A 144,179-nucleotide genomic window follows, 5' to 3' on the forward strand; every position below is an offset into this window, starting at 1 on the left:
TATAAAAGAATGCCTCTTCCTTCTTCTTTAATCATCCCAAATATCTTCTCTCTTGGATATTTCTATATTTATAGTGGAGTTTTCTCTCTTGCCCATATATTATTGTGTCTTTCTTTTCTCTTAGTTGTTATTATTGTGTTCTTCTTTTCTCTTATTTGCTGATTGTTCTATTCGGTGGGTTCTTCATAACCCGACGGTGGTGGTATCGAGCGAGGTTTTTCGAAGTATGCCTCCGTGGTTGCAGGCATAGTCCGAGCTTCCACATCAGAAAAGGAAAATTCCTTGGGGGGTTTGTTTGTTTGGTTTAGGGTGTGAGTATCTACTTATAGTATGCTCTGTGATTGCCACTTAGGTGGATCCTTCACATCAGAAAAATAAGTAAGATATTGTTTTTCATCCTACGGAGGTGCTGCAGAAGTCGCAATTTCACGTGGTTTCTTTTCGGGTATCCTAGAAAGGTATATTGGGTGATTAAGTGCATGTCTAGGAAAATTTTGTCTAAGGAGTCTGGTTTTTAAGCGGACCGCTTGTGTCCCTCCAGTCTTTCCTGGAAATTTTCCTGGTGCATTTTGGTTCAACCATATACCAGGTGGAGATAACCTGAGAAGACAAGTTTCACGTGAAATAGTGGGAGTTATTCTGCAGCCAACAACAGTTCGTGATAGAAGCAATGGCAGCAAAAATCGACATCGGCAAGTTTGACGGCACGAAATTCTCATTATGGAAAATGAAGATGAAGGCATTATTGATAAAAGATAACTGCCTGGAAGCCATCAGTGTTCGGCCGGCGGAGTTCACAGACAACGAAAAGTGGAATAGAATAGATGCGATTGCTCTTTCTGATTTGCATCTAGCATTATCAGATGATATTTTAGCGGGCGTAGAAGAGAAGAAAACTGCTAAGGAGGTTTGGGATCATCTCATCAAATTGTATGAAGCCAAATCACTTCACAACAAAATCTTCTTGAAGAGAAAGTTGTATACCTTACGGATGTCAGAATCTACATCGATTCCTCGAGCATTTACATACTCTGATTTCGTTATGTTCTCAACTTTCAACGTTGGGACATAATGTTTCACCACAGAACGTGCTGAAATTCTACTCCAAAGTCTTCCCGATTCATATGACCCAATCATTATCAATTTAACCAGATAATATCCTCTCGATTATTTGGTATTTGATGATGTCGCTGCTACAATTCTTGAAGAAGAAAGTAGACGAAAAGGCAGGGAAGATAGACAGGCAAGCTCACAACAAGCAGAAGCTTTGTCTATGACTCGAGGAAGGTCAACGGAACGTGATTCCAGTGGGAGTCACAATCAAGGGAGGTCAAAATCCAGGGGTAAGAAGAATTTCAAGTGCTACAATTGTGGCAAAAGGGGACACTTCAAAAATGAGTGTCGATTCAAAAAAGGTGTAGATAAGGCAGAGACGTCTCAAGGGTGCATTGCTGAAGGAGATATTCTTTACAGCGAATCAGCAATGGCAGCCAAGGATAGATTGGAACATGGTGATGCTTGGATCTTGGATTCGGGAGCAACATGGCACATGACCTCTCGCAGAGATTGGTTTCAAACTTATGAACCTATCTCTACAGGATCTGTGTACATGGGAAATGATCATGCCTTGGAGATTGTTGGAGTTGGCACCATCAAGTTGAAGATGTACGATGGTATGGTACGCACTATTCAAAATGTGCGGCATGTGAAGGGCTTAAAGAAGAATCTATTGTCTTTGGGACAATTAGATGAAATTGGGTGCAAGACACGCATCCAAAATGGAATGATGAGGATCGTCAAAGGAGCGCTAGTTGTAATGAAAGCTGAAAGGGGCGCTGCAAATTTGTACGAAGTAATGGGAGAAACATGTCCGGAGGCGGAAGCATCGGTTGCATCAACCGGATGCTGCAGAAGAGATGACAAAAGTGTGGCATCGAAAATTGGCCCACATGTCAGAGCAAGGGTTGAAGGTTCTCGCAGAACAGAAATTACTCCCGGGTCTCACAAAGGTTTCATTACCCTTTTGTGAGCACTGTGTTACAAGCAAGCAGCATAGATTGAAGTTCAATGCATCTGATTCCAGGAGTAAAAGTATTCCTCGAATTAGTTCACTCGATGTATGGCAAGCACCGGTTACATCTCCGGGAGGAGCAAGGTACTATGTATCTTTCATTGATGATTATTCCGGAAGATGTTGGGTGTTTCCTATCAAGAAGAAGTCAGATGTGTTTTCAGTTTTCAAAACATTCAAAGCGCAAGTTGAACGAGAAACTGAGAAGAAAATCAAGTGCCTCAGGACAGACAATGGCGGTGAATATACAGGGGATGACTTCTTTGAGTTTTGTAATCAAGAAGGCATCAAGAGACAACTCACGGTGGCTTACACTCCTCAACAGAATGGAGTAGCGGAGCGGATGAATAGAACTCTACTCGAAAGAACAAGAGCCATGTTAAGAACTGCAAGCATGGCTAAGTCCTTTTGGGCAGAAGCCGTAAACACTGCCTGCTATGTGATTAATCGATCACCAACAAGATCGATTGATCTGAAGACACCGATGAATATGTGGACTGGCAAGCCAGTTGATTATTCACGCTTTGCACACATTTGGGAGTCCCGTGTACGTGATGTATCATCCCCAAGAAATTTCGAAGTTGGATCCAAAATCCGGAAAATGCGATTCTTGGGAAATGCTAATGGAGTCAAGGGGTATCGATCGTGGGATCCCACCGCCCACAAAGTCGTCATCAGTGAGAGATGTCATTTTTGCGAGAAGATAAGCTGCAAATGGAAGATGTGAGTAGCATTTCAATAGAAATTCCGGAGAGTACAACGGTTCGGGAGGAAGAGAAGTCCAATCCAGTAAAATTCTTCGGGGTAGAAAATTCTTGCGGACCCGTGAATCGAGAAAATGAGGAACAAGTACCAGTTGAGTCTACAACTCGTAGAAGTTCGACGGTCACCTCGTGAAAGACATACACCAACTTGGCGATCGATTATATTATGGAGAGCAACATTGCATCTTGTCTTCTAACAGAAGATGGTGAGCCATCAACATTCGGAGAAGCGATTGATAGCTCGAAGCGTCACTTTGGATGGCGGCTATGCGGGAAGAACTAGAAGCTCTTCATAAGAATAAGACGTGGGAGCTTGTACCTTTACCGCACGGAAGGAAGCCCATTGGTAACAAATGGGTTTACAAGATCAAACGAAGCTTGATGATGATCAAGTAGAGCGGTATCGTGCAAGAATGGTGATCAAAGGATATGCTCGAGAAAGAAGGTGTTGATTTCCACGAAATCTTTTCTCCAGTGGTTCGACTTACTACTTGTCCGGATAGTTACGGCACTTTGTGCTACGTTTGATCTACATCTTGAGCGGTTAGATGTAAAAACCGCATTTCTTCATGGAGATCTTGAAGAAGAAATCTATATGCTCCAACCGTGAAGGTTTTGAAGAACCGAGAAAAGGGGAACTTGGTTTGCGGGTTGAACAAATCTCTATACGGCTTAAAACAGGCGCCAAGATGTTGGTATAAGAGATTTGATTCCTTCATATTGAGCCTTGGATACAACGAGACTTGCTTGAGACCCTTGTGCGTATTACAAGAGGTTTGGTGATGATGATTTCATCATTTTCTTGTTGTATGTAGATGATATGTTGGTGTCGAGGCCCCAACAAAGATCGGATCGTAGAATTAAAGGCTCGATTGGCTAGGGAATTTGAAATGAAGGATCTCCGGGACCCGCAAACAAGATTCTAGGGATGCAAATTCACCGAGACAGAAATAACCAGGAAGATTTGGCTATCTCGGAAGAGTTACTTAAGGAAAGTCTTGCGCCGCTTCAATATGCAAGACCGTAAGCCAATTTCTACTCCTCTTCCTGTTAATTTCAAGTTATCCTCAAGTATGTGTCCTAGCAATGAAGCGAGAGAGGATGGAGATGTCTCGAGTACCGTATGCATCGCGAGTGGGAAGTCGATGTTCGCTATGATATGTACAAGACCGGACATTGCACATGCAAGGTGGGAGTGATTAGTTGGCATATGGCGAATCCGGGACAAGAGCATTGGATTATAGTGAAGAGGATCCTAAGATACATTAAAGGAACCTTGGATCTTTGCTCTATGTTATGGAGGATCTGAATTTCTTGTCGGAGGATATGTTGATTACGATTTTGCGGGGGATCTTGATAAAAGGAAATCCACTACGGCTATGTGTTTACAATTGCGAAGGAGGAGCTGTGAGCTGGGTATCTAAACTACGGACGGTTTGTAGCACTGTCTACAACAGGGTGCTGAGTATATGGCAGCTACACAAGCTTGTAAAGAAGCAATCTGGATACGAAAATTCATGGAAGAACTTGGGCACAAACACGAGAAGATTCTCTTGTATTGTGACGATCGGAGTGCCTTGCACATTGCAAGGAATCCGACTTTTCATTCCAGGACAAAACACATAGAAGTACAATATCATTTTGTTCGTGAAGTGGTGGAAGACGGAAGGGTGGATATGCGAGAAAATCCACACGAAAGAGAACCTAGCAGATGCATTGACAAAAGCAATCAATACCGACAAGTTCATTTGGTGCGAGATCCTTGTATGGCTTGATAGAGACATAGACGACATGGTGGTGGCAAGATAGAGACTGGTGTGGAGATTGATTGGTTCTCAATCTAATCTCCAAGTGGGAGATTGTTGTAATATTAGTCCCACATCGACCGATGTGGGAATATGTGGAGAGGAAGAGGCTATAAAAGAATGCCTCTTCCTTCTTCTTTAATCATCCCAAATATCTTCTCTCTTGGATATTTCTATATTTATAGTGGAGTTTTCTCTCTTGCCCATATATTATTGTGTCTTTCTTTTCTCTTAGTTGTTATTATTGTGTTCTTCTTTTCTCTTATTTGCTGATTGTTCTATTCGGTGGGTTCTTCATAACCCGACAACAACAACTCGGGGGAAGAACCAGAAAAATAACAAAAGGGGGGGAAAAGGATGGAGGTAGAGATGGGGGGGGGTTCTCCCCCCCCGGCCCCCCCCCCCCCCCCCCCACCTGGGGGTGGTGCACCCTAAAAACACCCCCCCACGCGCGGAGGGGGGGGGGGCGCAGCAAAAAAAAAAAAAAAAAAAAAAAAAAAAAAAACACAACATAATATTATTTTATAAAAAAAAAAAAAAAATAAACTCCTCGCGTCACAAAAAAAAAAAAAACCATTAATGAATTTCAATAAAAAAAATGTATATAAAAAAAGAAGAATAATGAAATATAAAAGTTAAAAAATATATATGATCTTGTCTTGTATAATGAGGGAGGAAAAGAAAAAATAATCAACTTTTGAAAATAAATATATCAGATCTCCTCTGGTAGGAACTGAAGATAATTTTTTTTTTTAAGAAAAGAGTAATAATAATTAATAAATACCAAATAAGTAGATGAAAGAGACGAAAAGTTTCCGAAATTCTAGGCATCAATGATATGGAGATATTTAACGGATATTTTTCCTTTTGCGTACACTCTTCTGCAGTCAAGTGTCTATTATTCCAGGCGTAAAGTGGGAAAGATTTTGTTTTCATTTCCTTTTCCATTTTAATAAAATAAAGCAGAAAACGTTTCTTTGTGCTTTAAGGAAATGGTGAACCTTCCATATCGACAATGGTAACTCTGACAGCCACTACAGTTGTAGCTGAAGAAGCAAAGAAATGGGTGGAGGTGGGATTTGGCTCCAATCTCAACAGTAACTGACAAACATCAGTTTTGAGTATTCTCTTGATTGTACGATTTGAGTATTCTCTTGATTGTACGATCTCTTCGTATCTGCGCTTCCTTGGTTTTTTTTGGAGAATCTACCTCTCTCGATTGCAGTACTGTGGCGGTCTGTGAATATGGGTATTTGTTCTTGGAAGATTCTTTTTATGGGATTGCTTCAGTTTCCCATTTATTAGTGTCTTCATTGTGCCAACGCACTTTGAACGGTATAATCTTTCTGTATCTCTTTTTTCGAGCTTTAGAAGCACAAGATCAGGATCCATGCTCTTTAAAAGTTGATTTTGGTTTACAATAGGATGTGTGGTGAGGATTTTTTTTTCTGCGCTCCAAAGAGTTGTTTTGGGTTGTATTTTGAGAAACCCAGTTGGTATTACTGAAGAATTCGGCGGTAGAGGTAGAAGATTGGAAGTTCTGGGTCGTGAAGTGTTGCCCTCGTTAAGAACTTCTTTGAGTTTATGCTGAAGAAAATATATGATTTTTTTGGCTATCTGGTCCCTGTGAGCGAGAAGGCATGGAGCTCAGGGAGAAGACTGTCAGGTAATTAGTGTTTTTAGTTATTTTTTTCCCGGTGATTCTTCACTTGTTAGGGTTCTTTTTGGGATGTCATCGTAATTAGTGTAATGGGCTGGTCTTACTAGGTTTTATCCTGATGAAAAACAACAGTCTGATGTGCTGTGGGAGACAACTGATTTCCCCCTGCAACCACAAACTCCTTCGCCACTATGCAAGGTTTCAGCTCCTCTTCTGAAATTTGATGGCTCTAATTCTGATGCCCATGGCCGTGGTCATGGTAGAGGTGGAGGTGGAGGGGAAGGTGGTGTCAGAAGTAGAATTACTGGGAGTTTCAAACTTGGGAGGCCTAAGGTGTTTCTGGAGGACCATGAGTCATGGAAGATAAAGATACTTGATCCAGGCAGTAAACTTGTCTTGCGATGGAACAGGTTTTTTCTGTTCTCGTCCTTGATAGCCCTGATTTTAGATCCCTTGTTTTTCTACCTGCCAGCTTTACAAGTCCAGGAGGATGTGAACTCAACATGCTTGAAGATGGATTTGAATCTGGGGATCATTGTGACATGTTTCCGAACAATTGCAGATGTATTTTATCTGTTGCACATCCTCATAAAGTTTCGGACTGCATATGTTGCACCTACTTCTCGGGTATTTGGGAGGGGTGAACTTGTAATGGATTCTAAGAAGATTGCAAGGAGATATTTAAGAACAGATTTTTTCATTGATCTTGCAGCTTCACTCCCTCTTCCACAGGTTTGTTTTGCTTCTTTTGATACATTATACAATTGGTTATTTATGTCCAGCTAGAATGTAGTTTTTCACGGGATGCCGTTGATGTTGTAATTGCTAAGTCTTTGCCACCGAGAACTTGTATGTTTTGATTTTTCTTTAGAGTTCATGGAAATTTTTATTTGTTTTTTCCTTGACTGAAGTATGAAGTTGGTGCCATAATAATGTAAATGCTAGAGTTGAATTTTAAAGGTTGGCTTGTTAGGATCCAGATCCTCTGTTTTGTGATAGCAATTGGCAGCTTGTGCTAACTATTGCTTGCTCATGTGAAATTATAGAGGATGAGAATATTTCTTTTTCCGCAAGGACGATTGAAAACAGCCATCAATGGTCCGAGCTGACTTTTTGGACTTTAATTAATCAAGTTAAATGCCCAAACAACAACAACAGTTATCTGTCAGTGTTGATCCATATACTTTGCTCAGAATTGGCTTGTTTGAGACGAGCTAAACATGAACTTGAATAACTATGATCTTGTGGAGTACTTGTATTTTGTGTGCCAAATGAAGCTTCATAGTGTCAGTAAGGTGTTCTGCAGTATATTACCTGTTCAAAATCATTCTTCGAAGTGTAATAGAATTATAAAAAATGTCATCTAAACGTATACCATTATATATATATATATACACACACACACACACATACTACATAACCATAAAAGATGGACATATGCCTAGTATGGTTAATAGATTTTCTCAGAGAACTAGAACTTGACCAGTGCTCTAGTAGGTGATGGCACTAAAGTATGGGTAATATGAAATTAATTAAAAGAAGAGTTTTTGACACGCACACCCCTGACTTTCGCCACTAAATTTTTGACATGCCCTAAACGTCCAAAAATTACAAACACCGTCCCATGGCTGTTAATGGCTGAGGGGAAATGAGCATTGTACCCTCAATTAAAAATTATTTTCAAAAGCTATTATGAAATTACTATTCTACCCTTAATCTTATCCAACCTTATTTTCAAAGTTAACCCTGTGGGCAGGTGTAGGGTTCCTTGCTTCCTTCCACCACCAAATACGCTCCCAAAATACTCAAAATAGAAGCACCGCCATTGGCCCTGCTGGAAAACCATTAAAAATGAAAGTTGAAACCCAGGTTGATTCGAACCCAATTCATTGCAGACAGAAAATAGGGAAAGGGAAAAAATTCTGCTGTCAAGGTTCAGGATGTTTATTGTGTGTTTAGCCATTTAAACTTCATGGTTCTGATACATAATTATGAGGAATCCAATATGGCTGGACTGATGGGCACTGTTGCTGGTAAGGTGACCCCTACAATGAAGAAGACTGTATCCTGTGTACCTGGGCACTCCTCTTCGCCTTCCTCACCGCCTTTCCTGTTTTTCTGTCTCTCCCATATGGCAACAGCAATGGTCAAAACCAATATCCAAATTTGTGTTGTCCAAAACAGTGAAGGCGATGGAATTCCATGGTGGAGAAGAAACCAGCTTGTGGTGAAACTTTGGGACAATGATCCGATGGCAGCATTTGCAACTGCCGGAGATGAGTTTGGTGAGCATGGCAGGGTGAACATGTCGATCGAAGCTTCAAATGGTGATGATTCCATGGTGCAGAAGAAATCAGCTGCATTGAATCTTTGGGACAATGATCCAATGGCAGCATTTGCAACTGACAAAGATCAGTTTGGTGAGTATGGCAGTGTGAAAGTGTCGATTGAACCTTCGGCCACATTCACTGTAATGTTGCCTAAGAATTTGAGGTGGTTCCTTGCAGTATCCAGTACATTCAGGAAGAAGTAAAGAAACTGGGTATGTATGGAAAATACCCCTTTTCCTATCAACTGCAATCTGTCCACTGTGGCAATGTTTGATTTCAGCAAAGCCATCATATGCTGGTGTAGATGAAAAAGGAGAGCAGAAAGCTGCATGATGAAGAACCCAAGACACAGAGAAAGAACAACGACACAATGGAGGCAGTTGCCAAGAATTGAAGTGCAGCCATATTACATGGTTTCTGGTTTGGATTTAGCAGGAGGTGGAACAGCAGTTTCAGGAGCAGCAGGTTTTTCTTCTCTGGGCTGACCCACCTTCCGATTTCTATTAGCCAACTCTTTAGAAACTATCTGCCTGAACTCAACTACTGCGGTCCATTTGGAAGAGTTCTTGGAGAAGAAGAACTATAGCATTATTAAAGAGAAGAAGCAAATTTTGGAAGTGTAATAAAGCAGAAAAAAGAGAAAAACAAAGATTGAGATGAGAGGAAGAAGAAGATCTGAGAAGAGAATGAAAGAGGTCTCATCTCAATGTGAGAAACCTCAGAATCAAACACTATATTTAATCAAATATCTTGTATACAGAAAAGGTAACTTCCTGTCTTGCAATAGACTTCCTCCAGATATATTTCTTTCCAAATACCTTCTAGCAGGAAGAATTTGCTGCATTTCGTTTCTGCACCTCAATTATAAACGAAGTGCACCCATTTTATGAAAGGCGTGGTCTCTTGCTTTTCCAGGCTCATTATAGACTCTTGGAAATGGGCAATTTGTTGCCTCTATGTGGCGGTGCTTGTATGTTAAGTTTTTTGGAAATATTCATCCAATGGTAGAAGAAAGGAAGGAAGAAAATGGGTGAAGGGGAAGACCCACCTCTAAGTGTAAGGTTCAACTTTGAAAATAGGGTTTAAGTTAAGGGGCATTTGTATCATTTTAACATATAAGTGGTATTATGGTCATATTTAAAAAAATAATTTGAATTCCAACCATAATGTGGAATGGTCCTAAATGGTGCCTAACGGAGTAGACCTGTTTGTAATTTTAAACGTTTAGGGGTGTGTCATGAGTTTAGTTGCAAAGTCGGGGGTGTCATGTAAAAAACTCTAAAAGAAATTCAAGGATCATTGATCAGCCTGAAAAGGGAAAGAATTCTAGGAGTTGCAAGGACAAGTTTGGATTTCAATTCAGAAGAGCTTAGTAGACTGCCTTCATTTTTTATTAGTTTCTGATGGGCTGTGGAGTTGTGCTGAGAACATGACAATTTTGTTCTTCTTGTGCTAAGATACAGGAGAAGTCATTTGGCAATGGATCAAGTAAACTCATGCCACACAATGTGTGGTGGAATAGCTCAAGTTGGAATGGAGAAAAGAGGTTTGGTGCATGCCTTGTGCTTTATATAATGCACACAAGATTGGAAATTTAATTATGCACATGGGGGTGGAAGGGCATTTTGATGAATTAAAGAGTAGTCTAACTGATTAAACATTTGACTATTTAAATATCAAGTGTTAAAATATGATCATTAGAAATTCCAAGGGTTCAAAAACCACGTAGCACGAACTTCATCTTATTTTGGATATGATGTTAAGTAAACTACGTTGGCTATCTTAATGTGCAACCCTAGAAATAAAGTTAGTGTCAGAATTTTTTTTCTCCTTTCTTGAACAAAATATTCCTCACAGTAATTTAAAATTCTACGCATTGTTTCTTTTATTTTGAAATACTATAAAGAAAAGGCATTCCCAGTTCCCAAGGTTCTCGCCAGTGTGGGTTTGGTGAGAGTCACGATGCATGCAACCTACCCCTACTTTTGCAAAGAGGTTGTTTCCGGTCTAGAACCCATGACATTTAGTTGTTCACAAGGGAGTAACCTTTTACCATTCATTAAGAGGCTGCCATGTTCTGAAATACTATCTGTGGTTATTAGGCTACAGTTATTTTTGGCTAAAATTATGTAAGGGAAAATTCAATTGAGGTAGGGTATATGGTTGAAGTAGGGTGTGTACTTACACATGTACAATCCATGGGATGCTCTCTCTTCTATTCAATAGCCAATTCAGTTGAATCAGACTTCACATGAGTGAAACTGGTGGACCATGAAAATAAGTTATTTAAAAGGGAACGTTGTTTTTCCCCCCTCCAGTCTTCTAACATTTTTTGTATTTGTTCAGTATTGCAATATCTCTTTAGCTTTATTTTGGTACAGTTCTGTTTACTATTCAGGCATGTTCCAATTTTTACCATGCCAAGCACATCTTCCTTGTGTGTTGTTGCATTTTGAAATCTAAAACTATCTTCATATTTTCACTTTTATTTATTTATTTATTTATTTTATTTTAAATATTTTGCATTACTGATAAAATTTGCTTGTTCTTACTAACCAAGAAAGTTGTGTGTGGGGGTGGGAATACCATTCTTGTTCTCTTGGTCTTGAATTGTCCGACTAAAAGTAGGCTCTTCTAGGGTTGTCACTCTTTGTCCAACCCCCCCCCCCCCCAAAAAAAAATTAAAAAAATAAAAAAAAAAAAAAAGAAGAAGAAGAAGATGATGATGAAAAACCCTTTCCATGACTTTTAATGAGTTATGGTGGTTAGAAAAAATGATTGTCTACCATCTGATAGAACTTGTTCTCACCAGGCTCCTCTCCTGGTGTGTCTGGTGGAAAGCGGATCAATTATCTGCTTTTGAATTTTTGAAGTGTCCTGGGTGTCAGTTTATTTTATTGCTGGACTTAAAATAATGGTATACTCCAGCTGCTGGTATGGATATCCCTGACCATTCTTTGGAAAACTAAAAAAAGTTCCAGCTTAGTGACATTAGAAACTAACTGCTTCTAATGCAATGTGGTTGTGGTGAGATGGTCTAATTGCCTACTTAGTTTCCAGTTATAGCGGGTTTTGGTATTAGCCTAAAGCGCAATGGTTGGTGGACCATATTTTTAGCCTGAGGTCAAGGTATAGAAACAGCCTCTCAACAAAATTTGTTGGGGGTAAGGCTGTGCAGGAAAAATGCCCCCCACACTCCTTGTGCAGAAGCCTTCATTACTAGCTTCGCCCTTTAGCAGGTTTACGGTAGTCATTTGTATATTTCAGGCTTTGTCTCCTTTCTTTTTCTTTTTTTTTGGTTGGGGGGGGGGTCGGGGGAAGGCTTGTCAGAGACTGCAGGCAATGATTCCTTTTGTTTGTCCAACTGTCAACCCAACAGTCCTTAGTAGGAATCTCTAACGGAGTTCCAATTCAAACTTTAAAGGGTTATGTTCTTTGGAAGATGATGTCTTTTGCTATCACTTGATGCTCACATTTTGGCTTCAATTAACATAGTGACTGATTGAATGAGGTTTTACTCCCCACCCTTTTTCTTCTTTGAGGGAGTGAGTAATAAGAATTTACACTTTCTCACTACTGCAATAGCAATTATCATCTTTAGTTACTAAAGCAAATACAAAATTACTATTTGTCATATACCAATTCTCATAAAGGAGGTTACTTGTTTTTTCCCCCATTTATAGAGTAGGGAAGTTTATTATCTCTTTGAAATCGAAGAATTTATGTAGAGAAATAAAAATGTTTGTTCTTTTCCTGGTTCAATTTTTGTCGCTATCCAAGAAAATGATTGCTGCTGCAACCTGCCTATCCCTTTTGTCAGTGAGTTTGTAACAAGAATGCATGTTGTGTCTAGGGCTACTTGGCTTCACAGGTAGCCATTGGATGCTTCTTCTGTCTTATGCTCAGGCAACGGGGCCTACCTTTCTGAAAATGTCATGGTGGAGGATTTTGAAATATCTGATTGTAACATCAATTTTAAGCTCTAAAAATCTTGTTCAGTTTTTAAGGGTGATGCAAAATCTTCTCTTTGCAAAGCACCTAGATATGCTTTCTTTATCATTTTTAACTGCCCAATTAGGCTTTGTTAATTGTAATAATATTATCCAGCCAATTTCTTTGCCCATTCATATTTCAGTTAAAACTGCACTAATGGGTTGTGACCTCTGATCATGTTAAATGGTGAGTTCTGTTTCCCAGAGCCTTCTTAGTGCCATGACTCCCATCCTTTACCTCAGTTCCAAATATATTTTCTTAGTTCATATAAGTACAAAAATAGAGCATGGACCTCAGTGCAACAGCAACTCAGCTAGGTTGCTCTATTGCGACCAAGTGGTCCTGAATTCAAGTTGGGTAACAGCCTCTTCATGAAGTGGCAGGTGTGCGGCATATGTTATGATCCTCCCGAGTAACCTGCAATCATGGAATTCTATTATTGGTTATACCTTATTTGTTGCTTAAAATATAAGTATTACACTGAAAGCCTCAACTCTTTTTTCTCTTAGTATTTCTTTGATTCTAAAACTTAGTCAGTACGAGAATGGAGTACAAGCTAAGTGCAAACTTTTTTCTTTGTTATTGCAGGTTGTCATTTGGTTTATAATTCCAGCAGTTAGAAGCTCCCAGACTGATCATACCAACAATGCCATTGCACTCATTGTGCTGCTTCAATATGTTCCAAGATTGTATCAGGTTTTCCCTTTGAGTTCGGAAATTATTAGGGCTAATGGAGTCATCACAAAGACTGCCTGGGCTGGGGCAGCATATAATTTGCTACTGTACATGATAGCTAGTCATGTATGTAAATTCTGTTATGTTTTATTTGAGTTTTCTCTTTGTGCTTGTATTACACAATTTCTCTCTCTCTCTCTCTCTCATTGTTGGGGATGGTTTGGGGAGGGGTTGTTGGTATCTAGAATGATAATATATTATTTTTTTTTTTAATTTGCTCTTCAAAGAAAATGATCCTGATTATTGGTTCCATTTCTACTCTGTAGGTTTTAGGGGCATCATGGTACTCGCTATCAATTGATCGGTACACAAGATGCTGGAAAAATGAATGCAGAAATGATGTTGGCCCTTTAAAGTGCAGTTTTAGTTACCTAGACTGTGAAACTTTTCAGGACAACAATCGCAATGCTTGGGCGAACAGCACAGTTGTGTTTAACAAGTGCGATGCCAACAAGAGCTATTTTAAATATGGAATGTTTGCAAATGCATTTACCAATAATGTTGTCTCCTCAACATTCCTTGAGAAATACTTCTACTGTTTGTGGTGGGGTTTACAAGTCTTAAGGTAATGTCATATAAAACTTTCTGCACTGCTTTTCTTGCGTTAGAATGTTAATATATTTGCAAGTGGACGGGAAGCACTTAATTTTTAAGGTGAAAGTCTGTTTGTAACCAAGGTGTTTATAACCCCTCTTTGGGAACTTTAGGCATACCACCCCTGAGGTAAGATGTAATTCCATTTTCACTCATCAATGCTTAAATATTTATGCATACCTCCTCTACTTTCCAAAATAATTGGCACTTTAACCCTGTCCGTTAATTTGAGACTGTAAACCTTAAATTGTGCATTTGATTGACCATATCTGCCTTCATCCTGAACTCCAAAGAAAAAACTCTAACAAGTACCACACCTCCAATCCCTTTTTGTCTGAGAAGAAATAGGTAGATCTGAGGATGATGAGGCCATCAGGTTCTCTTTCATTCTTAGATCAGCACTTTGGATGAAAAAAGCTGATTGAGATTCCTCTTCCATTCTTGCATTTCTTCTTCTCGTTTTGTGGAACTGGAAACCTAGATGCTCAAGAAGCCCTTGGTCTTCATCTGCACCTCTGTTTCCATTCTCTCTTCCCTTCTTTCCTTCAATCCTTACTGCACCCCTAAATTCCTCTTCAAATGGTTCTTTCTGGCACTTGTCGCTAGCCCATTTGCTCGATCTCTATTACTGGCAGTGAACTGCTTGGTGGTATGGCCACCAACTAGCACATCTTAAACTCATTTATATCGTGCTTGATGCAGTGTCCTTCATTAAAACCCACTTGGTCTATCCAGGTAGGTGCTTAGACCAGTTTGAAGATTCAGTGGATTAACCCATTCATATTACATCAGGCTCTGGTCAGCAATAAAGTTAAGGATCTACCAATGAAAAATATTATTTGCTTGGAAGATAAATCTAGCAAGTTTTTTCTACTTGGATTTACGGGTAGAGGAAGGACCTTCATCTCTTTCTCTTTTCTGGTGGGCTTGTCTTCTTCTTCTTCTAGTATGAAAATAGTTAATAGGTTTTTAATTTTAATTTAGTTTATTTTTTATATTTTTTATTAATTGGGTTTTCCTGCCAAGACTTAGTATTCTTTGCCTATTAAGCATCCCGATTGTTCTCTTCTGGTAATCGTGATGGTATCTTGACTAATCCAAAGTTGTTTAGGGTTTTGACTTGGAATCCTGCATCAATTTGGGCATCAGTTTGTGCCTTCTTACATGCCTTCAAACATGAATAACTCGTCAATTTTGTTGTAAGCTGCTGTTGGCCCTAATCAAAGAAGTGTTCAGTGGAGTAATGGTGTTTTCAGCAACTTGCTACAGAGAAAGGGGGTTGAGGAAGGATAGGGGTGGGGCAGAGGAAGAATAGACGTGGGCTGGAGGAAGAAAACATATATGGTGGGTGTTCATGAAACAGGGAAAGAGAAGGTATATTGGTAATAAAAAAATTTACCAAAGTAAAGAGAAAGGGATATCAGTCATAAAAATATTAAAAGAACTCTTAGCATTCAAAACTAACAATCATTAACTGTTTGAGGTTTGAGGTTTAACTGCCAACTAGTTTGTAAAGTAGTGGAGAAATGTGTAAACAGTAAATATTGATGAGTGAAATGGAATTGCCTCAGTGGGAGATATATGTAAAATTGTCAGATATGTGTAAACTTGTCCCTTTTCTTTACCTTTGTCGCTATTTTATTTTAAATGGCTGTATTTTTCTTTTTCTTTTTAACCTCTTTTTCCCCGGGGGGGGGGGGGGGTGTTCCTTGCCCTGGCTCTTTGTCTTGTCCCTGTTCTTGTGTACAACCATCCTCACTAGTTGCTTTGACCCCTCCCACTGCATTCATGTACATCCTCTTCCTTCATATCTTCAAGGAGAGAAAATCCCCTTTCTTTCTTTCTTGTAGAGTGGAATATAGTCCCACTGAGGAGGATTTCATGTATGGGAAAGTAGATGAATATGGGAGTAGGTGACTATTTATTGATTTTCTTGTTCTTGAAAATCTAGAAGCGTCCCCACACACACACACACACACACACACACACACACACACACACGTGAGAGAGGAGGTTCCCTGGTGCATGATTGTTGTTGATACTATTGTTTCTGATCATAGATAAAGAAGGTGGTATGCAAGGAAGAAAATTCGACCAAAATAGGAATTTCGACCTTGCAAAAGGCCGAAATTTCGACAGAAATGTCGAAATTTCGGTCGACATTGGACACTTTTTTGCTAGAAATTGAAACTTCAATTTCGGACCTCATATAGACTCAAAATGATTTGGATTCTTGCATACTGCCTATTTCAAGCATAATAAACACAATGGAACTAGTATTTTCCCATATATATATATATTGAAAATTTAGTCATTCAAGTATACTAACAAATGACTGGTTCCGACAAGTGCAAACTATATTGGATACAGGCATAGAATCATCAGCATACATGAATTGTTTGGTAGAATGATTATATATACAACAAGTCAATAAAATAAAATGACCGACTAGATTAAGTGATGGTGTCTCACATATATTAAATTGAAGCCTATATATCATATATACATAAAATAAAAATACATAATTTAAAAAATAATTATTAAAATTAGAAAATGAAAAAATGGTAGCAAATAATAAAAAGATAAGTAACAAAACACAATCATAGACCATAGTCCTAGGCTAAACATATATTAATTTCAAGGCAATACAAGATCATTTAAGGCATGAACAAAACAAAAATAAAAAAAGGGGAAGTTTGGAACTGTTGGGTATGGTTTATGCTTCACATTCTATTGTTGCTGGGTTTCTTTTATAGCTGTTGTGACTTAGGAGGTGTTTGGAGGCAAAAAATGAGCAAAAGAGGTGTTTGAAGGCAAAGGAGTTGTGAAAATTAGGTGAAAATGAGATAGAAATCAACAAAAATTAAGAAAAACAAGTTGGAATGTTGAAATGTTCGAAATTTCGGTCGAAATAATCGAAATTTCTGTCTAAACCTCAAAAATGGTCGAAATTTCAGTCGAAATTTGACACTTTTCCAAAATAATTGGAATTTTATTTTGTTTTTGAAAAATATAGACATTTCGACCGAAATTTCGAGAATGGATGATGATGTTCAATGTTTGTGAATTTTAAAAGTAACCGCAAGCGTACGGTATCGTGTAGCTAACGGGTCGATCTCAAGGAGATATACCACTTAGAATTCAACTTCTTAATAGTAATGCGAGTGTGGAATGATTCAATTTTTGTTAACTAATTAACTAAATTAAACGATCCTAATTTATACGTCTAATGCAATCGAATTGAAATGAAAAATAAATTAAAACACAATCAATGCATAAATAAAAGACAGGAAAAAAAATGTGAACAATAAAAATAAAAAGGAAAAATAAAAAAATAAAACCAGTTAGTATGTTAAAGCAGTTAGTAAAATTTAGTTCATAGCTAAAATGCAGATGCAACACCACCCGTCACCAAAAGCAGAGGCACGACTGTAGGCTTGCTCCGGTTATGTGGTCCGAGATGATGAATGAATAGGCAGAAAGTAAATAACAGAAAGTAAATAACAAAGCAATAAACAAAGCAATAAAAGGAAAAGGAAGCCTTAACCAAAGAGAGGCACGACTGTAGGCATCTCTGATCAAGGATCCAGGGGAAGGGAGAATAATAAATAATGCTGAAAGTAAATCCTAAATTAAGAATATGGAGGGGTAGATAGAAGCGGGAATGGAGGGAGGAGAGAAGATTAATAAAGAAGGTTATACTTACTTGTGAATTGAACAAACGATTCGAATCTCAACCAACCCTAACAACCAGATCTAGATCTAGAATGATCTAAATCTGCAATTGCTAGACCTAGAGAAAAACGAATCTAAAAAAATTGAAACTTGAACTTGAAGCTTGAACTTGAATTGCATTACATAAAAAGATTAAACCTAAACATTGAATCTAGAAATTTAAATCTCAATAATGCAAGCAAAGAAAACTAGAAAAACCTAAATAAAGTGAAGAGAGAAGAAATAATGCTTCTAGTAAGCTCTAGAACACATTCTCCTTTGATGGAGTGTGCTCTCCTTTTATAGAGTTTACATGAGATATGAAGCACGGCTGAATTTGAATAAAACTCAGGGTTTCTATCTGACTCAGCCAATTAGGGTTTTGATGTACTAATCGCGCCGACTTAGAGAGATTAGATGCATAATTCCACCATTGGATTTGAGGTTTAAGTAGTCGTGAAGCTCTCCTCCAAAAATCAGCACGATCGGACATCGGATGACCGTTCGATGAAGGGTTTGATCGAAACTGGACAGAGGCATTCAAAAACGGGATTTTTCCTCTTTTTCTTTCTGAATATAATTCTTTTTCCTCTTTTCCTTTCTTTAATTAAATCCAAGATAGGAGATAAGATATTGAGGTATGCAAGGACTCTTTTCCATTTGGACTCTCCCAATAATATCTCTGTAGATTTGATTTAAAATCGCAACCGCAGATCAAATTTGCCTTCTTTATCTCTTCAATATTTCGGAGTTGGCCCATAATCACACATCTCTAGCCCATCATGCTCCAGATCAGGCCCATTTTCGCATTTGAGAATTTGAATGGACTTCTTGACGTGTAAAATAGCATGATTCAAGCCCAAAACTCCAAATATTTGCTTAAATCTTTAAAAGTCCTAAAATCTGCAAAAGCAATATAAAACCCAAGGTAACTCCACTCTAAGTGTATAAAATGCATGCATGCCCTAAGATTTCACACATAAATGTGCTCATCATTCATGGAGAATTAGAATATGATGGATGAAGTAAAGAGATGCATTTGGATTGCCATATATTTGGGAAACTTTGTAGGGCAGTCATACAACCAGCTATGATGTACTGTGGAGAGTATTGAGCAGTTAAGAAGCATTGTAAGGTGTATTCATTGTATTGGAGATGAGATTGTTGCCGAGTAGCAAAATTTGGAAGGGTGAAGTGAGGAATGATTCTATTAGAGCTGGATTTGGAGTGATGGCTTTGAGCCTTAAATACATGGTTTGCCATGTGATTGTCAGTTGAGGTGGTGTGGCCATGATCAACAGAAGCCCTTGGATCCTCCAATACAGAGGAGTGAGATTCAGATTGAAGGACTTTAAAAAGTCAGGGCAGACATAAAATGACATTAGGAGAAGTGGTGAGGAAGGATAGACATAGCTTAGGCATGCAGAGACAATGTCAGATTGAGAAACACTGTGTGTAGTAGAAATCATAGATTAGATGGTATTAGGTTAGTATCGATTGTAGTGACAGGGATATTTTTTGGTGGGTTGAGATGCTGGACCTGTGAACACTGTTGGAAGATGTCCTAAACCAGCCAGTTGATCTAAATGAGATAAAAGATGGATAGAAGGATATGCTGGTGGGGAACCTACTGTCTCTACTGTAGTTGATTGCCCCTCACAACCAGAATACTGCATATGTGATTAATAATGATTACAAAATTGATCCCATTTTATGGGACTCTTCATTAGATATAATAGTTAAGCATCTTTACAAGATAGCAAATCTTCATAGCTAATGAGAAGACTTCACCAAAACAGAAAGCAACTAGAATTTGTCAGCAAGTAGATGAGCCCATGATTGCCAAAAGACTGCTGGAATATACCAGCAAAATATTCTCCATGCAACATCACTTCCACCTTTCTGGATTCCAGATAATCTCGAATAAGCTTGTCCTGCCCTCAGTTGACCTCTACTTGAGTCAATGTGGACCAGATCTGAATAGGCCTGGGCAGTCCTGGTTGAAACCCTTTATTCCTACACGTATAGCATAAACCTTCTTTTCTTTCTTCTTCGACCTGCATCAAATACAGTATACCTTTTTGTCATCCATGGTCACATTGTGTTGTACACAAGTAACTAGGGGCAGCATACATGTAAGAGAAGTCCCAACCATATCTCACTCTCTCTCCCCTATTTTCTTCTTCTTATGAGTGTTCTTCTCCTTCTTCTCCTTATTCAAGTCTAATTCTTCTTTGATTTCCCTTTCTCCACCTACCTTCTTTGTCCTTTTTTCTCTACTAGGTCCCCAATTACTTCCCTTGTTCTACCCATATTAATTTGGCCATCTGGGTTTCTTCTTTCTTCTCTCCCATATTGGGTGGGTTGGCTTTGATTCAACATACAAAGAAGTCCCAACCCTGACAGCTTTCTGAATTTGACAAATATATTATTTTGCTTGTTAGTTTTAGGTTAAGCACTAATGAACTTCCCAACTGACAGTGTCCTTATTCCTATACATGAATAATGGAATAGTTTAGTAGTAATATAGACTTTGTCATGGCTTCAGAGAAATGTCTATCCTCATCGTTAAAAATTTGACCTACTCTAACCTGAACATGCCCCCCCCCCAACCCAAAAAAAAAGAAAAAAAGAAAAAAGAGAAAAGAAAAGAAAGAAAGAAGATAAAAAAATAAAAATTAGAAAGAAACACCCTGTGAGGAGCAGCGAATGCCGGAACAGGTGGCAGAATTGACCCTTAGTAGTTGGGGCTTGGCTTTTCAAGTTGTATCAGTGAAACAAATGTCATGGCAAATAATAGATTTTCCATTCTACTTTAGGTGATTGAGGAAATCTTAAGAGTATATAAAATATAGTTGTACACTTGTACTATGTCTTTCCCAATAAACTATTAACGTTAGAAAATTTTCTACATAATGTAAAAGTGGTTGCTGTATTATTTAGATTCTGTGGTGTGATACATTCATATGTATGATTTCTTCCTTTTTTCCCTCTTCAGTTCATATGGGCAGACTTTGCAAACAAGCACATACATTGGGGAGACTTCATTTGCCATACTAATCGTCATTTTGGGTCTGGTTTTATTTGCACATTTAATTGGGAACATGCAGGTATTTGATAAAGCAATATGTTCTTGCTCCTGTTTAATTTTTGAGTGACTATTTAGTTATCTACTTTAATAAAGGTGAGCTACTTGTGATGTAGGTTATTAGCTGTTAACAGTATGAGTTGCACTTGTTAGAACTTAGAAATGGTAGAATTTATGTATTAGGGGTACTTCTATCACATGTCTATTAAGAATCATGTCAAGTTCTTTTTACCCTAGATAGGTAAATTATTTTCATGTTGTTAGAAAGACAAGCATTAAATAATCAAAACAGCAGCTGAACTTAAACAAAGAAAAGAGAGAAGAAGAAGAAGAGGAGAGATGAAGAACTAGTAGAAGAGACTCGTGATTCTTGCTTAAGAGTCTAGAATCACAGAGCCATTTTATTTATAGCTTTTAATGAATCTAATACAACTTGAGAGACAAGTAATTGTCCTCTAGAAAAAGGAAACAAAAAAATTACAACTTTAGTAACTTCCTAGCTCCTAAAATAGAAAATTCTGAAAATAGAAACTACTACCAAAATATAATACTATGCTTTCTAAAAACTTCCAAAACTTATGTAGCAAGACTCCAACATTAGAAATAGAAAGTAGAGTAGCATCACTAGCATATACTGTTCACATGAACAGTAAAAACAGATTTTTTACTGTTCACGTGAATAGTGTCGTGAACAGTAAATAGCCCAAGTGTATATACTTCAACACAAGTTAAATTGTATTTTGTTTTCTTTCTGTTATTTACATCTTAGCTCCTAGCATGGTTCAAAATCTCGGCCATCTCGACCTTGGTGAGATGAAACATGGTCTGAAACAGGACTCTGTCTGTTGATTGAATCTCACCAAAATCTTGGAAATTTCAGTAAAAATTTCTGAAACCTCGGAAACTTTGGTGAAATTTTGAAAGCTTCAAGGGGTTGTATAATATAAATTTTAATTTGTAATTTTTAAATTATAATTGAGATTTGATGTCTACCTAGTATTTGTTCTTGCATTTTGATGAAAGTTCCAATATAGTATATCCGTGTTTAGATTTATGAATATACATGATCCAGTTTCATCTGCATGCAGCCGGGCGTGTTTGAATCAAGAACCAGTTTGCTTTAGGTTTTAGTGAAAAATAACATTGCCATTGTATTTATTGGCCTCAAATTAGGCTATTAAAAAAAAATCAGACCTAAAAACCACCGAAATACTCAACTGAAAAATGACACATCATTGTACCATGTTTTCCTAAGATTTGCCAAAATCTCGGTATCTTGATTGTCTCGACCTTGTTGAATCACCACGACAAGACGAGATATTGAACATTGCTCCTTAGGGAGGTCTCTTCTAATTCTCAAGGTTATCTATATGAAACAAATAGGTGAATGAGAGAACATCAGCTTGTTCATATGTTTGGCTCTCTGAAACTCTTCTCCTTCTATCTTCTCTCTTCTCAGCTCAATACCTTCTGTCTACTTGACTAAAGGGCCTCAAATCTCTTTCCCAACTCTTGTTTCCCAGCAGAAATGTGGCAAATGTATTCTTAATGAGGCCTGTTACTGTTAAGTGATGCAGGGGTACACCCAAGTTATCCATGTTAGAACCAATTTGTCAACAACAGGGAGTAAAATTACACAAGTCATGAAGAGATACCTAATTCTTTCTTTCCATGTCCCTGCTGCCTTTACTTGGTGAAATTGTGTCCTTGAAAAACTTCAACTTGGGGGTGTAGCCAAGATTCTTTTCTGAGTTGAGTGTTATCAAACTTGGTCAGTCGATGGTTTGCTAATCTGTTTGATAGAAAGCGGAAGATTTTATTTCTGGGGCAGATAGAATCTAGAGGAAGAGATAGGCCAAAGCCTAACACTACTGAAAACCAATGTGATAGAGTAAGGCCTAAATATGGGGATTGATTGTTTAATGTTCATCCCTGCCCCTTTCTCTTCCAAGTCTACTTACCTGCATTTTTAGCACATCTCTTCTTCCAAGAGAAATCCTTTTTTAAAAAAGAAATTCATAGTTTTGATTTTATATATTTTTTGAAAGTTTTGAGAATGAGAAGAGAGAATGGGGATGAAAAGTGGGGAATTTTTTTGCCCAATGGAAAACATTTTGCAGAGTTCAAAACTCCGGCAACCCCCCCCCCCATATATTTAAATAGTATAAAGCTACTCCTTGAGGATGTAGTAGAGATGCACATATGGTGGCCCGGACGAACCTTAGTTTAAAAAAAAGAAGTATTTTGAGTGAATTTAGGGTAGTTATTGAGTGGAAATAGGGGTGCTATTTTTTCCTCCATATATTGTGGAGATAAATTAAATTTAATGTGGATGAGTTATTTTCAGCTATAGACTCTTTCCTTCCCTTTATTTTCTCTTTTAGAGTATCCTAATTTATGTACATATGTTTTTTCCCCGTCTTTTACTGGAGTCCATTGAATGTGTAAATTAATTTGTTTGTCTTCTAATTTTTTTTTCTTGTTTCATTATGAAATTTGGAAATCAATAACTCGAGCTTTTCTTTAGGTAGGGAAATATAATTGGAGATTTAGAGGGAGGAATTGTTAAAAGATAAAGAATCAATTGAATCAAGAGAGCATGGCTGGTTAAAATCGAGGAGAATTGTTCCTTGGATCATGGTTGGACTTGTTTTTCCTTTCTCTCTTTTGTTAGATTAACTGCCCGGCTTTTTATTTCGCTTAACTTCCTTTTGTATAGAAATTTAATTAAAAATAGAGAATGGGATAAATTGATAAGGAGATAATTAATATTTAATTACGATTAATTATAGAAAAATCTTAGAAGACAACAACAACAACAACAATAAGACTTGTCCCAACCAAATGGGGTTGGCTACATAAATTCTTACCCTCCAATCAATTCTGTTTGAGGCAATGCTAGATATAAGGCCTAAGCTATGCATATCATTTCTCACCACTTCTCCTAAGGTTATCTTAGGTTTGCACCTAGCTCATTAATTTGGATTATATCACTTCTCTTTTTAACAACCCAAAACTCTGCATTGTACATCATAGTTGGTTGAACGACAATCCTAGAATTTTCTTTTAAGCTTTAATGGAATATGTCGATTATACACTGACTCTGGACGCACCTCTCCCCTTCATCCACCTATTTTGATTCTTTGGGAAACATCATCCTTTATATCAGCTCTTTTATTTATGATTGAACCAATGTACCTAAACAATCACTCTAAGGAATTTCCTTATTGTCAAGTTTCACCACCTCATTGTATGCCCGATCATGACTAAAGTTACAAACTAGATATTCTATATTCGTTCTACTTAGTTTAAAGCCTTTTGATTCCAAAGTTGCTCTCCATGATTCTAATTTGGTATTAATCCCTATTTGAGTCTCATCTATCAACACAGTATTACCAACAAAAAGCATACACCAAGGAACCTCATCTTGAATGTCTTTGGTTAATTCATCCATTAAAAGTACAAAAAAAAAAAAAAAAGGGCTTAAAGTTTATCCTTGATGTAGCCCAACTATAATTAGAAATTCATTAATTTGCCCCCCACGGTTCTTACACTTGTCACTCAACCATCATACATATCCTTAACTATGTCTATGTATTTACTTGCGACCCTTTTTTTCTCTAGTACTAACCAAATTAATGCTTTAGGAACTTTATTGTAAGTTTTTTCTAGGTCAATAAATTCCATATGAAGGTCTTTCCTACACTCTCTATACATTTTTATGAGTCTCCTAAATAGGTAAATAGCTATTTAGCCTCTGTCGAGATCTTCCCTGTATAATCTAAATTGGTTCTCTGTGATTGAGGTTAAGTATCTCAAACAGGTTTCAATTACTTTCTCCCATAATTTCATAGTATTGCTCATCAATTTAATGCCTCTATAGTTATTACACTCTTACAACTTCGAGCATCTCCTTTATCTTTGTAAATTGGTACCAAGATGTTTCTTGTCCATTCATCTGGCATTTTCTCTCTGCTCATATTTTAGTAAACAACTTAGTCAACCAAGCTAGCCTGAGGATTCCTAAGTTCTTCTATACTTCTGTTGGGATTTCATTAGGACTTTGTGTCTTGCCTAGTTTCGTCTTCCTTAGTGCTTCGTTTACTTCGGACATCGAAATTCTTCATATATATGTTCGAAAATTGGTGCCTTGGTGGATGGTGTAATCGTCCAAATCACATATACTTGAAGTGTGCTTGTTTAGCAGACTAGAGAAATAGATTTCCCATCTCTTTTTAATGTCCTCATCACATACTAATACTTTACCATCTCCACTTTTAATACATCTAACATGGTCAAGATCTCTACTCTTCCTATCCTTTATTTTAGCTATCTTATAAATAGATTTTTCCCCTTCCTTAGTGCATAATTTATTGTATAATTCTTCATACTTCTTCTCCTTTGCTTTTCCTACAATTTTCTTAGTTTCGTTTCTAGCCAACCTATACCTTTGAAGATCTTCAACATCCTTAGTCCTTTGACATGTCTTGAAACTAGCTTTCTTATTCCTAATGGATGCTTGAACCTCACTATCCCACCACCAAGTCTTTCTATAAGAATGGAGCTTTCCTTTTGATTCACCTAGGATGTCTTTAGCTACATTTTTGATACACGTAGCCATCTCATTCCACATCGCATTAATGCCCCCCTCATAATCCCACTTTCCTTATTTGACTATTTCATTAGCAAAGGATTTCAAACACTTTCCTTTAAAGTTCCACCATATTATCTTGGGATAGTTAACCGTGCACCTTTTATGAGTTGTTGGGGTTAGACACATATCTAAGACTACAAGTCTATATTGTGCAGTTAAGCATTCCCTTGGTATTACCTTGCAATCCTTGCACAACAATCTATTAGCCCTTCTAGTTAGGAAGAAATCTATTTGGCTTCTATGATGTCCACTTTTGAAGGTAATTAAATGCTCCTCTCTCTTTTGAAGTAAGTATTTACAACAGATAAATCAAAAGCAACAAAAGAATCTAAAATTGAAATCCCTTCGGCATTACTCTCTTCAAAACCATAACCTCCTTGTACACTTTCATCGCCTTTTTGATCTTTTCTAGTATGTCCATTTAGATCACTCCCTATGATAATCTTTTCTCCTTGGCGAATTGCTTGCATTAATCCATTCATATTTTCCCAAAATTCTGACTTCAGACTTTCATCCAATCCTACTGGAGGTGCATATGCACAAATTATATTTACAATCTCTTTCTCCATTACAAGCTTGATAGCAATAATCCTATCACCTACCTTTTTTAACATCCACCACATCATTCTTAAAATCTTGATCCACTATTATACCTACTCCTTTTTTATTGGTTCTATCCCAGTATACCACAGTTTAAAGTCATCCAACTCTTTAACTTTTTTACCCTTCCATCTAATCCCTTGAATGCAAAATATATTTATCCTTCTTTTTCTCATAACATCTATCAATTCTAAGTTCTTACTTGTTAAAGATCCTATGTTCCAAGATACCAATCTAATCTTATGTATTTGGACTAGCTTCTTTATTTACACTCATCCACAGCGAGCAGAACCCTTGCCTACGTATCACCGCATCTAGCGAGAATGTGATGCGTTGCAGCCGTCGCTCACATGGGATGCTCTAGCTAACCCTTGCCCACTAATCACTACACCCGGGCCATAGTATAGTGCATTGCTTCTTTTGTTGGGGATGCCCTAGCATAGCGTTATCATATAAGGTCTAATCCATGAAAAGGGTTTGGCTAGATTTTTTCCGCTGCCAGCTACCAACCTGATGCACCAACCCTCATCCTTTACCTGAGCTTGGGACCAGCAGCAAACACTAGCGGAGTTGATAGAAAAATCTTAGAAGATATTAAGAAAATATATACAAAAATCTAACCGAGAGAAACCACATGTTTGCATCTTCCTTTTGTTGGAGTTTTATATTAGAGACTTTATTATTCTACACGTGAAAAATAGGAATAAGCTATTTAAGGGTGTGTTCTTTTTTCCATTTTATTAATGAGTGTTTTTTGAAAATGATTTTTGGGGTGAGATGAAATACATTGAAAGATTTTATGGTTGTAAATACTATTTATAGGTGAGAAATAAAGGATGTGTCAATTAGCAAAGAGGCATAAGCGTCAGCATAAGAGGGTTTTATTTGAAGAGATGTACCTTTTGAGGAGGTGTAACATTGAGGGATGTGTTAGAACATTTAGAGTTTCCTTCAAAACCCTAATGAAACCATACAATAATTAGAATACGATATAATATTTAGAGAGCATTAGACATACCTTACACCAGACATATGTTGAAGAAAATTAATCCAAACCTTGAGAATATTGAAGCCTTCTTCAATTGATGAAACCTTCTCCAATCTCTCCTCCAATCTCCTCGTCTTTCCTACCATACCTCTTTCTTGTGGAGAGAGAAGAGAACAAAAAACTTGAGTGATTGGAGGGACCCTAGCATAGCTATTTGTAATAGCAATCCCAAACCCTAGTCTACTTCCACAATGGACCGGTTTGGCCCATCTCAAACCTAATGACAGTGCAACGGCCTGATGTGTTGAGACCCCCATCAATTATTAACTCTAGTAATTAATCCAAGCCCACATATTGTTTAGGATAAACCTAACAATCTCCCACTTGGGCTAGATTAATTATTCTATTATGATAAATTGATGTGGCCATGAAATCTCAATCACAAAATCTATCATTAATCCTTGATTCAGTTAACAAGTTCAATAGTAGAATATATGTCTCATCATATGATATATTTCTTTTTATCAGTCACAACAGAAGTTTACTGACTAACTAAACCGAAAGGAGATGAACAAAGAATATTCAACAATTGTGATCACATAAACAAAGTTATTCCTTGTCGATCCTTCGTTATACCCTTGAATATCGTCATATTCATGGGTTGCCTTGAACACCATTACATTCAAGGCCAATACACATTTAGGCCCAAGGCCATGGTTAATAGTCAATCCATTAATTATGACTAAAACCATATTTGGACAATGGTAAAATCATCATTTCCAAAACATCATAACAACAAAGCACAATGAAATGCATGCATGCATTAAACATCTATAAGAAAAATAATTCTTACATCATATATATATATATATATATATATCATCAATATCAATTTATTACCTCCCACTGAGTTCTCCCACTAAACAAGCATAAATTCGATTAATCAATTAAATTGCCAGATAATAATAAAAGTGGTTAAGTTCAATCATCAAAATATAAGAACTACTAAGGGATAGGCTTCATCCCAATATCAATTTATTACCTGGGCTTGTCCTTTGGGGGGGGGTGGGGGGGTGGGGGAGGGGGTTAGGAAGGAGTGGAGAGTGTCCAAGATGTACTAGAATTCATTATCGATTGTTGTCCCAAGATCCTTTAATTTATTTATTGTAGAAGACATCTCTAAAAGATATTCTCTAACACTTCATTTACCATCAAATGTAGATGAATTCAGCTTGGACGCCCACCCTCACCCTTTTGTGATAATTCAAACAAGCTAGTGTAAGTTCAATCATCAAAATATAAGAACTACTAAGGCGAAATAGGCTTTATCCCCTAGATTACGGGCGGGGCGCCGGCGCCCCCGGGCGGGCGGGGCGCCCCGGGGGCGCCCCCCCCCCCCCCCCCCGCGCGCGGCGCCCCCCCCCGCCCCCCCCCCCCCCCCCCGCGCCCCCCCCCCTATTTAAAAAAAAACAACATGGTCATGATTCCAAATCTAAGGTAGAAAAGGAATTGAAATTTAGATTCCGATTGAGAATCAACTAATGGTTGAATACTTAAGGTGTAATATGGGATCATGGTTAGTGTAACATGGGATCATTGTTACATTATTATTACCAAAAAAAAAAAGAAGAGATTTGACTCGAGCAACCAAGACTCTCCACCGTAAATCACTAAAGCCCTAAATCTCATTGCCCCCCGCGGGGATCGATTTGTTGCGGCGACCATCCCAAGATCCCCGACTTTTTAATTTATTTATTTTCTTTTCTTTTTCCTCCGTCCGGGGCGGCGGGGGCGGCGCAGCGGCGGGGCGGGGGGGGGGGGGCGCCCGCCGCGCAGCAGCATCTCAGGGAAGGTTCCACTGTTATTTCTGCTTTTTTTTTTTCAAAGATATTCTGTAACACTTCATTTACCATAAAATGTAGATGAATTCAGCTTGGACATCAGTTCTTCTTTCTCACCCTTTTGTGATAATTTCCCCCTCGCGCCTCCCCTCACCGCGCGCCGCCAACTCCGCAGTACTTGCATCGCAGCGTCTCAGGCAAAGGTTGGCAACTTCAACTTGCGATAGTGTTTTTCTTCTTCTTCTGCTTTTCTTTTTATTCTCTGTTAACAGATTTGAACACAACAGCAGTAAACCCCGGGGTTTCCCCCCCCAAGCCACATAACCAGTGTAACAAACAAAGATAACCGAGACCAGTTTATAGCATAGTCTATGATTATAAAAGATATGATACATTTATAATGAATTAGAGAATTAGAGTGTATAAGATGTACACTAAAAATTTCACTTAAAACGCCTCAACCGCGTCGAGGCTGTCGACTCATCGCCCAACTAGCTAAAACGCCGCATCGCCTCGTCGCCGTGACAACTATGGTCACGCATGGACTCAAAGATGGATTTTTTTTTTTTATTAAACTTTTCTTGTTGGCTGTCATCCATTCTTTATGTTTTAGCTTTTTGTTATGTGTATTTGCAGTGGTAAGATCAGCGGGCTTTGGCTCTTTAAGATCCACATCATAATGAAGCAATCTTAATGTAGCATTTATTTTATCTACCCATCTCTTATAGTTTTCCCTAGAGAGAGCGGGGTTGAAGTCAAAGCGTTAGCTTGACCAACATCTTTAGGGGAGAATAAATGTTCAAATGAGCAACATAAGTGAGAGCACAACAAATACATTCAAACAATTATATCATGATCATATGAAAGAAGAATCATACGTCACCCTCAGATATACATGTATGAAAATCACATCATACTAAACATGCTAAAAACAAAAACTTTAGCCAACATGAGCCGACCAAAGAGCATTTCAACTTTTGGGTTAAAATATACAAGGCCTCACATGTAATTTTGCAAATACCGCAAGATAGCATTGACTTTTAAAATTTCCTTTCACCTTTGGGTGATAAAAAACTTATGAAAATCATGCTTCCCAATATATTTTAATGTATTAACCCACCTTTAAAAATTGAATGTAACAATAATTCTTGAAAATCTCATTACCTTTGGGTAAATGAAATTCCTTAAATTATTATTCATTCCCACTTGAGTGCATATATCATTATTACTTAGACGACATCACCTGTGGGCAAATGTCACTAAACTTTGACTACTATGGTAGACAATAAGAAAGTGGGGTGATGCCACTTTGGGAGATTACATTCCTCCTCTTATTATCTCCATCCAAAATTTGTAGTCAAGTACGCACAACATATTAGTACAAAGCACAACCAAGGTGTTAATACACAACCTTAGCAATGATTTTGATCAATCATAATCCTACTATTAACTTTATGCTTTTAAATGGTGTAGAATCAAGTCTTTAAACATGTTTTATTACATTCAAAACAATCTAAAACCTCAGGGTATAAGAGGACTACCAATCATCCATTTGGGTGATATCAGAAAATCAATTTTAAAATTATTTCGAAGGCCTTACACCACGTGTAACTATCAAAATTCAGTGAAAATTTATTACCAGTGTAGCTTTGAAATTGAAATTCACTTCCTTCCATCATTATTGCTAAAAATAAAATAAATTTAAGTTCTAATTCTGGAAGGCATGTTTATATGGTGAAACATAGCAAACCAAAAGGGAAGTCTGAGATTTTCAATCATACCATCTATTATTAGCTTAAACCCTAAAGGAAAGCAAAACAACATCTGAGTTTTCGTCATTGACAAGAAGCAAACTAAAATCCAAGTCGATTGAAGATACTCAAAATCTAACAATCAATAAAACCAAGAAACTTCTGTGGTTTTGTGAAGACAAGGAAACAAGAAATGTCAATGAACCCCCCATAATTCAAAAACTTAGTTAAAAAAAAAATGATCATTCTTATGCGTGTACGATTCTCGAGCTTTGTGGAATTGCATCGAGGTTAGAACAAGCAGATTGTACCAATTGGGCGGGCCAAAAAAAAAAACGATTATTAATGTCTTAACTCTTAATGGATACCTGTTTGTCACTCATTCATAAAAGACTTCTATCAAATGAAAAGTCATTAATAAATAGACATTAGAGTGAGAGAATTGACACCTGTTAGGGTGTAATTATTGAAGTGATGGAAATTGACATCTTTTATCACTTTAAAAGAGTGATGGGAATAACCTCTGTTTTTATTATTGTTGATCAAAAGGAAAGAGATGGCCATGCTCATAAAAGTGAACAACACCTGAACAACGCCAGAATCAAGATCTAAAACTTGATTAAAGGTGGATTATTCAATTTCGCAAATTGATTGTAAAGAATTAAAATATCGATCCTAGATTTGTATAGTGTAGCTCTGATGCCAATTGTTAGAACATTTAGTGTTTCCCTCAAATACTAATGAAACCATACAATAATTAGAATACGATATAATATTTAGAGAGCATTGGACATACCTTACATCAAACGTATGTTGAAGAAAATTAATCCAAACCTTGAGAATATTGAAGCCTTCTTCAATTGATGAAACCTTCTCCAATCTCTTCTCCAATCACCTCGTCTCTCCTACCATACCTCTTTCTTGTGGAGAGAGAAGAGAACAGAAAACTTGAGAGATTGGAGGGACCCCATCATAGCTATTTATAATAGCAATCCCAAACCCTAGTCTACTTCCACAATGGACCGGTGTGGCTCATCTCAAACCTAATGGCAGTGCAACGGTCCGATGTGTTGAGACTCCCATCAATTATTAACCCCATAATTAGTCCAAGCCCACATATTGATTAGGATAAACCTAACAGGATGTACCTAACAAGGATAAGTGGAGGTAGCTCTTGAGAGAGTGAGTAGTATTAAGAGATGTTATTGATGACAAGTAAGGGTATTTTTGTATAGTGAAAAAGTATACCAAACCAAAACTCTGTTTGTACTTGTATATGTCAAGAGTAGTGTTAAGGGATGTTATTGATGATAAGTGAGGGTATTTTGTATTGTGAAAAAGTATACCAAACCAAAACTCATATATATAGGTGAGAAATAAAGGAGGAGTCAATTAGCAAAGACGCATAAGCTTCAGCATCATTGAAGAGATGTACCTCTTGAGGAGGTGTAATAAGGATAAGTGGAGGTAGCTCTTGAGAGAATGAGAGTAGTGTTAAGAGATGTTATTGATGACAAGTAAGGGTATTTTGGTATAATGAAAATTTATACCAAACCAAAATTCAGTGTGTACTTTTATATAATAGTATAGTATGAATATGATATGATATATAATGCTGGTCTTTGGAATGTATGGTCAATCCTTTCTTTTTTTTCCTTTTCTTGAACATGTCGTTGCCTTTTGTTTTATTTGTTTATTTTACATGTTTTGACTTATTGTTTCAAGTGTAGACCTACTTGCAATCCCTCAGCCAAAGGCTTGAGGAGTGGAGACTTAAACGGAGGGACACTGAAGAATGGATGCAGCATCGCCAACTACCTCAAGATTTGCAGGAGCGTGTCCGGAAATTTATTCAATATAAGTGGCTTGCAACACGAGGAGTCAATGAAGAGGTTATCCTCCAGGCATTACCAACTGATCTCCGTCGAGACATCCAACGCCACCTATGTTTGGACCTTGTTCGGCGGGTATGATAAACCCTCTATGTATAGTTTGGTTTCATTCTTTCAGGTTGCGTAAGCTTCTTGTGGATTCAGGTTGGTTATAGTATACACCAAATCATGATCTCATTCGAAGACAAGAGTATTGATAGCCATTTTAACTCTTCTTTCTCTAATTACCTTATCCAATTGGATTCTCCAGGAGTATTTCCTCCGTGGTCCCTACCGTGTCTTGCTATTAGCCGTCTGTGGACCAGATTATGGTTAGCTAAAACTCTTTCTGAACCTAATGTGTTGCCTTACCACTTCTCCACTAAATTATCTGTTGCTGCAATTATCTTAGTTTAACAGGATCCATCTGATGTTTTCCATATGCTAAGAGAACACCATTTTCAAGCTAACAAGAAACCTGTACTAAGATATTTGTACGTATTACATATTTCCTACAGCATACAGCAAAGTTTTTGTCAGCCTGAACAGTTCTATCCATCTGTAATCATATCTGTGTTGTACTCATTGTGGGCTCAATGTGAATGTGGTCCTGCTTTCACTTTGTTTTGCAGCACTCCCAGCTTACCGGATTGTTCCTTATCCTCATAACAAAGGATGCCTGGGCAACATGAAGGAAGCTGTTCTTTTTCTCCTTGATATGCATGTAATTGGTCACCTGATTCTTGTTCAGATCATATTCCAATTCACTTGGATACTTCAGTTGATTGTTGATTTCATCTTTGCTGGCTATGGCCATCTTGACTAAAATTGGATGATCAGATGTGATATCAATGGTTTCTCAATCTAATTCATGCATTTATCCTGGTTGGTTACCTTACCTTCTGTGGGGGACCGAAGGGTGGAAATGAGGAACCAGAGCATTATATCAAATTGGTTTTGAAGTAAAAAACCCATGGATTGGTGGGTTCCATGTTAAACTGGAATTGTAGCAAGCATACACTTTATTTACGGGAATAATCTCTCTTATTTGTGAGCCAAAAACTAAATTTTGATTCCTTTTAACTTATTTATCCTGTTTGTTTCCCATTGGCAGGTCCCCTTTTTCTCACAGATGGATGATCAGCTACTTGACGCCATATGTGAGCGCCTTGTATCCTCCTTAAGCACTGAAGGTACATACATTGTACGTGAAGGTGACCCTGTAAGTGAGATGCTTTTTATCATCAGGGGAAGACTGGAAAGTTCCACCACAAATGGGGGAAGAACAGGTTTCTTTAATTCCATTAATTTGAGACCAGGCGATTTTTGTGGCGAGGAGCTGCTTGCATGGGCTTTGCTTCCAAAGTCAACTGTTAACTTGCCTTGTTCCACTAGAACCGTAAGAGCGCTTACTGAAGTGGAAGCCTTTGCCTTGAAAGCAGAAGATCTCAAGTTTGTAGCCAACCAGTTTAGACGCTTACATAGTAAGAAGCTGCAGCACACTTTCCGCTTCTACTCTCACCATTGGAGGACATGGGCAGCCTGCTTCATACAGGCTGCTTGGCGCCAATACAAGAGGAGGAAATTGGCAAAGGATCTCTGCATGCAGGAGTCCTCGTCTTTCTCCTATCCATTGGGCGAGCAAGAAGCAGTTGAGACAGGACAAGGGGGAGAAGACTCCATTGCTTCAGCGAGTCCCTCCAAAGCACAACAAAATCTCGGGGTCACTATATTGGCTTCTAGGTTTGCTGCAAACACAAGGAGGGGAGCTCAGAAGATTAAGGGTGTCGAGATTTCCTTACAAAAACCTGAAGATCCCGATTTCTTTGTCGAGGCTGATGATGATTAGGTCGTCTTGCAGATGTTAAAATATACATGTCATACAAATATATTTAATGTTAAAATGTACAAGTCATACAAACAGATTCTGGTATGATGCATTTGGTCCCAGTGTGTACCATCTTAATGAAAGTTCGTTTTAACAGCCGGGGTTGATGGTGTTGTCTTGCAGACTTTCTTCAAGATGTTTTGGCTCAGTGCAGTTAATCTAATTTTACATATATATATATATATATACATGTATACATCAGCCCTCTGGTATGAATATAGGGTGTATGAGTATGAGTATGACAACTCCTGTTTTTAAAGTGTCTTGTTGCTGTGGAACATTTGTGGACAAAATGCATGCAAATTGAAGATGTTTGTTCAAAATCTTGAAATCCTAACTAGTCTTCAGAAATGAACTTTTGCTCTAGAATGGCCCTTCAAGCTGGCTGCCTAAGCCATAATATTTCTTCTATCCTTAGTAAATCTCTGTCTTCTCGTCCTCTTTATTTCTCTCTACTTTGTGGTGTTCAGGTGGAGTGCTGGTTTCTGAACGCACCATGCTTTTCAAATTCTCCAACATCTCATTGAAGAAACCAGACCATAAGAAGTAACAGGAACCAAATCAGTCTGGATGGATTCTTTGATGATCACTTCAAACAATACTCTGATTTTTGTTACTCCGACATAGACTTCCCTAAGGTCCATCAGATGCTGGCTATTACATAGCAATGGTTTTGAAACAAAACCTGCACTGGATTTATGTTCCATTCCCTTGCTGCCATGAATTGGGTTATCAAAAGTCAATCCTAATGCTCTTGAGCAACTTTCATCATGGTTCTTGGAAAAAGAATTGAAGAGTGGATCCCTCTCCCCATTGAAGAAATCCAACAGACACCTGCTACAATTTTACAGATCTGCGAATGTTTTTCTTTGTTAACTTCTCAGCAAAAAGAAACAGTTCAGGAATAAAAGACAGGTTGAAGTCAATATTTGTTTGAACTTTTTAAATTCTGAAGTCAATCATGAATGGAGTGAACAGAAACGGCTTATAGAAAAAGCAGAGCCATTTTGAGCTTCTCTGACTGGATACAGAGATTCCCGCTGATGAAAATGTTGAGGTTTTTAGAGCTAGCGAAGCAAGCATTGGCGTTTTCAAAGCCAAATATAGGACCCATGCGCTATCAAGGTTTAAAAATGAGGCAGCATTTATGTCTAGTTTTAGTTTTGAAAATCAGGAAGAAGAACCAGACATTTAAATATGGTTCTGTCTAAAAATCAGGGGTTTGCTTAAGGTGAAAAAAGGAACGAAGAACCCAAAGGAAAAATCAGGGTTTCTTTTCCTTCTTGATCCTTCTGGTATCTTGTTTCATCAGTTGATTTGTGTTAAAAGAGGCGAAGCTAGTTAGTAGAATGGTAGAGAACCTCACTTCTTAGTGGAGAGGTTGTGGGTTCAACCCTTGTCGGCAGCATACGTAATATCGTCCTCAATCTCCCTATATATGAAGCATCTTTGTATAAAAAAAAAAAAAAAAAAAAGTTTATTGATGCTAATGGCTAAAAATTCAATAATGAAAATAGATGAATGGAAAAAATGAGAGAGAGAGAGAGAGAGAGAGAGAGAGAGAGAGATTTTTTCCGGCTAGGGACGATTGTGGATATTTTTCCGTAGGGATATTTTTTCGGCCAGCAACAGTGGTCGGTATTTTCTAGCACTGGGCCAAGATTTTCCCTTCACCTAATAAGGGTGAGTGAAGGGCATTATTGTCGTTTACAATGCTAAAGGGTACTTTAGTCCATTGTCATTCAAAACTTGTAAAACTTAACCGTAAATCTAATAATGGGTAATGGGTAATTTTTTCAAAATGGTTTATGGACAACATGACAAGAGGTTTGACCCAACTTAAGTGGGGAGCATGAAAAATACTCAAAAAATTAATTCCCCTATTTAAGTGGTCAAACCTAGTATTCATTCCAAAATTAATTATATTTTTTTGTCACTAAAGGATTTTTCATTTTTTCTTAAAAAAATTGATTTTCAGTAACGAATGTTTTTAAATAGGCCAAAATGAAAATGAGAAAATGATACCAAAAAGAGCAAAAAGAGCCTAAGGTCAATAGATTTTGTATCATCTTAGAATGCATTATTAACATACAATGGACTTCAAGAATGTACACCAAGCTGGGTTCTAAACTAGGTGGTATTCTAGTTACTTCAGTTTCATCTTTGAAGAGAACTGAAAATTGGCTGCTCAGAAATACAAAGAGATTTTACATACATTAGCTGTAAACTGATGATACATGCTTTTGATGAACACATGAAGAAAAAGAACGAAAATGTGGATCTCATCTTACTTCATAACAAGAAGACATTTCTACTGTATGAAATCACTAACTTTACTGATAAAACTTGCTCTTTTTCTGTGCTGATTTCTCCTGTCTGGCTCCCCCCATGTTCAGACTTTGAACCTGGGATCAGTACCTATCAAAATCATAGAACTCTATGTCCTTGTACTTTTGGGATATTATTTCTGCTTGAACTTTTCTTGCTGTGTCAGTTGCACATCCAACAAGAATCAGAACAGACGTGCCAGCGAATCCACGAAATGCAGTCAAATGTGTTGTTTGTTCAATCACAGCTGGACCAGCAGCCAGCACTGCCAAAAAAGCAGAACCAAGAACTGATATTCGGCTAAGAACCTGCATCAACCAAAACCTGGATCACATAAATGTTTGTGAATTGAGGAATCATTACAAGACTCAGACGTCCATGTACTACAGAGGCTTAAATTATATACCTCAACAAACCTCAAATACAAAACAAACTCCATGAGAAAGAGAAATAGCTACATATGTGTACCAACACAAAAAAAAAAAAAAAATTGCCATATTACCACCATTGAAATAACCAGGTTTATTATGCATAAATCCAACACTATGGAAATCAAAATCTAAAAATATGAAACTAAATATTTCATCATTCTGTGCATACCTGATATTCAATTCTATTATCTTGTTCTTTTCTTTTCCTTTTTGAATAACTTACAATCAATTTCCCCCAAATAAAATTGTTCTAACTTGCTTTAGAGAATCTTTAACAGCCCACAAAGGAAATCTCTTTTTACTGGGGAAAGTCAGACATTGAAGGCAAAGTTCACAGTTCAGTTCTTATGTGTAAGAGAGAAGCCAACAGGAGATGTAAATGAGAGACTGATCCTAATGTTAGCACATGCCAAGGAGCTATGTCAAGACGATTGAGCATTGAAGGAGCACACATCTGATGTTGTGTAGCACAAGACCTCCACAATACTGCAGTGTACCAAAGAAGTGCTCTCCCCCTCCTTTCTCCTCTTCTTTCACTCTATTATTCAGAATGAGTGTAGGCCAGGAAAGATGTCTCACGTGAACGCTTGAAAGTGTTTGGTTGCTAAACATTTGTTCATGTATCAAAAGAACCATGAAACTCCAGAAATGGATGAGCTAGCTGATTGTAGACCACCCTGTAGCTTTCTTCTCTTGGTAAGGTCTTCTCTTTGTGATCATAGACCACATATTCAGCGTCTTAGCGAAGGTCCAGACTTTCCCCCTTTTGTTATACTTAGGTGGAGCAGTCCAAACTCTCAACAGAATATAAAAGAGAAAGCAGGCCTGTGTAGACACATCAACGAACTTATTTTTGACACTCCTCAGCCCGAAACACATTCTCAAATACACATGCTGAACTAAGTAAAACAAAGATGGAATATCTAGTGTGTAACTTTGGTCGTGTGATAGGGCAGATGACGAGGAGGTGAAACTTGATGAGAAAAAGATTCGACAAAGTGATTACTTTAGGTACCTTGACTCAATCATAGATTAAAAAAAAAAGTGATATAGATTATGACGTCACCCAAAGAATTAAAAAAGAATAGATGCATCTGAGGTCTTTTGTGGTCGATGTATTCCGTATTTCCTTTAAAGCTCAAAAGAAAAATTCTATTGGATCGCCATACAACCAGCTATGATGTATGGTGCGAAGTGTTGGGCTATTAAGAAGCATCATATAAATAAACTTAGTATAGCAAAAATAAGGATGCTAAGATGGATGAGTGGCAAAACTAGGAAAGAAAAGATAATGAATGATCATATTAGAGGTGGTCTATGAGTAGCTCCAATAAGTAATGAGATACAAGAAAGTCTTTTGAGGTGGCACAACCACATTTAACAGAGACGTATAGATGCCCCTGTATGAAACAACAATTGAATCCAAATAGAAGGAATTAGAAAAACTAGGGGCAGACCTAAGATAACCTTAAGAGAAGTGGTGAGAAGGACATGCATAGCTTGAGCCTTGTATCTAGTATGGCCTCAAACGAAGTGGATTGGAGGGCAAGAATCCATGTAGTTGACCCCATTTAGTCGGGATAAGGCTTGCTGTTATTGTTGTTGTTGATTGTTGATTCCTCCTCAATGACATTTGCCACGCTGCACTAAGTTATATTTGTTATATTAATTATAAAAATAAAAAATAAAAAACAAAAGCCCTTAGGGTATGATATAGCTTGTATGTCATTTTTTGATTATTATTATTAGTTTTTAATATCAAGAAAGTTTGCACCAAAAGGAAGCTGGATACTCCAACCTTTATGTTAAGGGTTACCCATATTCAGTAGGCTCTCAAGATCACCAAGCTTCAAGGAGTCAAAATATTTCAATTTTCACCAAGTTGATAACACTTACAGTTTTAATACATGCAGCAGTGCTTTTCCCTGGGCGAACAAGTGGGATGGATGCGCCTTGGCGCTTTAACTGTTCACTCACGTCATCAGGATCCAATTGTAGAAATGTGTAGTAGTAGTTGAAGAAGGCAATTAATATAATATTTGTAGGGAGATATAGAGCACCTGAAAAAAAACATCATCCAGTTATATTCAATAGTAATCAGATTCCAGTAAAGCAATGGAATCTTTAAATCCATATAATGACTTTCACCTAGAACAGAAAGCAGAAAATTACAGAACAAATAGAATAGAAAAGAGGTCCTTTACCTTTAGCTTGATATAGCAAGCACTGTAAATTTCTTTCACAGATTAAAGGCCCAAACCAAGTCATAAGCATGGTTCTTGAGATCTCCTTGAGATCCTTGCCAAGTTGGTGGAATTTTGCCCCAACTTGCTGTTGATTTCTTAATGATCAGTTTGGCTTCTTTGTTTCCAATGTTGTTTTGGTTTCAGTCATAATCCCCTATCATAAACTGGTCCAAAAAAGCCCTGGTTTGTCATAATCCCCTAGAAATTGGTCCAAAAAAGCATTGGTTTGGTTCATATATAAATATTTAGCACTTTGATATCGAAACAGCCTCTCAGCAAAAATTGCTGGAGTAAGATGCAGAGGAAAATTGGGCCCCCCAACCCCTGGTTCTCTACTGTGTGCAAGCCTCCGGCACCGGGTTTGCCCTTTTTTGTTAGCACTTCAATATAAAATTATAAAAAAATAGAATGATCTGACAGTTCAGGATAATGAATGAGATGTCTATTGCAATAGATCTTCAACAAGTCCCTGTAATTTGGAGTCATTGTTGCCCATGTAAAATAATAGTAAAACTACTGAAAGCATACTGTAAGTAAAACCAGAAATGCAAATGAAGTGGAGGTTTGTCAAAATTGGTTGGATCAGATGAACAGAACTGCTCATTCCAGTTGACTAAAAAGTGGGCTAATGGCACTCAAATTAAAACCAATATATTTAGTGTGAGGGTTTTAGGTGTCTGCTTTCATTGCAGCTGAAGCTAAACCTAATAGTTTGGTACTAGTGTTAACTCTTGTTACCATTGACGGTACCCTGGCTCAGCAATGGGCAGATTAGGTCATGAGTTATTCGAACCAGAGCTGATGGTGACTGGTTCAGCATTTTCATCCGGACCAGTCAAGGCAATTCGGTTCATCTGCCCCTCGCCACCCCCCACTTTTGGATACCCAAGGAACAGGATTATTGTTGTCTCCTGGGGTCTTAGTTCTTCTTTTCTTGCCGATTAGTAGGCTTGTAAACTCCTGCCCCATCCCCCCCCCCCCCCCATTTTTCTTTTTTCTTCCCCCTGTGGATTCTCTTTCTCCCTTTTGGGGCTTTGGCTAATGATTATTTCATTCATCCAAAAATTAGGAGGCCCTTTATTCATCTCGACTAGCTACAACATTTGTCAAAAGTTACAAAAATATGGTCTAAGTTGGTGGAAGAAAAACAGATTAACTGGTCATAGTTATACAATAACTTATGTCTTTAACTTCAACACTTCTATTTCCATTCCAAGTACAGGCAAAGGAGAAGGTTTGGTGCATCAAGTTGGTGGTCATCATCATAAAAAGCCAGAGTCAAACCTTTTAGCATGATTGTGAACATTTACTTCAAGTTGCACTGCGGTTATGGAGAAGGATATGTGTAGCTGATCCTGTTTAGCTGGGATAAAACATAGTAAAGTAGAATAAATTGGGCTCAGAATTTGGGATAGCTGGACAAGCTGACCAACAACATGAAACAAAAGTAGTAAGTTAACCTAGAAAAGACCATTATAGGATTGGAGATCCATATGATCCAATAATGAGTTCTAAATCTTTGATACCAATTCTGCTGCTCTTTTGAATAATGGGAAAAATTACCTGATTAGCCCGTATTAGGTTTCCAAGCCATCGATTCTTTCAAGTTACAAAATGTTGTTGTCCAAAACCACAGTTCTACCCCTATTTCCCATGCTTTCCTGGTTCCCCTATTTTCCCAGCTTCAGACTTGTTGGCAGTGATCAGTTGAGGAGTGGAGGTGGTGATTGGAGAGGGAAACAATAGGGAAGTGCAGCAAAAAATGTCAAATTACTTAGGTGAGAGGAGAGGAGACATTGTTTTGGCTAGTTTTGAAATACTTAAGTTAATTCAGTAAATTAAGTGGCTAATTCAAAGCAAATAATTTTTCGCTTGAATACTTGCATGCAAGTCCTTTATAAAAACACGTATGACATCAACATAGGTTTAAACGTTAGAGTCAACCAAGTTTCAGACATTAGATGATTCATAACAGACCTGTTGCAACTTACCATGTGGTATTTCTAATTTCTTAAATGAAATATAATGGTTTTGGTGAAAAGCCTCATATGTTGACATTATTAGAAGAAAGACTAATTCATCAATGGTATGTACCAACAAAAAGATTTTATGACAGTGGTTTGTTTACCTCCGGGGTTTAAAGAAACTGCAGCTTGTTTCAAAGCAGTCAGACCTGTGAAGCGAGCTAATGTACCCGGAAGAGCCAATGATGATGTTGAAAATATAATTGGCATCACTCCAGCACTATTTACCTGTTTGACCATAACTGCTAAATTAATGACGAGAAGAATATACCACATAAATTGTGCAAATAGTGAAATCTTCTAGACGGGTGATCCACAAATAGAAATCTACAATACTGGCCCCATTCTTACTGGCTACTTGGGCATGTATTAATTTCAACTTCTGACATTGACTGAAGAATCTGAGCATCTTTCCTGAAGGGAACTTTTCACCCACTCCATTGTGTGGATTCCCACATTGAACCATACAACAGTCCCACTGCTCTGTAAGATTACTTTGGAGAGGTCCAGCAGTACCAACAATTGGGACATGCTGGAAAGGAGAGGAATTTTCTCATGTATTCCAGTTGCATTTTTCTGTTTCACCTCTCTGTTTCCTTGGAATATTTTATGCATTTGAAATCTTAGTTCTATTAACTCAGTAGCCAAAGAGTAGGCAGGGGGCAGCAGGAATCAGTGTACAGTGGACCTCCATCATATAACCTTTATGATGATTTAATAATTCTAGTAGTGCAATTTTTTTTTGCCCCTTCAGTTAAGGGACTTCTTTTTGTCCAGAAAGAGGTTTTTTTTCTTCTTTCTTTCTTTCTTTCTTTCTTCTTCTTCTTCTTCTTTTTTTTTTTATTTTTTTTATTTTTTTATTTTTTTATTTTTTTAAAAGCCCCGTAAAAGCTTAGGGAATCCTTATGGTTTATCAGAAAAGCAGCACGGAACAAAGAAAAAATGCATTCATATCTGAGAAAAAGCATATACATCTTTATTTGGATTTCACAGACTTATTAAGGAATTGGATAAGCCAAATCTGAGAGTTTCGACATATCAAGATGTCCTTACATATCTAAAGCAGGAGAAAACTAAATTTCTTATATTGAAGAGGTCGCTGCTAAAGACATAATGTTTGTATGATGATTTTTTTCCAAATTTAATTATATATTGATGACTTTCCTTGGTTTGGATGAGAAGCTTTCTTGCATTTGCATACAAATTGTATTGTTTTGTCAAAATAAAATTTAAGTATTGATAGATTCAAACATGAATTAAAATGAGTTAACTACTATGAACCTGTTCAAATAGCATCTTTAAGCATCAAAATTAAAATTCAACTTGGAAAAACAGTGACAGCAGACCAAAACCAATTTCACAAACCTTAAAAGGAAGATAGGCAGATTTCTGAAGTCCACCACTTTTACTAATGTATCTTGAGGCATAGTTAAGTGGGATTTTCCTCTCAGCTTCCTGAAACAAATTTTTAGAACAATTGTAAACAAAGTTATACCAACAGTAAACAATATATATATATATTTTTTTTTTTGGGGGGGGGGGCGGGGTGTGGGGAGCCAACTTACCTGGACATACACAATTCCAAGGACTAACAAGAAGAAAGAAAGAACAGTGGCGACAAGGCCAACAGAGTTTCCATCCTGAAATGCTTCTACAACTGTCCTACCAAATGATGCAGGTAAGTAAGAAATAATGCTTGTGAAGATTAGAAGGGATGTTCCATTTCCAAGCTTCAGATCAGATATTCGTTCCCCAATGTAGGTTGTAAGGACTGAGCCAAGAGTCAACAGGGTCACTGATGATATCACCCACTGAGTACTGAAGTCATTGACATAGGGGCGTAGGTAAACCACTTGACCAATAGCCTGGAAGAGAAATTACAAAGGAATTGTCAGAAAAGTAATGCAGAAAAAGCATCAGAGTACACATTGTAAAGAATGCTCAAGGAAAGTAACAAGAAATGAATGTGCAGATGGGTGCTTAGGTGTGGACTAAAACTGTGACTAAGTACATTTTCATAGAGCTCAAAACTTCTGAACATTCTCCAAATTTGATGTGTCTAACATGTTTTTCTGTGTTGGTAACAATCTTTTTCATTTTATAATGTTTATATTAGTTCCGAAGGTCTAAAATTAGTGTGCTTATCATCTCCTCAAATGCATTCTATATAATAAACCCAAAGAGTTCAGTAACATTCCAGAAATTCTTAAAACTCTTCCAAGTGGATTTATTATTAAAATACGACGGCATATGGTCAAGAAGTTGAAATTTTGATGTGTTTCTAACATGTAGATCTACAAACATACCCTTGGCCACTCTATTAGGTAACTCTATGTCCGATGTCGTAAGTGCCAGTGGTTTTAGCACTACTGGCTCCAGAACTAAGGCCCTCCATCCTGTAAAGCAAACCAATTAATAGAAACTCGTGGACTCCATCATCTAAGGTAACATACTTTTGTGCAGCACTGGACAGGATGAGTTCAAGAGTCCCACACAAACTCAGGTAGATTTGTGTGTTGTGACAAAATAGCAACTAATAAGTAGGAGAAGAAGAGGGTGAGAAAAAGACTGCTTAGTGTCCCAAGAGCTAAACTCCCCATGATTCCAATATATAATAAGGTGAGTACACAAAGGAAACTAGATAATTACGTATAAAAAGAAACTAGGTGATAGCAAAGGTAGGAATACCTAAAAATAGGAAAAGGAAATATAGCATTTGAAAATATAAAAAAATACCGTTCACAAGTACTGTTCATGTGAACACTGGTACCATGAATACTGTTCATGTGAACAGTGAGCTATAAACCCTTAATTGATAAACTTTGACGCTCCCCTTGAGCTGTAGTATATGTATCAAAGGCCTTTAACTTGGAATAGCAAGAACAGCAATTAAGAACTTCATGTATCTTGAGCATAAATAGTAGTACTCGAAGGCAATAAACATTGAGAGAACTTCACCCAAGAGATCATTAACAACTTTAATAATAATCTTCATGTCAAATAAAACATCCCATAATGAAAAAATAGGGGGCAATGAACATAAACTGCATCCAAAAGCATAACATCAACTACAATACGAAAGACACTATCCAAATAATGCCAGTAGTAAGTAGCAATGTCTCAAAAGTGGGACATCTGTAATAGCTACATCACAAGAGGCAAGTAGTAGGCAAGAATCTCAACAAGAGAAGATAAAAGTGTTACTTCAATATTTACACAGACACTTCACAATGAACCTAGAGTAGACCAAATATATAATATGGGTTACTATGTACCAAATATATAATATGGGTTACTATGTACCAAATATGCAATATGGGTTACTATAGACCACATAGTTAGTTGTTGTTGAAACTCAAAACCAAATAGTTTGTATCGGTTAGTACAAACCAAGTTGGTAGTTGTTGTTGTCGATCAAATAGGCAGTATGAGTTATTACGGATCAAATAGATGTTGTTGTAGACCAAAAGGCTGCATGAGTTATTGTGAAGCACATAACAATATGGGTATTGTAGAACCAAGTAGGTAGGTGTTGCAGTTGTAAGAGGGACTGAGTTTCTCAATTGAAGTAGGATTGAGTTTCCTAAACGGAAAATGACTCCTCTTTAAAACTCCTAATAATTATTATTATTTTTATTTTTTTCCTTATTATTTCTATTTTAGTTTCCTATTCAGTGTTAGACTAGTTTCCTAATCAGCCTAGGATTAGTTTTTCTATTCCTACTAGTTTATGTATTTCTTTTCCTACTCAGGGTAAGACTTACTCAGATCGCAACTATAAATACCCATTAGGGCCTATGGATAAATCATAGTTTCAGAGCAATAATCTCTCAAGCTTACAACATGGTATCAAAGCGTGTATTGACTGGAGTATGCTGAATTGCAGACCTGAAGCACCCATCCATGATTGGAGTTGGTGGTGCTTCTTTTTCTTCAGTGACAATCTTTCTTTGTTTCTGTGGCTGCTGCTATTGTTATGCCAGCGCTGTCTGTCTAAATTCTGTAGTTAATTCTTCAGAAGATGATCATGTGTCACCATGAAAAAGAAAAAAGTTGCAGAAGCTTGAGCCATTCACAAGTCAGAAGCAGATTCTGATCGGAGATGCGTGAGAGATGAGTTGCTGAACTTTTTAGTTTCTTTATTATGTTTGGTTGGTTTTATTGGGGGAAAAAAGGACAAGATGATGTGCCTGTGACGTCTTCAGAGACGTCAGCCAAGAAGCAAAAAAGGACGGAGGGGAGCTTGTGACATCTTCAGAGACGTTCAGGTGCGAAAGAAAAAAAAGGAAAGGAAAAGAGGTAACATTTCACTGCACCCTGAAAAAAGAAAAAGGGGAAATCATCTTTCTTGTAATTAGTTGGAGGTTTGGCTGGTCAATTATTTGTAGGTTGCTGCATTATCTTATGAGGGTGTATTGTTTGACTAAATTTTTCCCGTAAAAATAAATCTCCTTTCAGACCTGCACAGTACCTGATCTCTGTTAACCTTGGAGATTTGCTTGCTGCAAATCTGCTGTTTTATTTTTCCTGCTGTACCCTGGCAGTAATACCACTTTCCTTCTTCTTCTTGACCTAGAATAGGAATTCAAGACCCTCTTCAGTTCTGCCCAGAACCTGTTCTTCCCTTTTAACTTTTTTTTTTTAACATCTTCTTCTTGGAGACCTAAAGTGGTGGCAGAGCTGAGATACCTTTCTTCTGCTGTGCCCTTCTACAATTTTTTCTTTAGGGTTGCAGATGTAATTTTTCCTTTTCTTTTAGCAATTGTTTTAAGGCTGTATTCTGAACTGAAGTCAGTAGACAGTTCAGATTTTTCTATAAAAGCAATAATTTTTTTTCCTTTGCTGCCCTAGTTATTACCCTACAATTGGTTGTAATTCTGCCCTAGTTGGAACCAAGGTCCGACAGGTCGCCTGGTGTCGCCGTGTCGGTGCCTGGCGACACCGGCGACACCGGCGAAATTTCGGACGACTTTTAGTCTTTGGTTTCGGTGATATCGATGCTCCACGACCTCCACCTTCTCAGTTCAGTTCTCAGTTTCTCACCAGTTATTCTCAAATCAGGTAACGTCGGAGACATCGTTGGGCACTCCTGGATCTTCTCGGCCAAAATCAGGTAACGTCGGAGACATCGTTGGGCTCGTTGGGCACTCCTGGATCTTTTTGGCCAAAATCAGGTAATGTCGGAGGGAGAGGCAGAGCGTGCGGGTGTGGGTGTGATGGGGTTTACTGTTTACAACTGAAAGCCAATTTAGGGATTTGATTGTGAAAACCAGAAGAAACAAGTTCCTTTCAGATTTTTTGGGTCTATAGGAGTCGGAGATCTGCATCGCTCACCATTTGGAGTTATGAATGAGTCGCCATCGCCAGCCTGGTAGCAAACCCTTCTCACCCTTCAATTTCCCTTTTGAAACATTCAACTCCACCCGTTTCCAGAATACTTGAACAAACCGTAATGAGAATCTCTGCACACAGCCCAAACAAGCAAGCAATACGATTTCAATTGTTCCATTTTCATTTTCTTGATCGATTTCATCTCTTAACAAGAGGAATTGTTTGTCGTCGCCGGTGGTGGTGGTGGTAGGTGTTTCATAAAACCCTAAAAGTGTGGCAAGTCTCCGATTCAAACTTCGAAGTGCTTGGAATCGATTAACTCCATCGTTGCAAGTTTTGACAGTTTGGTCTTCACAGGCTCCACAGACTTTTCGATCGTCGCCGGTGGTGGTTGCAGTGTTTCCACGACTTTTCGATCGACTTTTCGATCGGGGGCGATATATCGCCGACATATGGTAAAATCAGTGTCGCTGGGGGGTGTCGTGTCGCCCCCCAGCGACATGCCGATTTATCGCGACATTTCGGCGATAAATCGGCGACATAATATACTATGGTTGGAACCCTTAAATAAGCTAATAACAAAATACTGGAAAGGAAGTATGCTAATATAATCACACATGAAAAGGAAAGTAAACATAATTGCAATATTAGAAACACCTAAAAATAGAAAAAGGAAATATAACATAAATAATAAAATAATTGTTCAGTGAACATTGCTATGAACCCTTAATAAATAAATTCTAACACCTGTTATTATAACAACAACTTTTAACCAAATGAAGTTATGTTGGAAAGCTTGAAGTTGCAACCGAACGAACCACCAATCAATGAGGTTGAGTCACACCTTGACTGCTGTCTTTAAGGTAATTGATGCACCCTACTACCAAGGGTTCTTCGCACCACCACCTCCAAGATAAAGCAACCTCCAACTAGAAGATGAGGTAGTTCTTCTAGTCCCTTCAAGGAGCCAAAAGCTAGAGCACAACACTTAGACAACTCAAGAAATAAATGAACTTTGTAAAACAAATAATGTCAGTGAGGAGTGTCATTATTGCACACCACATGCAAGGAAGGGTTGGGTTTATATAGGCCCAAACCACACCTCTTCACAAGGGGGAGAATCAATTCTCCACTAATGGAGAATCAATGGGCTTGTCCCTCCTCCACTAATGTGAATAAACCCCCTTGACCTAACCTCCCCATTACTTGGAGAAGTAACTCTCATATTCACTTCTTTGGAATAAATTGGATTTAATCCATTCAAAGACCTTAACCCCACTCATGGTAATGGCCATGAATGGTCATGAAGTTGAAATGAGAAATGAAGGTCACGAGTTAGAATTTGAGTAAATTCCACCATTCAAGTAAGCCCACCTCATCACCATGACCAAGACCTTTAAGACCCATGACCAATGTCATGAAGAGCCTCATAACCAAGGTCATGAAAGGCCTCCTTTACTCATGGTGCCTCATTACCACCCTTACCTCATGGGTCCCACACACACATGCAAAACAATTAAATAAAAGAAATGCAAAAACTAATTTTGAAACTTAATATAGATTTTAATAAGAAAACCTAACAAGTTATATTTTAACTAATAGGCTTATCCTCTTGTCACCTACAAACAATAAATATTCCCAAAATCTAAGAGGGAAGGACATGAAGTAACAGTTGCAGTTCCTAAATTACCACAAAAATTGAAGGAGATAGAAGAACTTTGTTTTTCTTATACTAGATTAAATTAACTTGCACAAAAAACATCAATATATGACACTTTACCTGTACTATTGCAAACCCAACCGAAGCATAGCGAGTATACTGAAGAACTTTCTTTCTCCCTGCTTCACCTTCTCGTTTTTGAAGTTCTTGCAACTTTGGGTATATTTGTGTTAGAAGTTGAAACACAATCTGTGCATTGATATAAGGAACAATACCAAGGGAGCAGATCCCCAAACGACCTATGCCCCCTCCAGAAAATGAATCCAAGGTTCCCAACAAACTATTCTGATCCAAATTACCGACAAAAGCCTCTCGGTTGACACCACCTAAAGGTACATAGATTCCAAGTCGAGAAAGAGCTAAATACCCTAACAGTTGGAGAAACTTTCCAGGTAGAGGTCCTTTAAAGAAGTCACCAAAATCAATTGAACTGTCTTCAATTGCAGCTGCAAAATCAAAGTTATTCAATTAAGAATAAAGGGCAGATACATTACTGTAAACATCATATATTTACAATAACTTGGCTATTGGACAAGTACAAAACCTGCCACTCCCTTAGCTGAAGATGGTTTCTCTCTTTTAGTACTTGATGTACTCTCAAATGCTTGGAAAAATAACTCTGCAAAATGCTGCCATGGAGAGGGAGCTCGATTGATACCCAATGGATCAAAATCCGAACCATCACATCTGATAAGATATCAAGGTTAACAAAAAGCCAAAAGAAAAGGATGATTCTACTAAATTATCTTTGCAGAAACATTTTTAGTTTGCCACTAAGCATGCAATCTATAGTAACTAAGAATGTTTTGTTATTCTATGCAAAGCGCTCTAATTACAACAAGTCTGAAGCCTAGCATTATTGCTGTTATAATGTAAGACATTGACAAATAGACAATGCTTTGACTCCGACACAGTAGAGCCAACAATCAAATTGGAGTTTTGCCTTTCAAAATATTAAATATTAAATTTGAGCTTAAATGGACAGAGCTGCCAAAGGAAAGTGATTGCATAAAAACAGTCTGCCAATGGAAAATTGGCGTGTGGCATAAGATCCAGTTAAAGCTGATGATTGAGGTGAAAGCTGTCGTTAATCCACTGAGATACTCTTCCGCTGCCTAACTGCCATGGTGACTTTCCTCTTTCTCCTATGAGGAATCAGACTTCTCCACGGCCTTTCCCATAAATAGGGAGTTATGGTACGCAGTAAAGACATAACTTTAAAATATTTATTAGTCTCACATTTTGTTCTCAGTTCCCAAGTTCCTAGTCATACTACTATTATTTGGAGTTCAGACTTGAGCATCATAGGCCCTACGAATCCACTGGGGATTCGAAAACTTTGAACAACAGAAGGCATAGAAGGAAGAAACTAACAAATAGCGAAACTTCAAGACAAATTCAAATACCCACATAGGAAAAAGAACCCAAAAAACATCTTCAGGGAAAAGAAATGCCATACCCATATCAATTATTAATCTTGAAAAACAAACTGGAAAAGAAATTTGAAAAGGTACCTGTTGCGGGGAAGAGGGAGTTTCCAAGAGTAGTTTCTTGGCTTTCTCTCAACAGCAAAGCTAGCCCTGCAAGTCGAATCCCATGGTCTATTGGAAGTTCTCTTGTTGCAGGAGAGCGTAGGGAGACTGAATAAAACCGTTAGAGAAGCTTCTTTGACAGTTAACAACATTATCTCCACTCTCTTTCCCTCTGCCTCTTCTTTTGGGTTCTCAGCTCTATTAACGTTGCAGATAGATCAATCACCAGTTCACCATAGAGATTGCTCAATAGGTTCCAACCATGACCGTAGGATCCGAATATTTCCAATCAGTCAATAAGATTCTTGTAGATACCAATCTGACGGTCTAATTGTCTTCCCTAGTAAGTTTTACAGCCCCGACTCCTGGCAGCGTTTTCAGTGGCAGAGACTTGACTTTGAAGACGAAAGAAGCTGTGAGAGAGAGAGAGAGAGAGAGAAAGAGAGGCAGAGATGAACAAGAAGAAGATATTCAAGCTAGCGAAAGGGTTCAGAGGGAGAGCAAAGAACTGCATAAGGATAGCGAGGGAAAGGGTGGAGAAGGCATTGCAGTATTCTTACAGAGATCGACGCAACAAGAAGAGGGACATGCGTTCTCTTTGGATCGAAAGAATCAACGCTGGCACCCGTATTCACGGAGTAAGTTTCTTATTCATAATTTTCTTGTGTATAATTTTCTTGTTTTATGGTTTACTGGTCATCCGTAAAAGGTTTAAAACACTTCCCCATCTGGGTTTTGGGTTTTGGAGGAAGTTCTGTAAGTTTAACTCGTATTGCAATCCACGTTGCCTCTTCTTTGAGAATGATAACAGCTTCCTTTTACGTAAAAGAGCAATGGTCTAAATCTTGTCAGTGAGAGAGGATTGCAGATTAGACATGGGGATATGGAATTGATTGTGCTGTCACCCTTGTAAATTAGAAAAATTGGGAAACATGAAACTCAAGGCTCAATAGTTATTTTTCCAGCATAATGTTTGCAACCCAGAAGGCAGAATTACACTAGATGAGAGTTCGAAATTTATGTGCAAGTAATGGCTCAGTTACGAGGATTACCTGTAGCGGAAACGGTGGTTTATATTATTCAGAATAGCTACTACTACCACTACTTTAGTTGCAGGATTTTAACACTTAATTCAAGTACATTTAGGCTGTTTGTTTAGCTGATAATTTGCCTAGTCACAAAAGCTATTGTTGCTAATTTGGCTGCATGGAGGCCCCGATTGATTTCTTAAAATCCTCTTATTATGTCCTTAAAATTCAAATTTTGAAGAACAGATGTTGACGTTACTGATGATTACTCCATCAGAACCTCGGTCAATGTAATTTCTTAATCAAGTAAGACAGTAAGCCAAGCACACATATTTTGATATTTATGTTTTCTTAGTGGATTTATGTTGCATATGGTTTATTTAAGTACCCAATTAATGATAATGAATAGTAAGTAGCTCTGGTTATTATGCCCATGAAAACATTATAGCCAGCCAAGGAAGTAGAGTAAGCAAGTCATATTAGTCCACCTGAAAAGCAGACAAGCTCAGGTTGTGATTATTGGCTGCTTCTTGCTTCCTTTCATTGCCTGTTTTGATCGATGATGTTGTACTTCGTAAATTTGTTCATTCAATCTTAACCGGATCACTCTTCCAAACTAAAGCATCGAAAGGCCTTCGGTGAACATCCATGCCACCAAAAGCAACTTTCTTGTAGCTTATTGTCTGTTAGGGCAACTACCAAAACAGCTGTCACATCATTGTTGTTTACTTTATTAATCATAGTAGCTTATTGTGTTTTAGGGCAACTCCCAAACCAGCTGTGACATCATCGTTGTTTACTTTATTAATCGTAGTTGTCACTTATCCACCTCAACAGTCAGCATCTCTCATCTCCTATATGATGATTATTGAAGTTTGCATCATAGATAACAGCAGGTCATATGACTAAGAAATGCAGACGAGAAGAATGCATTTGTGAACATATCACCAGGCTATCATTGATGTTGACAAACATAGTCAAAATATGCTTATGCGAAGCTGCATTCCTATTAAATGACAATCAATCCCAATACGCTTGGTAATATAAGTCAAAGCTTGATTGTCACTATATATATATTCATGAGTTTATGAACTGAAAGCCACAAATCTTAAAGGAGAGATTTTCACATTGGCTCTACTGTTGTATGAGAGCTCTGTATTCAGCTTCTGCACTCAATCTTGCCACATTAGTCTACTTTTTACTTCATGTAACAAAGTTTCTGCTACCAAATGCACATCATCCAGTAGTAGGTCTATGATCACCTTCAGCACCTGTCCTGTCAGGATCGGAGTAGCCCATGATATCAGTTGAACCGTAGCACCAATTAAGAAGGCCTTTCTTGGGAACCACTTTGAGTTAGCTTAAAATATTGGAGTCTCCCAATGGACTTGTTTAGGTTTTACTATCAATGGACTAATTACACTATAACTACATATGAAATATCTGGTCTTGTAACAATTATTTAAATTAGTCTACCAATACAACAAACAGTGACTCTACCTTATCTGAACTGAATGAGGTTGTTTAATGGATCCATGTGAAGACAAAATTGTGAAAATAAAAGTAAAAGTAAAACACAAGAGTGAAGTACATCGAAAGAAAATTGGGGAGAACCCACCTAAATGCGGTCAGCTACATAGATCGTTGCCCTCCAATCAGCTCTATTTTGATCATTTGATGCCATACTTAAACTAGGCCCAAATTATGTATGTATTTCCTTACTAATTCTCTTGGGGTCAATGGGTCATTAACCCTGCATTCTTATAAGTCCTTCAATCTAAAAGAAATCAGCTTTTGTACTGGTGCTTTCAAGGTCCCCAATGACATGACTAAACCACCTCAAACAACTCTCTTGTTGTGATTCACACCTGATGACTTGCATCTGCAAGAACAACAAGTAGTCCAAGTGTCTATGTAGTTTAGTGGATCTTATACTTAAGCTTTATCTTAGTTTTTTAATGTTTTTAAATTGAATAGCAGTGATGTAATTGCAAAGAGGCTTATGTTGATGGGATAAGTCTAGGGGTTTGGTTCTATATATATGCAGCTTTTGTTCCCATGGGATTTCAATGTAATAGGCCACTTTTATTGATTGATACTATGGGTAATAAGGTTACATACGAGATTAGGTGTTTTAGTTCCTATTTTCAGTTTCAATAGCATCTTTCTTATTGTGTTTAGATGGGGTGGTTTAGGACTTTGTTTGGAGTCTATTTCTAGTCAGTTTAACTTTAAGGTACCTGACAGGTCAAGAACTGGGTTAGGCCTTTCCTTTTCATGTTGGAATCTAATGTTTTTAGTCTTTTATATTAGCTTGCACATGACAATATGGGACACAAATTTGATTTATGAAAAGCTTTTTGCTCATATTTTCTTGTCCATCGATGTCCATTGAAAAACTTTGTCTTGTCTTTAGTCAAGGCTGGTGAGATCGGTGTTTGATCCGATTGATACCTTGCCACGGGAAGCCTGGTTAGTTTGTTGGCGGGATTGGTGTTTCATCCAATAACACTTTGCGGTGTGAAACCTCACTGGTTTGTTCAAGCTTTCTTGTCTTCAACTCTGTTTGCAGTCAAACAAGCTGCTGCCCAGGTACTACAACAGCAAGTAAGTTTGGATTACCTTAGACCACAGCCTATCACAGTTATCAAGGCGTCGCCTAGACATCCGGGCACTCCTCTGATGAGGTGACCTTCACTTTATGTGATGTGCTTAAAGCGGTCTAGAACAACGTCTTGAGGGTCATGGCGACCGCATTATTCAGTTTTATTTTTTATTTTAAATAGAGATGCTAAATCAAAAGCTATAAATTTAGATGCATATCTAACTACATTAATTGGAAGATGTATCAAAACTAAACTATATAGTAGATACATGGGATCACTTAAAAAAAAAATTTAAATAATAATAATAAAACCTCTTTATCTCTTCCTCACTTCACACATGATACAGATCTTCTTCCTCACTTCACACATGATATAGAAAACACTCAAACTCCCTAATCTGAAAACCCTTCTCAACACTCACCTTCTTCCTATTGCCCGACTCCCCTCTCTTATTTGGCAAAAAGTATAGCTCTTTTGACCCTCTAATTACTTGCAAAGTCCTATTCCAGCAGGTTCTTGATTTTGAATTGAATAGTTGATGATAGCATAATACTTTGTAGTAAATTATGAACTACTGATTTTATAAAAAAAATTACGTAGTACTTAAATACTTGTAATTTATTTAGCACCTAGTTAATTACTATGCATGGTTTTTTGGTATGTTGGATAACTTAAGGTAGCCTTAATGTTATTTTTTTTCATATATATATATATCAAAGATATGCTATATTTATGATGAACAAGAGTGTATGGGGATGTACACCAAAGATGTCAGTTCAAACGCCTTGACCAGCTAGGTCCCTTGCCGCCTCACTGCCTCAATTGGCCCTATATTGCCTTGCATTGCCTCGTCACCATGACAACCATGCAGCCTATGTTCTTCTAATCTTCTAAACAACCAAACCCTAGATCTTGTCCATCCTTTAATATACCAACAACCACCATTGAAACAGCCCAAAATTATAATCGATTACTCCCCTTCCATATTAGTGTACTCGATCCAATTTTCCGCCTTTCCTAACCACTTCCTACATTCATTGCTCTCATCATTGACAGAATGAAGCCCTGATTTCTATAGCCCAAACCATCCAATCAGAGAAAAGAGGATTCCAAATTCAAGACTCCCATATGTAGCACAGTTTGGGGAGGGTCAGACGTAGAGCCTTGCCCCTATTTCCAGAGAGGTTGTTTCCAGGACTTGAACCCATAAGCTAGTATTCAGCAAACGAGCAATTGGGCAACACACATAGAATGACCTTCATGATTATCTACAATCTAACTAATTACTCCCCATACCCTCCTCACAACCAATCTAGTTTGGTTGAATTCTGATGAGATTTTCAAAACCATGACCCTAGACTCTAGAAGACTTCCATACACGTTGTAACCTTACCATCAAATCCTAGCCCTAGTATGGCCAAGAATACCTACTTATGACCCATTCTAACTACAACTTTGTAGCAAATCCTGAATTTTGGCTTCTAGTTGGTCTTCTTCCATGTAGGACTACTTTAACCGGTCAGACCATGGTGGGAGATTGAGATCTCGCAAGATATCTCGCTTTTTCAAAGAAGTGAGATGAGATGGAAATCGAGAGCAGAGAGTTGGGATATCTCGCCCTGTATCTTGCCATATCTTACTGGAACTCTCAATTTTTGCCCCTTTTTTTGCGGATTTCAGCTGAATTTTTACTTGCTAGTACTCTTGGCGCATCCACAACATCGAAGGAAGATCAATCATTCTTTACTTGTCTTATGAACTTATGATTTAATGACTTATATAGAACTTCTAATGGTTTTATAATTTTATTATTTTATTCTTGAAAATTGAGATTGTGATACTCATATGGATGCAATTTTGATGACATTTAGGTTATTTGATGCATTTGGTACACTTACTTTTCATTTATAAGCCTTAAAGGTTCTATATTACATGTTGTATAACCTTGCATTCCCTAATCCTACAACATTTCAGTTTCACACTATGGGTAGACTTAGAAATCATACTTAGGGTTGTTTTCTGACAAATCCAAGGCCACCAATGTGTTCAAAAGGCCTTCAATAGGCTAAAAACCAAGTTTCAGCCCAATTGGGACCCTAAAACCCACTAAGATGGGCCACCAAGTTGACGTAAAAAAATCGCACATCTCTATTGAGATCTCACCGAGATGGTTGAGATCTTGGTTTTTCAAGGTGGCAAGATTTTGCTCTCGAGCAAGATCTTCTACCATGGGTCAGACTTTGGCAAACAATTGGTTCAATCCAAGTCAAATAATTGTATTCTTTTTCTAGGTAGTATTAAGAATCAATTGGGTCTGTACATTTTTTTGGGAGAGGAAGTGCATTCCTATAGAGTCAATGAGAGGGGTCTCTCGCTCTCCTAGGCTGAATAAGAAAGTGGATTGATGTCCTGTGAATAAAGTAAATCATGTTGTGTGGGTTGAGATGGGGGTTCAGATCCCAGTACCTCTCACAATTAGAAAATTTGACTTGAAGCTATTATTTGCAAATTGCAACTTTTTCTTCTTCAACCTTTTCCTCTTTTGTCTGATCAAGACTGATGGAATTGCTGTTTGATCCGATTGACACCTTGTGAGTGGAAAGAGCCTAGTTTAGTCCTTTAATTCTTGGTTGTCACTTCAATTACTGTTCTTCCTTCAAGCAAGCTATTACCAAGGTGTTCCCCTCATCAGCAAGTAACTTTAAATCTGATTCAAACCTTATCCATTCTCTTCTTCTCTTCTATGCCTCCCCCAGTCAGCATACCCTAAACTAGACATTAGAAAACCTCCAAATCTTGGTTGAGTTATCCTCTGCCCCCTTGGAGGACCTGATCTAAAGCTGGTCCCACTCTACCCAATCAAACTGTAGAATCTCTGCTTTGTTTCTATTAAACCCCTAACCTTAACCTATTCTCTCTCAACACCTAGGTGCCAATCTGTTTTACAACCCACTAGTTGCTATATCAGTTGATTATGTCACTGATCTTACTAAATCTTAACCTAACATCAACCCTATGTATCACGTTTTAACTCCAACAGAACCCACCCCAAGTTAGCAAATATTCACTTGTTTGAACCCAGAACTCAGTCACCTTTGGATAACAGATCCTGGTTTGGTTCCTTGTTTGATGATTCAAATCCAGGACTACATTAAGGCTTCAGAGCATGGCGAAGCTGTCCATAGATCTCCCATCCGCACCCTGGCCTATGGCTATAGTGATTTTGTCAAAAGTTATCTTCTTAATGGAGGGCTATACCTGAAGAAATAAGGTGATCCAATAGTGCTATCAGCAGCACATTATCCTATGGCTATAGCGATTGAGGAGTTTCAAAAGGTTTTTGCATTTGAATATACGTCAGATTGGCTTGTTGCGCTGGCTTCTCTGTCTTGATTTGTCTCTTGAAGCTAGGTCAACTGCAGTTCATAGAGGCACTCATGAAACACAAGTTAAAAAAAGGTCTTGAAAGGTCATCTTCGTGGGCCCAAACTAATGGTCTTTCTTAGGCCTAGTTGATCACTTATCAGGATATCACTTACCTACAAATTCTGGAGCCACTACTGCCAGTGTTACCACTGGTACAGATATGCAGATGCAATCTGGCACTTCGCTATCACTTGGTGGGCTAAAAAGCCCTTCCATGTTGCAGTAGGGGCATTGCTTGTTTAGGTTGGTTGCGGAGTAACTCAGTGATAGGTAATCTGATTTTATGTTTTGCTTTCTACTCTGGTTATCTGAAATGAAATCTGGCCAAATTACTTGTTATCTTAGAAGGACTATAGCTGCAGGGTAACAAGCTTTCCCAAACATAGTGGTCAGATGTGACTAAGATTTTGATTAATCATATCAATGCTCATCATGACAACAATCAGCACATATAGGCTTCAAGACATGCTTGCCAAAGAAGCATCTACCAGGCAAGTCTTAGCAAGATTCAATGATCAATCTCTTCTTCCAAACATAGTAACACTGCCTCTTTTAGATGATCACTTTAGGACTTCCTGTTCATGATTGCAATGCTTGATTATATCAAGAAAAAAAAATCTTGATTTGGAGGATGAAATATATCAAGCATAGTTGGAAATCCTGGTTTTTCAACTCCAGTTCTTCTCAAAGCCTACAGTTAAATCTGGTCACATTAGTGATGTGTTTTACCTATAAGGCTATAATGAATGGAAGATACCATGTTAGTGACTCAGATAATGGGAAAAGGGATGGGGTTTTTTCTCTTTTTTTTTTTTTTTTTTTTTTTTTTTGGGCCCGGGGGTTGGGGGGGTGATGGTTGGGAAGTGAGGGAGAGACAGAGGCCATGGGCATCCCATCTCCTGACCTCTTCAAAGTAAGCACACATGGAGGGAGGTCACCGTTTGGAAGCATTTAGGTATTTATTTATCTTCAAGAAAAAAATAGTTCTATTTGGGAACTATTTGAAAGGTTTTACAGTTGTACTTTGTACCAACTATCAAGTTATTTCATCACAGGATTCAAGGTTTTAGTCTCACCCTAAAAAAATTATATATATAGCAATTCAACTAATTTGGCCACAGAAACAAAAGAATATTCAAGGAAAATCTAAACAAATTGGTTTTTTGTTGAGGGTTTCAATGCCAGCTTTGATGGAGTCATTCTCTTGACTGGATTTGAACAGTAAAACAAAAAACGATCTTTTCTCCCCTCAAAGTTCAAGATTGATATGCTGCATAAAACATGTGGTGTTTCGATTCAAACTCAGGTATTTTATCTACTTCAATTGTCAGATGTTCCAGTGCCTCTGAACTTTGAAAAAGAATGAGAGTTGAGGCAGTTTATTCACTAGAACCATTGACTTTTCCCATATTTGGTAATATGCCTCAAAGCCTTCTCATCTTCTTTGACTCCTGTTTTTAAACTGAGGTGCCTGCCCATCTGGAATTTGGCTAAGCAACCTACAGTATTGAAAATGTTGCCACCAAGATTGGTTTGAGGAAAGCAGAGATGGGCATAGAAACAGAAAAATGTGTCTTTTTCAAGGTGTGGGATATGGTAGTTGGATTGTTGCAATCAAATGTTATCTGCAGTAAACACACTTTGCATGGCACAATCTACAAACAAACAATGAGGAATTAAAAACTTTCTGGACCTGGGCAAGTTTCATTTAACTAGGTGAATATGTCTAGTCTTTTATGACTCAAACAAGTAAGGTCATTTCTAGACTGTGTTAGTGTGACTGTTGTTTTTAGACTTGACGCAACTGACTAGGACAAGTCAAAACCTGGTTTTTCAACAATGATATCTAAGTGCAGTAAAGTTGGCTTTTTTGATGATTGCTGAGGGCTCCCTTTTATTCATGAATGTAATGCTTGATTGTATAATCTTTGTTAACATTCCGAGACCTATTTATGCAGGAAAAAAATTAAAGAAAGTGAACATTCCTAGAGCTGTTCTACTTTAATTACTTCCTCTTTCATGTGACTAGTATTAGTACGTTTTCACTTTATCCCTTGATTCTCCACTTTTTTGGGGGCAAAAGAATCTGTCCACTTTATGTCGCACAAAAAGCATATTAAAAAAATTGGGGAAGATTATTGACACTTACCTTCCGCATGTTTCAGTTGCTAACCAACAACCTCTAGTTTGTCAATCCTTACTGCTACAACCCTATCATTAACCTACATCTATCAAGTGGTGCTATGACATGGTGGACTTTTTCCCCTTAATATCCAAAGTAACCCAGTGCCATTTAGATTGACTTGTGTACCTTCTTCTTCTTCCAACTCCTGCAACTTCCATATTCCTCTTGTGCCAATACCACTACTGCTGCCGCCTCCACATCTGATCCTCAGAGCAACCTAGAAGCTCAAAAGGCACAGCTGAAAAATCCAGCACCTAGGATTATTGCCTCACTGGACAGCAGCACCTCCTCCACCCCTACCTCATGTCCAGTTTCCACCAACCACTGTTGATTCCCGCACTGATTCCAATCCACATCAGTTGCTTCTAGTTTTCCTTCCAACTTTACTACTTTGGTGCTATTCATCTCACCCTTCTTCCTCAGCGGTATTTGCGGCTTCTCTGGTCTGCCTCGAGGTCAAGTTAAAACCAAGTTGCAGCACCCATCAAAAAATGGGACTTAAAATAAATTATAGGCTCACCTTCTAGGATCATTTGGGTATGGAAGAAATTACAGTTAATGGTCTCTCATAAACTTCTTGGGGTGAATCACGACCATAGTCATCTTGAATAATTAATTGGATTAGATGAATGCCTCTGCATTTATCTTTCAGAGTGTAGTTGTTCTCTTCATATATCAAGTTCTAGACTGGTTTCTGTCCAAAGTAATGTTCTGAATTAACTACTAAACATCTTTCTCCATTTCACCATATGATGTTAAGTTTCTGTTGTAGTCTTGTATGTTTTCAATAATTTCTTGTCTAGTGTTTATTCATTTATTTCTCATGTCAGGTTAACTATGGCAATTTCATGCATGGGCTGTTAAAGGAGAATATCCAACTAAACAGGAAAGTGCTATCAGAGCTCTCGATGCATGAACCATATAGCTTCAAGGCCCTCGTAGATGCCTCACGTAATGCTTTTCCTGGAAACAAGAAGGTGGAAGCTGTTCCAAAGAAGGAAGGCCTTGCATTACTTCTGTGATTATCTATCTTGATCAAACTCCTAGATCAATGTGTTCAAAGAGTATGAATCTGGAAAGTTCAGAACTCATTTTATAGGTTTTCATAATTTCACTGGAAGCCTCTGATCTGTAGTTATCTTTTAACATGTCTGGGAGATATTGATATGGCAGCTTGGGCATGTGAACAGCAGAAAGAGTTCTAGGTGAAAAGGAGGGAGAGAAGTGAAGTTAAATAGATTTTTCTTTATTGTGATTCAGCTACTGTCTTACCTTGTTTTGGATAAATTAATATGCAATTACTTCCATCTTGGTGTTGGTATCTGATGTAGCATTACTACATTATAGGTCATTTTAACTACTCATTTGATCTGTGTGTGTTCCAGGGTGTTCATCTCTGAAGCCTTTCTGAAAGATGTTTTTGGTTTTATCTGTTCTCTCACAGATTCTTCAGATTAGGGTTCCATTCAAGAATAATGCAACGGCTAGTTGAGTGGTAAAACTAGCCGGCAGTGCAAGATTTCCTCTTATAAACCCTTGTCAATCTTCCAGCCTGAAATTAGTAGTTTATAAAAATTGGAAGGACACCTAGCTTAGCCTCAAATTAATAATTAACGACTTTTAATAACATTCTATTCAAGTTTCTGACAAATTTATCTTCCAGAAATTGTATATTTATAAATCTCAGACATTAGAGAGGATTTTGGTTAACACAAGAACAAAAATGGGGTAAAATGAAAGGATTAGTGAGAGTTTTACAAGAGGATGGAGTGCATCAAAGTGAGAGTTTAGATCTTTCATTCGCAAAAGTACTAGGGCTGCAACTGGGCCAGGCTGGGCCGGGCTTTTGCAATCCCAAGCCCAGCCCTATATGGTATAATTTGAGCCCATTCCCGCCTGGCTCTAGTTCAGGGTCAATGATTATTGTCCCTGGCCCTAAGCCCTACAGGGCTAAGCCAAGCCCATTCTCGCCCTAATTGGCCCTAATTGGGCCGGGTCGGGATGGGTTGGCCCTGATTGGCCCTGTCCCTGGCCCTAATTGTCCCTGACCCTGATTGGCCCTGTCCCTGGCCCTGATTGTCCCTGACCCTGATTGGCTCAGGCCCTAATTGGCCTTGTCCGTAGCTTTAATTGGCCATATCTTTGGTCGTAAATATCAAATGTAAGACAAGTAGTAATTAAAATACATATTAAAGTAATTAAATACTTAAGTTCCAAACTCAGTTCTGGAAAATAAAATAGTAAAGATGTCAACAAATAATCCAAAACTTATATTCAATATGTATTTAACTATTTATACCCATTTAGATTTTAGAGAAATCCAAATTTCTAGGGTTTTTTAATTTGCTATTCGATGAAAATTATGGTTATTATATGTAAGCTCGAAGGGAAAAAGAAAAAGATTTATCTCAATTCTCAATTAATTTGTAGCTTCTAAGACAATGGTCAAAATTCATTCCAATTTCCAATTTGTCTTTCGCCCAAGTTTCTCTCTCTCTCTCTCTCTCTCTCTCTCTCTCTCTCTCTCTCTCTCTCTCTCTCTATCTCTGTTTTTTCCTTTGGTTTTTCTCAGCAGCAAAGAGTTAAAATTATTCATGAAATAGAATAAGTAGAGAGAAGAATTGTAATTAAATTTAGGCATATTTGAAAGTCAAGTCAATTATAGAGAATGTCACACAAACTCTTTTTGTAAACTTAGAAACATCAGAGATTCAGAATTCAAAAGGAATCTGATAAATGAAAATTTTATCTTCAAAGTCAAGAACTTAAGCTGTAGGTAGGTATGTTTTCATTCACAACTATTCAATAAATTGATATCTTTATTCAATACAAAAAAAAATCATATTCAAAACCTTGTTAACGAGTAAATCGACGATAATTTAGTATTCAAAAAAAAAAAAAAATTTCCATAGTTAAAGAAAATGATGTTTTAGTTACAAACATAGCTATATGTTTTTAATAAATTTTTTTGAAATATCACAGTAGTAGATTTATTAGATATTAATTCTTTATGTAATAGTTTTTATTATTTATAATATATTATCTCACCTTAGTCAAAAAACAAAATCAATATTTGATTGAACTAAAAATGACTTTGTTGGAAAAATAAAAATTACCTTAGAAATAATATAAAAAGTGAATTTATAGTCTAATATGATCAAAGTGACTAAATGTCAAAATCAAGACTCATATTAATGTTAGTATGAAGATCAAGGTAAAAATCTAGTACTGTAGTTCATGATAATCGTCAAATTAATATTAAGATTATAGCCAAAATTAGGGTTAGGATCATGGCCAAAATCAAATAGATGCTTATTACATTGGAATGAGGTTATAATTTATTTTTATTAATTTTCTACAAAACATGATCATGTTTCTAAAATTTGACACGTGTCAAGTATCCACCTATATGTATTACAATTAATTCCTCTCCATATGGGTGGAGGGTCCAGAGTCTTTAGACTCAAATCAGGGCCGGGTTTAGGGTCAGGATCAGGGCTAATATCAGGGCCAAGATCAGGGCTAGAATCGGGGCCAAGATCGGGGCTAATCGGGGATGGGGGGCCAAGATCGGGGCCAAAATCGGCGGTCGATCGGGCCAAGATCGGGGCCAAAATCGGGGCAAGGTCGGGCCAAAATCGCCAAAAATCGGGCCAAGATTAGGGCCATCGGGCCTGGGGCAAAAAATGGACGGGATGGGCGGGCGGGAGCCAGAGTAATCCTGTGCCCGCCCTTGGCCCTAGTTCAGGGCCAGAATATTTTGGCCCTAACCCGCCCTTAGGGCCAAAATCTTTAGCCCAAGCCCTATTTGGGCTCAGGGCGGGCTTAGGGGCGGGTCAAGGCCGCTAGGGCCAAACTTGCACCCCTAAAAAGTACTTAATTTAAGAGAGGGTTCACCTTTTAGTATTGACAACACGGTGGATCAATGCAGGGTTTAGTAAAGTGGGTAAGATCCATACTTCTCAGTAGAGAGGTCATGGGTTCGACTTTTTGCGGACGACAAAGCTCCCCCCTGAGGATGTAATCGAGGTGTGTGCAAACTCGCCCAGATAATAATAAAAATAAAAAATAATAATAAAAACCACAAATCATTTTTGAAAATAGATCTAAGGGGCATGTGCGTCTGCCGGGAGTCGAACCCGGGTCTATTGCTTGGAAGGCAATTATCCTAACCGTTGGACTACAAACGCTGGTTGTGTTTTGTGAATCATAAGGTGAAGTAAAATTTTAAGCTTTTTAGAGGTGTATATGTAAATCGCTGGATAGAATGCTGGTAGGTTGTATACTTGTATAGTTTGTGAGAACTTGTAATGGAAGGAGTTTTATCAACCTGAAAGTTGACTGTTGAGATGGATTTAGGGTTTCTGTGAAATTGCCTCATCTAAATTAATTGATGTCACAGTCCTTGTAAGGTTTTGTAAATATCTAAGGTTAGGTTACCATTAGATGTGATCATTAATCTTAATTTATAAGATGAGGTTTCAATTATTGGAGTATGTTTTATGGATGAAATGCTATAGCTTTATAAGATTCACCTACTTGTAGTTCTCTAATCATCCACTCATTTTAATTTATGTATCCACTAATTAAGAATCTTCTACCAGTTACCAAAACCACACCCTTTCAACTAAAAACTATACATGAAATGATTGAGATACCTCAGCTGCCTTTGTTCTAAATCCAATGAATCTTACTTACATGCCATACCATCCCATCACCATCAGATGATCAAAAATTTAGCCCACTAACTGCCAATTATTCAGCTAAGATCTCTCTCTCTCTCTCAAATGGGAGATGATGAGATGAGATGAAAAAAAAAAAACCCATGATTCCATGAAAGAGAGGAGCTGAAATGACCATTCCAAAAAACCCATGAAAGAGATGAGATGGGTTACTAAAAAATAACAAAGAAAGAGATGAGATGAGATGAAATGACCATTCCAAAAAATCCATGAAAGACAGAAATCTCTCCTTAATGATATTTATTCCATGCGTTCTACACCAACACTTAAGCTATACTCATAGATAGAAAACTCTTTTCCACTAAATAATCATCTGTTATTGTAATGAATACGATTCAACTACTCCACCAGTCAGTTGTCATAATAGTTGTATAACTCGAGAACTAACATGGAAGATGAGAAAGTATATATGATCTTTTAAAATGATAGAGAAAGTGTTCCTTCAACCAACTACCATTTTGATCTCATAATAACCCTAATCCAGGGTATATTGAATTGTATCAATAGTAGATGAAGGAAAATTAAATCATTAATTATATTGTACACTAGGGGTGGAGTTTCCCCAAGGCCGAGAGGGTTGTCGACATCTTCTTCGATTTTTTAAAAATTTTTCTAAAGAGATCTCTCTGGTCCTCTTTTCATGTGTGAAATACCTGTACTTGGTTTCCTAGAATGGAAAAAAAAATAACAGTAAAATAACGGGTAGAAAAGTGTCAATAGTTAACTTGTAAGGTATTTGACAAATTTGTAGAAACTAAGACGTAGAATTCACTACTATTTGACCACTCCCCATCTTAAATCTTGACTCAGCCCTTGGTGTAAACCCCCATAATATTCAAACCCTTAAATGGAATGCTTCCCTCTCCCCTGATAAGAATGTCTTTCATCAAAACTGAAGTGAGTGAAAGTGACCAAAAAGCTTACTGAACACTCTAATGAAAAAAGATTTTATCCAAAAAGGACCTTGGCTGTAACTACAAAACTTGCAGTCCAAGGCCCTTCCATCATTGATAACTTTTAGAGTTTATTAAAGCTTTAACCAGTTTGCCTCTTATCTCTTTTGAGATCACTAAGACAAGCAGGGAAAGGAAGGAATCATTTGACATAGGGTGCTTGGTTTCTTCCCCAAGGCATGGAGATAGCCTGTTAATATCCCACAATCCTTGAATTTGCTTGTCCATGCATGTAACACAAGCCCTTAACAACCAGACAATGCAAGTGTATCAGCCATGCCCAATTGACCCCATTTAATAAACATTTGAACTACACATAAGACATGAGTAATGAGATGTATGTAGGGTCTCACAGGTCACAACTATATATGTTAGAAAGCCATGATTAAAGTACTCTTTTATGTAATTGATTTCATTTAATTGAGGCAAGACTTGTTGTTGTTGTTTATTAGTGTGATCATCTCTAGCCACTCGTCGAGGTCCTTATGGTTGATCTTTCATTTGTAAGCACATTATGAGTGTACCATTCAATGCATTAAGTACGTTTCTCGATTTGATTCAATAGAAGTAATTATTGAAATTCAATCAAAAGTTTCAGTTTCTCAGTAATTTTCTAACTACTTAGTTGAGATTGATTTACTGTTACTGTTATTAGAAAGTAAAGCAAATTAACAGTGACACTGATTTTCTCAGATAATTGATTCCAGATGAGCTTGAAGCAGAATCAAGGAGCCAACTTAACTGATTTTGACTGAATCCACTTGATTAATCTGATTGTGATTCTTCAAACAATGATTATCTCAGTAAAATTTTCCATGAAGCCATGATATAGAAGTTTCAACAGACACTGATTGCTCAAATCAGATGGAATTAGTCAATTACCAACACTGGTTGCGTAAGGAGAAACAAAAAACAAAAAAAAAAAAAAAATCTTCATTCTTCCATGAATCATGACAAGTTTGAACAAAAAATGGTCACAATCAAGAAGCATCGGTGCCGTCGGATAAGGTAACTGATGCACCCTAACAGTCAACGGAGCGTGTAAAGATAAGAATAGATCTCCACCTTTTATGGGTGTATAGTCAAACAAATGCACATAGATGAGAATAGATCTCCAACTTTTAAGGGTGTATAAAATCTTCCTCGAAAGTGTGGGACCCACGCCCTGTAGATGGTTTAACCCTATCTCCACATGCACCCAAGTGGGTGGACAAACCAAGTCTCATGTGTGGAGTCAGGAGATAACCTTAGTTGAGAGTCTTGAGAGCTACTAAACCTTCTACAGGGAAGATGGGATACTTTCTCACATGCTCTTTTGCTGTAACTGTCCAAATAAGGACAAGACAAACACATGCACCTGAATCAAAAAACAGAGGAAGATGCCAAGGATAAGGACCAATAAGGCATTAGAGAGCCTGAACAATTTAGGTCCACCGTCATAAAACCAACCACAACTGAAGGGGTGTTGCTGGTTCTTTACCATAAAACTTAATTTCTCACTCTCTCTGTTTTCTGGGTTTCAAATCTTATCCTCTTTCACTACCTGCCGACACTTCCATTTACCAAACCCAGAATGCATATACCAAGAGCAGCTGAAAGGAATACAAGTAAAAAGGAATCAAAAGCAAGAAAGCAAATTGAGGAAGAAAGAGAGTAGGCCCACGAGATTCCTTCTTTTTCACTTTAACTGAACTAATGCCAATATACAAATAGCTGTTGTTGTTATACATCTCTCTCAGTATGATTTTGGAATTGAAACCAGACAACAAGTAAACCCTCCTCACCCAAGCTTTGAACATAACAAATATAAAATGGGCTGAATCATAAAATACAATAACCACACCCAAGCATGAATAGATAGAAAAAGACTCTGTACCTACTTATATAGTAAAATCAACCTCAAGAGTTGAAGAGTTTTAAGAATCAAAGAAGAAGAAGAAGAATGATGTCCTATGTGACAAATGCCCCCCAAAAAATGTAAAAAAAGGAGAAGTAATAAATGGAGAAATGGAATGAGTTCTATATGGACACTTCAAAACAGGATAAGAAAGAAAGGGGGAAAAGAACTTATTATTTGGGTTGGAGAATCCTCCTCGAGAGTTACCCATCACATCCTAGGACAATGGAGAGAAGTTGCTGTTGATCTTGAAATTGACATCGATCAAGGAAATGCTGCCACAAAATCTGTAGAACATCCATCAACACATCTGGTCTTTCTGTTTCTCTTCCTTCTTTTCTCCTGCTGAATCTGTTGTGTCCTTTTTCTTTTTCCTCCCTACAAATGCTTGCGGCATTATTAACTCATCTGCTCCCCAATTAGATCAAGACCCATCAAGAGGAATGTCACACCTTGGAAGAGTAAGAAGTAGAAGTGAATTCCTTGGGCTGACAACAGGCTCCTAACTGATGCTGTGAGTAAGAGGAAAGCAAGAAAGAGCTCTTTCTTGTAGATTTTGTTGGTTTTTTTAGGTGGGGGTGAAGGAGGTGATGCTTCTTGCTCTTCCTTCAATTTGTTCAATTCTGAGAGCCCACTGTCAGATACTCCTCTCAGGATCTGTGGTTGTTGGTTCATGGCCTTTGAGTCGTTTTCTGCAATGGCAAGAAGATCAGATTCTGAGGACCTACCCGCCTTCTTGGTGACAACCCATTCATATGAACTCCCTAACTGGAACAGTCCGGATACCATGGCATTGAATTTGGTAACCGACATGGTGTTCTCAAACAAGAGATAGGGTACAATAAATGGGAATGATTTTGGGGCAGGAAGGATGTTAAGGAATGACATGAAAACAGGAATATAACAGATGACCCAAAGGGGAAGCTCAGCTTCTGGCACAAACATTGTTAGAGGAAGAATAATGCAGAACAATGTGAATGAATAGAATGGGAGGATCAGCTTCCTCAAGAGAAAGAATAGTAGTATTAAGTTTGATTTCTTCCAGAACGATATCTGCAATAACAGTGGAGTTTGAATCAGAGACAATGCAATCTAATAATTAATAACAATGATATAAATTACAATGAGCATAACAGATATGAATGAAGAGAGAAAGAGATAAGTATATTTACCTTGGAAGTTAGAATAGCAGGAAGACACAATCGAAAAAGTTGCATTGGACCAGAGTGCCACCTGTGTTGTTGCTTCCTGTAAGCTTCATAAGACTCAGGAACTTCACAGAGAACCTGAAATGAAACATTTTTTATGGTTTTACAAACATAAAGGAAACAATTACCAAATGTATTCAATTCAATGATCAAGACAAAAACAATTACCCTGACATCATTCAGAAAGATGAATTTCCAACCATTGAGATGAGCACGAACAGCAATATCCATGTCTTCTACGGTAGTCCTTTCTAGCCAACCCCCAGATTCCTCCAGGGCTTTGATTCTCCACACACCAGCAGTCCCATTAAACCCAAAGAAATTCAGGAAGACCCCATTAACCTGCTGTTCTACTTCAAAGTGGAAACAAAGATTAATGTTTTGGAGACGAGTCAACAGGTTCTCATCTTTGTTCACAAAGGCCCAACGAGCCTGAACCAACCCCAATTCAGGATTTCCCTGCAACATCAAATTAGAAGCAATAAACAAAAAATACTATCATCTTCAACACTTAGATTAAGCTCTTTCTGGGTTTATTTTACCTTAAAATGTGGAACAGTGAGCTTAAGGAAATCCGGGTTTGGTTGAAAATCAGCATCAAAGATAGCGACAAATTCATAATCCTTCACATAATCACAGCTCATAGCAGACTTGAGATTCCCAGCTTTGTAGCCAGTTCTAACCAAACGGTGACGATATATAATGTTTACACCACGTTGACTCCATTTTGAGACCTCCTCTCTGATTAAGCACATGATATCCTCATCACTTGAGTCATCAAGAACTTGAATCAGAATACGGTCTTTTGGCCAATCAAGCTGGCAGATTGCTGATATAGATTGATCATATACCTGAAAGGGTTGGGTTAACAACAAAGAGCTATCAATATCAACAGGATAGGGGAAATAGCATCATACATGAGCTGTTAAACCTAAGTGGTGCATGATTCAGGGCTAAAAATATTCTACCAGATCTGCAAGGAATAAAATAGAGCTTGAAGATCCCATCAACAAAAAGTAGAGAACAAGAATGATTTCAGTTACTTTTATCTTACCTCTCTCTCATTACACATGGGAATCTGAACAAGAACCATAGGGTATTCGTAGCCAGCACCCTCAATATCGTCAGACTTGAAACAATCTTCTTCGATTCTTGGTTTAATTTTCTTATACTTGATCCAGAACATCCCAGCACTCAAAATCAACCGGTCCAAAGACTGGATAATGAAGAGGACAACACAGAAATTGGAAAGAAATTGAATAGGAGGAGCAATGTAGTCTGCTCTGAAATCCAACCAGCCAACATAGACCATTTGGAGCCATCCCTGGATCTCATCGGTCTTAGGAATGTGCAAATTGGAGTTCTGGAAATAATGCCAGCCTTTGAAATGTGCAATCACCTCAAAAGTCAGAACAGCTAAAGAAACCAATAAGAAGCCTCTGATGAATCTGAACAGCATTCTGCCCCTAAGAGACTTGTCACCATTCTCCATGGCTACTCCCTGACCTAAGAACAGCCTTTTCTTAATTGCCCCAAGCAGAGACCAGAGTAAGTTTGCTAGCCAGGTAAGACACCCAACTGCTCTATGAGCCTTGAGAAGCAAAACCCAGGTGACCTGCTTCGCATTTTTCCCTCTATCCTTCTCCACTGGCTGAAATGGAACATCAGGCCCGTCAATCTCCACAAGAGAGTAGTTTGGGTTCTCCATGGTCACAACCACCGGAGTTCCCTTCCTTTTCTCTTTAGTCCACCAAGCAGAAAAATCCAAGCTTGGAGCCATGACTAGAAACTCAGGAATACTAAGCACACTCCCAAAACCAAGAAGCAGAACCCTATAACCTCTAAACACTTCACCTACCAAATCTTCAAAACCCAGAAGGGTTAGATCTTGAAGACAAGAATAACATGACAACCCATTTGAGGCTCCAACACTGAAAGCCAGATCCCAGAGTCAGAAACCACAAAAACCCTTTTCGACTCTCTTCATTCCAGTGCAAATGTAGCAAGTAAAGGACAAAGAAGAGCCGAGGGTTTTTTTTTTAAGGCTCTACAGGCTACCCAAACAGAGAAGAACACCATAATAGAGGAAGGTATCTGCAGTTGTAAAGCTCTCATCCATGTGGCTTTTATTCAATAAATCCAACCAGAACACAATCATCCTTTTTAACTTTGTAGTTTCTACCTAAGGAATCCATTAGATTCGAATAATTCTCATTCTAATTAAATTAACCATGGCTGGAAGGGGGGGGGGGGAATGGTATTAAAGAACAGAACCTTAACAACCACAATAGCAGACAGTAAAGATAATATTGAATCGATTAAACTAAACCCATTTAGGGTTTATACTGTGGAAGAGAATTACATCTAAGAAGACGAAAAAAAGTAATTAGCTGACAGCAATAGAATACAAGAAATGGGTTGAAAGTTCAGCCACAGACAATTCAGATCCCGACTGGCCTCGATTGTTCCCAAATCTAATAAACTTATAAAATGGAATTATCCAGTCCATTTTTGCTCATCATTTCAGCCAGATTCCTTCAAGTTGTCCTAAAGCTATTTAAAACCAGCTAATCATACACTGTTACATACTATGTTTTTCCAGTAAAATGTAGAAAGAAGAAAAAAAGTGAATATAAAGAAAATTTTCTTTGTTTCCTTTGGTAGGGTTTCACAGTTTCACTGGTTAGTTATTTAAAAAAACTTAATAAAAAGAAGATTCTCTTACTTTCTTTTTTCAGCCCTAAATGCAAATTTTTTTTCTTGAAATAATAGATTTTCTTTTCCTTTTTTATACTTTCTCTCTTTCCTTCCCGTTTTAAGATTAAGCAAATTTTTTTCTTAACAAGAAAAAAATCTTAAAAAGCATGGATCTAGAAATTGGTATTAAATTTTTTTTACTGATCTTAATAGATATTGTTTAGGATTGAGTAAATCTCAAGTTGGATTTTTGTAAGATTTTCACTTTTGTCTCTTAGATTTTCCAAATCTACTTATATCAATTTTGATTTCAATTAATTTGATACATTTTAATTCTTTTTCATTAATGATTATTCTTATCTTAAATTATAGGAAAAAGATACAGCACACAGATTAATGTACTATAAATTAGCATCTCCTGTATTTTCAATTTAATAGTGATCCTTATCTTAAGATCTCATTAACGCAACCCAGTAATTTACAGAGCAATTAGGTCTATCCCTCTCCTTAACCCATTAAAAGATTCAATTTTTTTCTTTTATTAATTTTTTTTGGGTAATTGTTCCTTAATTAACTCACATTAGTTAATAGTGCATCACTAGTGCAATTAGTTTTCAATAATATAGTAATATTAAATTTTAAAAACTATTGGTGTATTAATAATATAAGGTGATGATGTAAGTGCTAGGGTCTAAAGAGGTATCTTTTGAAGTATAAAAGACAGGAAACTAGACGCTTCTACTTTGTTGCTTGTTCCCTTTTCACTATTAATGATAACAAAGTAAAGTAAAGAAAGAAAGCAACTCCTAGACAATTTGCCTGTTTTGCATTAAGATCCTCTTTAATCCATCATTAGTCTTTCATTATTGATCTTAACTATGCCCTAATCATATAGATATATGATAATGTTAATTTGTCAAAAATAAAATAAATACATTGATAAAATCCATCAAATTAGTGTCATTTTGAGTTGTCACTACAGATTTTTAAGTAAACCAACTTGATATGTAAGTGGTACGAAGCGATAGACGAATTTGAACGTTGTTTGCTATTTGATTATCCATTTCCTAGGAAGTTTGTTCCTAACCGGTAAACCCTAAAAGAGAAAGAAAAAAAAAATTATCCTCTACCACATTTATTTATTAAACAAATTTCAGTTTCTAATGATTTTGAAAGGGACCACAAGATTACTAGAGATTAGTGACCCTAGATTTGATGGTAAATACATTTTATTTTCTATGCTTTTTTGGTGAAATATTAATTCAAACGCCACTAAATCGCCGATTTTGCCGATTTGACCCAGTCACAACGTCACCGACAGTTCTATACTTCGCCGACAGCATGAAGTGATGAAACGCTACCATTCCAGCACATATTGTCATGCACATGGTCATGCTGACGTGGAAAAACAGAAAATAAGAACAAACCAAACCCCATCCACGCCGTTGATGACCCCACCGACCATGCCAGCTGTATCCATCCTTACCGTTCGGTTAACCCAAACGCAGACACTAGAGGTGGGACCCAACCTAACTGTTCCTATTATTTTCCGGAAACTACAGTGAACATGGGATGCGTCTTTCAATACTGATCTAACGGTCCCTGTTACATAGACAAGTGAAACAAGCCATTTGGTTGATGGTCAAATAGAAGCACATGGTAATTGGCATAATTCCAGGCATATCCAAATCCCCAACAAGTTTAGGGGTGGACCACCAAAATTTGGACTTTGATTGGGTCCTGCACTTTTAATGCACAGGACCTGTCAAGCCAAACACCATGGACCGTCAGATTGGAAATTCGGTCGAAATTTCGATCTTGACCTTTGAAATTCAATGGTCGAAACTAAATTTCGACCGAGATTTCATATCTAACGGTTCGAAATCTCGACTTGACAGTCATGCGCATTTTAATGCGCATGACCCAAGCAATTTTGCAAAAATTTAGCTCCACCTCTTGCGGGGTTGAAGTGTCAATCATTTCGGCAATTATATCGCAATGAACTGACACGGATCTAATGTTGGATTATGACTTAGAATTATGCGGTTGGAATCGGAATTTTTTGTGTGTCAAGATAGATGTTTGTACTTCCTTCAATCTCTTCACCACACCTTTGGAAGTAAACCCAATAAGGATTTCACTTCTTATTCATCATGTCAAAACTGAGAAGTGAGCTCTCCTCCTAATATTCGAATGAAAATGCGAAGAGAACACCATATCTCTACCATTTAGAGACTGATACTGATAGCATATCCATGCTTCTCCCTCAATGCCATCTACCAACTAGTTGCTTAACCATAAAATCTGGGAGTGGAAAATGAAGATTATGGTCAACCTTAGTGCATTAATTCCAAGTTAATTACTTAATAATTATAAATAAAATACTTAAATGTTTAATTGGAAAAATAACAGTAGAGAAATGTTTTTTTATTTTGGGAAGAAAACAATTATTTAAGAGTTGAGTTGCCAGCACCGACACCTACAGCAGGAAATCACGCAATGCATGAGAAACATTGAAAAAGAGATTCTTATGAAATAAAACTAAAATAGGGGGTTGGTGGGTCGTTAGACTTGTGAGTTGTGATGGAGGAGATAGAAAGTTCTACTCAGGTGCCTATTAAATGCCACGTGGGGTTTTGATTCCTTATTCATTAACAATTTGTATTGACTGGCAAATAAAAATTAAAAATTAAAAAGTAAGGATTTACTGAATCCGGTTGAACCGGACAGTTCAGACCGGTAAAATGTGAAATGTTGACCAGTCAATAGGACACCCAACTGGATGAGAAACAATTTGTCTTTCTTTGATTTCCCTATTTTTAGGTAAAGAACAGTTTTCCTGTTTTTATGCATTTTTACTATTTCAAATTGAATATTGAAATCATATATGGTTATACAAGAAAAAAATATAACAGAAAAAAGAAAAAGAATAAAACAGGGAGAAACTTAAGAGTTTTTTAGGGTTTTAAAATATAAAAGTTATTTTTGATGGCAAAAAGGCAAGAATACCCCCACTAGAAGAGTGTTTCTTCGCCTTTTCAAGAGTAGTTTATTTATTTTTCCTTGGGGTGGGGTGGGGATTTCAAAGTGGGCAAAAAATTATGCGAAAGTGCCGATTCATTTCAAAAATAGGAAAAAATTTAACCCCTAAGAGAAGTGAACACAAGTCGAAGATGCTTGTATCATTGCTAGGTTTAGGAGCATCAGTGCATCGGACTTACTTTTTATGGTGAGCTTATATTCTGCAGTCAAACTAGAAATGCAAGTTTGGCCTTGATGATCTAAATTCATGTTGACTATTCTCGGGATTGAACAAGTTCACAATTAAAAAATTTGGCCCCAAGGATGGGTCAAGTTCGAATATTCTAACTCTTTCAGGGTTGTGATCAGAAAATCAAGGTTGAGTATTTGACATATCCGGTTGAACCAAAACTAACTTGGTTCGCTCCTATTGAACCTTATAAGGTTTTTTATGGTAAAATACGATAAACGCGGTATGGTGCTATGGATTGATTTATTATTCCATGGTCAAGACCAAGGTTTTAATATTAGTCCGAAACTATTGCCATTTTATTCGAATATATGACAACTAAATCATAATAGAATAACTTTACCATTGCACCAATGCCTATTATCCATCATCTCTATGGTTAAAAAAAAAACCTAGAAAGCCTTTGTTTTGTTGAACTAAAACTGAGGTCAGCGAAGTGTTTGGCTGGATTCTAGTGGACCAATTCTAGAATTACACTCCAGAAATTCTGATATTCTGTTCCAAGGCCAAATTTGGCATTTAAAAATTATGATTAGATTAAATTCTATTACTAGCTAGAATTATAGAATTTCAGGATTGAATCCAACCTAATTAAAGAGATCAAAATTTTTAATCTTAGATCATCAAGACCTAGATTTTTAAGGTTCAAGTCAACTATGCTTTCTACTCACGCAACCCAGTACAGCTTGAAGGCCAACTTAAGCTTAGCTGTGGAAATTGAATTTCAACATTAAGGATTCCTCAAGCCATGATTCACTTAACAAAAAAATTCTTCTAATGCTGGATTTCACACCAAAATAAAGAGTCACCATTGCAATGGGAAAGCATCATTTATTGGAAAATCAGGGTCCCCTATCCTCACCTGATGTCCCCTTCATTACTTATTCAAGACGGGATCAATCACTGAGTACTAACAAAGAAGACGGTCCCTGAATGCGTGATTGCGGTAGGTTAGTGTAGTGTGTTTGTCGAAACCAAAGTCTTCCCTAGAGTAGTTGTCGTTATCAATTCTTTCATATTTAAGTGTGGATGATTTTCAATCATAGAGAATTTTTTTCTTTTAGTAGAGGCTAATCATGTTAGTATTGTCAATCTTCTCTCTCTTCACACCCCACACGACGAAAAGACATTCTCAAACCCAAATAGGGCCGAGTAAATCGGCTGGATCTACTGCTACCCCTCCAAATGGAATTGGTGGCGCGGTGAAAGGTTTCTCGTTGAGTTTTACGCAGCTGTGTAAACTCGTTGAAGTGACCGTACTGGAAACGAGCTGGTCGGCAAACCTCTGAACACATCCAAAGAATAGACTGCCTAGTTGCCTGTATCGCCTTCTCTTCGGGCTATTCAAGTTCAATATCCTGCAATTTGAGATCAAGTCTAAGTTGCTTGACTTATAGTTTCAGTACCCCTAAAGAATGTAGAACTTAGTTGGGATTCGAACTATACTTCCTTTACACCCCTCCACCACATATTTAAAAAGAAAACCAACTTATAATCACCTTGTCAATGTTTAGAGGTAATTCATTCTTCAAATATATGTTGAAAGAATCTAAAAAAAACACAATTAATGTAGACCTAACCTTTAAAATATAGGACCTATGCCCTGTAGATGGTTAAAACCAGTCCTAAACTCCTAATCACTCCTACCAATATAGATAACACATTCAAGTCCCCCATACCCCTTCTTCTTTAACTATATTTATTATGTAAGGCTTTTTCTTATTCTTCTAGTGGAAAACAAAAATTATTTTGAAGTTTATTCTTTCTTTTTATTTTGGTTGCCAACCCCGGTTCCAAGGCTTTGCCCTGACTAATCCGGTGTTCGACCTGGGTCACACACCTGGCTGCAATGGGTGAGTCTTCTAAGCGGGATTTTTTGCATCCACAAGGTTTAGATACCGAAACCTTGCTTAAGTGGATCAAGTTGCTTACCACTTGGACCAACCCCCGTTGGTGAAGTTTATTATTTCTATTCTCCTTGTAGTTGAACCTAGAGCTCATTTAGAAGGATATTATATTGACATAAGATGTCATTTGATGCGTCTATTTTGCATTGGGTTCCTGTAAACCACTTACTTAAAACAAATTTTCAAATGGATGACAACCTCGCTACCAAGATTTTGTTTTTTCTTGCCGGCTTCATTTTGATTTTTAAAAAATAGAAATTTATTTGGAGTCAAAACCACCGTTCAAACGTCATCATCATAGTTTATGATCCATGATCCTTGTTGCATGGATCTTAATTCTTAATTTCTCACTTAGTTCTGTGAGCCACTTAGCTAACAATTTTTAAAATGTATTGACAACCTCACCAGTCAAGATTCTTTTTCTTGTTGCCATTTCATTTTGATAGAAAATTAGAAATGGAGTCAAGCAGCATTTAATACACGTTCAAGGATGTTTAATGATCACTTAATTAATTTATAATATAAATAATAATTTTAAGAGTTTTCCACATGCATTTCTTAACTTTGCCACAAAAGTTTTAACATTACTTAATTGTGCAAACCTCACAAATAGGTCCGTATAAGTTAACATCGTTCCTTGGCTGATAACAGCTAAGCAGAGTGTTGTTGCAGAATTCGGTTTCCCCTGGTCGAACGCTCAAACCTGCAATAACATGCTCGACCGGTGTGGTTGAGTTTCGTATCCAACGAACAAGTTAGTTCAAACGAACAAAGGAAGCAAGCTCAACCTCTCAATATCTTCAATAACTCAAGAGTGCCAACCTTAAGATAATAACAATACCTCTTTATATAGTCTTTGTTAATGGGTTAGGAAGAGTTTCTATTGTAGAGTTATATCATGACTTAACTTTTCGATCATTAGTTGAATTCCCTTCAAGAGCCATAATAGAATTTAACAAGGATTCAAAGTTGTGTTCGAATCATGACACTATGGTCGGACCATAACATACCGGTTTGACCATAACACAGAGATTATCATTTTAACTTTACTTTAAAAATACAATATAAAAGATAATGTGGAATTACTATTTTACCTTCAATTGTATCCAACCTTTCAAAGTTAACCTAACTAGGGGGCCTTAGGCATGGTGACAGTAGTGAGTACGGAGCCGGGGGGGAGGAAGGGGTTGTTCTTATTCGATTGCAATATCAATTTGGAGAAGTTTTGTTGATGCAAATTTGATTGGATTTACCATTAAAGGGTTGTTCATTTGGTAATGATCAATACTTTTTAGTGAAGTGGTCACGATTTGATTCTCTCTAATGATGTATAATATCCCCACTCCCTAATATAAAACTACATGTTTCACCAATAAAAAAATAAAAAATGATTTGCTTCATAGTTAGAAGGTGGTTTAACTATGGATTATGGGTTTAGGGAGGAAATGAGGCATTTGATGGGTAAAGTAAAGGTGTTGGTAGTTTCTTGAAATCCTCGGTATTGGCAAAATCTTGGAACAGAGAGAATCATCGAAGAAGAATCAAGAAGAAGAAGTAGAAAAACCCTAAAACCAACAAAAGAGGAAGTGGTGGTGGGTGATTTTTGATCGGACCCTTCATTTCTTAGGTGCTCAACTTAGCTAATAAAGAAGATCCATCTCTAAATGTAAAGTTCAATTTCGAATCTCCTCAAGATCTAGGGCAAAGCCTCGTATTATATTTAAATTATATATAATAAGTACCTCTCTGAAGATGTAGTTAAAGTGCATAAGTTGACCACAAAACCTTAGTGGGTCCAAGGGAAGAAGTTTTTTTTTTTTTTTAAAAAGTGTTTTTCCGGGATGTACGCGGTCGGGTGTCTTAGTGATCCGGACTCCCTAAGCTATTGTTGTGCTGTTGACCCGACCAAACTCGGTTCCCAAGACTTAAGCTGATGGGGCTTTAGGGTCCAAAAAGGTTATGTCTAGGTCTCAAACCAACTACAGATAAATTTGCTTGTGAAATGACTAAAATATCCTTTTTACCCACACCTAACCCCCAACACTTCCCCAGCCCCAACACCTCCATCCTCACTCAACCCCCCTTTCAAGTCATCCACCACCATGATATTGGACGACAATTGTTTGTGTGGCTAGTGTGAGAGGGGGATATTAAATTTCTTAAGGTATGAAAGGTAAGACAATCAGCTTCATACAGGTTCCGAATCTAGACATTCCATTGTCTATTGATCCAATTGTTTTTATATCAAGAAAATTCAGTCAGACTTCATTGATTGTGGTAGATGTCAAGACAATTTAGCAAACAAGCCATGAACAAAAAAAAAAAGTAAAATAGATTGTATCTGTAAGACAACTAATTAGACAAACACAAGAATATTAAGGCTTAATAAAAAATAAAAATAAAAAATAAAAAAATTTATTTAATCAGATATGAAAGGTAAGAGCACACCTGCACAGAGCACACCTCAGAAAGACAACTAGTTGGACAAACACAAGAAGTCGCCCAGCTAGCTTTTACTTTTCCGGGTTTACCTAAAAGGCTAAAAACCCAAAAGAAGAAAAGATCTCTACCACTAAATGGGACTAAACGATTGGCCCACCAAACTCAAATCTTGTCTCTAATTATCTTCTATCTTCACACTTGGTGATAGTTTTTTAAGTTTTGCCTTTCACATCAAAACAGCTTCGAATCCTTAACAATTGAGCAACATTTCAAAATTAAAACCATAACCACAATATTCTATTGATCAGAATTAAAACCGGTCCGGTTCAACACGAACCGACCAGTGGACACCCACAACCGTGGCCCCCCCCAACATTAGATGATAGGGTGTGGCCCAAAATGTGAGTTTTGATTGTCGGTTGGGAGACTTGGATTTAATGATATCGTTGATGCTTTTTCATAGTTGCCAACACTAACACGGCAAACACGTGTGCGTGTGCTTTGCAAAGACACAAACAGATATGACTCATGACATGATTAATTAATTGCCACGTGGCATGGTTTGGTGGATGACTGCTGGACCAATACATGAAGCCTGAACCTAACTTAGAATGGAGTCTAGTTTCTTAGAGGAGATCAATAATTTATTTCTGAACCTAACTTAAAAGTCATGTTTTCCTACACCAGAACTTTAGAATGTTGTCTCTCCCAGAGAACAGGGATCTTCTTCAGAAGAAAGGACTCTTGCTTCACTCATATTTTTCTATCATATGTTATTCATGATCAATTCACATAACTCTACTCTGGCATGAAAATTGAATCCTTTGATACAAGATACAAAGAACCTCTCACTGGACTTTGAAGTAGTGATGATCACACATATTCTAAGGGAAGCAAGTATGATTCCTGACACCATTGCCAAACATGCAACCTTACATAAGATAACTTTCTTACATGATATACTTCTCTAGCTTTCTTAGGTTTCATAGGATAGACTAGGCTGTAAATTGGCTCAAGGTTTCTCTCTCACTTAATAATATTTATCTTTCTACAAAAAGAAAAAGAAAAAAGAAAAAGAAAAAATCTCTTAATGATATATTTAGAGGGACAATCCATCTCTGGGTCATATCATCAGCGGTTAGAAATGAAACATTCTTCTGAACATAATGGTGGAAGGGTTTGAGAGGAGCTATCTTGATGGGTAGAGGATCCAAACTCCACAACCTAAACTATTCTAAATATGAACTTATTGATCATGTGTAACTTTCGCATGGGAATCTACATCTAAGTGTGAAAACATACATCACACATGATGAAATATCATTCTTTTTTAAACAAATTTAGGGATACTACAAAATGTATGGCAAAAAGCATAGACACCCTAAAATTATGCCAAATTAGTATAAACACCCCAAAATGTTACTTGAAATTGCATAGTAGTACATTCCATTAAGTCATGGCTAAATAATTTTGTAATTCTTAAACTACCCCTATGCCATTGTGAATTTAGCATTGTAACCTAATAAAAATAGCCGATCACAAAGTCAGACGATCTACGAGGACCACGTGACTATTCACAGAGGAGGGATCTTATCTTAGAGCAGGATCCTGATATTTTCAAAAAGAAAGGGGCCAAGCAGCCCAAGATTACAGGTGCATGGAAAGGGATGGCTAAGAAAGTGAAAAAAGTAATGTCGAAGTGGATATACTACAATTCGGTTCCAATAAATATAGCACAGGGTCCTTATTATTGAATTATGATTAACACTATTGCAGAGGCAGATCTTGGATATGTTGGTCCCACCCCTAAAGAGATGATGACCACCTTACTGATTGAGGAAGGAGGAACTGCAGCAGTTCATTAGTGGTTTGAGACAGATATGGGGGTTATATGGATGCACCATTATGTGTGATGGATGGACCGGTCCAACAAGAAAATCTATCATCAACTTTATGGAGTATTGTGATAGGCGGACTTTTTTTTTTTTAAATCTGTGGATGCTTCCTGGGCAAACAAAAGACCATAGGTATACTTGGACTCCTGCAGGATGTTATTGATGAGGTTGGGAAGAATAATGTGGTGCAGATTGTTTTAAATGGTTCCAACTTCAAGAAGGCAAGTGAGGTACTGATGAATACACCTCGATATAATCTATATTAGATACCATGCGTAGTTCAGTGTATCAACTTCATGTTAAAGGACATTGATAAGATCACTATTATCCAGAGCACAGTGGAGAAGGCCAGGCAGGTAACTAATTTCATCTATAGTCATATCGTTGCTTTGGATATGATTAGGCGAACATGTGAGGGTGAGCTAGTGCGACCCGATCCTACGAGATTCGCCACGAATTTCGTCACCCTCAGCAATATTTAGGAACGGAAGGCAAGCCTGAGATCCATGTTTGCATCAGATGAGTGGTTCTCATGGATTGGATCAAAGTAAGTATTTTTTTTTCTCTCTACTATTTGATTTAAGAAGTTCTTAACTTCTTATACATCTATACTATGAATATCTAGTATGTAGTATTTATTACTAATTTAAGGTTTTTGTGATAATTCATTACAAGTAGTGGGTGCACCGCACAGATGACAATCTCGTTTGATGAGTTTTGGAGGAATGTGACAATTGTGCTGGAGACCTTAGATCCCATAATCAAGGTTTTACATATGGTTGATTCCTCCCTGAGGGAGCCCCACTATGCCCCACATTTATGCACCCCTTGAGTGAATGAAGATAGCAATCCAAAGAGCTAACCCCAGAGGTTGCACCACTTACTTGAATATTGTGCATGCTAGATGGACCGCTCATCTAATGCATCCGATGCATAGGGTGGGTAAGTAATTAGTTTGGGTTATTAATTTGTAACTTGTAGTAGATATTAAGTCTCTAACTGTGAGTTTGTGAATTTTGCAGCCTATTATCTCAATCCCAAATATCAGTATAGTGAAAATTTGGGGTTGTGGTCAGACCTGTTCAATGCAATTATGCAGGTTATCTCGAAGTTGGAGCCAAACCTAGTGGTCCAGTCAAATTGCCACATGGAGGTTAGAACTTAGTACTTGCTTTTTATTTGTGAAAGAATTTAGCTAACCATCAATACAAATTATTGTAGATCAAAATGTTTAGGGATGCACTAGAGGCCTTTGGTTCAGATGCTGCTCTACATACCGACAAAATTATGATACAGATTAGATGCATGATTTTTAGTACTATTATTATTATTACATTTTACATATAAGTATATAATTATATAAGTATCATTTTTTGTTAAGCATTAAAGTATTAACTTAATTTATTTGTGATAATGCAGCTGAGTGGTGGGTTTTGTATGGGGGCGATGCAGAGAACCTTCGGAGAGTGGCAGTGAAGATCCTCTCCTAGACTTGCTTTGTCTTTGGGTGCGAGAGGAACTGGAGTACATTTGGCATGATTCACTCCAAGAGGAGGAACAAGTTGGGAAGTCAACGCTTGAATGACCTCGTGTATTGCCACTACAACATGAGGTTGAAGTTAGAGCATGCCAGGTTAAATGGTAACCGTGAGAGATGGATAGGGACATCCAGCTCACTGATATCTTCGAGGTCATTGCAGATGAGTAGCATCCCCTCACTGATTGGTTGTTGGATAGGGGTGAGCTGGTGTTAGATTAGCCTAGAGGTAGGCCAGACCTAGTCATTCCTCAAGTTGCAGGAGTTGATGTAGATGAGTACATGGCATCTTAAGAGGGGCAGGTACATGTACAGGCAGTTGCTGCCACTACGGATGAGGATTGGATGGTGGAGCCTGGCATGCACAAGGATGATCCAGATGACACCTTTGTTCCTAGTCCCAGTCTGTGAAATCCCACCTAACCCTAACTTGGACACCCTATTTGTTTTGGATGAAGAAGTGAAGAGTTTGGTGTTTGACTTGGAAGTTGGACTTTGAGTTCAGTGTTGATAGCTTTGGAAGGTCCTAGGAAGTTAGGTCAGACCTTTCCCTAAGTTGGTTGAAGGCCCAACTCCAGAAAACAGATTTGTCTAATTTTGGACTTTGGATCCCCTATATATTGTAACCTCGGTCTAAACCTAATTGTTTTGCCTCTCAACTATTGAAGAATGTGGGAAGAACCCTAGAACCTCCTCTTCAAGCCAAGGAAGATCCCCATGCATTCAATCAAAGTTCCTCTTTGATTACTCTTCTTTAAGGTTGGTATTTTATCTCTTTATTCTCTGATCTCCTCTCTCTACTATTTTCTCTTGTTGTTTTGATTATGAGGAAGGTATTACACTACTGTAATGACCCAACCTCTGATCTCCTTTGTCTTAGAGTGAATCCCCATTCACTCTATGTTCTCCCTTGAAGCCATATGGTGATCCTCCATGTATTTGATTTAGTTTTGTTAACATGATATGCCCTTTCTATAGTTTTCTATTCTAAATTGTGTTAGACCTCTTCCTTACTTGTTTTCCATGCATTATCTACTGTTTTCTATCCTTTTGAATGAGTCCCCTTTCATTCTAGCTGTTCCGTGATGATCCATGGTTTTAACCTAATAAGAGTTTTATTAGAATTCTATTCCTTTTACCTTGTTAGATGTTTAGACCTTCATAGATAGTCTTAGTATATTGTTTTAGAATTTTTCCTATTAATTTTGGAGTGTTCCGATGTGTTTCAGCGAGTTTTCAATAAAAAATTGGAGATTATGTCTGTACACTGTTTGCTTGGTCGATACCATAGACCAAGGACCATCGACCAAGCAAGTTGTTAACGGTAGAATTCCCTATTTTGTCTCCGTTTTGACTCCAATCTTTTGGATTTGCTTCTTATAGTTTATACATGTTTGTTTAAGCTTGTTTAGGTGATTTTGGTCTTGTTCTCTGATCTCTCACTTGAAGGTTATAGATTCAAAATTTGAGGTGAGTGCGTTCACTCACAATATGCATATTTACATGCCTTGTTGTGATATGATTTGAATGAATGATTTAACTACTATTGTTTTACTTTCTTTATATCATATTACTTATGTAATTATAGTAGCATATTCATATTATGATTTACATATTATAATTGATTATTGAATGATGTGAATGTGGTTTGGACTATGATGTGATATGTATGGAATCATGATATGGTGTGAATGCCTAGGTTGTAGTTGTGGAGTGGGGAATGCCCTTTTGCCATTTTTGTCTTTGGACACTAGTGGAGGTGGTATGGGACGCTTTCCTATGGTGCCCCTTGACTCTTTCCTTGACTATTGGTTGACCTACCTAGGGCATGTCTAGAAGTGTTTGGCTAGGGAAACCCCTGTCATATATGACCTTATCGGAAGGGAAATTGAGACCAAGTGACCTGTGGCAACAATGGGGATTTGTGGACGCTCAAGACCGGTAACCAACCCGTGAGAGGACATGAATCATATTTTGGGGGCCATTCATTGGTAGGGTTGCAGTAGTAGACTTGGGCTTATGGGCGCTCAAGACCGGTAACCAACCCATGAGAGGACATGAGAGCTTCCTGTTAATTATTTGTGTATGACCAATAGGGTTAAGAGTCTACGTAGCCGGGAAGGAGACGGTGACTCTAGGGGGAAGGATACCGGAAAGGATCGCGGGGAGCGAGGAATGGACATATCTAACCTTAAGTAGATATGACTCAGTAGATGACTTGCATTGGGCTAAGATTAACCCTAAACATGTGCCAATACTCAAACCAATGGTGATGTGAGAAAGTGGTGACCTAAACCCTAGCCATGGAATGTCCAAGAAGGATGCAGGACCCAATTACAAACGGAGAACCCAAGATACCGGGAAGGTTGAGGGAGAGTGATTTGAGACCTACCCAAAGGAGTATTGTGCTATGACTTAAAGCGTGTCTACCAATAGAGACCAGTATATGTAGAGTTAGAAGCATGCTTATATTCATTGTCTCATATCATTGCATTTATGTTTGCTATGGATTGTGTGAAGATGTTTATTGTGATTGAACTACTTGCTAAGTTCTTTTGAGCTTACCCTTTCGAGGGACATGTTTTTAGATGCTTTTGTAGGAACGGAAGAGAACCCATGCTTCGGTATGAAGGACCCTTCCTTATATGGTTCAACTACAAAATTTATTGGAGAAGGTCATGATCAGTGGTGTGATGAGCACGCATGTTTGGACTACATTGACGGCTCCTATTGACGGTAGCCGGCATCGTCTTATTTGCCGATGGGATCGTGAGCTAGAAGCTGATCTGAAGTTGCAAGAGCACAACCCTAAGGTGAAGAAGGCAAGGATCGAAGAAGAGGAAGAGCCAACAGAAGAATTTTGATTAGTTTACTCTTGTTCTTCTAGACTTTTATTTTATTTGTAATAGCTTAGATCTTGCTTTAGATTTTTGATCTACCTTCTGCTTTGTTTGTGGGGTATATTTTCGCTATACTCTACAATTATCTTTTGATTGGTATCTTGTTATCCGAACTCTGATATTCTTGTGTGATCCTTTCTTGATTATTATTATTAAATTACTTGGATACAATGATTTGCTCTTGCTTTTGATTATGTTATTGTGTTAAGTGGATATGATCGTTCCTAAACTTGATCTTTGGGGCTATGGATCACACACTCGGGTATTCCAGATAGGGTACCGGCTAGGTGGATGTGACACAGTCAGTCTCAGAGGGATGATGATGATGATAATGATGACAATGGTCTTGATGGTGGTGGTGGAGGAGTACATGAGCAATTACATGTTCCATTACCAGAGACACAGCATCCCCCCCCAAAGATACATTGGAGAGACTCAATACACGCATGCCACCCAGGATGACAATAATAGTGGTGAGCTTAATCGTGGTCGTCCTACGAGCTACACTAGGCTTGGTAGGGGGGAGGGTCATGGGGGGAGCAGCAACACATGTATGGGTACGGGCTATATGGCTATGGTTTTAGTGGCAATACTCAATCATATGGCTCATATGACCATTTCGATCTAACGAACAAGTTGTCGGGAGCGATGGGGTCCATGAGCTTGGAGGAGTCTGTAGGCTCCACATCTACTTATGGCTATGGGGCTTGTTGTTGATGTAACAACCCTCGTATTTCTAACTTGAGATTTGTATTGCAGGTCTGAGAACCCGAAGGTCTAGTTGGGTAAATTTGTGGAGTGTCTGGATAGAAGTCCATGATCCATACCCTGAACCCATGGATCTGGATCCTCTGTCTGAAGAGCCTGCCTTGCTTGTTAATTGGACTTCTGGAAGGCAATTGATGTCTGGAGATGTTCGGAATGAGGGTAAGATCTCCCCCATCTCTTCTTTAGGGCTAGGTTGTACTTGGACATCAACCCCCTGGCAAAAGCACCCTTGTATAGCAAAATACATGGGGGCGGTTGCTAGTGGCGGTTGATTGAACCAAGCGATCGCCTGGTTATGATTTCGGAGTTTTGCCCTATTTTTCCCCCTGACCTCTATAAATAACAAACCTCGCCTAATTTATGAATATTTTATTCGTGGTTACCGTTTTTGGAGGTTAGACGGTTGTGGAGAAGTGCCAAAAGCAAATTTGAAGTGTTGTTGGAGTCCCAGAAGGTTCTACTGTTAGTCATAGTCAATCCAGTTGAGGTAAGTGATTCCCTGTTCACCTATGCTCCACCACCTGCTATGATTAAAGTAGATTAGTGTTTCATCTTTGGTTGTTCTTGATCCTTCTATTGCATCACCTACCTTTTTGTTAATCTTAGTGAGATCAGATCCAGAAATGAAACCTTGCTTTCGTAGAAAAGGGCTAATCTGAACAAGGGAAGGTTTATGGATAATCCAATTATGATGATTGTTAGGTTTCCTTTCACCCAGTGGTTATGGGAATAATAAATTTGAGATTCGGACTATGATCATCCAAAATTCGGATTGAAAACAAATGATTAGAAGCCTGAGTTTCGGATTGAAACTCTTTGTTTTTGGGGCGGTCACTAGTGGCAGTCGCTCAACCTAAGCAACCGGCACGAGCGAGCAGTACCGGTGACCAATTGGCTTTTGGTTTTGACCCGATTTTATTCAATTGACTTATACCTTATTGTAACCATGTGTTTAGGTGTTCTTTGTTTGAAGAGAAAGTTTTATAATTGTTTACGGATTTCTTTTTACGGACGAATTACTTATATGCAGGTAAGGGCATACAATCCTATCTTTATGAATAGACTTGAACATGCTAGTCCAGTGTCTGTTAGTATTATTCATTATATATGCTGCTGCAATCATGGTCTACATGCTGATCTTGTTATATTGTTGTTGTTTATCTTGTTTACATATATACTTTGTTGGTAATGAATGTTATATACTGATGATGGTTAGTATGTGGTTCTGATGGATGAGGTATTCCTATGGGATATCTTAGCTTGGGATATCGGAAGGCGTGGAATGGGACACATGCCCCCGATGTCTCCAACGACTATCATAACTATTGGATGGCATTCTTAGGTAGAGTCTAGAATTGCATGGCTAGGTACCCCACATGCTACTACCCTTTTGGTAGGGGGATTGAAACCGGATGACCCGTGATGACAGTGATGTGACGTTGGTCCACTGTTAGTCATATAAATGGTAGGGTTGCATATGTTAGGGTTGGGCTCATGGATGTCCAAGGAACGGACACGGTGTCGTGTGGAGTCATGAGAGCATTCCGCCCCAACAATATGTGGATAACCATAGGGTTATAGAATGAAGTCCAATAGCGGTTGCCAGTCCGTGAGGATTCTCATTCCTAGGTTGCGAAGGATACTGAACTGAGTTGGTTGGTGCCATAGGGGATGTATCTGGACTTCATGTAGACATGTTACCTGTATGACTTTGCATTGGATTAGAAACCACGACATGCGCCAGTACTCATTGCCAATGGTCGTGGTGAGAGATGTTGACTTAACCCCGACCATGGTTTGAGAGCCAGTGTGGACCTTCCATTACCCAGGATCCCCCGAGAGGTACCAGCCTTGCCGGATCAAAGTGACTAGACTTACCTAGAGGAGGGCTGGTGTATATCTTAAAGCATGTCAGCTGTTAGAGACTTACATAGTTAGAATCATAGTATCATTCATACTTTGCACTCATTCATATCATTTATGCATTTCTGATTTGTTGGATATATGGATGGGAATTGTATTTGTTCTTATTGAGTTCTCCAAAACTCACTCCTTTATTTGTATATGTTTTATTAGTGAAGCGGATGGAGGAAATGTGTCGGAAGATGGTGGTTTCCTATGAAGGAACCTTCCGTATGAAGAAAATGTGGCAGCGACAATGGGAAATGGAGATAGCTTGGGCGGGAGCTCCTGCGAGTGCATGGAATGCGTTTATCACACCCATTGATGGACAGAGGAGACAAGTTGCCAGACAGTTCGCTCAACGAATGGAGAAGAACTGGAGGACCCCTTTTCTAGAGATTCATGAAAAACATTACTTAGCCTTAGAAAAGGAAACTGGAAAGAAAATAATTTAACTCTTTTTGATTGCTTCCGCTAAACTCGTAATCATTTTTGATTTATTATTCTTTCATTGATTATTTTATTGGAGTATTTGGACTCCTGCAATCCTTTAATTCATTAATTGAACTATATTTGCTCTTGATTGTCTTTATTTGTATTTATTATTGTTGATAGACTAAAACAGTGGATCCTGTGATGGATCACTCCCACGGGTTGTCGGGCGGGTAACTGAGACCGGCGGGTGGGGTGTGATAGTTATGGTGTCCCTTCCGCTTATGGACACGATGATACATACTTGTCTTCTAGGAGTTCGCACTACCATGAGTATAATGATGGATCTTCCATGAGCTTGGGTTCGCAAGATGACAACACATCTACTTATTGGGGTTATGATGGTTGGGGTTATCATCATTAGAGTGTCCCACTTATGCCTCCATTTGGCTCGAAGACAACTGCTATGTTGGAGACAACATATCAATATCCTTTCGATTGTACGATGCCAATTGAAGAGCTCCATTCACGTTACCCCCTCGATGGGAGTAGTTTTCTAGCCATAGATGATGCCAATTATAGAGCTTTGGTTTCTTTGTACATCAACAACCATCAGCATGAGATGTCATAGAGTGATTTCAAAAAAAAAATAATGGAGCGTAAGCTTGAAGTTGTAGCCTTTGGGCCTTGTACCACACTATCACATAACACAGAGCTGACTAATCCACCGAGGCATAGTACTTGGTATTGAGTATTGACAGGTACTTAGTTGTATACTTGTATTTGTTTACTAGTATAGTAGTATTTTTTTAATGATATTTATCACTCTATTGTCATTGTGCATATTTATTTTGGTTTACTTGTTTAAGATAATGTTATAGAATTCCAGTTTTAGCCGTATAGAGTAGGGTATGTGCCGATCAAGAACACCAATTTGGATGAGTTTTTAGGCAAAACCAACCATTCCACTGTGTTTACTGGCATCAAATTAGGGTAGACACTAAGTTTCAACCCAAAATTACCAAAATACACCAGAAATTGGGGGGGGGGGGGGCAAATCTGCCGAAATGTGGGCAAAATCTTGCCGATATTATGGTGAGATTTTGCTGTATCACCCGGTTCGCTAGGTAGCTAACTGGCGATACCCAACAAACTTTTGCACATTGCTTTCCAGCATACTTTTTGGAACTAAGGAAGAATTATCCAAAATTGAACCATGCTCTAAAATATTGATAGAAATATAATATCGGAAATATGATTCTAAAGCATAATTAATGTTATAAGAGACATGTACATATATTGACTAAATCTTTTTTTTTTTTTTTCAAAAGCATTAAAGATTTACATAACAAATTTTTTAAGCTTAATAAAATTCTAAGAGAAATATGAGATAATAAAAAGAAGATTGCAATAATATTATATGTTGTACTTAGTACTACCAAATTTGGTAAAAATAATAATATATATAATCCTTATAAATAATTACCTTACTAAATTAACTAGAAACCTTGGTGTCTTTTATCCTTTACAACTTACAGTCTCCAAAATTGACAATGGATAGCAATATTGGTGGGACAGAATTGGTTTGGTAGTAAGATGGTCCAGCCCTTCATTAATTGGTCCACAATGGAAAGTTGAATTTGCCATCTTGAAATTGTGCTTCAATTAATTCATCTTTTGCTCACAATTGATTTTATGACAACTGCATTTCATCATGGACCAAAGTTGTACATAGATAAAATTATTGTACTAGTTACTAAGAGAACAGACATGGAGCCAACTCCATATACAATGAGCAGCACTATTTAAGTCCGGAATTAGAGACAAGGGGAGTGGGGTTTTGCATGTATGTAATCTCTCTCTCTCTCTCTCACCTAGGTCTTGTGTAAAACTGTTTTTGCACGTTTTTCTGTTAAGAGATTTTCTTTATTTTTGACATAGGTATTTGAAAAATCTACTCTAAAAATATTTCTCAACTGGGTCTGCAATATGATAAATCTTGTTTTCAAGTATGAGACATGAGATTGAAGAGCCAGATGATGAGATGACTAGTGGTTTACAAGCATTGATGGGAGCGGGGATGGAAATTGAGAGACTTTCACCATTGGGACCACTTTTATCAGGTTTCTATTCTCCTTAAAGAACGTGTGTAACATTTTCTTGAAAAGCTGTTCTCTAGACCACTTTTCTCACATTTCATTTTTAAGGAACAAAGTAATGAACCATTTTAACAAGGGATAATTATTGTTGCCCCCTTGTACTCTGATTTTATTACTACTTTATCCCTTGTACTTTTTAAAATTGCTAATCCAACCTTTAACTTTGTCTACAATTACTAATGCCCCCTACCGTTAAGCTCAATTAGTTTACTGATGATGTGGCATCTATATATTTTTTTAAAATCCCAAATATAACCCCAGTTATCTCTTTTTTTATTTACTCTTTTGTCAAGTTATAATACTACCTTAACTATGGGGAAGAATTAACTTTAAATTAACTTTTCTTTTCTAAAAAGAAACCACTGAATAAAGGAAAGATTTGATTTTTCTTCTCTAAAAAGGAATCACCGAATAAAGGAAATATGTGATTAAATAAAACTTAAAATATAAACTAAAATATTAGAAAATATCAAATGTAATTCAAAATTGTAAATTGAAAATCACCTAATATATGCTAACCATTATGCATGTTACCAAATTTTCTATCAATTAACATCTTATATGCTAATTTATTTGTAAAACTTCCATCATTATGATTGTGAAAATTTTAAGTGGAATAGGAGAGGTCCCACCAAATCCAAAATTGATTCTAAAATATAAGATTTTAAGGATATAATTGACATTCTATATAGTTTTTATAAATGAGGGTAATGTCATATTTTTGACTTCTTAATTTTAATGAAGGGCAAAATAGACATTACATATTTGATGTTAACAGCCACTTAACACCGTTAGAAGTGAGGGGGGCAATAGTAATTTCAAAAAGAAAGAGGTTTGATTAGTAATAAAACCAAAGTACAAGGGGGCAATAGTAATTATCCCTTTTAACAAATACCTAACACTCATTCTTCCGTTTTGTAAGAACAAAAGAATGCGAGAACTATTCACCAAGACCATTACCAAATGTAGCATACATTTTGATACTAATACCAAAATAAGATAGATAATCAAAAGGAGATTTTGATAGTGTCAAAATTGAGTCAACAAAAATTCTTATAGAAAAAGCCCTTGCATGCTATAGTGGCATAGTAAAACTTAGAATTGATACCGTCTACCCTTGATAACACTATCCTCATGCCCTTTCACCATACATTCACAAAGAACTACCTGAATGAATGAAAATGGAGCATGTCAAGCTAGTGTTATCTCAACCATAAAATAATAGAATAATTGACTCTAAAATTTAGATTCCATTTGATAATCCACCAAGTGTTTCTGTTGCAAACATCATCAAAAATGATTTTGATTGTTTCTAGAAGCAAAAAGTTTTTTTGGGAATTGCAGAACCCTTGGAGAGTAGTAGGGATATCTTTTGTCCAGCAATAGAAGTGAGAAAGGTCAAGGGAGGAAAAAGAAGGGCAAGCTTGGAACAAAGACAAAAAGTCAGTACCCAAAGGGGAGTGGGAGCTTTGGTGCCATGGCACAAGCTTGACGTGGCAGAGGTTGGGCCAATGAGGTGCAAGGAAGAGGAGTGTCATATGGGTGAGAGCATTAACAGTGAGGGAGGTGACAGAGGGAAAGGAGAGAGAATTTCTGAGCAAGGAGCTCAAAAGTAGGGGAGATATCAGAGAGTGAATGACCCCAAGGTGTCACACCCTAACCAACAATATTGGATCCACCCCCAACAACCTGTGGATGTGATCCACAACCACAAGATCAAATTACACCATCACTAATAAATAAAGCACAAAATCCCACAATCAAGAGTAAGAAATAAACAGTTCATCAATTAATAACAATAATAATGTTCAAGAACCCAAAATGAATACCAAGAAGTATCTGAGAAAGAGTATGTGAGCAGAAGCAAAGAAAATAATTAATTATGGTTTACAAATGTCCTTAAGTATTTTGAGTCTTTTCATTCAATTCCTCTATAAAAGGTGTCATGAATCCATCTTTTATCCCTTTATCCCAACGGGGAATAACCATGGCTCCATCCTTGTTAAAGGGTGCCATAAGAGCACTCTAGGCACCCATGAAGCTTCATACTCATCGTAACCAGTTCCCGCTGGCATATCCAATATATATTTTGTGGTGTTTTCCCATGGATTTTCTTCTACATCTACATAGCCATATGAGAAAACAAGAAAATCACAACGATGAGTTTTATAAAACTTAGTAAGGCAACATCCCACATAGATACCACGATAATAGTAATGCAAATATGAGAAGAATGCAATGACATACTAAGATGCAGCTAATGAAATAACCATGATAGTCTCTACTAAGCAGACATGTATTAAGATGAATGCCAACCCTCCTCTAGGAAGGTGTTGTCACTTTGATCTCTCATGGACTGGATACCTCTGTTGAGATCCTAGGTAAAGGGGTACAGTCCACATCATCACATTGGCTGGGGTTATAGGTCCACACTCTCTCACCAAAACTATTGGTATGAGTATTGGCACATGTCGGGAATTCTAAACATAATACAAAGTCATACAATAACACACTACATGCCTAGATACCTTTCCTCATGCCTAATGCCCTTTTGCTCCAGTATCCTTCTCCACCTAGGAATGCTATTCCTCATGGATTGGCTACATCTGTTAGATTAACATTCCAAAACCCTATAGGCATCACATATGCTAGGGCGGATGCCTCTCATGTCTCCTAATCACAACACCCAAGCTTTCTTTTAGACACCCATGAGCCTAGCCCTCAATCTATGCAACCCTACCATTGCATGATAATAGTAGGCCTGTGTCTACACACAAATTGGTTACCTCTTTTGGATGCCCACAAGACCCAACCACTACCATCATGGGTCACTCGACTTCAATTCCCATGAATGGGTGACCTAACCATGCATTTAGACTTCTTAACATGTATAAAGATTTGATGTTAATTGCAGTACAAAACTCATAGCCATCAATACGTTGAATTCTTGATTGAGCAAGTCATTAAAGAATTCCTATATCTCAACCCTCCTAGTAGGGTAAATTCCCTATGGCATCAGATACAACACCACTTTCTTACCCATAAGGAGTAGCAACAAAAGTCTTTAGTCCAGGTACATACACAGGGCCATAAGTGGAAGAAGCAGATGCGATGACACCATACGATTGAAACCATAGCGTACAGTACCCATACACACCAAAATGTTGGCGGGAGGAATGGTAATATGGGCATACTCTCGGGTAACAAATATGCCCAGAATCGCTAGCCGAGTCAAGGGCTATGGTTTAATTATTGTATGAATGTCCCGATATTGACAATCTTTCATAGGTAGAGTTGTCATCTCTATCTGAACAAATAATAATAAAATAATAATAATAATAATAATAATAATAATAATAATAATAATAAAATAATAATAATAATAATAATAATAATAATAATAATAATAATAATAATAATAATAATAATAATAATAATAATAATAATAATAATAATAATAATAATAATAATAATAAAATAATAATAATAATAATAATAATAATAATAATAATAATAATAATAATAATAATAATAATAATAATAATAATAATAATAATATAATAATAATAATAATAATAATAATAATAATAATAATAATAATAATAATAATAATAATAATAATAATAATAATAATAATAATATAATAATAATAATAATAATAATAATAATAATAATAATAATAATAATAATAATAATAATAATAATAATAATAATCTCCTTTCCTTTCATTGCCTGGTAAAAATCATATGGTATACTCCCAATGGATTTAGCACCATTAATTCATGCATTTAACAACATGGCGGCACAAATTTGATATCAAAATTGAAACTTTAGATCTTCTGATTTATCCTTATGCCAACAATCTAAAATAACTCCCAGTGCTTCTGAACTAGCCCTTTAGCCCAAAAGGCAGCAATTAAGGGATGCACTAAAAGGCACCAAGGACAATGGTCCATACCATAGTCTCTGATGTTTTAGGCTAGGAATACCAATCTAGGCATTTCTTAATTCAAAGCCACAGAATCATCATATCACACCGTGTAATTAAGTAAAGAACAATTAATCATAAATATTCATGATTCACATAAAGTAGATAATCAATCATAAACAATAATTATAACACACTAACATAATATAGACATTATTTGGGGATTAAAGAAAACAACATATTAAACAATCCAGTATAATGTAATTGTTTCCTTACCTATCTTAATGGATAAAATCTGATGAATGACCTAGTTCCACGCAACTCCAACACTTTACTGTTCCTCGTAAGTCCTATGATCATGTTCATATAGTTACATTTATGCTTAGGAATAAAAAAGAGCAAGTCAAACATCAAAATAGATTATGGGATAGGGCCAGTTGCTTGAGCCTATTGCCTAAGCTAGTTGCTTGGGCCAACTGGTTCAATCAACCGCCTATAGCAACTGCTTGGTCACACTGGCAGATTTTCAGGTCCGAAATTCAAACCTCTGATCTCCCATTCTAGATAGGCTTTGGGATGATCCTAGGCTTAGATCAAGTCTCTGGGTCACTACAAAAGTATTCCCAAAACTTCGAAAGCATGGAAAACTAATCAAAACTCAGATCTTAAAAAAAAAAAAAAAAAAAAAAAATCTCTTTCAGAGTATCCTCCATTAAAATAGATATAAGATCTATTTTCCTAGCATGATTTAATCGAGATCAACCAACTCGGACTACGGACTCATCAACCCTATTGGTCAGCCACAACTAGTTAATAGGTAGTTCCCATTTCCTCTCACGGGTTGGACACCGGTCTTGAGCGCCCATGAGCCCACATTCCACTACTGCAATTCTACCAATGAATGGCCCCCACAATGTGATCCATGTCCTCTCATGGGTTGGTTACTGGTCTTGAGCGCCCACAAACCCCATTGGTACCATAGGTTGCTCGGTCTCAATACCCTTCCGATCGGGTTTGATATAATAGGGACATCCTAGCCAAACACTTCTAGACGTGCCCTAGGTATGTCAACCAATAATTAGGGAATGCGTCAAAGGGCACCATAGGAATGCGTCCCATACCACCTCCACTGGTGTCCAAAGACAGAAATGCCAAAAGGGTATTCCCCATTTGTAACAACCCCCATATTTCTAACCCGAGATCTGGATTTCAGGTCCGAGAACCCGAAGGTCTAGTCGGGTGAATTTGTGGAGTGTCCAGATTGAAGTCCATGATCCATACCCTGAACCCATGGATCTGGATCCTTTATCTGAAGAGCCTGCCTTGGTTGGATTTTGGAATTCTGGAAGTCAAGTGTTGTTCGGAGACGTTCAGAATGAAGTTAGATCTCCCCCATCTCTTCTTTAGGGCTAGGTTGGCCTTGGGTATCAACCCCCTAGGAAAAGCACCCTTGTATGGCAAATTACATGGGGGCGGTTGCTAGTGGCGGTCGATCAAACCAAGCGACCCTGGAGCGACCCCCGGCGCTGGGGATTTGCCCTATTTTGCCCCCGACTTCATAAAAGGCAACCCTCGCTAAGTAACGAATATTTTATTCGTGGTTGCTAAATTTGGAGGTTAGACGGCTGCGGGAAGTTCCGAAAGAGACTCGGAGGCCGGCGTGACTTGGAGATCAGCCTTTCCTTCCGACTCTCGGCGTGAGGTAATGAATTAATCCTTTGTTCTTACTCTCTTTGTCCATTAAATTAGTGTTAACCCATCCCCTCGTCTTTGTGGTTACCCCCTTGGATCCTTTTAACTCCTTTTCAATCTACTTGAGATGAATTAACCGTAAACGAAACCCCGATTTCGTGAGAACGTTAACCCAAGGGGAGAGTTCGGTAATTTATTGATGGTAATGGTTAGTTTTCCCTCACCCTTTTGGCTTAGGGAGTATTAGATTCGAGACTTAGGTCAAGATTACTCGAAACCGGATTGAAAACGAGTAATCGAGGCCCGAGTTTCGGATTGAAGCTCACGCTTGGGGCGATCACTAGTGGCTCGCCAACCTAAGCGACGGTAACAGAGACCAAATGGTTTTGGTTCGATTCAAATTGATTCATTTAACTTATATGTTACCGAACCCGTGTATAGGTAATCACCGTTGAAAGAAAAGTCATATAATAGTTATCGGATTTCATTTTACGACAATCTACTTATATGCGTAAGGACAATCCATCCTATCTCTTAAATAGACTTGTAATATGTTAATCTAGTGTCTATTTGAAATCATATTCTTTATAGATGCTGCTGTTTTTATGTCTTATATAGAAATCATATTAATTTACTGTTGTTTGTCTTACTTATATACATATTATGTTGATTATGAATGTTATGTATTAATGATAGTTGGTATATGGTTCTGATGGATGAGGTATCTATTTTGGGATATCTTGGCTAGGGATATCAAAAGGCTGTGGAATAGGACACATGCCCACTGATGTCTCCAACACCGCTTTACTATTTGATGGCATTATTTAGGTAGAGTCTAGATTTGCATGGTTAGGTACCCCACACCCTCGGTAGGGGGATTGAAACCGAGTGACCGTGATGAAGTGATGTGACATTGTGGTCCACTGTTAGTCATATAAATGGTAGGGTTGCATATGTTAGGGTAGGGCTCATGGATGTCCAAGGATCGGACCGGGTATCGTGAGGAATCATGAGAGCATCCGCCCCAATAATATGTGGATGACCATAGGGTTAAGGAGTGGAGTCCAACAGCGGAGCAGGCCGGAGATCTCTCCCAGGTTGCGAAGGATACCGAATCGAGTTGGTTGGTCCATAGGGGATGTATCCGGACTTCATGTAGACATGTAACCGATGACCTGCATTGGATTAGAAACCCCGACATGCGCCAGACTCATTACCAATGGTCGTGGTAAGAGAGTGTTGACTTAACCCCCAACCAGGAATTGAGAGCCGGTGTAGACTCCCCTCCCAAGATCCCACAGAGGTAGCCAGCCTGCCGGATCGAGTGATGAGACTACCCGAGGAGGGCGTATAACAAAGCATTCAACTATTAGAGACCCGCATAGTTAGAAATCATAGTATCATTCGTATGTTGCATTCATTCATATTATTTATGTATCTTGACATTTGTTGGATAATTGATGGGATTTGTGATTGTCTACCGAGTTCTCTAGAACTCACGTCTTATTGTATTGTTTATTAGCCCCAGAAGAAGGAATTATATAGGAGGATGAACGGTTTCCTATGAAGGAACCATCCCGATGAAGAAGATATGGCACCGCGTGGGAGATGGAAATAGCATGTCGGGAGCTCCGCAGCGCATGGAGTCCTATCGCACCTATTGATGATCGAGACGGAAGGTGGCGAAAGTTCGCCGCGAATAGAGTTGAATTGGAGAACACCTACCGAGATCCATGAAAAAAACTTTAGATTTAGAAAAGGAAACTAGGAAGAAATTATATAACTTTGTTACCCCGAACCTTATTCATTTTATTCATTATTTCTTTCCTTTATTATTGTTATTGGAGTATTTTGGACTCGTAATTCATTTAATTTAGTTATTGAATAGTCTTTGCTCTTGATTATCTTTATTTGTCTTAAATATTGTTGATAGACTAAAACCTTGGATCGGACGGATCGCACCCACGGGTTGTCGGCGGGTACCGAGACCGGCGGGTGGGGTGTGACACCATTCCCCATCATAACTTAAGCAATCACATTCCCAAATCAGTCATTCACAAGTACAACTGATAATACCAAACATAATTAATTAATCATTCATACATAACTGAATTAATAATTGAATCACATAAATAAATACACGAGTGAGAAACACAACAACAAAAATTATAGAAAGCACAAAAAGTAGTATGACAAGGACTAATTAATACAAGAAACAATATATTAGGTTTAGGGATCAACCGCTTACCAAACAACTTGAAGAATTCCGGAGAATAATGAGGAGAGGTTCAAGACTAGCAAATAAACCCTAAACAAGCATATAACAATCACTAGGAATAAGCCCTAGAAGATCAGAAGTCAAACGGATCAAATCGAACGAAGAAACAAGTTGTTGTCCCTGTTGGCAGCTTAGTTGGTCGATTGGGTTAGTAGACCAACTAGTAGACCAATGGGGCAGAAAACCCTAATTTTGGTCATAACTTCTTTGTTTGAAGTCCAATTGCTCTGAAATTTGAAAGGGAGTGTCCCAAAATCATAATAAGACTATATATGAAGGTCTAAGCATCAAAACATGGTCAAAAAGTAGAATCCTAATTGAACCATAGGATTAGGGTTTCATCGCATATAGTCCATGGATCTTATGGAAAGATTAGGGAGAATAAAGATTCACCCTAGGTCATGAAAAATAGAAATTTATAATCAAGAAAGGTGTTAGGGAGGATTGAGCAATTAGAAGATAGATCACGGTTCCCAATTTGGATACCCTCTCATGAGGGTTACCCAAGAGTTTCCTCCCAAAATCAACCAATAGCAGATTCTCAACGTAGAAAGAAAAATAGGGATCAACCCAACAATCATGGGGATAGAAGGAAATATTGTAAAACTGATGTTAGACCTTTCCCACAATCACCAAGATAGGTAGAGAAAAATAATGAGGGAGTGATCAATATCTCAAGTAAGATCAATTTCAAGAACATCACCATATGGCTTCAAGAACATAGAGTGAATTGAATTGGGGAATTCACTCTAAGGCTAAGAGAATCAGAGAAGAGGCCATTACAGTAGTGTAATACCTTCCTCATAATCAAGTAATTAGAAGAATAGAAGAGAGAATAGATCAAAGAAGAAACAGATCGATTACTAACCTTGCAGAAGAAGATTTGACGGAGAAACTCTAACGGATGCTTGGGGATCTTCCTTGGGTTCGAAGAGGAGGTTCTAAGGTCCTTCCCATGTTCTTCAGAGGCTTAGGAACATAATGGGGCTGATCACCACGAAATTACAATAAGAAGAGCTTCAAAACCTTAAAAAAATAGAGTTTTACCAAACTGTCCTTGCCTGGGCAGCTTGCCCAAAAATAGGGATTTGTAGCTCCAAACCTTAAGATTTTCGATGGGGCTTCTCCCAACTCATCAAAAAACTTACCTAGCATGGAGGGATGCCTTCAAACCATGTCCAACTAGGCTTTAGGTCCAACAACCAGGCTCTCCTTCATTGATGTGCAGTTTCTTCTCCAACTAAGATAAAGTTTCCAAGTATGGAACACCATCATCAATTTCCATGGGTTCTGGGTCAAACACCATGTCTTCCATTGAGATGGCCCATAGTTGCCTTCTTTCAACACTTTAGGTATTCGGACCTACATACAACAGGGATTCCACGTTAGGGTTACGGTTGGATTTCACAATCTCAGGTCCACAAATCCGGAGTGATGGTAGAAGGCAACTTTAGACTATTCTAGTTGAGACCCAGAGTCCAAAAATGGAACCTATGGACTTAGATGAACTAGGAGATGACCCATATACTTTGATTGATTTCAAGAGGAGAGAGAAAGTCAACCTGAAAGGCTTAAAAAAGAGATTTTGGCATGCGTGAAAATCAATGCATGAGGATCATAATGCCAAGATAAAGTATACCATTTAGTCAAGTATGTTTTGAGGAATCTCCCAGCCAAAACCCATCAAAAAATGCTTTCACATGTGAAATTTATAGGGGTGGTTGATATGGGCAGCTGGTTAATTTGACTGACAGCCCACCCCTACCTAGAAAAGGGGCACTTTTGGTTTTTCAGGTTCAAAACCCTATTTTATTGCTTTCTAGCCTCATAAGTGAATTGTTTATGTTCCTTGGAGTCTAGAGCTTGGGAGAGGAGAAGAGCTTGGAGTTTGGAGAAATCCTTGCATGTGAGGTGGTGTTGAAGCACGGATTATAAAGCTAATCACGTGTGAAGGTAAGAAGACCTAGAAACCCCTTTTTCCAACTACTTTTTATGATATTTGAGTTGATTGATTGCAATGATGATGGTTGTTGTAGAAGTTGCGTTGAGATGAATGCTCATTTATGTTCCCCATCATGTTTCTTAACCCCTTTGAGCGATGAATCATGTTATCCTTTCCATTCGAGACCACTGCGGGTGACACTTTGAGAACCAAATTGGGGCTTTTAGTTTGAGACTAGTTAGGATGTTTGAAAGGTGTTTTTGGGACATACTACTATTCCATTGAAGTGCCAAAATCATTTGATTTTGAAATGAGCTTGGTTAAAGCTTTTGGTTGTAGCCAAGGAGGGGTGATCATCGGCCTTGGTGAACTTGACTTGCTGCCCCCTATCTAGGTGTGCAATTAGGTCCGCTTGATGCTTAGTTTGATACCCAACTTAAACCTAACTTAGTCTATATGTTTCTAGGGTTCTTGTAGCGTGTTAGCACTCTTGAATTGTGGATTTCTTGGACTCTTGAGATCATTCGATCTTGTTACTGATAAGTGAAAAATACATTATTATTTACTGTGGATTTGATTTAAATTCTAATTTTATTTATTACAAATGTTGTATAGCTCTTATGAATTATGTGTGAGACTTTGAATGGATAAAAGGTAATATGATGTTTATGCTTATGTTATTGACTTTAATTCATCTACTCTTGAATGATTGGAATCATCTGGATCTCTTTGTTTGGATCATTCAGATGGGCTCCTCCAGCCACCTCCTCTTCCTCGTGCTGATCACCCTCACTTGTGCGATTCCCCTCTGGGGGAGCAAGATTTCCACCCAAGGAGGATGATGTTGATGCCTCTGAATCGTGGATTTGGTGTCTACCATGGCTTTTGAAGTGTTTCCCACAGACGGTGCCAAATGATAAGTCCAAAAATTGATCAATCCCTTAATGCATGCCTACAAAACAAGATTAGATGTGGGCCGACTCCATGGTCGGGAAGCCACCTTCGAAGGCTAAGTCAATAATGGATCACCATAGAGCTTTGGCTAGTTGCAAAGCTTAATTGAATAACGATAATGGAGGGAAACGATTCAGATACCTCTAATTCGCATGATACTTTAGTTATATAGGATTCACCTCTTATTGTCGATCGTTGGATTCGTTCATAATCTTTCTTTGTAGCCGTCCACATAGAACAAAATTCCATCAAAACTTGCAAAATTTCCACCAAAATTTTCCATTTTGGAAAATGCAAAACAAAACTCATGAGGACCAAAAAAAAGTCCTCAGTTTGGATCGAAACTGTCGAAATTTCATCGAAACTTGTCAAAACCTCGAAACCTCGAAACTTGGTTCAACCCAGTTGGACCAGCTGGTTCATGAGGAAAAAAATTCTCAAATTTTGTGAGAAACTTGGGAAATTCGGGGGAAACTTGGGAAATTTCGTGGAAACTTGGGAAATTTCGTAGAAATTTCGTGGAAACCTAGGAAATTTCTTGGAAACTTGGGAAATTTCGTGGAAACCTGGGATTTTTTCTGTAAATTTTGTAGCTTTCCCAAATTTTCAATTTTTTTTGTTTATTTCATGTTTCCCCAAATACCACGACAAAACCCCCTCCATTAGGACTTCCCTATCCAAAGTGCGTATTCCCTCAGGTTGGTTATCTTAAGCATATTGATGACCATACTCATAAAGTTACATTTGTTGATTAACTTGACAACCATAGGCATAAAATGTCATGGGATGTCTATGTTCGTTGGTTGGAGGAGAGGATGTTACAGGCATAGTACTACTTAGCTCACAAGATGAATCCACTCTTGCCACTCCTCTTAACACTAAGTTGTATTTTCCTTTTATTGTCAACTATTTTGAAGTTAGAAATTGTATATTGAATGTTATGTGCTTAAGTAGTTAAGTTTATAATGTACTTTTTGGACAACTCTACATTGATGTTATGTACATTGAATGGCATATCTACATTGATTTTTTTTAGCAAAATACAACAAATGTATTCTTTATACTCTAATTAGCTTAAATACAGGATCCCACCCCAAAATACTCTCTAAAACCTGTCAAAACTTGTATGGAAAAGTCCTCGGTTTCCTCAAAATTTCCCAAGTCTCCACCTAAGTTTCCCATTTTCATCCGGTCGAAACTTGAGTTTCCCTCGAATTTTTTACCATGGCTGTCCGATCATAGGGTTTTCCCCTTTCTATATGAGTCGGTTGTAGTTTCCATGTATGGCACTATCGTATATCCCAAATTTAATGGGAGCACATCTCTTTCCAAAACCGTTAGGTTCCTTCACGCTTACGATACTCCTTGGCTTAGCTCTCAAACTAGTCCCGATTGGAATCCCTGACCCGATTGTGGTTGAATCGGGTTTGCTGTTATTTTATCCTTATCACTATGAATTAAGGAATACCTAGCTTAGTATTCTTAGCTTGGGATATCAAGGGCTTTGGTATGGGACATTGTCCTCTGATACCCCTAACACTTTCATGGTTTCTGTACTTCATGACTAGGATGTCTAGATGCATTGCTAGGTTACCCATATACATGGTACTACCCTTTCGGCAGGGGCATTGTACCTGAGTGACCCGTGATAGCATTGACGTGGTCTTGTGGGCATCCAAAAGAGGTAACCAGTCCATGAGGAGACACAATGGCCCACTGTTTATCATGCAAATGGTAGTGTTGCATATGTTAGGTTGGGCTTATGGGCATCCAAAAGGTGACTTGGGTGTCGTGAGGAGACATGAGAGGCATCTGCCCCAACAATATGTGGATGACCATAGGGTTAAGGAATGTCACTCAAAAGAGGTAACAAATCCATGAGGATTTACATTCTTAGGTGGAGAAGGACACTGGACCAAAAAGGCACTAGGCATGAGGGAAGGTGTCTGGACCACATGTAGTGTGTTACCATATGACTTTACATTAGGAAAGAATACCCGACATGTGCTAATACTCATACCAATGATTGTGGTGAAAGAGTGAGGACCTGTACCCCACCCATGGTTGATGATGAGGATTGTACCCCTTACCCAAGATCCTAATAGAGGTAACAAATCTATGAGGGATTAGAGTGATGAGACCTACCCAGAGGAGGGCTGGTGTTTATCTTAAAGCATGTCTATTTAGATAGAGACTCCCATGGTTGGACTCTTAGCTGCATTCATAACTTAGCACTTCATTTATTCATTTCCTTAATATTAGCGGTTATGGTATATGTATGGAATTGTTGCCTTACGAAGTTCATTAGAACTCATCCTTGTGGATTTCTTGGTTTTCTTCAAATGCCTTCGCACAAACAAGAGAAATTCCCTATGCATGGGAGAACACTCCTTAAGAGATACTGGAGGCACTAGTGGGTCCTAGTTATGCTGAACACGAAGCTTCTTGTGGGTGCATGGAGTGCTCTTACGGCACCCATTGATGGGAAAAGAGCATTGGTTGTTAGCTACATGGATAAGAGGATGAAGGAGGGTCTTATGACTCATTTCATAGAGAGACTTGAAGTAGAATGCCCCAAACTATTGAAAGATGATAGCAAACCATAATGAGACATATTTGTTACTTTCTGCTTTCAATGATACTTTCCTATTTGATTCATTTAGTATTCATTCTTGAATTTTGAAACCTTTATTTCCTTAATTAAATATTGAACTGTTCTTTTTGTTCTTGATTATGGGATTGTGTCTTATTTCTTATTGATAGTGTAAATGAGATCTTGTGACTGTAGATCACACCCATAGGTTGTCAGGGAGGGTCCAATATAGTTGGGTGGGGTGTGACAGAGGTAACCAATCCTTGAGGGAGAGTGATGAGACCGCCCAAAGGAGGCTAGTATTGTAGCTTAATACATGTCTGCTATGGATACTACATTTGTTAGAATTTAGGAACATATTTGCATATTCATTTATTATCTCATTATATTTATTGCATATTGATGCATGTGATGGATGCTCGATGTATGATTATGTTGACCTCACTAAGTTCTGTAGAACTCACTACTCTATATGTATTTTTCTTAGATTCTATTGCAGGTTATAAAGTCACCGTCTACCTGGAGAGTTCACTGCTAGTGGGAGAGGACATTGAGGTACACGGAGTCGTGTCCTTGCTTAGACTGCTCCTATGGAGTCCAACCTTTCCGAAGCATGGGAAAATCATATGAGAAAGTAGTTGCCATAATTGTGATTAGTTACAATGTCTATTATTTGTTAGGCAATGGCACTATTTATACTCTTAAACTTTGATAATAATATTTAAACTTTCGTTGTAATAACTGAAACCTTCATTTCCATCTTTTACACTCTGATTATGATTTTGATTAACTTTGATTATTAACATGAGGATGACTTTAACTTGATTTGTCGGGTTCACCCCATCTCAGGCCCCGCCCAGGGCGCTCACTGGTTTGTTGTTTGTGGGGGTGTGGGTGGTTCGTTCTAAATCCCAAAAAAAAAAAAAAAAAAAACTTTGATATTTGTTAACTTTTATTCTTGTGTTGTTGGATTATGCTATATTGTGTTATGTAGTTATGGATTGGCCATGAACCTAGATCTTGTAGTATATCACCCCCACGGGTATTCAGGTATGTTCGGATCCGGTTGGGAGGGTGTGACACTTACTAGTGAACGTACTGGTCCATAACTCGCATCTCTAGGCTAATAGGTGGGAGTGGGATAAGGAGTAAACCTAGTGAATCTCTTGTTGTTACTGTCTGCAAAGCTTGTTCTATTTGCCATAGACTTCTACAAGTGATAACTCTCTTTTTTAGCTTCTTCCACCTTCTTAGCAGTTTGCACTATCTGAGCATAACTCTATACTAGCTATACCGAGAGGTATGTCCTGATCAAGGGTTTGAGTCATTTAAAGAATTTATTTGCCTTCTCTAGAGCTACTTTCATCGACCCAGGTGTAAAGAAGAATAGTTTCTTAGACGTCTACTAATACTCCAAGGCTAATATAGAACCCTAGGTGATAGCCATGAATTCTGATTCTTTTGCATCTCTCACGGATTCGGGGAAATAATTCTTGCAGAAAGCATCCATGTAAATGTCTCAAGTAATATTCTAATGAAGAGCTTCCAACACAGGTTGGGTGGCATTCCACTAAGCATCAGCTTCATGCTGTAGCTATTGTTCTGTGCACAAAATCATATGGGTTTTGGTACACTGCAAGTACCTAAAAACCTTCTCCATCTCTTGGATCCACTTATTAGGTTGCAAGGCATCCTTAGTGACTCCAATAAAGGCAGGTACCTAGAGCTTCAAAAAATGCTCCATTAACTTGGCATGTGGTCCAATAGTGAAACCACCAGCATTAGCACCTGCTACAGAAGTACCGGCTCCATTAGGGTTAAGGAGATCTGCTTGTCCTACCTAATGCATTGTCGTGAATCCTTGCATCATATTGTTAAACTGAGTCTGATGTTGATGCATTAAATTTCTCAGTATGTTCCTAACATCTTCACCATAACTATTGCAAGAGAATTAGGTGGAACAAGATTCCCACCTGGTGGAGGAACTTCATTACCAACATCTCCACCATTTGCACTAGTTTGCCCATTTGCAGCATTATTGGCACCATTCTGATCGTTGCCTATATTCCAATTCCTCAAATTCACCATCCCAAAAAATTTAGTAACAACAAATTGTACCACTAAGTCCACAACACAGTTCTTCAGTGTAAAAAAAAAAATTCCCCAATTATACCTATAACAACAAATGCAAGATGGTGGGTGCAAAACACAACAAAATGATCCAAAACATCAAGTCCAAACTCATCAAAAAAAAATTAACAAGGGTGCTCGTTGGTACAACGGTTGGTTACCCAATCGACTATACCAATCAACTAGTCACAAGACCAAAACAGGAAAAATTTCAACCAGCCGGTCACTTAAGGTGGTTGGTTGCTTCAATCGACTGGTTGAAGCGACCGCCAACCAACCTGCAATGAAACCAAGTTTAATTACAATTTTGGCTTCATTTGGGCACATTTACAACTCAAGAATCCTAAGAACTATGGAGAAAACTACCCCCTTGAGTCTAGAAGTGATTTTAAAGAGTCTGTTGCCTTCAAATCTGACTTCTACATGATCTTCGTACGCATCTCAGGTAAATTATCTGTCAGATTCTTATTTCTCTCAGATAGGTTTCAAATAGGAACCTAACTTCAACATTTTGATTTTTTTTTTCATCAAAAACCAATTCTTTTCCCACTTTTCTTGGTTTCTAACCCTTGATCTTCAATTCTTTGGTCTTCGAAACACTCGTCTTACATTCTTTATGCATTCTCTAACTTTCTCTTTTCTTCTTTTTTTTCCCCCCCCCCAGCTTTTCAGATTCTAAATAGATGGCTGCCGTGGAGGTAGTTTGGTTCCCATTCAGGGTCATGGTCATGGACAAGGTGAGGCTCACAAACCCATTGACTTGCAGAATTTTAGATCTGAGGAGGCCCATATGCTATACTTTATCTACTTCAGAATCCTATCTATTGAGTACCGGCACCCAATTATTCATTAAGAGCTCACTAAGTTCAAGATAGCAAAGAGTTTTGCAGCAATTGGATGGAGTCATATGCTAGCCTTGAAAGACACTACATATCCCAGATTGGTTAGGTTATTCTACAGCAACCTGACCTTCTTTGAGTAGCTAGTGGGGTTGATGACACTAGACTAATCATCCAGAGTAAAGTGAAGAACACTAATATCCACTTCTCCACTTGTGCATTAGGCCACATACTTGGAGTTCCTTATGTCCACACCAAGAGGAGATGGTTTCCCTTAGGGATTGAGTCGGATGATGTCATCCACTAGGAGGAGAGAGCTTATTTTCTCGACCTTATGCGATGACTTGTGCATAGGAGTCAGCTCAATGGTAGAGTTATTTCCTTCTGCCAGACTCATCTCATGAATTGTTAGCAAAAACCTCATGCCTAAGGTGGGCACCAGAGTGAGATTTCCTTGATGCAGACCCTAGTGACATTCACCATCTATTCTGGGTATTGTGTGGATTTAGCATTTACAAGGTGGAGCGCCCAAGAGGGGTAAACCTTGCCTATGGGGATCTACTGACCCGAGTCTTCGAGCACTTTGGCATCAACTTTACAAGAGAGGAGACGACTCCCGCCAGCTGCAATAACACTATTGGACTCCAACAAGTAGCATAGTGCATCTACAGGGGTGGAGCTCATTTACCAAAGACCAGAGATTGCAGTGGAGGTCGAAGGTTACAATGTTGAGGATAAGGGAGCCGATGCCATGGATGAGGATGCAGAGGAGGAGGACCAACGAGATGTTCTGCCACCATTGTAATTCGAGGTAGGTAGTCCAACTGGGCCTCAAGGTGCACAGAAGGCGACCACACGGACTTGCAAGCCTCACCCGCACAATCAAGGGATGCGCTTCTAGGTGAGCTATTGACTCTCGTTGAGCAGATAGAGCATCGACAAACAATGATGAGTGAGCAGCTAGCAGAGTGTATTAGCATCCTTCATCTTCTAAGGCCAACACCACCACCACAGGACTAGATTCATTTTCTTTTATTATTTGATCTTTTTGATTCCCAGCCTAGATAGTTTAACCTTTCTTTCTTTCTTTTTGTTACATGAAGATTTTTATAAAGTGTGAGTTTAGCACGCTTTGACTCATGTATAAGAATTTAATCATATTAAAATTTTTAGTTATGGTTGTTTCACTTAATATTATTGTCTATTCTCTTGCTATTCATTAGTGTGAAATGTATTACACTTCATTTATGAAAACTTATGTAGATTTAGAGTTCATTTTACTTCATTGTTCCATATACTAATCCGTTGTTGTACCTATTATTCATTTATAGTATTGTGGGTCACTTTTGGATCTATGACTTGGATTGCTCATATATAGTATGTCATATTCTATATTGAGTCGTGTAGCCTTGTGCTCTGATACCACCCCTGTTACATCCCGCCCAACGGTATCGGATCCGCCTCGACAACCTGTGGATGTGATCCAACACCACAAGACTCAAATTACATTAATAGTAACAAACAAAGCACACAATCCACCGTCAAGAGCAACAAATAAACAGTTCATCAAATAATAATAATGTTTGAAAACCCAAAATGATGACTAAGAAGTATCTAAGAAAGAATATAGGAGGGGAAGCAAAGAAAATAGTTTAATTATGGTTTACAATTGTCCTTAAGTATCTTATGAGTCTTTTCCTCTAATTGCTCTATAAAAGGTGTCATGAGTCCCTCTTTCATCCATTTATCCCAATGGCGAACAACCATGGCTCTATCCTTATTAATGGGTGCCAAAAAGCACTCTAGGCATCCATATGAAGCTTTATGCTCATTGTAACCAATTCCCACTAGCGCCTCCAATATATCTTTAGTGGTGTTCTCCCATGGATAAGGCGTTTCTTCTACACCTGCATAGCCATTTGAGAAAACAAGGAAATCCACAAGGATGAGTTCTATAGAATGTAGTAAGGCAACAACCCACATATATACCACAATAGTAGTAATGAAAATATGAGAAGAATGTATTGACTTGCTAAGTATGCAGCTTATAAACTAACCATGCTAATCTCTACTAGGAAAACATGCATTAAGATGAACACCAACCCTCCTCTAGGAAGGTCTCATCAATTTGATCTCTCACGGACTGACTACCTTTGTTGGGATCCCGAGTAAAGGGGAACGGTCCACAACCCATTCTTAATGGATAAAATATGATGAATGACCAAGTTTCACGCAACCCAATACTCTAGTAGATCCCAGTAAGTCCTATGATCATGCCCATATAGTTACATTTATGCTTAGGAATCAAAAAGAGCAAGTCAAACATTGAAACAGATTTTGGTTGCTTGGGCTGGTTGGTTCAATCAATCGGCTGTAGCAACTTTCCTTGGTCACATTGGCAGATTTCTAGGTTTGAAATTCAAACCTTTGATCTCCTATTCTAGATAGGCTTTGGGATGATCTTAGGCTTAGATCACTTCAAAAAAACAAAAAAAATCCTCTCTGAAAGTATCTGCCATTAAGATTGATATAAGATTTATTCTCTTGGCATGATTTGATTGTGATCAATGATAAATAAATATTTTCTCACATCAAATCCTATTCCAACAAAGGTTTTGCATGAATAACTACTCTCAAAACAATAGAATAATGAAGAAGGAGAGAATAGTTAGTCTACTTACCTCTAATATTCGAAAGTCAACGAAGTTTTGCTAGATTTGCCGCAAGAATGGGTCTTCCTTTTTACCAACACGTGCTCTTTTGACCTTGCAGCAATACACAGCTGCCTACTGCATTAAAATAATGCAAAAATAAGGTTTATGAGGCTTTAAATAAGGTGCCTAGGGCAAAAAGGGGCAAATCTGACCGTACAGTCCAATCAACCACCTAGGGTGGCAGATGCTTGGTCAATTGTCGCCTAAGTGACCACCCCCCAGTACTTTGATGTACTTGGGTGCTTTGCCCTCTCAGATGGTCTCAGACACTGGTATAGGCCTAAGTTCATGTAAAAGGCTCATACCTAACTTAGTGGCATTTCCCAACTCTATCTCCTTCGAGTTGGATATCCACCTATCCAATCCATCCGATTTTTGGTAAGATCTCCTTTCAATTCCAAACAAGGCAGGTGTTGCACCATTTTCACTTGTGTCCATGGGTTCTAGGGCCAAATCATGAGCTTCAATTTGATGGCCCGCAGCTTCTTCCTATTGGATGCTTAGGTTCTCGGATCTATAATTAGGGTTTTGGGTTAGGACCATGGGGGTTATCACACAAGGAGAGATCAAAAAGAAGTCGAGATAGGTGACGGCGTTGACCCCATCTAGGATCAATAAAGGGTCTTGAGCGTTGCCTTGAAGGGTGAAGGACATGCGAGTCTAACATTCCAACATCATCCATCTATGGGACACTAGAGACATGGAATTCCCGAAGGGTGATTTCTGGCAGGGGGAGAGGGAAGTTGAGGGTGGTGGTGGCCAGGAGGGGGAGGGGTGTTGTGTTTTCGGTAGTGGTGGGTGATTTCCAGTAGGCAAAGTGAAGGAATGAGATGGCCCACCTAAGGGAGATTGAGTGACAATTAGGGGATAATTTAGTCATATCACTTTTACATAAGAGCATTATGATTACTTAATATTCAAAATTTAAATTATTTAACAGAATCAAGGCCAATCTATTAAGTGTGGATAAGCAATAATTTTGAAGTGGACCACCAATAATATTTGGCCCTTAAATGAATGTGCCTTCAATTTCAACCCCACTTAATGGAACCACCAGTAAAGAAATTCTTTTCTTTTTATCCTTAAAATAACTTTTCTTTTTCTTCCTTAGCCATAGTAGTAACAGAGATGATACAAGTTTGCAATTGAAAGGCAAAAAAAAAAAAACCTCATGAATTCTAGTTGCTTTGTCTTAAAAAGCATCAAAGTCCTCGATACACCGAAGTAAAAAGAACTCGCTTATCTTGATTGTCAAATCGCTTGGCTCAGTAGCACGCAAGCCCATTCCCTAGCCAAATTGTATTTGTCAAATGGCTTTTTATACTTCACAATATGATTACTGAGGTCAAGTCAAAGACAAGTCCAGCCAGTAACTAAAGTTTTGAAGGCCACCAAATCAACTACTTCCCCCTGTTTTTATTTCCTGATTTTAGCAACTTTAGAACTTTTTGACCATAGTTGTCCAGCACCTACACAGCCACCTTGGTCTTAATAGGCGGGCGTCTTGATGACCTAATTTCACACCAATAAAATATGTCTAAACAAGTGAATAAATTGTGAAAAGCATTGCAGAAGGTGTAGGACTGAAATGATTGAAATCCTTTGGAACCCTTTTGTCTTTGAAATCATAATTAGAATAATGGAATTCACTTACGTAAAGAAAAAGATGGATCTTGGTATATGCCAAAATGAACAGTGTTGGAACTGTCGGTGAGAATGAAATAGTAATCAACTTGAGAAATCAAGAAAAAATCTCAAAGAATGAATAATCCAATAAATTGTGGGCATTTTTGTCATTTTTTGATTGAGTGACGCATTACCCATCACCATTCATTCTCTAGCTATATTTCTCAATCATAAAACATTAAGAAGCAATAGAAAATCTCATTTTCTTTTAGTGAATGTGTGCTAGCAAGAGCTAGTTTCTACTTTCTATCACCAAAAAAAGCTACCAAATTTCTGTAATTGTTTTTTTCATCATCTTACATATGGGTTAGCCCTGACCTGTCCACCTCTTTAAAACTTTGAACCCTACAAACGTAACTAGCTACCAAGCTGTGGTCCTCCTTTTAATATTTTGCTATATAACAATTTTCTTCCTTTAATACTTTGTTCTGGCAGCTGTAATTGTTGTATGGTTCAATTGAATCCGAATACTCCATCTACTTGCGGCGTAAAAAGACTGTATTTCTTTCACACTCTTCTACTTTACATTTAAAAGGAAGACCCACCAGACTAGAGATCAACTCTCCTACTAAACATATCATGAAAAGGAGTGCAAGGAGAGTATAGTCCTCTACCCCTAAAAATAAAGGATCCCAACTGATCTAAATTTCCCTAACAGTTTAAACTTTATAACAGATATAATAATAATAATAATAATGATAAACAATTCAAATATGGATTCCATATTTAAGCTATGATTGTTACATGACAAGCAAGTGGTTTTAAGTCCAAGAAAAAGCTAAAGAAGTTCCACTAAAAGAGCAACAAAACGATCACTCCCATCATCTTCACATCACCCATGAGGCTATGACAGCTCAACATTCCAAACTCATCAACACAAATGGCATTTATATATTTATATATTATGATAAAAAGTAGAATTGTATTAAAGAAAAGAAGAAAAAGAATACAATCAACTTATAAAACTGTCTTTCTAAAAAGACATCATTAAGATAAAAGCTAGTGAATAATATCTGTAACTAAGCATTCTTGCTGCATCCGTTTTCATTTTCTATAGAACTCCATTTAACCCCATAAAATAGGCAAAGTCTTCTGTTTTGATCATTACAGTGTTGAACATACAAAGGATTTGAAATTGAGAGTCCAAGAAGAGTGAGATACATTAGAATACAAATAAGGGTATCAATTAAATGAAGTTCTGAAATTTGAAACGTGATCAATCTAGATCCACATCTCTCTCCAACAATCATAACTGCCACTCTCATTTGTTCCCCCGGTTTACTGTAAAGAAATCCCTTCGTGCAGTTGACGACATGATGGGAGAAGGGAATATCAAACAGTGATGGAAACACCACCTAACTAACAAAGAAGAGGCCAAGGAGAATTTCCACATCCAAGGATTCTTATTAAGCTACTTGAATGATCACTCCATTACAGTCATAACATAGAATTGTTATACCATTTATCAGCCCCAGCACAATATAAAACAGCTACAAAGGAAAGTGAGGAAGTTCTTCTGGAACTTGGAAGGCATAATCCCCAAACTTGCTTCCAGTTTTGAAGGGAAAGAAACATTAATTTCCTTATTCCAAGCTTGGAAATGGTTACCACTCAGGGTGCTGAAGTAATAGGACCTGCAGCCTTTAGCAACTCTCTCCTGAAAGAGAGGTGCTATAATGCCCAGATAAACTCTCTCCTTCATCCACACTCTATCCTAAAGAAGGGGGAGAGATGAAGGAGGAGGGGTGCTAAGGAAAAGATTTGAACTCATGTAACCCAACCACTTCAGAAACCACTTCAACTCCTTGAGCATATCTAGTGCAAGAAGCGAAACCTCATGAGCAACAAGTCTTTAACTTTATTTTTAACTAGTACAGAATTTAGTTTCAATTCTACAAGGTATATCAGAAAGGAAAGCCGCTTGTGTTTTACTCTAGTATGAAGGCATAGCTGGTTATCCTGTACAGTTGACAATAAATACTCAAGAAATTACAATCCGCAGTCACTGAACTCCCTAAGTACTATGTCTCACTTACGATGTGCCTCTGGATCAGCAACAACCTTTAAGATTCTCTTCTTCTTCTTCTGTTGGTATTTGGCATATGAATACCATATGCCGCCGGCTGTGTTGATGACTAGTCCAGTTACATTTAGGGCATGGACTGGTACGCCACCAAGCAATATAAACCCAAAGGTCTGCACAGGAAATAACAGAATATTATCAAGATCGAACATTTAATGTTCATCAGATCAAAGGGAAGCTTAATATTATACTCACCGTCGATCCCACGCCTTTAAGGACACCAACAATGGTTGTAGTGAGAGCTGAGTTGACTATGGTGCACCAGAACATGGTGTAGTTGAGAACAATACCCATCACCAACGAAAGAATAACAATGACTAAAAATGACAAAGAATAAGCCTGCCGATTAAAAGAATGTTTTCCATGTTAGAATGATTTTTTTGAAAGAAAGCAGTAAACTGGTAAGTATCTATTACATCAAACTGCAATGAAGAAAAATTTAAACAAAGACTTCTACAATCATTTCTTGTCATAACTAAATTGAGCAATTTTGGTTAAGTCAGGAATACAATTTCTAACAATTTCAATCTCAATGATAGAGAACACTGCAAGATTAATAAAGTTGTATGAACCAACACCAAAGCACAAAGAGAGAGAGATGGAGCATAGCAATTATATACAGTCGCTGGAAATGAAGGTGTGTATAACTGTCACCACTAGCATGGTTAACAGCTTCTCAGAAGTAGTGTCTGGTGCCCTTACAGGAAGAACCAGGAAAAAGATACTTTCCCCACTAGAAGCTGTAGTTACCAGTCACTCTATTGTGGATGGATCAGCTTCCAATCATGCGCCTAGGAATTTCAAAGCATTAGAGACTGTCTAAAATAAATGCACCAGAGGCACCCTAGGCAATCAAGGCACATAGACGCCTAGGTGATGCCTTGGCATTATCAGTTTCACATGGCCCAGACAGCAGTTGGTAGCACACCTGAAGCTTTCTGAGAAGTAAGAATACTGGGCTTTCTTGCCTTCAATGCGCATGTGCCTAAATTCTCCTCTCCTTTTTCTTCCGTCCTCATCTGAACCTCCAAGGTACCCCCATTCTTTTTTCCATGTACAGAAGACTAAAACAGTTATTTTGTTCACCAAAAACCAAGGTCCAATTTGCAAATCCCAAAACAGGAGTTGAATTTGAGTTATGTGCAGTAAACTGCCTTGTGGAAGCACGCATGTACCATGACAGATTTTTTTTGCCATAAATTCTAATTCCATCAGTGGATAGGACTGAAACAAGATTTGATGGAAAGATAACTCAAAGGACTTCCTTTCTAATGTTTAGAGGATAAAAATCTTAAGGATAGCTCAAAAATCCCAATTAAGTTGCTCTTGCTGCAGCATTCTTAAGTTCTCCAATGCTACTAAGCACAAAACATAGTATCTGTATATGTCACGAAGAAGGTTGCCCAAAAATGATGACACGTTAACATGTCCAACATCACTAAATAACATCAACCATCACAAAATTGGTACAAGAAGATGATGGTGATTAAAGAAACCTACAAAGCACAGTAACAAGGAATTCAACACAATGTGTCATGCACATAAACTCAGCAATCAAACAGATCAAGATATGTAACAAATAATTTTTTAGACCATTCCCAAGAAACTATTAAAACTTTTGTCAGGATGATGCATGTGAAACTACAGACTTCTCTCTAAGAAACCCTCATCTTCATTCAACAACCATTTCTAGCTTCTCTTCCTTAGAGGTCTTCTTTCTAGGAAATAGAGGCCAAACAGGTTTCAGTTCTGCTTATTTTTCTCATAACATTTACATTTATTTATTTTTATTTAAAATGTGCACCAATAGATTCCTATATTTCTCCACATTTGGTAAAACATTAGGGTTAAGTAAACTGCTGCTGCTTTTGATTTAATTCTACACTTGAATTTGATAGAATCAAGTAGTTTCACCAAGTATCTGACAAATGTTACCTAGAAATGACAAACAAGGGCATCCTTGTTACTTCAAAAGCAACCAAAAGAAACCCCCAAGTTTTTTTGATCTTCCTTCCTTCCTAAACCACATTTTCACCATCTGTCTGACAAATGGTACCCAGAAAATGACACATTGGAATGCCCTTGTTACTTCTAAAGCAACCAAAAGAAACCCCAAAATTTTTTCTGATATTATTTCCTTAACCACATCTCATCATTCAATGCAAAGAATTGGCATTATCATTCAATTGGTCCACAAGAGGTCTCAGGTGTGTGCTGTTTCAGGGTCTAGGTGAGAAAGGATCATCTCTTGACGCTGATACAGCATGATATAACTTAATCAGCAGAAGGAAAATGGCTACTAGAGTTCAGTAGCCCACAGAAAAGGGGAAAGGAAAAACTCCCAAGACAGAAACATTATATATATTAAAGCAAAAAGAACTCAAACATCATCAAAATATATCAGTAATAAATTACTTTGCCCAAGCAAGGAAAAGGCCTTGAGATCCTGACCTTTGAAAACAACAGTGCCAAAGAATTTGGAAACTCCCCTGTGGCAACTATAAGAAAAAGAAGAAATGGAAATGACAAAAAGCCATTGTAAAACATAATTTCAACTGATGAAAGTCCATCCTCTGCCCCAGATCTCTCCACCAGTACCAGATACATGGTCTACAAATACAACAAAGCAACTTTATCATGAGAACAAAGCACATGCATCTTATATCCAAATAAATTCATATTCTCACAAAAGAAAAAGAAGTTCCATAATTTGCAACCGCCAATTTCAAGTGCTTACATTAACAAGGAAAATTACAAAACTGACCTGAAAAAAAACAGAAGTAAGGGCCATACTGTATCCAACAAGGTCAAAAGAAAAATCTCCTACTGCTGCAATGATGACCCCAACTGCAGTAAGCATAACCGAAAGAGAGACCTAATAAGAGAGATGCAGGCATCAGTTTACCACGAAAGTAGAACTGAAAATAGCTTACAGGGTACGATTTTAATTTGATCCTCCATAGATATATTATTCAGGAATTGAAACATCATTGGGTACCCAAATGAGAAAACCTAGTGATTCTTGTTGGTTGATTCCACATTTATACAAGAACACCACTAAAATGACAACAGTATACTGTCATCTAAAGGCAAAGATTATAAGTTAGACAAGGGAATATCCACAACATTCCTTAACTAAGAAAGTCATTGGAAAAACTCTTCCCATGAAAAAAGTAGAAGAAAAATATACATAATAAATCCTGGTATACAGAACTTATACAGGTCAGCTCATGACACATGCAACTGAGGGGAGAAAAAAAATGCATAGTTAAGGATGCAATCAAGGATTCCAAGACAGTCATGGACTAGTTTGTAACCAAGATTGATTCTTGAAAAGATGAGAACACTGTTTGAGGAAGCATAATGCACCTGACCTATTTCCCTTTCAAACGTTTTGACATAGGTCACCACACCCACTCCAAGAAGGGCCCCAAGGCCCGCAAGAAGCATTATGTTTTCTGCCCACAGCCCACAGCACTGCCTAGCAGCATAGAATCATGATTTGACACCAGGGTATTATGGTAATTTTGGGCACTCCTAATTGAGACCTGCAAAGTCTAGCTAAACTCAGGAGTTTATTAAGAATCTAATTCTGTTTTAACTTGTTCTTTGGACCAGTCTAAGTGATGATATGTAGAATTCTATTTAAAATACAAGTCATTCTTTAATATTTTTTTCGATGTTTACTGTTAGGAGTCTAATAAAGGCCATAAATACATAGCTGATGCTTGTAAACAAAACAGTTTTTGATGAATAAAATTATTGAAGAGAGAATTACAGCAGAGATCAAGAATCGAGTAGGGTTTTAGGGTTTTCAAGTGCAGGAAATCTCCTGCGGCAGCTTGTTGGTCTACTTTCTTCAGCAACTCTTCATCCCAAGTCTTCTAATTTGGTAAGCAACCATCCGTAACCTACCCCAACTTCCACCTCCATTGCACCTTGTTATCCCCTTCCCAACCCATCCAGCACCTCTTCTTCTTCCCAAAAACCCAAAATTCATAACTTCCTATTCACTCTACAGAATTCCCTTCCCTTTTAGAATCACAATCCCCTCACTGTAGACTCGACCTAACCTCAGCCCCAGTTACCGTCTAGAAATCCTAAAATCTGAAACCCTAATTTTCCAAAACTCTAACCCTAGGAACTTGAATCTGAAACTGAAAATAACAAGGGTCAGATTCTTGTTTCAAGCACCCTAAGCAATAACCTCTAGCCAAACCCTGTCCCCCCACCCTTCAAGCCCTAAAACCCCTAAAACAGCATAGAATCCTTTAGCCATAGGATTTTGCAAACCCTAATTTGACTGCCGTTCATCTATTTGATCTTGGACTTTGGTCCTCACTCAGTGAGGCTACATCACCTTTTGGTATGAATAGAACTGCAACGCTCTATTATCTGAGGTAGGTAACTCTCAGATAAATAAGGTGCCAACTAATATTCTATACTGGTGAGGATCATCAAACTATCACCAACATTTAAGCAGTAGTGCCAGGCTTTTGACTTGGGTCCATAGGCATATAAGCTGGTTTGCAAGCAAGCAATACCACTTTTAAACAAGTGATCCAAATCATATTTCTATGTTCAGATGAAGACGATCCTTCATTCAAATAAACGCCAAGAAATAACTAAGAATGCCCAATTTTTGCATCTGAAAATGCGGATGTAGAGGCCTTCATCTTTTCAATACAAGTAATCTGCTTGGATACGGTTTCTCGATTGGAGATCCATGGATCATCAATGGTATCTTCCCATGGCCTTTCGCCTATGAAAGCGTCCTTCCTTCTCAATGCCCGGTCATCCATCCAATGCATTATTTTCGATACAGTAGGGTACACTGAACACCCACCCAATCTCGATGAATAAAAGAGAAGTACAAGCAAGGGAATATTAAACTCCTCATCCCTGGATACAATAATATGATTAATATCATTAGCATATACCACCGTCATTACCACCCAAGAACTTTGTATAGGATCAAACACAAAGTGATCACAGTAGCACACCAAGAAACCACATTTCAGCCTAATTGAACTAAATTTGTCAAATCAAGCCCTAGGAGACTGCTTCAAACCATACATAGCCTTATGGAATTCGCATACTCTATATTCTTCACAAGCAACATACTCAAGAGGTTGCTCCATATAAACCTCTTATAAGTCATCATGCCATAAGGCATTTCTTATCTCAAGTTGATCAAGAAGCCAATCGAAATTGTGAGCACTGTAAAGGTACAAAAACAAACAGAACTGAAGCAAATAACAGGGGAGAAAGTCCCAAAGTAGTCCATGAATATGTCTGAGTAAAGTTCTTTGCAACTAAACGGACCTTAAGGTGTTAAACTGAACCATCTAGATGATACTTGACCATATACAGCCCACAACACTGATGACCCTTACCAGGACACAAATCTACCAGGCCCCAGTTTGAAGAGAAAGTAAAGTATCCATTTTTGTGTGAGCAGGCTTCCACAGTTCCACCCCAAACGAGACAGTGTGGTGACAAGTCTGAGAAATGGAGCTAGTAGATACAAGAAGAAAAGGCAATACTGTAGACAAGTGACAGGAAGTGGTTGGTAGACGTATAATCATGAATAGGATAACCAAGCATGGATTTCTAAATACAAGAATGCTTACCTTTACACAGAGACCTTGCTGAAGGAGAACATTAAGTAGAGGGCCAGAGCTGTAGATAGCACTGGTCACTTCGGTGGTTGATAGACTTGTAAAAGAGGTAGAGAGGGAGCTTAAACAGAATCAAGAGCAAACACGTCCAATGAAGGAGGCTGCGCATACAAAACACTAGCTGGGACAGGAGAACTAGGAACAGGTGACTAAAACAGGGAGTATATTCTAAGGTCACACCCACACTAACAAAGTCAATGAGTAAGGGGGTCATAAAATTGATACCCTTTCTGATTCCAATGTTACCCAAAAATGCATTTGATAACCTGAGGTGACAAATTACCTACCAGAGAATTCAAAAAATGAGCAAGCAAACATAACAAGAAAAGGTGAAGCAATGGAGAGAATAATCATGCCTCAGGAAAGAAAGAAAAAAAAGAAGAGTGTTACATAACTTAGTATGGAAAAGAGCATCCGATTGATCAAATAACGCATACCAAAGACAGTAACACACCAGAAAGATGCTAGGAACATTCATATGAATCATCAAAGACCAATCTCCAACAAATATTTACTTTTGTGTTCAAGAACCCAGTCTCGTGTGGGGCATATGTACAGCTGGTTTGATGAAGCATATAAAGTAACACAAAGGGTAAACCTACAAAATTGAGTTTCGGCTAAGGATAAAAACAGTAACTAAGGTATACATTTCCAAATCAGACCGTAAATAAAATGAAACTAAAACCAACGAACAGAAACCCAAGTTAAGAGAACATCTACTTGTTCGAAGTGAAAAAATATCACTTATTTTGCAGCTTCTAAAACATTAAAACTGGTGGAAAAAACAAGAGGAGAAGTGATGGCTGGAGCAAGAGAGATTAGTGATGGTAGATAGAGAGAATCTGATGAGCACATTTATGTGTGAAATCTTAGGGCATAAAGCATGCATTTTATACACTTAGAGTGGAGTTACCTTGGGTTTTATGTTGTTTTTGCAGATTTTAGGACTTTTCAAGATTTAAGCAAATATTTGGAGTTTTGGGCTTGAATCATGCTATTTTACACGTTAAGAGAAGTCCATTCAAATTCTCAAATGCGAAAATGGGCCTAATCTGGAGCATGATGGGCTAGAGATGTGTGATTATGGGCCAACTCCGAATTATTGAAGAGATAAAGAAGGCAAATTTGACCTACGGCTGAGATTTTAAATCAAATCTACAGAGATATTATTGAGAGAGTCCAAATGGAAAAGAGTCCTTGCATACCTCAATATCTTATTTCCTATCTTGGATTTAATTAAAGAAAGAAAAAGAGGAAAAAGAATTATATTCAGAAAGAAAAAGAGGAAAAATCCCGTTTTTGAATGCCTTTGTCCAATTTCGATCAAACCCTTCATCGAACGGTCATCCGATGTCCGATCGTGCTGATTTAGGGAGGAGAGCTTCACGACTACTTAAACCTCAAATCCAACGGTGGAATTATGCATCTAATCTCTCTAAGTCGGCGCGATTAGTACGTCAAAACCCTAATTGGCTGAGTCAAAAAAAAAAACCCTGAGTTTTATTCAAATTCAGCCGTGCTTCATATCCCATGCAAACTCTATAAAAAGAGAGCATACTCCATCAAAGAAAAGGGTGTTCTAAAGCTTAGTAGAAGCAATCTTTCTTCTCTTTTTAGTTTATTAAGGCTTTCTTTAGTTTTCTTTGCTTGCATTTGTGAGATTTAAATTTCTTGATTCAATGTTTAGGTTTAATTTTTTTATGTAATGCAATTCAAGTTCAAGTTTCAAGTTGTTAGATTCCATTTTCTCTGGGTCTAGCAATTGCATATTTAGATCATTCTAGATCTAGATCTGGTTGTTAGGGTTGGTTGAGATTCGAATCATTTGTTTCAATTTGCAAGTAACCTTCTTTATTAATCTTCTCTCCTCCCTCCATTCCCGCTTCTATCTACCCCTCCATATTCTTAATTTAGGATTTACTTTCAGCATTATTTATTGTTCTCCCTTCCCCTGGATCCTTGATCAGAGATGCCTACAGTCGTGCCTCTCTTTGGTTAAGGCTTCCTTTTCCTTTTATTGCTTTGTTATTTACTTTGTTATTTACTTTCGCCTATTCATTCATCATCTCGGACCACATAACCGGAGCAAGCCTACAGTCGTGCCTCTGCTTCTGGTGACGGGTGGTGTTGCATCTGCATTTTAGCGATGAACTAAATCTTACTGACTGCTTTACCATACTAATTGGTTTTACTTTTTTTTTCCTTTTTATTTTTATTGTTCGCATTTTTTTTCTGTCTTTTATTTATGCATTGATTGTTTTTAATTTATTTTTCGTTTCAATTCGATTGCATTAGACGTATAGATTAGGATCGTTTAGTTTAGTTAATTAGTTAACAAAAATTTAATCATTCCACTCTCGCATTACTATTAAGAAGTTGAATTCTAATGGTATCCCGTTAGCTACACAATACCGTGCGCTTGCGGTTACTTTTAAAATTTCACAAACACTCTGCAAGCTAAGTTTGCCAAAGAAAAAGCTTATTAAAAATAGAGCAGCAATAAGTTTTATAGTAATCAATACACCTTTAGAACCCTAGTAACATAAAAGTTGTAAACAAAAGGTAAGTGTTCCAAGTATGATGTTCCAATTCCAATAAAATCAGTGTAAAACCTCAGGCATTAAATCAAATCATAAAGAAGTTCAGAAATTACGTTGTACGATTCTAAGAGAACTGGATTGTAGAAGTTGCTCAAATTTGAAGTGAATGATGATGGACCGTACGTAAAGACTGCTGAAGACTTCTCCAACATCTAGTGGTGCAATCAAAAGATATAGTAGTAGTTCCCAAATTAGAAAATAGGATTCTTCAGGCCTAACCAACCACCTATTGGAACTAAAACTTGGACCGAATGGAGGTCTAGTGGAGGTGACAACTTGCTAGAAATTTGGTGTACTTCTGATGGGTATAATGGATGATATGTTTATGCAATGGAGTTAGAAAGTAGGGTCCAAAAACAGATGGTAGTGTTTGTAGAGAAATCCAGCCAATGAAATAAGTCAAGATGGGGATCAAGTATCCCTTTAGATCCGTACACGCATCTCTCGAAAAAGCAGTAATATCAATTGGTGAAGTGGTAGATAACTTGCTTCAAGAAAATTGGAGACTGCTGCCTAGAAAAAATTATAGGCAAGATATTCAGGTACATGGAGAAGGGCGGGCCTGGCGCAATGGTGGAGTCTCTCCATTATGCGCTGGAGGTCGCGGGTTCGAATCAGCCTCTCTGCAAAAAGCAGGGGTAAGGCTGCCTAGAAAGTCCCTTCCCCAGACCCCACAGTGTGGGAGCTTCGGCACTGGGTACGCCCTTTATATTCAGGTACATGGAACAGCAGACATGTTCTTTATGTAATCAGACTTCAAAATCTTCAAACCTTCATGACTTGTTTAGAAGAGTTCAAACTTGAACAACAAAGAATATAGAAACATAGCAGTAGAGAGAAAAAAAACAAGCCCTAGGCTGAATAAACCTGCTTTGATACCATTGTTAGAATTTCAACACCTGTAATCAGCCTAGGACTAAAAGGAGATTCAGAAAGAAGAAGAAGAATAGAATAAGGGAGAGAGATTGCATGCATATGCTTTGGCTCTCCCCTGGCACTTTATTTATAATGTAAAATCAAGTCTTGGTTCAAGAAAGTTTCCTAAACTAAGTTACAGCAAAAAGGAAAACTACATATTGCATAGAATCTCCCAAATCTAATAAAAAGAAAACTATCCTAGGCAGATTGCTTGTCAACTAAGCAATAACAAAATTATAAAGTAACCAAAATAGAAAGTAATCAAAATAGAAACCCCGATTTAAAAGACTTGTGCACCAAGACTGCTTATCCGAAACATAAACTTGTGCACCAAGGCTGCTACAATTCTGAACAAGACCCATAACTCACGGCACTCATCAGATACATAGCCAACTAGAAAATTATTATTGGAAGAAACAAAATACAGAAAATATATAGTCGACATACATCAATATTTATGTTTTCCTATAACATGGAAAGATATTTCAGTAAGACTTCTAGATTGTTTTCCAAAACTGCAACTATCACACAAGATGGACTTTTCTAGAGTTCCTCCCCAATTAATATACCAGGATCAATCTACTTGCCAATTTATATTTATTAAATGGCTCAGTCACAAATGCTGAAGATAGGTAACATTCACTTTCACACATCTACATACATACTATGACGCCACATAACTGCATTTCATATATATGATTGTTTCTAAAACCATTCAACAACACAACTTTGATATGTTGGCTGTATCTTATGGATACATTACCATAAGATAATCTATCAATCCCAACGTCAAATATTAAGGTTACCATGAGCCTTTATCATTTCTTATAAGCAACCCTAGTAGACTTTTGGGATGTGCACCAGATTCAAAAGGATAATCCTCTTTAATACAAAGAGAGCAGTAATGAGAACCAATTGACACATTAGTTCTATGCCTCTATTCAGCATAATTGCGTAGATAAGCATGCAGGTTTTTATAATATTAGACATGTTCAGAGACCTAGAAGCACTGATCATCTTTCATATGCAAAAACAAGCACGTAATGCATGAAGACAGAGGTGGTGAACCGAGGACTACGAAGTGGCTCATCCAATCGATCATCCGTAAATGAGTCTAGCATTTCGTTGGACAATGGCAGCATCTAAACAATACAATCCACAAAATAGTGTCACACGCCACATTAAGAAAGTATACTTGTCCAATAATAATGTACAAGACAACACAAAGTACACTTCTGTTGGCCATACTGAAAACACCTATGCATGTCACCAAGATCACCCCATAACACCATGAAGATAGACTAATAACTAGGCATTAATTACTAATATGATCAACAGTAACAAACTAAAGACATTTGGGAATCAATCGACAAAATAGTTATCAAAAGATCAACCATGAACCTGCAGTGGAGGCTTCCCCTTTCCTGACAACAGTCCAGCTACCAACACAGCAAGCGGTGTAAGCCTTTTCAATGCAATATACATTGGAATATTAACTCCTTTCAAGCTAGCCAAAGCAAATGCAACATTTGCATTGTAGAAGAATGAAACTGGAAATAGTTTCTTTACTGTCTCCATGTTTATTGTTTTTGCTTTAGTGTATCCCATCACCCGTCCACCGTGTATAAGCAAGGTTGTCACCAATTGCTGACTCACAAAAAAAAAATGGCACTCATATAAATAAGGAACAAATTACAAATGAACAATTGCAATGGTCAGAGAATAAATATTTCAAGTTACCTGCAAAGCGAGAAGTGTCAATGAGTGAGAGTATTGCATGAGAACTGCCTTGTTGATAAAAACCATGGCCATTGAAGCAATTCCATACGACAAGGCAGCAAGTAGACTACAGTCCACACAATTACATAGAGAGTCAAACAATGAATGACTGCCTTATGAGGTTCAAAACTTACTAACAAAGAGAAAATTCTCAATAACAGCAGCAGAAAAGAGAGAGGCAAAAAAAAAAATGGTTCATCATAAGAAGGGGAAATCATATAATGGATCAAAAATGCAAATGCTACCACCAAGTGATGGATGAAGACCATCCAATTAAGGCCCACCTATTTGCAAGTTTGAAGTTCCGAGCACAAACCAATGGGCACATCACTTCCGATTCATGAATAATTTTCCTCCCATCAGGGAATGTATCTTTTTATGTGGTACATAATTTTATCAAGGTAAGGGGGGCAGGTCTTCGCGCAATGGTCGGTGGACCATAGTGGTAGTCTGAGGTCAAAGTATCGAAACAGTCCCTTAGCAAAAATTGTTGGTGTAAGGCTGCATAGGGAAATTGTTGGACTTTGCTTGTGCGGAAGCCTTTCAGCACTGGCTTAGCCCTTTTGTAGTTTTACCTAAATCATGAGTATATAACCGACAATGTCATCAAAGACATTGCACATTAACTGAAATTAATCAGACAAATGTTTCCAAAAACACCATGACTACTTCACCATGAATGTGATATAATGGTCAAGTATGACATACATTTTGAAAGCAAAGAACCAACTCCTATTACACCATCAATTTGTAAGAAAAATGAAAAACAAGTGTTTTGCTTTAACATAAAATTTAGCTTCCAGTGAATCCTTTGAGATTAAGAGTAAAAGATTTTGAACCAATCAAAAACTACATGAGTTCATTATGTAGTTGTTCCACTTTTCCGCATAAGAAGCAGAGATCAGCACTGACTTGCATAAGTTGCACGGAAGTGTTTTCTTGATAAGCAACAATTTTTTGCAGGTACTGATTCTGGACTAGGGCATTTTCTACTTGCCAATTTAAAGCTGCTTCAAGAGTAGAGTTCTCAAGTTTGTGGCCATCTGCAGTAATACCATTAGATATATAGTATTGCATGGTATTGTACAAGTGTGATGTAATAATGATGCAAATGCTGATGTCATCCTTGCATTATTGAGTAACTTTAATTTTCATTTCATGTGAATTTGGATTGTATTTGCATTTCATTTCATAGCTCCTTTGCCTATAAAAGGAAGCTAAGTGTGTGTAAGTTTCAAGGTGGAAAACTAAGAAAGCTAAGTGTGTTCTTTTTAGTTTTTGTATTCTATTGTGTTCTCTATAGGTTATGTTCTTGAATGTTATCTAGACGATTTCACTCTTAGTTTGGAATTAACACAAACATATTACAAGTGAGAAAAAACTCAATTCTACAATCAACGATGTTAAAGATGCTCCATCCATATTGATCAATAAGATTTCAATGCTGCAAGGAAGCAACATTTGTAGAAATAAATGGGAGAAGAGGCATATAGTCACCTCAGCAATGGACTCGTATCTGCACGGATGCCACCTTCCATTGCGATCAGATTGGTGATTCTAATGGCCCGCCCCAACAACAGCTCAGACCAACAATCTAAATCTGGTTCCTATTACATCATAGACTGTAAAGAATCCACTCTCTATTACCAGAATTTCCTTCAAATTCCAGAGAAACGACCTACAAACTAAACAAGTAGAATCCACATCAGATTTCAACTGAATCCAATTCGAGTGAGAGAAGCTTCGATCTACACTTACAAGTGAATCAATAACTCACCAGATTGAGATTCAATTACATTGTCTGAAACAAAAGAATAATTTGAGCAGATTCCAACTACATCACATGCAGCAAGGAATCCACCGTCCCTTATCACAAAATCCTTCAATTTCCACAGAAACTAAACAAGTAGAATCCACATCAGATTTCAACTGAACCAAATTCAAGCTGGAGAAGCTTAGATCTACACTTACAAGTGAATCAATAACTCACCAGATTGAGATTCAATTACATTGTCTGAAACAAAAGAATAATTTGCGCAGATTCCAACTACATCACATGCAGCAAGGAATCCACCGTCCCTTGTCACAAAATCTTCAAATTCCAGAGAAACAACCCACAAACTAAACAAGTAGAAATCGACATCAGATTTCAACTGAATCGAATTCAAGCGGGACAAGATTAGATCTAAACTTACAAGTAGAATTAATAACTCACCAGATTGAGATTCAATTTACATTGTCTGAAACAAAAGAATACTCGCGCAGATTCCAATTACATCACATGCAGCACGGAATCCACCGTTTCTTATCACAAAATCCTTCAAATTCCAAACAACTGAACGAGAAACCAAATCTAAATAAAAAACCTATCGCATGCAAGCACATAAACCCAAATCCATCATAAAACCAGCTGAAATCGGAGAACAACAAATCGGGAAAAGAAAAAGAAAAAAACGTAAAATTACAACTTACCTGAAGGATGTTCAGTTACATCGTCGGATCCGAAAATCACGATTTCGTATCTTCTTACGCAAAATAAAAGGAAGATCAGTGAAGCGAGACTAGAAAGCAAGACAAAGAGTGTAGATGTGAGTGTGTGGGGTTTGGGTCTTCGTAGGAAAGTAGAGAAATATAAAAACGGAGAAAACGGAAACAGCTGGCGTAGGCAAGTCATGTTGTTGTAGTCTTCTCTTCTTTGTTTTCGCTTGCCCAAGCGTAAATGGGGAAGGAAGGAACCAACCAGCGCAACCTAATTTACCATTTTTCGCTGGAAAAAGGACAAAAAATTCAAGTTGACAAACTTCTGCGAGGATGCGAGGGTTCTCTCCCTCGCTATCTTCCTGTATGTATCCGTTATTAGCCATGTCAGCACATCGTTGTCGTGTTAGATTGCGATAGGTTGTATTGTAATTTTTAGATTCAACGGTTACGATCTTTTCCCGAAAGTGATGCGAGAGATATCCTTATAATAATAGTGCCCCATGTACTCAAGTTTAATTACCATTTTATCTCCAATATTTTTTGAAATTACTGATCCAACTTTAATTTTGTCCACATGAATTATTAATGCCCTCTTGCCATTAAATTTTGTTAGTTAAATGATGACATGACATCGTTATACTTTTCAAAAACCCCAAAACAACCTGAAGTTTTCTCTTTACTTATTTACCTTTTTATCAAGTTACAGCACTATCCTTAATTAACTATGAGAAAAACTAGTCTTAAATCCGTGTTTTCTGATAGAAATAGTTCTCCTATTTTCCTTCTATACACTTCACCAACAAATTTTGAACAAGGAAGTGAACAGTCAGACAAATATTCACAAAAAGTCTATTAATTTTTTCCGTAATGAGTTCTCTATGATGTTTGATTAGTTGATTATTTTTTTCAAAGTAACGATGTCACATCACTCAGCCGGTATCCGCTCCACCTGAATATCCGAAGGAGTGAGACAACCACAAGATCAAGTTCACATGCAATCACATACCAAGCTGCACAATAATATAATCATGAGTAAGAAACAATATAAATCCAATATCAATTTTATATTAAGTGTCACATCCCCCAGCTAGTACCCTAACCGCGATACCCGGAGGTGTGATTCCACAAGTCCCACAGTAAAGTCTATGGAAACCATATAACCACATAATGCAATAACACAATCATGAGCAAGGAAATAATCCATGTTTACCTTTATTAATCAATCAAAGGAAATAACCTCGAAATATCATTAGAGTATAATCAGAGAAAACAACTATAAAGTGTAGTAGAAAATAACTCTATAGGTCCTAATGCGGAAGAGTAGATCAAAACTAAAGTAAATCTAAAGCTATTACGTCATAAATAAACTAAGAACATAAAGAAAACTATTCTATTCACACAACTCTTTAAACTCAAATAAAGTATTCTCATATTCGTGGACTTCCGTAATCAAAATCGATCGCACTAGCTCCAAGATAGGGTTAATCCTGGTACACTTCATAATCACACAAGGCACCTTCACCGTTATCTTCGTAATAGCTAACACCTTGCATAGAGTACCGGTCACTCGTCGTGGCTTCACAGTCTTGACTTTCGAAGTCATCGATACCTGCAATAGAATTTAAAAACATATTCACCGAAAAGTGAGCTCAAAAGAACTCAGCAAGTAGTTCAATTTACAATAAACAACTACAAGCAGTTCAAAGCAAACATGATGCAATGATATGAGACAATGTATGTATGCTTCTAACTCTAAGTATGCTGGTCTTTATTGCCAGACACACATTAAGATCAAACATGATACTCCTCTGGGTGGGTCTCAAATCACTCTCCCTCATGACTGATGCACGTCTTTTGGGTTCTCCGATGGTAATTGGGTCCTGCATCCATCTTGAACATTCCATGGCTGAGGTTTAGGTCAACACTATCGCTCTCCACCATTGGTTTGAGTACTGGCGCCTGTCACGGTAAATATCAAGCCCAAATGCAAATCATCTACTGAGTCACATCTACTCAGAGTCGGATATCTCCCTTCCGTGCACTAGACAGTATGTTCCAATATGATAGCCTCCCTTCCTAGTTTGTGTAGTCCGTTTTTTATATCCCTCCCTAGGGTCACCGTCTACTATGTAGACTCTCATCCCTATTGGTCATCCACATATGATAAACGGGAAGCTCTCATGTCCTCTCACGGATTGGTTATCGGTCTTGAGCGCCCATGAGACCCAAGCTTATCATTTGCAACCCTATCAATGAATGGCCCCCACAATGTGAATTATGTCCTCTCACGGCTTTGATGCACGTCTTTTGAGAATCCACATTGCTGCCACGGGTCACTCGGTCTCAATTCCCCTTCTGATAGGGTCAGATATGACAGGGTTTCCCTAGCCAAACTCATCTAGACCATATAATAGGGATGTCAATAAGTAATCAAGAAAAGTATCAAGGGGCATCATAGGAAAGCGTCCCATACCACCTCCACTGATGTCCAATGACAGAAATGCCAAAAGGGCATTCCCAATTCCCCAATCACAACTTAGGCAATCACATCATATCATGATTTTATAGATATTACAACATAGTCCAACTCACAATCACATCATTCATAATCAATAACAGTATGTAAATCATATCAAGAGTAGACTACTGTAGTTATAGAAGTAAGACATTATAGAAAAAGTAAAACTATAGTAGCTAACACATGCATATAAGTCCTAGCATATCAAAGCATGTATTTGTGCATATTGTGAGTGACCGTACTCACCTTATATCCATCTTTGTAAACTTAAGAAAAGAGATCAAAGAGCAAGTCCAAAATCAGCAAAATAACCCTAAACAAACATGTAGAGAGTATAAGAGACAAACTTTAATGATCGGAGACGAAATGGAGTCAAAACAGGGCAAAGTTGCTGTCAGGCACACCCTTGGTCGATGGCCTTGGTTGATGGTATCAACTAAGAGTGTTAAGGAAATTTCATAGTATGCCAGATGGCACTTTGTAAATGGTTTATTCTTTTCCTATGTAATAGTTTATATCTATAAATAAAATGAAAACACTTCAGATTGAATTAATCTAAAGATTCTTAACATGGTATCGAGCGCCGGTTCAATTCTTTTTGGGACTGTTGGGGTGTCCTTTTTGGTCTTTTCATTTTTCTTTCTTTAGGGTTTTTCAATCGTTCACTTCTTGTTTTGTTTCTTGCGTTAGTTTCTTGCCCACGGTGCTTCCATGGCGTCTGGATCTCCTCTCTTTGCTTCCTCCTTCCCTAGTTCCGTTGTTCCTCTCTCAAATATTCACCATTTTCTTCCGATTAAGCTTTCTTCAACCAATTACCTTGTGTGGCGATCTCAGTTTTTGCCTGTCTTACGAAGTTCGGTTTACTTCGATTGATTGATGGTTCTTCTGATTGTCCGACGGAGTTTCTTTTTGATTCCTCTGTTAATCCGGCATTTTTGGCTTGGCATAATCAGGATCAAACACTATTGAGTTGGATTCTTTCTTCTCTTACTAAAGATGTGCATGCTCAAGTTGTTGGCCTTTCTTCTGCGTCTGAGGTATGGTTGTTTCTTGAGGCTGCCTATGCTTCTCACTCTCAGGCACGTGTGATGCAACTCCGCTTGTCTCTGCACAATTCGAAAAAGGGATCTGATTCTATGGAGGCTTATTTACTTCGGTTGAAGAGGATTTTTGATCAGTTAGCTCTTGTTGGTAAGCCTGTTTCTGAGGATGAAATGGTTCTTTTTACTCTTGGAGGTCTTGGATTGGAGTTTTCTTCTTTTGTTACTTCGATTACCACTTGCGAATCTACTGTTCGAATGCGTGATTTACATGGCCTTTTGCTTAGTGAGGAGATTCGTACTTCTTCTGTTCTTCAAGAAACCACTAATGTCATGGCTAATGTTGGAGTGAATGATTCTGCTTCTGCTTCTAGTTCTTTCTCTGTCTCTGCTCCTTCTTCACGGCCTCTGTCTGTTAACAGATCTTCCCGTGGAGGTCATTTTCGAGGATCTTTTCGAGGGAATCATCGTGGTGGTTATTCAAACAATCGTGGTGGTTATCAAAATTTTCGTGGTGGTTCTTTTGGCACTTTATGTCAGATTTGTGGTCGTGGAGGACATTTTGCTAGTCATTGTTTTCAGAGGCCACCTACTCCTATTCCGGTAGCTCCACAAGCATATTATTCGGCTACTGACTCAAGGCCACCTGTTTTTGCACATTCTTGGTATCCTGATACTGGTGCTACTCACCATATGACACCGGATTTTGCTGCCATTCAACAACCTGCTAGTTATGAGGCGGATTCTAATGTTCGAATTGGCAATGGTATAGGTTTGCATATTGCACACTTTGGTTCATCTACTGTTTCCAGTCCTGTTGGCCATTTTTCTCTTAACAACATCCTTCATGTGCCTTCTTTACAATTTAATCTTCTTTCAGTTTGTCAATTTGCTGAGGATAATTCTGTTTTCTTTGAATTTCATGGTGATTGTTTTCATATCAAGGATCCGTGCTCGGGGAATATCCTGCACACCGGTCCTGTTGATGGTGGTTTGTACAAGCTGGATTTTTCTTCTTCTTGCTGCTTCATGTTCCGCTTTATCTGTTGTTCGTGTTTCTTCTTCCCTTTGGCATGAGCGTCTTGGTCATGCCTCTGCTGATATAGTTGGTCGTGTTATTCGTCAGGCAAAACTTCTTGTGATTCATAATAAATCATTTGTTTCTGCTTCTACAATTTGTCATTCTTGTAAAATGGGTAAGGCACATCAATTGCCATTTACTGTTTCTACTTCTTTTACTTCAGCCCCATTAGAGCTTATTCATTCAGACTTGTGGGGTCCTGCTCCTGTTTTGTCCACTACTGGTCATAGGTATTATGTCATTTTTGTAGATGATTTTACAAGGTATACTTGGATGTATAGTTTGGCTAAGAAATCTGATGTTCTTACTGCTTTTCAATTGTTCAAAGCATTAGTTGAAAATCAATTTAGTTCTTCTATAAAAAAATTTCAATCAAATTGGGGTGGTGAGTACCGTAGTCTTTCTTCTTTTCTTTCTTCTTGTGGTATTCATCATCGTTTATCTTGCCCTCATACCTCAGCTCAAAATGGAGTGGCTGAGAGGAAACATCGTCATATAACTGATATGGGTCTTAGTTTGTTAGCTCATAGTCATTTGCCTTTTGAATTCTGGGCTGATGCTTTTATGACAGCATCTATATCATTAATAGATTAACTACTAGTGTGCTTCAATATCGTTCTCCCTTTGAATGTGTTTTTGGTATTTTACCTGACTATTCTATGTTCAAAGTCTTTGGGTGTGTTTGCTATCCTCTCCTTCTTCCTTTCAATTCTCATAAATTCAGTTTTCGCTTATCTAAATGTTTATTTCTTGGCTATAGTCCGAATCACAAGGGTTTTCGTTGTTATGACATTGCATCCAAGAAATTTATTATTTCTCGACATGTGACATTTGATGAGTTTCAATATCCTGGTATTCATTTTTCTACCACATCTTCTTCTGTTTCTGCATCAGACTTTTGGCCTGATTTTCCACCTTGTGTACCCTGTTTTTCTTCTCCTTCTGGCACATCTAGTATTTTGTCTAAGAATGTCGTCGTTTCTAATGTTTCTGCAAATGCTGTCCCTCGGTCACATGGTGTTCATGGTGTTAATGGCTCTTGTGAGAATGCTCCTGTACAATCTGTTAGTGAGTCTCGTTTTAATTCAGTTGAGCAGAATTTTCCTGTACAGCATTTGGGAAGAGCAGAATTTTTCTGTACAGAATTTAGTTGAGCAGAATTTACTTGTACAGTCTTTGGGTTGGCAGCAATTAGTTGAGCAGAATTTACCTGTACAGCCTTTGGTTGAGCAGCAATTAGTTGAGCAGAATTTATCTGGACAGCCTTTGGTTGAACAGCAATTGGTTGAGCAGCATTTACCTGTACAGAATGTAGTTGAACAGAATTTTAATGAGCAGCCCCTAGAATCTGTGCCTTCTCCATCTGGATCTTTGTCTTCTTCAGCTGGGTCTTTACAGATTTCTTCTTCCCCAAATGTTGTTCCTCTCCGTGCTCATTCAATGGTAACCCGTAGTATGGATGGCTCTCGCATTTCTCGTTTGCCTTATAGCATGATTTCTACTAAATATCCTATTCCCAAGGCTTTGTTAGCTTCTCTAGATATTGAACCGAGTTGTTATTCTCAAGCTGTCAAATATTCTGAGTGGCGTGTTGCAATGGACTTAGAATTTAATGCCCTTCTTACTAATGGAACATGGACTTTAACTCCTCTTCCTCCTAGGCGTACTCCTATTGGGTGTAAATGGGTATATCGAGTTAAACGAAAATCAGATGGTCATATTGAGCGTTATAAAGCAAGACTTGTGGCTAAGGGATTTGCTCAGGAATATGGAATTGATTACTCTGAAACCTTTAGTTCAGTTGTTAAGACCACCACAATCAGGCTGTTGCTTTCTTTGGCTGTATCCCATAATTGGCTTATTCATCAACTTGATGTAACCAATGCTTTTTTACATGGTACTATCTCCGAAGATATTTATATGGTTCAACCCATCGGTTATCTTCATCCTCAATATCCCGATTATGTATGTAAATTACGCAAATCTTTGTATGGCTTGAAGCAAGCACCACGGGCCTGGTTTCTTAGGCTCAGTACCTACTTGGAGACATTGGGCTTTGCTGGGTCCAATACTGACTCCTCATTGTTTCACAAAGTTGACTCGCTGGGCCCTGTTTATGTTCTTATCTACGTAGATGATATATTGGTTATGGTCCCTTCTGCTGTTTCTATTAAGACTTTATTGGATTCTCTTGCTAAGGAATTTGCTATTAAAGATTTAGGCCCAGCTCATTATTTTCTTGGTATAGATCTCACTCCAAATGCAAATGGGCTTCTCTTATCTCAACGTAAATACTTGCTTAGTCTTCTACAGCGTACACATATGGTTGATTGTAAACCGATTGGTTCTCCAATGGCCTCTTCCTCCTCTTTGTCTCGTTGTGATGGCCTACCCTTGTCTGATCCATCTGAGTATCGAAGTGTGGTAGGGGCACTTCAATATGCCACATTAACAAGGCCTGATCTTGCCTACTCCATGAATAAACTATGCCAGTTTATGTCTTGTCCGAGTGATGTTCATTGGATGGCTGCCAAGTGTGTTCTTCGTTATATTAAAGGAACTCTTTGTTATGGTTTACAGCTTTATCAGCACTCTAGTATGGATCTACATGCTTATTCTGACTCAGATTGGGCTGGCTGTGTGGATGATCGCAAGTCCACTGGTGCATATCTCATTTACTTAGGGTCCAACCTTATTTCATGGCAGTCTCGTAAACAAACTGTGGTTGCTCGTTGAAGCACTGAATCAGAATTCCGTGCTCTTGCTTTAGCTACAGCAGAATTAACTTGGATCCAATCTCTTTTGCGGGAGTTACATATTTTGCTACCTTGTTCTCCTACATTATGGTGTGATAATGTTGGTGCTGTTTATTTGTCTGCTAATCCTGTTTTTCACGCCCGCATGAAGCATGTAGAAATTGACTTCCATTTTGTCAGGGAAAAGGTGTCTCATGGGGATCTTCTTGTGTGTTTTATTTCTACTTCGGAGCAATTGGCTGATATGCTTACTAAGCCTCTTCCCACTCCTCGTTTTCATTCTCTTTGTACCAAACTTAATCTCTTTGATGGGAGCTTAAGTTTGCGGGGGGGGGGTGTTAAGGAAATTTCATAGTATGCTAGATGGCACTTTGTAAATGGTTTATTATTTTCCTATGTAATAGTTTATATCTATAAATAAAATGAAAACCCTTCAGATTGAATTAATCTGAAGATTCTTAACAAAGAGGATCGACCAAGCATTTTGTGTACGGACAAAAATTTACAACTTTGGTCGGAAACTCTTTGAATCACATTAGAACACTCCGAAATTAATAGGAAAATTGTAAAATAACATATAGAGACTATCTATGATGATCTAAACATCAAACAAAGCCATTGAAAAGAATCCTAATAAATCACCTAATAGGCTTAATTCGCGGATTCTCACGGAAAGGCTAGAATGAATGGGGATTCATTCACAAGGTAAGAGAATAGTAGATCATGCATAGAAAACCACTAAGGAATAGATTTAACATAGGTTGAAATCAAATAATTGTAGTAAGAGTAAATCATAGTCTCATGCTAGATCAAAACATAGAATAACACCATATGGCTTAAGGAAAATATAGAGTGAATGGGGATTCACTCTAAGACTATGAGGATCAGAGACTAGATCATTATAGTCGTGTCACAATCTAAACAACTAGTAAGGACAGTAGAGAGAATAGATCAATGAAGTATAGGATTGAATACTAATCTTGTAGAAGAAGAATAAAAGGAGGAACTTTGCTTGGATACTTGGGGATCTTCCTTGGCTTGAGGAAAAGGCTCTAGGGTTCTTCTCACGTTTCTCCAAAAGTTAAGAGGCAAAGTGTTTAGGTTTAGTTTGAAGTTACATATAAATAGGACTTCAAAACCCAGAACTTCCAAAAATACACAATTTTGTCCGGAGACTGCCTTGGTCGATGGTATCGACCAAGGGGATCAACCAAGCAATGCCCACGGCCAAAATTGCTAAATTTTGGTCTTCAACAGCCTCAAGCTTCACTTAGGTCCTCAACCAACTTAAGAAAGTGTCTTACTTGACTCCATAGGACCTTATGAAGATGTCAACATTGTACTCATGGTCCATCTTCCAAGTCCATTCCCATTTAGACTACATCTTCTTCCAAAATCACACAAGGTTTCTAAGATGGGATCTTCACTATCAATCTCCATTGGTTTTAAGTCAGAGCCAATAGGTTCAATAGAGAGGGTCCACAACTGTCTTCTACCTTGACTTCAGGTCTTCGGACCTACAACATAGATTTTCGGATGAGGGTTGGTGTGGGATTTCACATAAGAATCAAGAATATTCAAAAGAATCTTAAATCTGCAGAAGCACAATCAAAACTGATTGAAACATCTATCCGAAATGGAAAGTCAAACTAGGAAGAGAGGGGGGTTTAATAATCCCAAGGTTTACATCTTGTAAGTACTCTTAATTAAATGACAAATATGATATTCAAAAGTCTCAATCTCTGTAATGGTCTTTGTCTTCCTAAGTGTAGGACTAAGCTTCGTATGAATAGTCCAGACATGCAAAAGTGTCACCATGCACGTCGTCACTCTAGCAATCAGATATGTTGTCGCATCAATCGCAGGCATCTCGTGATCATGAAACAATGAGGTATTGTGGTCTGCAGCAAAATCTAAAACAACACTTCCACGAGGGTTGAGTTCCAATGAACTCAACAAGTTTTCAATAATATATGTAGCCACATAATCAAAGCATGAGAAAGAGAAAGTATGGTGTTATGATATGTAAATGTAATGTAATGTACTAATGCTTCTATATTCTAACCAATGCAACTCTCTATCTAGGTAGACACTCATTAAGGTATGCAAACAACCTCCTTTGGCTAGTCTCACATAGATCCCAATGGCTCCAATTGAACTGGGCATCACAGTCAAGGAATAGGGATATCACTCATCTCATCGACCATTGCTAGTGATTAGGGCCACATTATTTCACCACAACCATTAGCATGAGTACTAGAGCATGTCAAGGTAATGCCTAGCCCAATGTGAGTCATCTACTTAATCACATCATTCTAGGTTCAGATACCTCCCCTGTGGTTGCCCTACCCAATCGACCCTACCCTTGAAATTGTCCCAAGATTGAGTTTTATGGGTAGTTACTCCGTGGCATTGCTTCAAAACTTAACACGCACATTGAGAGGGTCTTCTTTGATCTTGGGGACCTTCCAAAAGTACCGACTGTGAACTCTTTATCCACTTTCCCAATCCGTCAATGCTTGAGTCAATTCTTCTTCTGAAACTTAGTAAAACTCCAGATTCATCATCTCCACAATCCAATTTCATTGGTTCAGCTTCCAATCCAAATGTCTCTATTTGGATGGTCCACTATTGTCTTCTACTCGCATTCTAGGTTCTTGGACATATAATAGGGATTTTCAAGTTCGGATCATAGGGGATTTTGCAAGCAGCATTGTTGTTGGTTATATGAAATGGTTTATCTTGGTGTAAAAATTACCCAGTAGTGAGTAAAGAATTGTTGAAGCAAAATTTATGTGTTTTGGTTAGTTTCTTGTCCTATTTTGGTACAACAACATGTTCGATAGTTTTAGTTTTTGCAAGTATGATTCAGGCCTTGAATCTAAATTTTGATTAAATGGGTTCTCAATTGCCACACTTTTCTGAAGGATTTACTAATGCTCATGCCAAGTACAAACCTAATCCCTTAGCTTGCATTTGTCAAATCGCTCTTTACTTGAATATTTTTTATTTTTCTAATTATGCTTATTTTTTTAATTTTTTCTTATAGGAAGCAAAGGAGTAGTGTATCTTATATTTTTCCCTTGACTTGTTAAGATTACTCACTTTCCATGTTCCTTTTATTTGATTTCTTCTAACTTCAACCTTGTCACCTCCCAGACTACTTTCTTCTTTTTTATATTAGTTATTTGGTCTTTTGATATTGAAGAAAACGAAAGAAAGTCATAAAACTTGTCACACCCCCACCAAGCCGGTTCCGGACATACCGGAATACCCGTGGGGGTAGTACACTTCAGGATTTAGGTTGACAGCGAGTCCATAACCATATAACAAAATATAACATAATCCAAGAGTAGAGGAAATAAATGTATCAAAATATCAAATGTTATTACAGTCATCCTCAAAGTATTAATCAAAGTTAATTAAAATCATAATTAGAGTCTAAAAGAAAAGGAAAGAAGGTTAAAGTTTAACAGCGGAAGTCTAAGTATTGTTTTCAAAGTTTAGGAGTTTAAGTAGTGCCCTTGTCTAACAAATAAATAGACAAAAAAACTAATCACAATTATGGCAATGACTTTCTCAAATGAAATCTCCAAAGTCATAGAATGGTTGGACTCCATAAGTGCAGTCCGAGCAGGGACACGTCTCTTTGTGTACGTCGGTATCCTTGCCCGCCGGTCCCTCATATGACTCCGCAAGCAACGAACTCTCCAAGAAAAAGGGTATCCTCATATCCTGCAATAGAATCTAAAGAAGAAATGTATAATGAGGAGTGTGTTCCACATAATTCAGTGAGATCAACATAATCATGTATCGTGCATCTAACACACACACACACATACACACACACATCTATCTTTAATGAGATGATAAATGAACATGGAACTATGTTCCTAAACTCTAACAAATGTAGTGTCACACCCCACCCGCTAGTATCGGTCCCACCCGACAACCGGTGGGTGCGATCCGTCATAGGATCCACGGTTTTATCATCAATAATAATAAAAGCAAAATATAATAAAGAGCAAGGATAAATTCAAAAAATTACTTTAAAAGTATTACAAGAGTCCAAAATACTCCAAAGGAAGGAATCAAAGAAAAGAAATTAAAGAAATCAAGTTCCAAAATTTATCGAGTTCAACGGAAGCAATAAAATAAACAAAACAGTTTTATTCCGTTAGCTCGCTCCTAGGCTAAAGCCTTTGCTTCAGTTTTAGCAATGACGGGAGCTATCCAGCATTGCTCCAAAGACTTTTCAAAATACCGGGCAATCTGTCTCCTTCTGCCATCAATTGGTGCTATACGTGCACTCCATGCATCTGTAGGAGGCTTCATGACATACATTTCCATCACCCACTGACGCTGCCACATCCTCTTCACAGGAGTTGCTCCAGTCATCCGGAACCTCTCCTGATTCGGTAAACCCATCTGTATAATATAATGTAACATACAAAAAAAGGAATGAGTTTCGACGAACTCAGTAAGGAAAACACATCTCACATACATATCGACAGTGTATCAAGGTAAGCACATGTATAAAGAATGTTATGCAAATATATGGATGCAGCTATGAATCTAACTATGCAAGTCGCTAGACGGCGGACATGCTTTAAGATGTAACACTAGCCCTCGTCTGGGTAGGTCTAGTCACTCTGATCCCTCATGGACTGGTTACCTGTGTTGGGATCCCAGGTAAAGGGGTTCAATCCTCGTCAATCAACCACGGTTGGGGTTTAGGTCAACACTCTCTTACCACGACCATTGGCATGATTACTGGCGCATGTTGGGATTTCTAATCCAATGCGAGGTCATACGGCAACATACTACATGTAGTCCAGATACTTCCCCTATGGCACCAGCCAACTCGGTTCAGTATCCTTCCCTACCTAGGAATGAGAACCCTCATGGATTGGCCACCACTATTGGACTCCATTCCCTAACCCTATTGTCATTCACATATTGTTGGGGCGGATGCTCTCATGACCCCTCACGACCCCCGGCCGTTCCTTGGATGTCCATGAGCCCAAACCCTAACATATGCAACCCTACCAATGCATGATCAATAGTGGACCACTGAATCTCCGCACGGATTGGTTACCACTGTAGGATGAGACAGAGTCACGTCACTAGTAGCATGTATGGGTGCCTAGCCATGCAATCTAGACTCCCTAGGTATGTCATCCAACAACCATGATATTGCTGGGGCATCAGTAGGCAGTGTCCTATACCACAGCCTTTTGATATCCCAAGCAATGGATACCCAATTGGATACCCTTCCATCACAATTACATCACATCACCAACCATTATAAAATAATCATTCATTCTATATCACAAAATAATAAAGTACATACACACATCATTTACAGCATACATTCGACTACTAATCATTGAATTATACAACTACAACAAGTTATAAGAGTAATGATACATGTAATAATTAAACAGTTCATCATAGAGTATATCATCGCATATATATAAGAATGTGTCCTTACCTATAAATATGTAAAAAAGCTTACTAAAAATGCAAGTCGACCTCACCCACAATAGTTTCAGAGAACCTCAGAGATCACCTAAATATAGAGTTGCAAAAATACATTGAAGACATGAGTCAAATCAGAACAACAACCAACTTCACAAAGCTATTGTGACCCAGCTAGTCGCTTGGGGTAGTTGGTTGGCCAAGCAACCATCATAAGTGATTGCCCCTGTTCCAGACTGCTTCGAAGTCTGAAATTCGACTTTTGATCTCCCAATTTTTATCCAATTTTGGGAAGATCTAAATCCGAATTTTGTCCTTAAGGAGCCTACAACACAGGCATGAAACAAAACCCTAGAATTCTAATGATTCGATATTCAAATCATCTCCTTCGATTAGATCTATCCTTTATTCGAATGCAAGGATCAGTTTTCGGACAAGATCTAATCAAGATCACTGATGAGGAATAGAACTAATACAATTAACTCACCACCAACCCAAGGGGGATGGATCCACACCATTCGAAATGATGAGGAAAGAAAACAGAGAGTGTGGGATCACTCACCTCCACTTAATTTGCAAAACTGACGAAGGATTGGATCTTCTTCGCAAACCACGCTTCTCTCACCTTCCAGCACGTGTTCTCTGCCTCCTAACTATCCATAGCAGTAATCCTGAATAGAATAATGAGTAAAAATTAGGGTTAAAACACCGCAAGCATACCTGGAGGTCGCTTGGGGCGGTTGATTGGTCAATCAATCGGCTTAAGCAACTACCCCCTAGTACTTTTCAGTACTTGGGTGCTTTGCTCAAGGGGTTGATCCCCAATTCAAACCTAACCCTATACAACATGTGGGGGTGATCTTACCTCGATTCCAAACATCTTCAAATACATCCTGGCTTCGACTGGTGATCCACTTTCCTAGTAAGGCAAGTTCTTCATCAGCAGAATCCAGATGCATGGACTCAGGGTATGGATCATGAACTTCAATCCGGATACTCCACAACTTATTCATCCCGGGTTAGAAATACGGGGGTTGTTACATCCTCCCCCCTTAAAAGAAATTTCGTCCTTGAAATTACAATGTCCCTGTAAGTCCGAAGACATGGGGGTATTTGGTTTGCATCTCATCTTCTTTTTCCCAATATGCTTCCTCAAAAGAGTGATTCTTCCATCTAATCTTCACCAAGGGTACGGTTCGATTCATCAATTGTTTATCCTTTCGGTCCAAAATTTCTGCCAGTTCTTCATCATAAGTCAAATCCGCACTTAAACTTTTAGGTTCATGCTAGAGCAATTGTTCTGAGCTTGCTAAACATTGTCTTAGCATAGAAACCTGGAATAAGTCATGCACACCAGCTAGAGATGAAGGAAGAGCCAACCTATAAGCTACTGGTCCAACCTTCTCAGTAATCTCGAAGGGTCCAATATATCTAGGGCAAAGTTTCCCTTTGATATTAAATCTTATAACACCCTTCATAGGCGAGACCTTCAAGAATGCTCACTCACCAACTTGAAATTCCAAATCTGACCTTCTTTTATCCGTATAGGACTTCTGTCGAGACTAAGCAACCTTGATCCTTTCTCTAATCGTATCCACCATAGTACCGGTGGTCTCAATTAGATCAAGGCCAAGAACATGCCTTTCCCCAACTTCATCCCAATAGAGAGGAGTTCTACAAGTTCTTCCATACAATGCTTTAAACAGGGCCATTCCAATCGCCGACTGGTAACTGTTATTATATGCAAATTCCACCAAGGTTAGGTGGTCATCCCAGTTACCACTTATGTCAATAACACACGCCTGAAGCAGGTCTTCTAGAATATGGATGGTCCTTTCTGACTGTCCATCAGTTTGTGGATGATGAGCAGTCCTCAAATTCAACTGAGTTCACAGGGCTTTCTGCAAACTATTCCAGAAACGAGAGGTGAACCTCGAATCTCTATCCCACACAATGTTGACCGACACACTATGCAGTCTCACCACATTATCAACATACAACCTTGCCAGCTTGTCTATAGTATAGGTGATCTTCATCGAAATGAAGTGTGCCGATTTAGTTTGTCGGTCCACTACCACCCACACTGAGTCATTCCCTTTGTTAATTCGGGGTAGACCTATAACAAAATCCATGGCAATGTCCTCCCATTTCCAACTAGGTACAAGAAGAGTTTACAAGCGACCAGATGAAGGCTGTCTGACAGCTTTCACCTACCGACAAGTTCTACACTTAGCAATGAAGTCTTCCACATCATTCTTCGTACCAGACCACTAGAAATATCCCTTCATATCTTGATACATCTTTACACTACCTGGATGAATGGTGAAGATGGATTGATGGGCATCAGTCAAAATCTCTATCCTCAGGTCTTCCACTACTAGAACACAAATTCTTTCCCTGAAAACAAAAGCACCATCGAAGGCCAGGGAGAACTTCCTTAATCTTCGAACTCAATCTTCTTCTTCAGTTATGGATTAGTCGACTGTAAAGCAACAATTCTGTCCCTCAAACTTGGTCTAACTGATATAGCTGACAAAATAGCTTCCGAACCTTCTAGCACAATCTCAAGTCCAAGTTCAATAATGGAAAACAACAAGGGCTTACTTAGAGATGCCAGATCTACAACACCTTCTCGATTGCTCTTTCTACTTAAAGCATCAACAACCACATTAGCTTTCCTTGGATGATATTGAATATCACAATCATAATCTTTCACCATTTCTAGCCATCTTCGATGTCTCATATTCAATTTTTTATGAGTGAAGAGATACTTGAGACTCTTGTGGTTAGTGAATATTGATATTCTCTCGCCATACATATAGTGACGCCAGATCTTCAAAGCAAAAACCATTGCAGCTAATTCCAAATCGTGGGTAGGATAATTATGCTCGTAGTTATTCAACTGTCTTGATGCATAAGTTACTACCTTACCATGCTGCACTAGCATTGTCACATCCACTCAGCCGGTACCCTACCTGGCATACTCGAGTGTGTGATCCACAGCCCTGAAAATCTAGTATTTGAGGAAACCAACCTCCCACAATTACAATAACATAATCATGAACAAGACTAAATCAAATGTTAAACCACATCATCAGAGGAATAAAGATAATACTTAGGAGAATAAAAATATAATCAGAGTACGGAAAGAATGATACCAATATAATAATCAAATAGAATAATCACATGTAGAGTGTGCGAAAAATCAGTCCACATAACATAGCGGAATAGTAGATCGAAAATCAAAAGAAAGATTACAACTGATTCCCAAAATGAAAGGAAAAGAAAAGAAGTAATCAAACTAAACTAAGGTCTATTCTAACTTATAAATACAACTTCTAAAGGTATAAGTCTCAGAATCCAAGTAGCGCATAACAAGCACACGAGTACGACTAATCCTGATGCGATACTTCGTGACCCATGAGTTCTTCACTTTCGTAGTCTTCGTAGCCACCAACTTGGGAGTAGTATGCGTCATCAATTTATGCTTCATAGTACTGGCCTTTGTATTTGTCAGTTACTGCAGGATAGTCTAACAAAGATATTTGCAAAAAAAAGGAGTGAGTTCAAAAGAACTCAACAAGGCAAGTTATTCCATAGCAACACAAATAACATGATAGCAGAACATAGCAGATGCAAGATGATATGAAACAGACAATGCATGTATGATTCTAACTCTATGTATGCTGGTCTTTGTTGGCAGACATGCTTTAAATCATAGCACCATACTCCTCTGGGTAGGTCTCAAATCACTCTCCCTCAACCATCTCGGTATCTTGGGTTCTTCGGTTGGCAATGGGTCCTGAACCTTCTCGGACAACCTTGGCTAGGGTTTAGGTCAACACTCTCTCACGCCACCATTTGGTTTGAGTATTGGCGCATGTCAGGGTGAAACTTAGCCCAATGCAAGTCATCTACTTAGTTATATCAAGTCAGAGTCAGACTTCCATTCCTCCCCTCTTAGGATCCTTTCCAGTATCCTTCTCACTAGAGTCAACGTATCCTATGGCTACAACCAACTCGAACTATGGACTCATCAACCCTATTGGTCATCCACAAATAATAGACAGGAAGCTCTCATGTCCTCTCACGGATTGCACACCGGTCTTGAGCACCCATGAGCCCAAGTCTACTACTTGCTACCCTACCAATGAATGGCCCCTCACAATGTGATCCATGTCCTCTCACGGGTTGGTTATTGGTCTTGAGCGCCCACAAACTCATATTGCTGCCACGAGTTACTTGGTCTCAATACCCTTCTGGATCGGGTTTGATATAACAGGGACATCCTAGCCAAACACCGCTGGACAAGCCCTAGGTATGACAACCAATAATCCAAGAAAGAGTCAAAGGGCACCATAGGAAATGTCCCATACCACTTCCACTGAGGTCCAAGGACAGAAACGTCAAAAAGACATTCCCCAATCCCAAATCATACCTAGTCAATCACATTCCCAATTTAGTCATAACATACACAACTGATATTCCATCATATAGAAAGATAAACATATAAACATGATCAATTGAATAAGAAACTTACATGAATAAGACCTACTGTACTTGAGGTACTTACAGCAGTAATATTATAATAAGAAAATATAAGAACAATAGTGAATCCATGAAATTCCCAATTTAGAAACTAAGATTCACGCAATCTATGTTAATATGGAAACAACTGTCCTTACCTTAATTAGCTTTGAAGAAATTCCGGAGGAACAAGAGATCAAGTCCAAAGGTAGCAAATAAACCCTAAACAATGATAAATACAACATTATGAAAAAGCCCTAGAAGATTGGAGGTCAAACGGATCAAATCAGCCCTGGCAGCTTGGTCCAATCAACCAGTCAGTCGACCAGGTGAACAGTACGCAGCAAAATTCAGAATTTTGATCCGAAACTCATCTTCCAAGATTTAAAACACTCTGAAAATTCAAAGGAACATTAGGAATAGTAATCTAAGACTAACTATCATAGATTAGACACCAACAATGATAAAAAACAATACTTACTAATTTGTTCAAAAACATAGTTTTCAATGAAAACAAACCATGGATTCAAAAGAGAAACTAGAGAGAACAAGGACTCACTCTAG

General features: G+C 38.0%; 5 protein-coding genes and 1 non-coding gene across 7 annotated transcripts; 2 read left to right on the forward strand and 4 right to left on the reverse strand.

Moving 5' to 3' along the window:
• The first annotated feature begins 5,534 nt into the window (after nt 1-5,534).
• On the forward strand, nt 5,535-34,640 carry LOC149018536 (cyclic nucleotide-gated ion channel 17-like). Its single transcript, XM_089152738.1, has 7 exons — nt 5,535-6,306; nt 6,408-7,032; nt 13,212-13,424; nt 13,625-13,923; nt 20,665-20,776; nt 32,319-32,555; nt 33,574-34,640. The coding sequence occupies exons 1-7, from the start codon at nt 6,281-6,283 to the stop codon at nt 34,306-34,308; spliced, it is 2,247 nt and encodes a 748-aa protein (XP_089008864.1). The 5' UTR covers nt 5,535-6,280; the 3' UTR covers nt 34,309-34,640.
• A 1,732-nt stretch (nt 34,641-36,372) lies between these two features.
• Nucleotides 36,373-50,151, reverse strand: SCY1 (SECY homolog 1). Its single transcript, XM_089152739.1, has 8 exons — nt 49,942-50,151; nt 48,972-49,114; nt 48,488-48,873; nt 42,942-43,241; nt 42,742-42,831; nt 41,481-41,604; nt 39,003-39,166; nt 36,373-36,983 (listed from the first exon to the last, which is right to left on the reverse strand). The coding sequence occupies exons 1-8, from the start codon at nt 50,109-50,111 to the stop codon at nt 36,759-36,761; spliced, it is 1,602 nt and encodes a 533-aa protein (XP_089008865.1). The 5' UTR covers nt 50,112-50,151; the 3' UTR covers nt 36,373-36,758.
• Nucleotides 50,152-50,349: 198 nt separating this feature from the next.
• Nucleotides 50,350-60,626, forward strand: LOC149018538 (Ribosomal protein L20). Its single transcript, XM_089152741.1, has 2 exons — nt 50,350-50,597; nt 60,035-60,626. The coding sequence occupies exons 1-2, from the start codon at nt 50,412-50,414 to the stop codon at nt 60,224-60,226; spliced, it is 378 nt and encodes a 125-aa protein (XP_089008867.1). The 5' UTR covers nt 50,350-50,411; the 3' UTR covers nt 60,227-60,626.
• Nucleotides 60,627-63,322: 2,696 nt separating this feature from the next.
• TRNAG-UCC (transfer RNA glycine (anticodon UCC)) lies at nt 63,323-63,394 on the reverse strand. Its single transcript has one exon. It is a non-coding gene; the product is annotated as a tRNA-Gly (tRNA).
• Nucleotides 63,395-66,553: 3,159 nt separating this feature from the next.
• Nucleotides 66,554-70,238, reverse strand: LOC149018540 (putative xyloglucan glycosyltransferase 5). The gene is made up of 5 exons (XM_089152742.1): nt 69,059-70,238; nt 68,547-68,855; nt 68,173-68,463; nt 67,969-68,082; nt 66,554-67,849 (listed from the first exon to the last, which is right to left on the reverse strand). Exons 1-5 carry the CDS (start codon nt 69,782-69,784, stop codon nt 67,196-67,198), a joined length of 2,094 nt encoding a protein of 697 aa, XP_089008868.1. The 5' UTR covers nt 69,785-70,238; the 3' UTR covers nt 66,554-67,195.
• A 41,711-nt stretch (nt 70,239-111,949) lies between these two features.
• Nucleotides 111,950-126,550, reverse strand: UTR7 (UDP-N-acetylglucosamine (UAA) transporter family). Of its 2 annotated transcripts, XM_089152743.1 has the most exons (11): nt 126,204-126,547; nt 125,947-126,066; nt 125,722-125,852; nt 125,509-125,629; nt 125,229-125,416; nt 123,693-123,798; nt 123,354-123,599; nt 115,518-115,628; nt 115,205-115,363; nt 112,949-113,092; nt 111,950-112,866 (listed from the first exon to the last, which is right to left on the reverse strand). In XM_089152743.1, exons 5-11 carry the CDS (start codon nt 125,267-125,269, stop codon nt 112,699-112,701), a joined length of 975 nt encoding a protein of 324 aa, XP_089008869.1. In that variant the 5' UTR covers nt 125,270-125,416; nt 125,509-125,629; nt 125,722-125,852; nt 125,947-126,066; nt 126,204-126,547; the 3' UTR covers nt 111,950-112,698. The 2 variants fall into 2 exon arrangements, with proteins under 2 accessions (XP_089008869.1, XP_089008870.1); XM_089152744.1 differs by lacking the exons at nt 125,509-125,629; nt 125,722-125,852 and having other exon boundaries at nt 126,204-126,550.
• Nucleotides 126,551-144,179: the final 17,629 nt, after the last annotated feature.

This window comes from Hakea prostrata, chromosome 4, assembly GCF_041222555.1.
Source record: "Hakea prostrata isolate BN-2017 chromosome 4, UWA_Hpros_2, whole genome shotgun sequence".
NCBI lineage: Eukaryota > Viridiplantae > Streptophyta > Magnoliopsida > Proteales > Proteaceae > Hakea > Hakea prostrata.

Coding starts and splice junctions, on each gene's coding strand:
- LOC149018536 (XM_089152738.1), top strand. CDS start 6,281: ATGGAGCTCAGGGAGAAGACTGTCAG. Junction 7,033..13,211: donor CTTCACTCCCTCTTCCACAG/GTTTGTTTTGCT, acceptor TTGTTATTGCAG/GTTGTCATTTGGTTTATAAT. Junction 20,777..32,318: donor ATTTAATTGGGAACATGCAG/GTATTTGATAAA, acceptor TTTCAAGTGTAG/ACCTACTTGCAATCCCTCAG.
- SCY1 (XM_089152739.1), bottom strand. CDS start 50,111: ATGTTGTTAACTGTCAAAGAAGCTTCTCTAACGGTTTTATTCAGTCTC. Junction 48,874..48,971: donor TTCAGCTAAGGGAGTGGCAG/GTTTTGTACTTG, acceptor TTGATTTTGCAG/CTGCAATTGAAGACAGTTCA. Junction 36,984..39,002: donor CTGCTGCATGTATTAAAACT/GTAAGTGTTATC, acceptor TGGTTGATGCAG/GTTCTTAGCCGAATATCAGT.
- LOC149018538 (XM_089152741.1), top strand. CDS start 50,412: ATGAACAAGAAGAAGATATTCAAGCTAGCGAAAGGGTTCAGAGGGAGA. Junction 50,598..60,034: donor CTGGCACCCGTATTCACGGA/GTAAGTTTCTTA, acceptor TTCTCATGTCAG/GTTAACTATGGCAATTTCAT.
- LOC149018540 (XM_089152742.1), bottom strand. CDS start 69,784: ATGGCTCCAAGCTTGGATTTTTCTGCTTGGTGGACTAAAGAGAAAAGG. Junction 68,856..69,058: donor CCATGTGTAATGAGAGAGAG/GTAAGATAAAAG, acceptor CAACCCTTTCAG/GTATATGATCAATCTATATC. Junction 68,083..68,172: donor TCTTTCTGAATGATGTCAGG/GTAATTGTTTTT, acceptor GTTTCATTTCAG/GTTCTCTGTGAAGTTCCTGA.
- UTR7 (XM_089152744.1), bottom strand. CDS start 125,269: ATGGAAGGTGGCATCCGTGCAGATACGAGTCCATTGCTGAG. Junction 123,600..123,692: donor TGACACTTCTCGCTTTGCAG/GTAACTTGAAAT, acceptor TTTGTGAGTCAG/CAATTGGTGACAACCTTGCT. Junction 115,629..123,353: donor AGGGGAAGCCTCCACTGCAG/GTTCATGGTTGA, acceptor CTCTCTTATTAG/GTCTCTCTTTCGGTTATGCT.